Source organism: Xenopus tropicalis, chromosome 1, assembly GCF_000004195.4.
Source record: "Xenopus tropicalis strain Nigerian chromosome 1, UCB_Xtro_10.0, whole genome shotgun sequence".
Lineage (NCBI taxonomy): Eukaryota > Metazoa > Chordata > Amphibia > Anura > Pipidae > Xenopus > Xenopus tropicalis.
Window position 1 is genome coordinate 29163719 of NC_030677.2, and position 144179 is coordinate 29307897.

At 39.7% G+C, this 144179-nt stretch overlaps 2 protein-coding genes across 3 annotated transcripts; one reads left to right on the top strand and one right to left on the bottom strand.

Annotated features, from left to right (window-relative positions):
• Positions 1 to 6321: 6321 nt before the first annotated feature.
• ncapg (non-SMC condensin I complex subunit G) lies at positions 6322 to 28562 on the top strand. The gene is made up of 21 exons (NM_203859.1): positions 6322 to 6511; positions 9196 to 9402; positions 10607 to 10835; positions 11671 to 11816; positions 12540 to 12624; positions 13907 to 14099; positions 14810 to 14959; positions 16623 to 16763; positions 18092 to 18215; positions 18760 to 18849; positions 19532 to 19711; positions 19937 to 20047; positions 20353 to 20472; positions 20562 to 20831; positions 21014 to 21195; positions 23052 to 23226; positions 23915 to 24076; positions 24296 to 24470; positions 26328 to 26408; positions 26963 to 27032; positions 28049 to 28562. The coding sequence occupies exons 1-21, from the start codon at positions 6401 to 6403 to the stop codon at positions 28170 to 28172; spliced, it is 3126 nt and encodes a 1041-aa protein (NP_989190.1). The 5' UTR covers positions 6322 to 6400; the 3' UTR covers positions 28173 to 28562.
• Positions 28563 to 29453: 891 nt separating this feature from the next.
• lcorl (ligand dependent nuclear receptor corepressor like) lies at positions 29454 to 89305 on the bottom strand. Of its 2 annotated transcripts, XM_002940932.5 has the most exons (9): positions 88951 to 89300; positions 66662 to 66727; positions 65663 to 65742; positions 64345 to 64474; positions 61592 to 61819; positions 60626 to 60701; positions 35779 to 39728; positions 31262 to 31365; positions 29454 to 30197 (listed from the first exon to the last, which is right to left on the bottom strand). In XM_002940932.5, exons 1-9 carry the CDS (start codon positions 89045 to 89047, stop codon positions 30195 to 30197), a joined length of 4734 nt encoding a protein of 1577 aa, XP_002940978.2. In that variant the 5' UTR covers positions 89048 to 89300; the 3' UTR covers positions 29454 to 30194. The 2 variants fall into 2 exon arrangements, with proteins under 2 accessions (XP_002940978.2, XP_012811168.1); XM_012955714.3 differs by lacking the exons at positions 29454 to 30197; positions 31262 to 31365; positions 35779 to 39728 and adding an exon at positions 55402 to 59874 and having other exon boundaries at positions 88951 to 89305.
• Between the last annotated feature and the right edge of the window lie 54874 nt (positions 89306 to 144179).

Sequence of the window (144179 nt, forward strand, 5' to 3'; positions counted from 1 at the left end):
GTCGTGTAATTAGCAAAACTGGGTTTCTCCTTCTTGGATGCTATACTCTTGTCTACCACTAGGTAGATGTGCATGTGAGCACGTTTAGGAATGCAAATAATTTCTGAAATTGTTCTGAACTCTACAATATTCAGGAAATCTTTTTGGAAGGGTAAGGGGTCTGGGGTGTCATCAATTATTGTATTTAATGTCAATGGCGGACCTACTGGAGGGTACGGAGGGTGCGATCCCGCACCCCCTCGGGGCCCACTGGACTAGGTTTGCCACCTCTGCTGGCTGTCTTTGCCGGGCCGGGGGCAGGGTGATGTCACGGGGGTCAAAATCGGACAAGGGGCAACCTTACATTGGATGCTCGCACCAGTGCAAATTCGATACTAAAAAATGTTTCCGGGGGGGGAGCCCGGCTGCAAGCCCGGGGATGTTTAGTTCCGTCAGGGCTGCCATCAAAAATCACAATGTCCCTCACATTTTCTGGGCCCCCTCGGTAACTCCCCCAATGGCCCCTCCCACAAGTACAAAGGACACACAGACATGCGACATTGGTCGCCAGCATTGCCCCCCTAGAAAATTGGTAGCCAACAGTGCCCCCTAATACATTGGTAGCCAGCAGTGCCCCCCAATGCATTGGCAGCCAGCAGGGGCCACCTAATACATTGGTAGCCAGCAGTGCCCCCCCCAGTAAACTGGTAGCCAGGAGTGCCCCCCTAGTACATGGGTAGCCAGCAGTACCCCGTAATACATTGGTTCATTGGTAGCCAGCAATGCCCCCCCCAAGTGTACTGGTAGCCAGCAGTGCCCCCCTAGTACATTGGTAGCCAGCAGTGCCCCCCTAGTACATTTGTAGCCAGCAGTGCCCCCTAATACATTGGTAGCCAGCAGTGCCCCCCAGTGCATTGGTAGCCAGCAGTGCCCCTAGTACACTGGTAGCCAACAGTGCCCCCCCAGTGCACTGGTAGCAAGCAGTGCCCCCTAATACATTGGTAGCCAGCAGTGCCCCCTAATACATTTGAGCCAGCAGTGCCCCCTAATACATTGGTAGCCAGCAGTGCCCCCCAGTGCATTGGTAGCCAGCAGTGCCCCTAGTACACTGGTAGCCAACAGTGCCCCCCCAGTGCACTGGTAGCAAGCAGTGCCCCCTAATACATTGGTAGCCAGCAGTGCCCCCTAATACATTTGTAGCCAGAAGTGCCCCCTAATACATTGGTAGCCAGCAGTGCCCCCTAATACATTGGTAGCCAGCAGTGCCCCCCAGTGCATTGGTAGCCAGCAGTGCCCCTAGTACACTGGTAGCCAACAGTGCCCCCCCTAGTGCACTGGTAGCAAGCTGTGCCCCCTAATACATTAGTAGCCAGCAGTGCCCATAATACATTGGTAGCCAGCAGTGCCCCCCAGTGCATTTGTAGCCAGCTGTGCCCCCCCAGTGCATTGGTAGCCAGCAGTGCCCCCCCCTAGTGCATTGGTAGCCAGCAGTGCCCCCTAAGTACATTGGTAGCCAGCAGTGCCCCCTCTAGTGCATTGGTAGCCAGCAGTGCCCCCTAATACATTGGTAGCAAGCAGTGCCCCCTAATACATTGGTAGCCAGCAGTGCCCCCTAATCCATTGATTGCCAGCAGTGCCCCCCAGTGCATTTGTAGCCAGCTGTGCCCCCCCCCAGTGCATTGGTAGCCAGCAGTGCCCCCCCTAGTGCATTGGTAGTCAGCAGTGCCCCTTAAGTACATTGGTAGCCAGCAGTGCCACCTCTAGTGCATTGGTAGCCAGCAGTGCCCCCCCTAGTGCATTGGTAGCCAGCAGTGCCCCCCAAATACATTGGTAGCCAGCAGTGCCCCCTCTAGTGCATTGCTAGCCAGCAGCGCCCCCCTAGTACATTGATAGCCAGCAGGAGCCCCCTAATACATTGGTAGCCAGCAGTGCCACCTAATAGATTGGTAGCCAACCCAACCCAACAGTGACCCCCCCCCCCGGTGTCTTCTATGCCTTCTTTGTTTCCTCTGGCGTTTTCAGCGGAAGCTCATCTGACGTCTCCTTTGGCACTTCCGACTGCTGAAATAAACCAGGCCATTTTGTAAGGCCTGTGCGTACTGACGTCAAACGTAAGCACGGGGCGCGACCAATAGGATTACCTGCTGACCACCAATGACAGGGCACGGAATTGATTAAAGGGAGCCCGATCTAAGAAAACTGTAGTACGACTGGGCCCCTTTTGGCTACTACACTGCCCAAAAAAATAAAGGGAACACTTAAACAAAACAATGTAACTCCAAGTCAATCACACTTCTGTGAAATCAAACTGTCAACTTAGGTAGCAACACTGATTGACAATCAATATCACATGCTGTTGTGCAAATGGAATAGACAACAGGTGGAAATTATAGCCAATTAGCAAGACATGCCCAATAAAGGAGTGGTTCTGCAGATGGTGACCACAGACCACTTCTCAGTTCCTATGCTTTCTGGCTGATGTTTTGGTCACTTTTGAATGCTTGAGTGCTTTCACTCTAGTGGTAGCATGAGACGGAGTCTGCAACCCACACAAATGGCTCAGGTAGTGCAGCTCATCCAGGATGGCACATCAATGTGAGCTGTGGTAAGAAGGTTTGCTGTGTCTGTCAACGTAGTGTCCAGAGCATGGAGGCGCTACCAGGAGACAGGCCAGTACATCAGGAGACATGGAGGAGTCCGTAGGAGGGCAACAACCCAGCAGCAGGACCACTGCCAGAGCCCTGCAAAATGACCTCCAGCGGGCCACAAATGTGCATGTGTCTGCTCAAACGGTCAGAAACAGACTCCATGAGGGTGGTGTGAGGGCCCGACGTCCACAGGTGGGGGTTGTGCTTAGAGCCCAACACCGTGCAGGACATTTGGCATTTGCCAGAGAACACCAAGATTGGCAAATTCCACTCCACTGGCACCCTGTGCTCTTCTCAGATGAAAGCAGGCTCACACTGAGCACATGTAACAGCCGTGACAGAGTCTGGAGACACCATGGAGAACGCTCTGCTGCCTGAAACATCCTCCAGCATGACCGGTTTGGCAGTGGGTCAGTAATGGTGTGGGGTGGCATTTCTTTGGGGGGCCACACAGCCCTCCATGTGCTCGCCAGAGGTAGCCTGACTGCCATTAGGTACCGAGATGAGATCCTCAGACCCCTTGTGAGACCATATGCTGGTGCGGTTGGCCCTGGGTTCCTCCTAATGCAAGACAATGCTAGACCTCATGTGGCTGCAGTGTGTCAGCAGTTCCTGCAAGACAAAGGCATTGATGCTATGGACTGGCCCACCCGTTCCCCAGACCTGAATCCAATTGAGCACCTCTGGGACATCATGTCTTGTTCCATCCACCAACACCACATTGCACCACAGACTGTCCAGGAGTTGGTGAATGCTTTAGTCCAGGTCTGGGAGGAGATCCCTCAGGAGACCATCCGCCACCTCATCAGGAGCATGCCCAGGCATTGTAGGGAGGTCATACAGGCACGTGGAGGCCACACACACTACTGAGCCTCATTTTGACTTGCTTTAACCTTTTTACTGCCAACGACGTATGGGATACATCGTGGCAGAAAAAGGGCTTAACTGCCAACGACGTGTCCCATACGTCGTCGGCAGATGAATGATTCTCTCTGCAGCGGTGGCATGTGCGAGAGAGAGTTTCTAGCGATGACAGCCCCCTGGGCAATGAGCCAGGGGGGCTGTCATGTGGGTCCTGTGACGCGATTGTCACAGGACCATCCTAGAAGCAGCAGACGCTGCTTCCTGCTTCCCCTCTACGACGCTGCCCACTGAGATCCTGCAGCCTGGAGGACAGAGCCAAGCGATCGGTGCGATCGGTGCACTTACACACTTACATACATTTATACACACTTACATACATTTACACACACTTACAGCAAACAATTTAGCAGTTTTTTTCCTTTGGTTTTTGGTTTTTTTTTTTTTTTCATTTTTCACACTTATATACACTTATATACACTAATATACACACTTACACACTGTCACACAACTTTTACACATGTACACACATGTATACACAAACACTTTGTATTTTTTTTATTTTACCACTTTGTTTTTAGTTTCTTTTACCTAAAAACTGTTTATTTTGACAGCGTTACTATTGAATCAGATATTCTGACCACTAATTACACTGTCGTGTGACTTATTTTGTTGTTTCACTGATTTGCACAATTTTTGTGGTTTTATCACATTTTTATATAAATGTTCCTAATCTGTTTTTAGCATAGCTTTGCCATGTAAAATAACTTTACCTATTTTGAATTCATCAGAATGTGTACTTTCCAAAAATATATGGTTTTCTGGGGGTCTCTGTATAGTTAGGGGGTGCACATAATACGCTGACAGGGGGCTCTGTATGCAAAAGCTGAGTTGGCAGGCGAGAAATCCATATGCGCTATTTTCATTTTGGGGTCAGTACATACCGCAGACTATGGTATATCTATGCATATTGGGCATCAAACTGTTCAGTAGACCTTAGGTGTTTCTATTTGGGGTGATTTGCCTTTGTATGCAAGAAATTGTGTGAGATAAATGCGGCAAATTGCAACATTTTTAGGCGATTTTCTGAAATGTCATAAAAACCAATAACTTTAGGAAAGCTTTGCAGATTGGTACTTTGGCGTAGAAAGGACTCTTTACCCTTGTTGGATTTGTCAGAATGTGTACTTTCCAAAAATATATGGTTTTGTGGGGGTCTCTGTATAGTTAGGGGAAGTTTCGGCACATAATACACTGACAGGGGGCTCTGTGTGCAAAAGCTGAGCTGGCAGGCGAGAAATCCATATGCGCTACTTTCATTTTGGGGTCAGTACATACCGCAGACTTGGGTATATCTATGCATATTGGGCATCAAACTGTTCAGTAGACCTTAGGTGTTCCTATTTAGGGTGATTTGCCTTTATCTGATCTTTATCAAAAGAGAGATAAATGCGGCAAACTGCAGTAGTTTGGAGTAGACAGACAGTTGTACTGTTCTTCTGGATTCCCCAGAATCTGTTCTTTCCAGAAATGTGTAATTTTCTGGGATAAATCTTCTGTAACTGGAATTTTTGGCCTTGAAATCTAAAGTATGCAGCTTTCTGGAGCAGTGCTTTGGACATTTGGTAGGGTACTGCTGGGAGGTTTTGACCTATACAAGTGAGAAATCTCCATAAAACTATATATATTTGGTATTGGCACGTTCAGGAGACACGAGACTTTCCAAATCAGTTGTATATTTGTGCATAAAATAATTTTGGTTTCTAGTATGTGTTTATATTATGGAAAAAATTTTGAGAGCTTAGGTTGTTCTGAAAAAAACAATACATTGTTTTCCTGGGTAAACTAAAAGTCCCCCCAAGGAAAGGCCCCTAAAGTGAAACAGTGCAAAATGTTCAAAAACTGTCTGGCAGTAGAAGTTCCACTTTGGTCCAAAACAGCTGGCAGTGAAAGGGTTAAGGACATTACATGAAAGTTGGATCAGCCTGTAGTGTTTTTTTCCACTTTAATTTTGAGTGTGACTCCAAATCCAGACCTCCATGGGTTGATAAATTTGATTTCCATTGATAATTTTTGTGTGATTTTGTTGTCAGCACATTCAACTATGTAAAGAATGAAGTATTTAATAAGAATATTTCATTCATTCAGATCTAGGATGTCTTATGTTTGTGTTCCCTTTATTTTTTTGAGCTGTGTATATATTTTTAAAAAGGGCAAACTTGAGCTGGGCTTGGATTTTTTACAATTGAGCGCTATTCTGATATCTACCACTTTTAGGAATGAAGGTGACATGAAGTACCATGAGTTACAGGTCACTTTTAGGGGTATATTTATCATACTGTGTAAAATTTGGAGTAAAACATTACTGGGGATGTTGCTCATAGCAGCCAATCAGATTTTTGCTTTGGTTTTCTAACTGTTGAAATCTAACTGCTGATTGGTTGTCCTTTTATTTGAAGCCTAAAATCTAACAATTTCGTCCCATAATTCCTAGTGCATTTCAGATGACAATAAAAGCTGTGAACTGACGTCTCCATGTTAAATATGGACTATATAGGATCCAACGCAGACACAGACAATCAGGAATTCTCTTTAATTTTCCCGCTTGTTATAGACTAAGACTAGCTGCATACAAATTCCCTTCCGGTTACGTCACGTTTCCCTACTCCCGCCCCCTCACGCCGCTGGTTGCGGAAGTGTTGCTAAGGCTGAGGCGCCGCAGTCTGTTCCGATCACGTGTTGCCGGAGTGCCAGTGCGCATGTCGGGGTTTGAAAGCAGGAGGCGGGCGCTGATTGGCGGGACTTTCAGTTAGTTTACGCATAGGGAATAGAAGGCGAGTTGTTCCGCTAATATACACTGGGAGCCGGGTGATAATCCCCGCTTGTGCGATACTGGTAACAGCGGCCCAAACATGGTCACAGACGGGAAAGCCATGCAGATAAAAGAGGCGTTTGATTTGTCTCAGAAGGCGCACCAGAACCATGCCAAGCTGGTCTCCTCACTGCGAGCAGCCTATAATAAGGTGAGAAGCACATTCACTGAACTACAACTCCCACAATGCCCAGCCGCACGCTGTCATAGTTGCACCCATACGCACTTGGGTCTAATGTTATTGTTTAGCACTTTCAGTATTGATGTGACGGATTGGAGTGTCAGTGCCCCGTATCCCGGCCCATAGGTACCTCTGCCCAGACTGGCTGTGTAATGAACCCTTTATCCGGTATTACATGTTCTAATGGGCCAGCAAGTCCTACAGCTGATCTGTAAGTGTCAGTGGCACCCTGGGGCTTGTGTCTAGCTCTGCCTGTCCTGCTGCAGCCCCCAGCACCCCCCCCAGCACCCCCTTTTCCCCCCAGCACCCCCTATTACCCCCCCAGCACCCCCTATTCCCCCCCAGCACCCCCTATTCCCCCCCAGCACCCCCTATACCCCCCCAGCACCCCCTATTCCCCCCCAGCACCCCTATTCCCCCCCAGCACCCCCTATTCCCCCCCCAGCACCCCCTATTCCCCCCCAGCACCCCCTATTCCCCCCCAGCACCCCCTATTCCCCCCCCAGCACCCCCTATTCCCCCCAGCACCCCCTATTCCCCCCAGCACCCCCTATTACCCCCCACCCCTGATGGTTTTAAAGTTATATGTAAGTATCTGACCCTTTGTGCACTGCTGGTTCTCTGTCTTGAAACGATGTAGCTGATGTCAGCTTTCTGTGCTTCTTCGCCAGTCTGTTAATCATCTGGCTTCCGCTACATTGTTTCACATTTCATTGTTACATATTGTGCCAATACAGCTTGGGCACAGCTGGCATGGGGGGCTTCTACCCCTCTGCACAGGGAGCCACAATATAAACTGGTATGGGCATTTGTTACCTGGCTGAGAGTTATAATTCAGCAGCAGTTCCAGTGCTTGGAGAAGGCAGCCATTGCCCATTAGGGTTCCATACTGTTAAATATGGATGTTAATGTACCGTAGCTTCCTCCCACGGACACCTCTGGGCAACCATCTTATTTATTTTATAATGTATTTGGGCCACAGTTGAGTATGGAGAGGGCACTGTTGGGCTGGTTGAAGCCAGTGATGCTTCATGGACTTTCCCTTGCATATTGCATGGTGTGTGTGGATCTCTGCAACCTCCCATAGGAATGTTTTGGCGGCTGAAAGGCTGCTGGTTGTTGGGACTGATTGTAATGAGCATCTTTATCACATTAAAAAAAGGTCTTTAAAACTAAATACATTTATGGATGATGGTATTTGTACTGCAGAATAGCAGGAGGTAAGACATGGCTGCATTTATACTCGTGCCTGCATTTATACCCTTTTCTCAGGCTGGATTTGTAATCTGTGCCAGGCCCAAGTACTTGGGGAACAAGCAATAAAGGTTTGTTTCTGTGCTCTTTAGAGGCCTTGCAATGGCAATACCAATTAGTGTAGCTAATACCAGACAGAATATAAAAAAGCCTCAATAATAATGTGCTGCACTCCTGAAATACACTAGATGGCCCTGCACATTAATAAATTCTAAACTAGTTTATTGTCATGGTTGCATATCTACTAATTAATGCAGCTTCTGTGCTAAGTATAAGGGATAAAGGTGGCACTTTGCAGTACTAAGGTTTGGGTTGAGTTTTTCAATGCTAAAACTTTCACCTTAGTGCAAAAGAGTGGGAACATGACATTGCTTGGAATCAGATGTAGCTTTATAGATTGGCAGGCTCTCCAATGGGCTTAGTCACCTGAGAAAGCTGCGGATAGAGGGGTGGTTTGGCCTTCAACCTGCCCCTCTAGTGGCCCAAGACCACCAAACCACTGGACATTAGTACTTATCTTGGCACCCTCACCCATCAGAGTCCTTGCTCCCCAGTGCATACTTTATTTGGGGAGAAAGAATTGCACAATTATTTTCTGTGCTTGAACAAATCATTTTAGTGTGGGTAAATACTTTTTTTTTTTTTCATCTTCTGATCCAAACAGGTTATGGTTGAGTGCCAGTGACACTGCACATGCTCTGGGCTGCTGTTGAAGTGGATCTTAACCAGAAAAAAATAAATGAGTGTAAACTTACTAAGAGGGGTTTTTGGAGCAAATTTACATTAATTTACAATATGGAGTGGTCAGTTTTAGGCTGCTGATAGCAAACTTAGCTCAACAGCTGTTTCTGAAGGCCAAGACTGTCAGTGACCCCAACTGTCCATGCAGTTTCTGTGTACGTCCTCCATTCTGTTAACCCTTGGAATGCTGACTCTCAGATTAGAAAATGTCTGAGAAACCTCTTTAAATAGAAAATTAATGTCAATTGTAAAAATGTCCAGAGAAGCCCTACTGAAAAGTGGCTTACGAAAGGCACATAAATAAATTACCAAAAGAGTCTAAAGACAAACTTCTTATTTAAAGGCCATACATGTGCGTTTGTTGCTGCACTGCAGCTTTCTTCGTCCTTCTCCACCCAGTTAAAAGAAGCCTATGCTTGTGTGTCCCTTTTGCAGAGATGTTGGCCAACCCCATGTCATAAGGGAGATAATGAGCTGCTCCAGGTCTTTTTGAGATTTTATTTCATGATGTCATTTAGGCTTAATAACAATAGTTATCAACAACTGGATCATTGTTTTCCTCTTGACATTGGGTTGGGTGAAGTCGCTTTTGTGATCACTTGAGGTGCAGCAGTTACGAGCTTTGCTGATCTGTGATTGTTTCCTTTTACTTTTGTCAGATGGAAGACAAATCCATTTTCTTGGAAGAGTTTGTTCACTTCCTCAAGTACCCTCTCATAGTGTACCGGAGAGAGCCCGCTGTGGAGAGAGTCATGGACTTTGTGGCCAAGTTTGTCACCTCTTTCCACAATTCTGATGGTGAAGATGAGGATGAAGTGGATGAAGAAAACTCGCCTGTTAATTATTTGTTTAATTTTCTACTGCAGGTAAATTAATATTTCAATTGTACTTAAATCTGTCATTCATCATTTACCAAATATTAGAATGCAGCAACGAATCAGCACTTAGCTTTAATAGATGTGGCACAGTTAGAATAATGTAAGCCAACATGGTTCCTGCTTAATAATTTGTTTTGGAAAACCATGGAATTGTAAAGGTGTAAAGTCAACCACAAATTGGTTACCCACCATGGTGTCTACCAGCCAACCAGAAACGAGTATACATGGCACCCAAGTATCATGTCATTTTTTTTTAAGCGCTTTTCTGTTCAGTGAAATCACTGATTTTTTTATGTGATACAATTTGACACATTAGTTGATACTTCTCTCAGCTCCTACTGAAGTATACTAGTATCCAAGCTACAAAGAAAGCTCAAAAAATAAATAATATGGTGTAGAATGGTGACAATGCATTCAAACGTGACCAGCGCAATCCAACGAAACCTACACCAACACGTGTTCAAATGGGTGTATGTGTTTTTACTAAAATACTACACTATATTATTTATTGCGCTTCCTTGTAGCTTGGCTACTAATATACTTCATTGTTGGATCCCAGACAGAGGGGGCAGAGAAAGGGAGTTGCAGCCATCACCAATCAAATTCACATACAACTGAAGACCGCCATAAGCACTGAATATATTTCATGCTGAGCATGTTTCCTGAACTTTATACTAAAGTAACAGCTGTTACAAATTATACATTAGTTGCTTTGATAAGTGCTGAAATATTTTCAAAACTACTCGGCAAGTCCAGTTGCTCACGATTTATCACTGCTAGATACTAAAGCAAAAAGATTTTTTTTTCCAATGACATTTTTTACATTAGCGTAGCTCAGGTACAGTTTCCTTTTTATTTATCCTATTTGCATAAATAAGTTTTCAGATATTTTTTACTCCAAAAAGAATGTAGGTGCTGATGTAGATATAGGCTGAAAACACTTAATAAAGTATGATGATTAGTTGAAGTTAGTAAGTACGTTCAATTTAATTATTATTTCCTGCTGAGGCTACAGGATTGCCATAACATCACATATACAAAAAGTACAAATTGCTAAATGACATTGGAACACTAGAGGGCACTACTAACTCAAGGATCTCTTAAGCTGAAATTGTCAATCCATAGCAAATCTCACTGTTGCCTGTCTAACGAGTTGTTGGATGCTAATTCCGCTTTCTCTTTTCTTTTCTAGTCCCATGGTGCCAACAGTATGGCTGTGAGGTTTAGAGTTTGCCAGCTAATTAATAAACTACTGGTGAACCTTCCAGAAAATGCCCAAATTGACGATGACTTATTTGATAAGATCCATGATGCCATGCTAATACGTCTGAAAGACAGAGTGCCAAACGTGCGCATACAGGCAGTTCTGGCATTAGCCCGGCTTCAGGACCCCAGTGACCCAGACTGCCCAGTTTGTAATGGTAAGAATATATATGATCTAATTCAATAGCTGAATGAATTCGAGGGTGCAGAAAGTGTATTCGCTGGCATTTATATCCAGCCACTCCATCGTAATATAGAATATGCAGTCTTCTAAAGTTTAACTGAAATCTAATTTCACATGGTTTAACATAGGCAGCACAGTCCCTTTGGTGTTTAAATAGAAAAGCTATTGTAGCGCAGGTATATAAGAGAAACCCCCATCAAAATATTTTAAGGGTGAAGACAAACAGGCTACTAGTAGCAGCTACTTGTCATGGGTGCTAAAATTCAGAGCTGCAAAGTGGTGACATTTTTCATTATTCCCTTTGTGAAAAATACCGTCTCCAGTTAAATCTTAGTATTCAATCTCATGTTAAAAATCCTGCCTCGGTTATCAGCAGAGCAGAAAATATTCCAGCGGAGCAGAATCGTTCTGACTGCTGACATCTTATGAGTGATTAACGACCTTACCAAATCCTTTTATGTGAAATAATGAGCCAAGATGATAAGCATAGATTGTAGTGAGGCGTTACATCAAGCAACACTTTGGCTGCTGTGTGTCTGGGTAATTAAGGCCCAAAGTTTAGCGTTAACGTGTTCTCTCTTACCTTGACACCCAATGCAAGGCTGCTTATTATATTATGAAAATTGAAATGAGGGGAGATATAGGGTGAATTAAAATGAGGGGTTATTATTTAAAATGACAGCTATTTCTAGTTTCCCCAATTTTTTCAGTTAAAGTTCCTTTTGTTCTCTTTCATATCGGCAAGATTTGTTTGTTCCTTAATTGAAATGAATAGATGATTCCTGTTTCCTTCCTTACCCTATTATTAGCGTATATGCACTTGCTGGAGAATGATTCCAACCCAGAGGTACGGAGAGCGGTGCTAACCTGCATTGCCCCTTCAGCAAGATCCCTGCCAAAAATTGTCGGTCGCACAATGGATGTGAAGGAGCCTGTTAGGAAGCTGGCGTTTCAGGTGAATGGTCTTTTCTGATTTAATTAATTGCAGGGTGGAAGAACAATTTGCATATTTGTATTAAACAATTCAATTACAAATGGGATCCGTTATCTGGAAACCTGTTATCCAGAAAACTGCCAATGATGGGAAGGCCATCTCCCGTAGCATTCATTTTAAGCAAATAATTCAATTTTTCTATAAATGATTTATGTTTTTCTCTATAATAATTAAACTGCATCTTGTCCTTGATGGTAACTAAGCTGCAGGAATCCATAAGTTACAACGGCGTATATAGGAGGTGTCGGACCTAGGACCACATCAACGAGCCAATGCAGTTCTCGATCCAGTGGGAAAATCCAAGCCTGCTCAATCGACATATGGCTCATTTTCAACCAGATATGGTCGGGAGGCCGATCGAGGGCCCCATACACAGGCAGATAAGCTGCCACACTGGTCTGAAGGATCGGAATTAGCAGCTTAAATCTGACACCTTTATCTGGAAGACCACAGGTCCCTAGTCTTCTGTATAACAGGTCCCCTATTTGTGGAAGTTACTTAATTCTATCCATTCAGCAGTCTTATTTACATGCTAATGGTTGTATTGGCTGAATGTGTTTCCCGGCGTGTCTCATTACAATCCTTACCAAGAGCTGGGTACACATAGCTCATACTGTGTGTATTCAGCTTAGAATAAGTAGTTTAATATTGAAACTGCATGTTTTTTTTTTTTTTTTATAAAAGGTTTTATCGGAAAAGGTTCACATCAGGGCCTTAACCATTGCCCAGAGAGTCAAACTTCTGCAGCAAGGGCTGAATGACAGATCAGGTAAAAAAATATAAAAGTGTGACCTATTAAACAGATTGACCTATGGACATAGGGCAGTCCTACAGTATGATACACCCTTGCATATTGCCCAGCTATAGGTTTCATGTCTGGCTGCCTGGGCTCTATATTATCTTTCCTAACCCTGAGCTGCCTCTTCTTCCATTGAAACATCCCTTCTTGGAATATTTTCCCACCAGTTACATTTTATGTGAATACACTTCTCAGCTGCATTCACATATAAACAAAGGGGCATGTGTTTAGGGAGTGGTGTAAAAAGCCGTATAAAAAAAAAAAAAAAAAAAAAGAATTTTTAAATATTTAAAATGCCGCAATAAAAAGCTTGCCTTATATATTTAAATGTTTTGAGGGGGACCTCAGCATTATTTTACACACTGTATATAACTTTACCACTGGGAATAACCTTGGCACTTGTTGGTTTTGAATTTCTTTAGGAGGGGTATAACATATTGGCAACCCCCTTCAGTAAATTGGTCCTTCCTTTGCTAAAGGAAAACTATACCCCAAATAATGTAGGTTTGTATAAAAATATATTGCATAAACAAGCTCATATGTAAAACCCTGCTTCATCTAAATAAACCATTTTCATAAAAATATACTTTTTAGTAGTATGTGCCATTGCCATTTTAAGTATTAAGCTGCCCCCCACCCCCCCAGGATCATATGATTCACGGTGGACAGAGCTCTGTCTTTTACTCCCACACTACTTCCTGTTACCGTTAGAGCTGCATTATTTCCTGTCAGCTGATCTCTGAGGGAGCAAACAGCCCATCACAAAATGGCGGCTCAAGGGAAAGGATGTATAAGGGCAATATTTACAGATATTTATATATTCCAGTTTGGTAAGATTCTTTGATAGGCCACTTAATATTATATAAACAAATATCTGTTGGATACGTTATTCATTCTGGGGGTATAGTTTTCCTTTAAGAAGGGTCTAAAAACTGAAACACCCAGTGCCTACAATCAACCATGGGATGGGGTGCTTAATAAGGTGGTAGTTGGGTGGTTGTATAACATTTGAGCCTTCCCTAACAATTCTTTGTGTGTCTTATCTCCCACATTAACATTCAGTTAAACGATATGGAGCTGAGAAAGAGAATTGTCCTGAAGTCATACATTTCCTGGCCAGTTGAACATATTGCAGTTTAATTGTAGCATTACCACACGCACATAAAAGTGCAGGTTACCATTTGAAATGTGACCCTGGAACCTGTATAAAGCAGTATAAACTAATATGTTCATGCTCTCCTGGTATTGATAGCTGCAGTGAAAGACGTTATGCAGAAGAAGCTTATTCAGGCTTGGCTCCGATATTCAGAGGGTGATGTGTTGGATTTGCTCCATCGTTTGGATGTGGAGAATTCCCCAGATGTTGCATTATCTGCTCTTAATGCCTTGTTCTCCGTGTCGCCAGTCAGTGAGCTGGTTCAGAACTGCAAAAACCTGGATGAGAGGTAAAACCAGGCCCGGACTGGCAATCTGGGGTCTGGCAAATGCCAGAGGGGCTGCTGTAATATTCCATAGGGCTGTTTTGGGCCTCTGTGTACTTAAAAAAATGCCAGGGCCTATTTTGAATCCTAGTCCAGACCTGCTTGTAGCTGAAAACATTTGCTTTGAAATATGCATATTTAATTCACTCCATAGAGTGTGTCATAAAGGGAAATAGAAGCCCCATCTGTTGCACTTTGTTTAGGAGTATAGCATAGGCTTTTTCAGCTGCTTTACCTCTTAAGCAACAATCCCCATTTTCTTTGCAAGACTTTATTGGGGGTAACCCTCCACCTTTTTGTCCGAGATTAATGTGCATGCATGGAGCAGCTTATCAAAGAGGAGACGGCAGGCTGTGCTGGAGGAATCTAGAAGTTATGTGGGTGGCTGTAGCATAGTGTGTTTAGGCTTTACCTGTCCATTTCATAAGGCACTGTATATCTCCCTACATACAAAAGAGAATCCCAGTTTGGCAATGTACTGGGGGGCGTATCGATAATTCTGTCTCCTGCTAATTTCTTTAATAGAAGGGGAAGGAAAAGTGGACTTTTTGGAAACCTCTCTGACAGTTTCCAAGTGTTGGGAGGATGCTAGGAGAGTTGTTCAGCAACATTGTGAGTTCTGTATTCTGGCCCTACCTAGTTTGAGGAATTGTCTGCACTTTTTTATTTTTAAGAAAATTGATCCCAGTTGAGACCCTTACTCCAGAGAATGTGCTCTACTGGCGAGCACTGTGTGAGCACCTAAAGTCCAAGGGTGATGAAGGAGAAGCAGCACTAGAAAATATCTTGCCAGAGCCTGCTGTGTACGCCAGTTATTTGTCAAGGTAAGGCTACCTTACTCATTTCTTTATAAGTTGTCAAGGGAAAAAAAGGTTTGATATTCTTGCTTATGCTTAACACTATACAAGCTACACTTTTCCTAACCCACACATCTAATATAAGCCATACAGTTAGCCCAGGTGCAACAACCCAATGCAACCAATAAGATGCCTGCTAGTAAACAGCCAGTCAGTTAATGCTAAAGGTGACTAGTCCTTGCTCCTTTTATTACATAACCCCATAAGTATGGTGGTCCTTATATAGAATGATATACCCCTTAGCAAAATTTAAAAGTATTCAGGTTGTCTGGCCCTTCTATTAGCCTTATAAGTTACAGAACAGTGTACATTATCTTCTATTTACATGCAACTGTACGGGTAGGTGTGTTTCTTTAAAGGGAACTAGTGCAAGAATTTAATATAAGCTTCATCTCATGGGGATAAGGCAATTTCTAAATATATCAATGCACCAAAAAAATCCATACTGTTACCGAAATAATCAAGTTGTTCTTCCCTGTTTTCCCTCAGCAATCGGTGTCTCTACATGCTGAAGTTGAATATTTTAAGATATATAGTAACATAGTAAGTTAGGTTGAAAAAGACCCATGTCCAAGTTCAACCTTAATGCCTATCTATAACCTGCCTAATTGCTAGCCAACCTTTCTTGAAGCTAGCTAATGTACCTTCACAGCTCTCACTGTAAGAAACCCTTACTGAATATTTAGACAAAACCTCCTCTCTTCTAATCGGAGTGGGTGCCCTCGTGTCCACTTGAACGACCTACTGGTAACTAAAGCATTACAGAGATTATAATATAATCCCTTTATATATTTATACCTAGTTAGATGCCCCTTTAAGTGCCTCTTATGCAGTGTAAACAACCCTATCTTGACCAGTCTTTCTTCATAACTGAGACTTTCCATACCCTTTACCAGCTTAGTTGCCCTTCTCTGGACCCTCTCTAACTCAGTCATGTCCCGTTTGAGCCCTGGAGACCAGACCTCAACAGCATATTCTAGATGGGGCCTTACCAGCGCTCTGTAAAGGGGAAGAATAACCCCCTCCTCCCGTGAATCTATACCCCTTTTAATACAGCTCAAAACCTTGTTTGCCGTTGTAGCTGCTGCCTGGCATTGCTTGCTACAGCCAAGCTTATTATCTACAAGGACTCCCAGGCCCTTCTCCATTATGGATTTGCCTAGTGCAGATATATATAAGTGGCTGTGTACTATTACATCCCAGGTACATGACATTACATTTATCCACATTAAATCTCATCTTCCACTTAGCCGTCCAGATTGCCAGTTGGTCAAGATTCTGCTGCAAGGTGCCACATCCTGGACTTGGCGCTAATACATTGTCTAGACACAGGGAACATACACCAGTGTATTTGACCCAGCTGTCAATCAAGATCTGGCTGACTCCTGCATGGAGAGAGTGGAAAATATAGTATAGTGTTATCTTGATGAATTAGTTATACTTTATTAAGGTTTTTGTTTCCGATATTACATTTTGTTTCCCTTAGGGAACTCTGGTAAATCAAGAAAATGCCTCAGTTATTTAAAATTTTGTCAGGAATATCTGGGTTTATTTGATAAAATATATTGCAAAAGTAAATTGTAATGAATTCATACTGATACATTGCTTCTTTTTAATATGGTTTCTTTAGTTATCTTCAGACCTTGCCGGTTCTGACAGAAGAACAAAGAGCGGATATGACTAAAATTGAAGACTTGATGACTAGAGAGTTTATTGGGCAGCAGTTGATTCTCACAATAGGCTGCCTGGATACCAGCGAGGAAGGAGGCAGGTAGGTCAAATGCTTTATTGGGCTTCACTTCACCTTTTCCATAGAAACCTTCACACACACTGATTAATGCCTTTTACCTTTTCACAATATTGGAAGCAGCTTCTTCCTTCATTAGATGGAGAAAAAATCCTGCAAATCTCAGAACAAGGTTTTTTTTTTTTTCTTTCAGATATCTAAAGTTTTCTAAATGTATAAAAAGAATCCCTTTTGGCTAAAATCATTAAATAGCTGTACTATGACTGAATATTGTTTTCTTATGGAGAATGTTCTTGCCACTTGGTAAGGATCTGGCAGTAGATGTTACTGACATTCTGCTCTTAGCTTCTTGGTATGAAATTGCCATTATATCAAAACATTTGCTATTCGTTTCTCTTTTAATGTATTTTTAGCCACACTTAGAACTATACCTATTGATGTAGTGGTTTTTTTTTTTTTTTTTTTTAACCTTACTGGGATTATATTCTCTTTGACCTGTTTAAGTGTGGCACCCTCTTGAGCTCACAGCACTCTGTCTGCATTTTGTACAAATGCGGAGAGAAGCCAATCTGCTCCTATCAACTCTTGTGTGTAGCTCCACTGACAAGCATGGCGTCAGCCTGAGTGCAGCTACATGGAGTGGGGGTTGCCCAATCCATGCTTGTGTGTTGTTTGCCCTGATCTCTTTGGGGAGAGAAACAGTCCGTACTCCCTGTGTGCCCTCAGCCTTAAGGGTATTTAAAGGGCACCTATCATCCCCAATTTGTTTCCCCACCAGAGGTGCATGCAGAGCACTTTGGTTGGAGGAAACTTGTTTTTTTTTGTTTTTTTTATTTAAATAGCCAGCGCCAGGCAGACCGCACTGGAAGGGAGTGAATCTCCCCGTTCGGACACTATGCGCATGCACCTGACGTTGGAGCTGTGGATGCACCTTGCCCTCCTATGTCACATGTATGCGCATTAATGAGTGAGTTGTGACAGTTGCTCATAATACACACATGTCACAACATGGCTGCCTACACCAAGAGCTCTCTCCCATTAGGGTGGCCTAATGCTGGCAGGGGCTATTTTAAAAAACAAAAATACAAAAAAAAAAAAAAACTATTGATTCTCCCAGGTGGAATGCAGGCTCTATTAGCTCTTATACCTCTGGTAGGAGAAACAATTTGTGGGTGATAGGTGCCCTTTAAGGGGAGGGATTTGTGTTTTCACAGATCAAAGCTTTAACCTAATACAGTTGCACTTTTCTCAGCCATTGAGGCCAAAGAGTGCTCATTTCTTCTACAGATTGATTCAGCCAGTAAAAAAAACTAAAAAAATCATCTAAGTTTATGGTCATCATCTGATTACAGGAAACGCCTCCTTGCTGTTCTGCAAGAGATCCTTGTTATACAGAACACCGCAACGTCTTTGATTTCCTCCTTGGCAGAATTGTTGCTCCGTATTCTTAAAGATGATGACAAGCGAACTCAAACCGTACGTACGTTTCTGTTACGCCAAACTAACACCTATAGGTCACACCCAATAGTAAATGTGTTTAGACCTGATTCAAACTAACCTGAGATGTCTTCTTAAAAGAATATTTTCCAAGAAATCCTTCATTTCTTTTTGTGGCTGTATTTATCTACCAGAATATTTCCTGTGGGATTATGGAATTAGAGATGCAGCCAAATCTCACTGTTGTATGGGCCTGCTTCTATCAGAATGTTGTGTGACTGCACTTTACAATGCAGGGGTGAAGGGAGTGTCTGTATCACTGAGCAACAGCTCAGGTTCTAGTGGTAACAGGAAAAAGTGAGGGGATGAAAGACATTGCTCTGTCCATTCATTGGCTGATATAACTGTATAAATGTTTAAGGGGTTATCCAGTGGCACATTCTTTTACAGAAATGTTTCATTCAAAGGCTTCATTTATATAATTGTTTTACATATGGGATGTTTTATGTGATATATTTATATAGAGACCAGCAGTGCCAGTGGTATTTTTTTTTCATAACCCCACTTTATTCCTTGTAAGTAGGTTGCAGAAATCATCTCTGAGCTGCGAGAGCCAATTGTCACCGTGGACAACCCAAGAGATGTTGCTGAATCCAGGAAGTTACAATTGAAGGCAAGTTGCAACCTTTGTGAAGCCTGACTAAAGGTGGCCATACACGGGCAGATTTCAACTGCTGATTTGGGTCCTTCAGACTGATATCAATTGGGAAGGTTTGTTTTTCCTGTCACATTAGGGACCGCATCGGCTGGTTGATGTTGTCTTTGGTCCGATGACCCATATACACGACCCTGCCTGATATAGCCAACCTTAGGTGGGCATATTGGGCGAAGATCCGCTCGTTTCGCGACCTCTCCATGTTAACGTGTATGGCCACCTTGATGTTGAGGTGCTACACCTTGCATTTTTTTTATTTAATTTGTATGTGTGACCCATATGTTGCTGGTATTCATTTTTTGCCAAGACCCTCCTTTAATAGTGTCTGTTACTTTCTGTCAGAGTAGTCCCCATGCAAGTACAAACAGTGACATTGTAAATCATTCTCATTTACACTGTGATTGTTTCATTGACCTTACAGTGTCATTACTCATATGCTGGTCATGGTTTAGGCCAATGAGGATTTATAGGGAAAATCCCAACAATTCAAGCCCCAGGAATTTAGGACAGTGTCTTCCCTTTTGTAGTCCGGCACAGTCATTTTGGGTTCTAAGTTCCACATGGGCCATGACCAAAAGGTATACAACATATTTAGCTGCTGGCTGCTCTGTAAGACTAAATGCTGATGTTTTGGTTGCAGCTTGCCGATGTGAAAGTGCAGCTCATTGAAGCCAAGCAGGCTCTGGAGGACAGCTTAACTATGGAAGATTACAGTCGGGCCTCTGAATTAAAGGAGAAAGTGAAGGAGCTGGAAAGCCTGAAAGCTCAGCTGACTAAAGAAGCCGAGGAGCCAGAAATTAAGGAGATCCGTGTGGAGAAGGTTCATTTTATTACATTATTACATGTTTTGGTGTGGAACATATTCTCCCCTTCATGCTAAGGGATAGACTCCTGGCAGCTATTCCTGTGCTATACTTGGCTGTAGGTAGGATTCTAGGAGTTGTAATTAAACAGCATCTCAAGGGGCACAGGCTGGACATCACTGCTAGAAGACTTGATATCACTGTATTAGATAGCTAACTGAATATTCCCTTTTGTGTTCTAGAATGACCCAGAAACACTCCTGAAATGCCTGATTATGTGTAATGAACTTCTCAAGCACCTGTCCCTTTCCAAAGGACTAGGGGGAACTATAAACGAAATTATTGAATCTCTGGTAAGTTTATTCCTGACCTATGACTGGACATAACACAGTTGCAGTTTAGAACTGGGGCAGTAGAATAATGACATGAACATAAAGATACATTACATGGAGTCATGTGGGGCCGGAGAATTCTTCTCCTTCCAGAAATCTGCCGTCCTGGGTTAAAGGAGAACTAAACCTTAAAGAATTAAGCTTTTCATGTTGCACGTCAGTTTTGTTCTTTTTTATTTATTTATTTTTGCCCATTACTGTTTAAATAGTAAAGGTTCAGTTTATTTCATCACTGCTTTTCCTCAATTTTTTTTTTTTTGGATTAGATTCTTCCTGGCATAACCAACGTTCACCCCTCTGTTCGGAATATGGCAGTGCTGAGCATTGGCTGCTGTGCTCTGCAGAATAAAGGCTTTGCAAGGCAACACCTCCCACTGTTATTACAAGTAAGAAGGAAAATCTCTATATGGAGCCATTATCCGACAGTACTGCATGACTGTTTATTTCTTATTTTTCTTTTTCACCTAAAAATCAGATTTCCCAGCTGGATGAGGTGAAAGTCAAGATCAGTGCCCTGAGCGCAGTGTTTGATATGCTTCTGCTCTTTGGCCTGGACATTCTCAAATCCAAGCCCTCCAATCCTGATGATTCCCAGTGCAAAGCTCAGGAGAATGCAGATGAGGAGATTTCTGAGGAGGAAAAGCCGGACACGGTAGATGAGACGCTGACTAATGAAGAAGTCAAAGAAGAAACTGCTACTGTTAATGGCATCCTGCAACTGTTCTCTCGCTTCTTGGACAGTGAGGTAACCTAGCCAGGGCTGTGCCTTCTCATCAATGGTCTCCTCAGGGGCTGCTCTCTCTCTGTTGGTTCCCTGCCCACAAGCAGTGCCCACCAGATGTTTAGGAAATCCAGTGTGATAATTAAAGGAGAATTAAAGAGAGTTTTCATGCTGCCTGTAACTAGCCTCATTTGGTTTCTTGTTAGATTCCAGAAATAAGGACAGAGACAGCGGAAGGCTTGGCCAAGCTGATGTTCTCTGGAAGGTTAATAAGTGCCAAACTGCTCTCACGTTTGATTTTGCTGTGGTACAATCCCGTCACGGAGGAGGATACAAAGCTTCGACATTGCCTGGGTGTTTTCTTTCCCATTTTTGCATATTCTTGCAGGTATGTGCTGTGATTTACCATTCAGTTATCCCTGTATTGGCTGCTACAGTAAGGGATTTTCAAAGTGATATTCGGGGACAGGGAAGAGTTTGCAGCGTGCAAAGAAAAAATTTAGGCCACATCCACTTTGGGAGACACGCTCCCCATTTTACAAATACATGCTTAGTAAATATATAAGTGAGGGCATTTTCATGTATAATACCGCTAAAACTCATAGCAGGGTGACACAGTGCCAATTCCATGTATAATACCCCCAGAACTCATAGCAGGGTGACACAGTGACAATTCCATGTATAATACCCCCAGAACTCATAGCAGGGTGACACAGTGACAATTCCATGTATAATACCCCCAGAACTCATAGCAGGGTGACACAGTGACAATTCCATGTATAATACCCCCAGAACTCATAGCAGGGTGACACAGTGACAATTCCATTTTTAAAACCCCAGAACTCATAGCAGAGTGACACAGTGCCAATTCCATGTATTATCCCCCCAGAACTCATAGCAGGGTGACACAGTGCCAATTCCATGTATAATACCCCCAGAACTCATAGCAGGGTGACACAGTGCCAATTCCATGTATTATCCCCCCAGAACTCATAGCAGGGTGACACAGTGCCAATTCCATGTATAATACACCCAGAACTCATAGCAGGATGACACTGTGCCAATTCCATGTATAATACCCCCAGAACTCATAGCAGGATGACACAGTGCCAATTCCATGTATAATACCCCCAGAACTCATAGCAGGGTGACACAGTGCCAATTCCATGTATAATACCCCCAGAACTCATAGCAGGATGACACAGTACCAATTCCATGTATAATACCCCCCAGAACTCATAGCAGGGTGACACAGTGACAATTCCATGTATAATACCCCCCAGAACTCATAGCAGGGTGACACAGTGCCAATTCCATGTATAATTCCCCCAGAACTCATAGCAGGGTGACACTGTGCCAATTCCATGTATAATACCCCCAGAACTCATAGCAGGGTGACACAGTGCCAATTCCATGTATAATACCCCCAGAACTCATAGCAGGGTGACACAGTGCCAATTCCATGTATAATTCCCCCAGAACTCATAGCAGGGTGACACAGTGCCAATTCCATGTATAATTCCCCCAGAACTCATAGCAGGGTGACACAGTGACAATTCTATGTATAATACCCCCAGAACTCATAGCAGGATGACACAGTGCCAATTCTATGTATAATACCCCCAGATTACTATTCTGATAAACATTTGACTCAGTAGTAAGTCAGTTATGATGTGTGACTGGCACATTCTATAATGGGCATAGTGTTACTTTTAAAAATACCTGTTCATTTCTGCTGAGCTTGCATATAAATGTCCAAATTGTTTATACATCTAGTCTGGTGTGACTCCCCTCTGGGCTGCTTGTTTGGTCACACACGAAAAGACAAAATAAGGATAAAACCCCAAAATAACTTTTTTGTGAAAGTCCTTTCACCCCCTTACACAGGAAAATGTCTCGTATATAAAAAAGCATTATCGGAGATGGGTCAGAAAACAAAATTAAAGGACAAATGTATCAACGCTTTAAGCTTGGCTATCCTGAAGTATTCTCAGTAGTTTTTCTATTCAACAAATCTTTCCTGACTGGCAGAAAGGCTTTTAATGAGTTGATTTATCACAGAAGGTACCTGCAGCAGTCTGACAGCAGTCACGCGCCCTTCCATTCAATGTCACCCAATCAGATCCTTATTTCCCAGTGTTTGTTTACTGAGAAGTAATCATTGGTACTACTTGGTACAAATATGGAAGCCCTGGTGAAGAGCCCAATAACAAAATTTTTTTTTCTGTGATTATCCTTCTGCAGGTCAAACCAAGAATGTTTTGAAGAAACTTTCTTCCCCACTTTACAGACTCTCTTTAATGCCCCGTCGAGTTCTCCTTTAGCCGATGTCGACGTTGCTAATGTCGCAGAATTGCTTGTGGATCTTACCAGACCCAGTGGGTTGAACCCACAGAACAAACAGCCACAGGACTATAAGGTACTTGCTGGTTTCCTGTGTGTATGTGTGTATGTGTGTGTGTATGTATGTATGCATGTATGTATAATGATGTCATTTGTGTCACATGACTCACTGGAACTTGTGTATTATAATAAATAATGTACCTCCTTGTTGTAATAAATGAGGATACTAGAAGTCATCCTAAGTTCCATGACTTGTATAAAAGCCCTTGGCATATGGCCTTAAGCCTTAATCTGGTCATTGAACTCCTCTGTGACTTATGATAGAATATCCTTATATTTTACAACAGGGGGTACATTATAAAAAAAAATTATATATATATATACCAGCACTGCAAAGATCCACACTTAAGAACTTTGTAAAGTCTGTCTATTTGGGACCCTACCAAGCTAGGGAATTGGGAATAGGAGAAGCCATGGAGGTCCATATGGTCCTTTGGGTTTGTCCAACAATCTTGTTGCTTTCTTCTAACATATTACTCCGCCCATGACACCCAGACACTGGGGCCTTGCCAAGCCATTGGTGTAGGTGGGATTCTAACATTTCTTAGATCTTGTACACAGGAGATAAGGATTTAGCAGAATCCTTTCTACCAGTAACCGTATCAGTAACAACAAAATAATGCACACAGCTTGGTTTCTTTTCTTATTACCCTGTATCTTGTGGAAATGGTGTTTACAAAAATTTGCTTTTTTGACTGTTTCAGGCTGCTACAGTGCACGATAGCTTGGCTATAAAAATTTGCCATGAAATATTGAAAGATCCCAAAGCTCCAGATGTTCGTATCTACGCCAAAGCTTTGTGTTCTCTAGAGCTTTCCAGAGAAAATGCGCAAGAGCTGCTGCCACTATTGGATTGTGCTGCGGAGGTACTTGCCCCTTCCATTACATAAACTCTTATATAGAGGGACATTAAACTCGCCCCGCTGTATGTAACACTATGTAGGCATTTGTAATTCAAAGCTGTTTTACAGCTTAAATCTACTATCTAGGCACAACAGCCTCTGAATTCTCACTGGGACTCTGGCCACTCAGCACCGCTGGAGATAGGCACATAATATATATATCATTTTCTTCTTGTTTTACAGGATGTTACTGACAAGGTCTGTGAAAGAGCAATAGAAAAAGTCAGGGCTCAGTTAAGAAGCGGTAGAGAAGAACACCAGGTATCTAAGGAAACAGAACCTCAGGTATCTAAGGAAACAGAACCCCAGGTGTCTAAGGAAACAGCAGACGGCACCAATTTGCAAGAAAATGAAGAAGGTAATTTAAATATATATATATATATATCAATGAAACTTATAAAAGATTATAGGAACTCTTGCTGTATGGAAGGGCTCCATTCCTAGAATATAGCCCCCTCCCAGGACTTGAGATCCTTTTCATCTTCTGCCGCATCTCTCTGTCCATTTATCTTTGTGATTTATGGCTAAATTGGAACCCAGTGAAAGTGGGAAATATTTATTATTCTCCACAAGAAACTGAATTAGGTCAAATTACAGATCACGGATATAGCTCTGTTTAAATCAGTGCTTCAGTGTTCCCTACATAGGAACAGCATCTGGTATGGAACTAGAACCGCGCAGAATAAATGTACAAAGATGGGATTGATCCGTGCACATCCCCATGTTTTATTTAACGTATTGTATGTAAGTGCTAGGCTGAGCAGGCCCTTTCCAGCCCCTGTGGATTTACTATAGGGTGAGCAGGCCCTCTCCAGCCCCCCCACTGGATTTACTATAGGGTGAGCAGGCCCTCTCCAGCCCCCCCTGGATTTACTATAGGGTGAGCAGGCCCTCTCCAGCCCCCCCTGGATTTACTATAGGGTGAGCAGGCCCTCTCCAGCCCCCCCTGGATTTACTATAGGGTGATCAGGCCCTCTCCAGCCCCCCTGGATTTACTATAGGGTGAACAGGCCTTCTCCAGCCCCCCCTGGATTTACTATAGGGTGAGCAGGCCCTCTCCAGCCCCCCCTGGATTTGCAGATGGTTGATGCATTGGAAGGGGGAGCCCTGGCTACACTCCTGGCAGCATTGTACTTTTATGACTACATTATCATCATCCTTTATTCTACAGAGATTGCACATCATCCCCTGCCCCCGTGGAGCTCACAGTCTAAGGTCCCCATCACTGGGTTATTTTTAGAAGCCTTACAGTAACAGTAATAACATTACCAGGAAATAAATGAACAGAGAGGGGAGAAATAGGCAGTAAGCCAGGAAGCACGGACAGTGTGGGATATTATTCAGCTTTAGGGAAACAGCAATGTGCTTGGGTTGGGTTTGGGTGTGAGATAAATATGGGGGAAGGATAAAAATGAAGTTTTCAAGTTCAGTGTTGCTACTTACTTAATATTGCTGGAGGGGAGGGGGGATTTCCATAGAGCACTTGCTATTCAGCAGCACTCACCATACTTGCTGTTAGTGCTGTGACTGGGTCAATTGTTATCTGGTGCCAGCAGTATGTGTAACGTGACCATCCTGTGTATTTTTTTGAAGTTGGGAGGAAATTGGAAGACTCAGGAGGTAACAAAGAATAATGCTTTCCGGCAGGTTTACAGTTGCAGAGTGCTACATTGTGCACCGGGGTGGGGGAGGGGTATGAAGATGTTTCTCTATTATAGATGGCATCACATTTTGCTTTGTACTTAATTCTCCCTTTTAAAGGTGAAGGAAAGTCATTTTGGCATTTTACTGCCAATAGATTTGCCACATTAGTGCCATCTAGAACACTATATTTATTCTGCAGAAACCATTGCCATACCTGAGTAAACAGCTCTAGAAGCTTTCTCTGTTTGCTTAAGACAGCAGCTGCCATTTTAAGTAGCTTGCAGCTAGCATTGGTAACTCAGACCACACATTCCTAAGGGAGGGGGGGGAGCAGCAGCAGAAGAAGAAGAGAGAGAGGAGTGAGCTGCACAGGCTCTGGCCCCAGGAATGAATTTTTCTTAGGGAGGAATACCCTAAGAACATGTTTACAAAAAAGAAGACAAGAAATCCTGTGTTTCTTTTGATAGAGGATTCAGTGCAGTGTTTCTGTGAGTGCTTATGGCTGTATTTACATAGACCTTTCTGATAAAGCATACTTACTAATTTTTACCTATATTATCTGTTTCCTTAGGAAAACAAAAAGACGAGGCTCAGTGTGACGAGAACACAGACTTGGCAAAAGAGAAGGCAGCAAAAGGAAAACCTACTAAAGGTACGGCCCATGTATGTTGTATTGGAGGGATAGGTGACCCCATGTAGCATTCCTCACATTACCTGTCCGTCTTAAATACATTGGGGGAAAAGGTTAAATGGGAGCCATTTGTGAAACGACCTGTTACACTTGTCTATCTTTTGCCTGATTTTACACACAGGGGCTTGTGAAACTGAATGAAGTTAATCACACCCCCAGGCCACAAAATCGACAGCATGTGTTCCTCAGTGTGGCGTCTCTGTGCCACCGCAGTAATATCACCTGCACAGATTCTCCTTTCCCCTTTGGTGTTGCCGGCTAGCCAATCAAATGCGTGTAACCACTCTTTACTCTTTACATTGCTTCTAATGTAGAGAATAGTGAAGCCAGTCCTGCTTCCAAATGAGTGTTGGTGGGAAACATAACATTCCTAATTCAGCAAACTCTGTTCTCTCTCTCTCTCTCTCTGTGTGTGTGTACACATTATATTGATCTGAGGCAGAAGGGCCTGTGCTCATAGTGGGAACCATAAGTTCCTGTCTGATTTTTTTTTCTGTTTTTATTTGTTACTGAAGGGCGGAGAAAGGCTCCTACTGCAGCAAATCGTAGGAAAGCCAGTAAAGCGGAAGAGGCAGACGGTGAAAGGTAAAAAAACATGGCAATGTTCTGTGTTGCTTGCTTTAACTGTTAGTTGTTAGGTGCAATTCCTGTAGAGAGAGAGAGATCACTTCACTATTATGGTTCCAGATGCAGCATGTCTGGCATCACTGCTTTCTGTGCTGGCGCTCTAGATGTGCATAATCTGGCTAGAATTGCTTTATTTTATATACTGAATTACCTGTACCAGTGCAGCAGTCCAATAATAGTAATGACCCACAACCTCAAATTTGTCTGCAGCATCTCCCCATCTTCTCTTTCTGTCAGTGGCACTGCACATGCTCAGTGTGGCCTGGGCTACTCTTGCAAACCAACTAACAGGATGGCGTAATTCTGATGCAGACAGCATCTCTTTAAGCTTTAGTATATAGAGTGTCAACTGAGTTACACTCTAATCTCTGGTTGGTTGGGTGAGTGAGTCTTAAGGTGGCCATACACGTTAAGATCGAGGTTGCCAAGCGAGTGGATCTTCTCCTGATATCCCCACCTATGGGTGGGCGATATCGGGTAAATTTAGGCTACTTCGGACGTTTGGCCCTGGGTCCAAACAATCCAATTAGAACAATGGTAATGGGCGCAGTCGGTCCAGGGGCCGCATCAACAAGCCAATGCGGTCCCCGATCTGGCTAAATTTTTTAACCTGCCTGATCGATATCTGCCCAATTTCAGGCCAGATGTTGGTTGGGCAGGCCTGTCGTTTGTGCCCCTACACGGACTGATAACCTGCTGAATTGGCCGTGTATGGCCGCCTTTAGTTGAAGTCTTGGCAGTCCCACCTTAAGCCACTATGGAGCCAGTCTGACTCACTGCAGAGGCCAGGAGTTCCTCCAGTCCAACAAAGCTGAACTGAGCCACTAAACTTTCCACATCATTTTCTAAGCACTTTTCTAGGTAGAAATTGCCTGTCAGGCCAAAGTTCAAATGTGTTTTGTGATAAAATGTTAGAGAAATCTCAATGCATTGCTGAAGGCTATTACTGAATCTCAATATCCTGTTCTTCCCAGAGAGCGGCAGGAAGAGGCACAGGCTGTTGCCGTCAATACGCGGCCATCGAGGAGAGCAAAAACCGCAGCCATGGAAAAAACAAAGATGAATCTCTCAAAGTTGCTGAATGAGGAAGCAAATTAAAATGTCATTAGTTGTGATCTGTAGGCAGAATTGCGCTGTAGCGTCACTTGTGCGTGATGATTGGTCTCCATCTATCCTGCGCCCTGGTACATGGGCCCTTCAGCCTTGTCTGCTTGCTGATTTGGACACTGGATGCCCGGCACAGTGCTGGGTCATTTTGTTTATTCTGAACTCATTACAGATTTTCTCTGCTGTTTGTTACAGATGTCGGCTCCCGGCTTTTACTGCTCTGATTGGATATTGAGGTTTAGCTGAGGGGTTGGGGGAGGGGCAATTGGTATTTGAGAAGCTTAACAGCTTCCTTGTCCATACAAAACCTAATAAACATTCTGGAAGTTTTTCTTACCCAAACCCGATAAGGAAATAAATTTTGCAAAAAAGAAAAAAAAACAAACAAACACGTTTTGTAGTTATTTCCTGTAATAAAATCCTGTGGTCGAACTGGTGCCCAGAAGCTTCACCATTTGCATTGCTCCAGGGCTTGTAGGGAGTTGGCAGTTTTGAGCTTACTGCATACTTTAGATTTCAAGGCCGAATCTTGGCCAAATCCTGGATTTGGTGCATCCCTAGTGCAGAGAGGAAGTACTACATTCTTGTCAGGTAAAGGGTTAATCATTTGGATCTCAATACCAACTCAATGTACTATATTTAACAACTTCCTCACCACCCAGTTAATCTTCCAATATGAAATCTTGACACGGCAGAAGGGAAAATTGTTGCCGCAGACCAGGATTATCAGCTTATAGCAAGGCAAATAGCAAAGCACTTTGTCCCCAATGTTAATAAATATGCCAATATTTAGAAGTTAGAACCCAAAAGCAAAGATCTGATGTTGCTATGGGCTACATTACTGGTGATGTTTGTCTCCACTGTTAGTAAAGACACCCCTTGGTGTTCACTGCAGGCCTCCCGGATTATCTCACCTGCCTTTAATCTGGACCCTCCAGTTTCAGCTTCGTTGTCCTCCTATATAGAGTTCCCACCTTATAACACCAGCTCAGACAGGGTTTCCTTCAATTTGTATCTGTGTCTAAAATTTGTTGAAATGATGTAGAAGTCAACAGCAGATGTAGTAAAGTAGCAGTTTTCACAACTTTACCACACTTAGGTTATTCAAAGTTTAAAAGAAATAAGTGAGTATTAAATCTGCCTCCAGGTTACAATTCGCCTCTGTGTTGGTGTCGGACGTTTTCTTTAGTTTGTACTATGCGTAGAATAAACACACGAGGGGAGGAGCAGAAAGGCTGACCTACGGCAGGCGAGTACACACCATAACAGATACACAGTGAAAGAAAAGACAAGCTTTATTTTTCCGTTTTCCCCAGAGATGACACAAAACAAAAATTCAGGTTTTGGTTTCAAGCTGAGAAGGTCACGTGCCCGTTCTGCATTGGGCGTTGGCTGGGCAGGAAACCTAATGCGGAGATGCCCATGGATAGAACATATTCTATACACAGAACAACATCAAAATCATTTGTTTCACATCCTTCCCTGCCAATGAGTTGATTGCGGAGGTAGATCCCTCCCATGGATGGAAATGGTCACGCCCTGTGTATAAAGTGGGAGTGGCATCAGCATTTCTATGGATGAGGGTCCCTTGGCTGGGTTGGAATAGAAACACTTGCGCTGTTCCTCGCTGAACACATTAAGCCAAATAGTAAGGGCAATAAATGAATTTCACATCTCTCAGTGATTATTGTGGCTCAATAAAATGAGCATTTCTGCATATTATCAGGGAACGTAGAGAGTGTGGGTTTAGTGTGAGAGAGGACTTAAGGAGCGCCAGTATTACGGAACAGAAGCGCGCCTATGGAGAAGATTGCTTTTGGGGAAAGTATATATCCTCTCATCTAGGACCCTAGGAAAGAAAAGACCAAAAAAAACCCCAGAAATATAAAATGTAAAAATAGTGCAATGTTGATATTGTGGCTCTTTCCTATGTGTAAATAGAATGGTTGCTCCATGTGCGGAGTAAAGGCACTGCCGGTGTCCACTCTGATTGGCTCACAACACAATGTTGCATCACTGGAAAGAGAAAACGGGAAGTAATAAAATAGTGAGGATTAAAGGCAAAGTGCAGCTCTCCCCCAGTTACTCCCAGAATCCCACCTGCACCCAAAGGCTGAGAGAACAGTTAGTAAGAAACAGAATCACTGGTTCATCCTTTCCCTTGGGTGGCAACAAACACTGCAGGCTGCAGCATGTACCTGATTATCCATCACAGTCATCTCAGGCCCAGGGGACCCCCCTACTGAAAAGTGGGCTTTACCCAAAAAACTGTTTTTGTGTTTTTGCACAGTGAAAGAAAATTTAATTTAAAGCAACTTTTCAATATATTTGTATATTCATTACAAATTTGAAATAGGTTATTTGTAACTGCTGCAACCAGCAGATTAACCAACCTGGAGGAGACGTGACTCCTGCTACACTGTTTTACGAGTCCGACGCAGAGACAGAAAAATAAAGCAAAACTGCTTTCAGCTACAATCACATTTCCAACCTAAAGGCAATAAGCCCACGTAGCGACTGTTGCCGTGGGATATTGCTTTATATTTGGGGATCATTGCATGGGACGTCCAATGAACCAGCAACAAACTGCTGTCCGTGCCGTCGATACACATATATTGCATATCAGAAAGTTACTAACAATGACACTTTATTAATTATGCAAAAAAATTTGAAAAAAAAAACAAAACAGCTTTTGGAAGGAGATCCCCTTTAAAGTACAGGGCTCCCCTTCCATCTTGTGGCTAATATGAAGGTTCCGCTCCCTGTTTAGGTACAGTTAGCTGGAATGTCTATACACTGCCATGAACCGGTGATGTAATTCCTGTCATATGACTCATTGAAACTTGTGACTTATAATAAAGTCCCTCCTGTTGTAACAATGAGTCTATTACAAGTCACCTCGGAGTTCCAAGCACTAGGCCTTCAACCTTGTACCTTTATATGGGCATGGACTTATAATATCCTTATATTTTACAATAGGGGGAACATTATTCACTAAACACACACCTATTCCATACACAGTCCGTCAGTACAAACACACACACCAACTTTTTTAATCTAAAAAAAAAAAAAAAAGATACCTTTTTACTTCCTTGAAATGGGATTCGAATTGGGGTGAGCGAGAAGGAGCCATCTTTACTTGACAGGCCTCGAAATGACTTTAATCCAACTGGTTTAAGGGGCACTGGGGAGGGGGAAACAGAACAACATTTTTTTCATATGAACATAATTATTTGCCTTCGACTGACTGCTGTAATGGAACAGAGGAACGACCAGGGCATGGCAACAGTTACAAATTTACATCATTTTTTAAAAACATTTTTTTACATTTGGATATTAAAATATATATATAATAAAGATACACACAGAGCCTGCTCTTTTTAGCATATAATAAAGGCCACACTATCCCTTTATGTGCTATTCAATATTGGGACACTGTGTAAATGCAAATCGAGCGGAGTGATTGAAACCCTATAATTGCCAGTAGCACAGAGACAGCACATCCGATGGGGAAAACGAGAAAGTTTATTGTTTTCTGAAAAATATATGACTTCAAAATCAGACTCCCAAGTCGTGCATGAAGACAGACAGATGCTGAAATGGGGAGTAACTTCATAATTTTAGAAACGAATCAGAATTTTCAATTGATTATATTTAGAAAATGTCTTATTTTACTATGATGTAAACTTGTATTAAGTTTAAAAAAAAACCAACTTCTCGGTTTCAGCATTTGATGTTGCAATGAAATATAGAATTTAAATGATTTGCAAATCATCCCAATTTTGTAAATTTCCATTTAACACAGTGTCCCATTTCATTTGGAAAGGGGTTATACCTTATGCATTAGTGGCTCCAAGGAGGAGCAAGAATGTAACTGGATTGCCTGTGGGGACTCCCATTAATTTGGGGTGACAAACTGGTTTGGGAATACAGTGCAGCTAGGACAAGTCTAAGAAGACTGAAGGGGTAATTTACAATTGCAAGTACAGATGTGGTTAAACTATGTTCCCCATAGTCAGGAACCCTTGAGCTACTGCCACCTCTAAACTAGGTAGCTCCAGGGCTCCCACAGTGGCCCACATCAATCTTGGCAGAGCGGTTTCACCAGAAAATAGGGTATACATGTCCCTCTTATGGCAAACGCTGGAAACATCACCAACTAAAATTGTTCAGGGCATTCCCATACAATGCAGCAAAGTGCAAGAGCAACTGCACAAATTCCGATATATCAGCTGCAATTGCATCAGGCACATCTTCCCCAGGCGACAGCAGTAATGTGGGAACAATGGGCCAAATGCTGCACGGTGGCTAAATTACATTGCCCATGACACTGCAAGTTGCCAAATGCCACTTGTAATGCTTTTGTAAAGCTTTTTGTTGCTTTACACTGATCACCGAAGAAGTCCAGTTTATTTTCCCATCACCCTAGGTCACAACAATTTTTTTACCCAGTTTATTCTGAATCCAATAATTTTTAATATCCTTCAAATACCCTGTATGTTTTCTCAAATTTAGTTAATCTTCAGCCTCATTTTGGATCCATCCAAAAATAAGAAAACCCTGACCAACAACATTCTCTTCTAGCCAGCAATACATGTGTGCACCTACTGTACCGTATTGTTGTATTAAATTGCATGAGCCGTCATTCTTCTCTGTGTCACGGAGCAATCAGAAATAGATTTGTACAAAATCCAATCATTCTGCTGCCTCTTACCAGCCTCCATTACCAACATAAATACAGTTCTAGGAAATGTTTATCCCATTTAATATTGCAAACCTGTTACAGAATATTGCCAGAAATATCCAATAATCACCCCCACACACCCAACTTACCTCTTTCGTACATTTATGTTACAGTAATCTAAGGTTTCAAACATCAGGGATAGATTTTGTGTATTCAACCTAAATTCACCCATTTCAGAGCAAAATGCCTCATCCTATCTAACTGATCAGAATTCCCATCAGTTCTGAAATACAGGTCCTTTTCAAAAAATTAGCATATTGTGATAAAGTTCATTATTTTCTGTAATGTACTGATAAACATTAGACTTTCATGTATTTTAGATTCATTACACACAACTGAAGTAGTTCAAGCCTTTTCTTGTTTTAATATTGATGATTGTGGCATACAGCTCATGAAAACCCAAAATTCCTATCTCAAAAAATTAGCATATTTCATCCGACCAATAAAAGAAAAGTGTTTTTAATACAAAAAAAGTCAACCTTCAAATAATTATGTTCAGTTATGCACTCAATACTTGGTCGGGAATCCTTTTGCAGAAATGACTGCTTCAATGTGGCGTGGCATGGAGGCAATCAGCCTGTGGCACTGCTCAGGTGTTATGGAGGCCCAGGATGCTTCAATAGCGGCCTTAAGCTCATCCAGAGTGTTGGGTCTTGTGTCTCTCAACTTTCTCTTCACAATATCCCACAGATTCTCTATGGGGTTCAGGTCAGGAGAGTTGGCAGGCCAATTGAGCACAGTAATACCATGGTCAGTAAACCATTTACCAGTGGTTTTGGCACTGTGAGCAGGTGCCAGGTCGTGCTGAAAAATGAAATCTTCATCTCCATAAAGCTTTTCAGCAGATGGAAGCATGAAGTGCTCCAAAATCTCCTGATAGCTAGCTGCATTGACCCTGCCCTTGATAAAACACAGTGGACCAACACCAGCAGCTGACATGGCACCCCAGACCATCACTGACTGTGGGTACTTGACACTGGACTTCAGGCATTTTGGCATTTCCCTCTCCCCAGTCTTCCTCCAGACTCTGGCACCTTGATTTCCGAATGACATACTTTGGACCACTGAGCAACAGTCCAGTGCTGCTTCTCTGTAGCCCAGGTCAGGCGCTTCTGCCGCTGTTTCTGGTTCAAAAGTGGCTTGACCTGGGGAATGCGGCACCTGTAGCCCATTTCCTGCACGCGCCTGTACACGGTGGCTCTGGATGTTTCTACTCCAGACTCAGTCCACTGCTTCCGCAGGTCCCCCAAGGTCAGGAATCGGTCCTTCTCCACAATCTTCCTCAGGGCCCAGTCACCTCTTCTCGTTGTGCAGCGTTTTCTGCCACACTTTTTCCTTCCCACAGACTTCCCACTGAGGTGCCTTGATACAGCACTCTGGGAACAGCCTATTTGTTCAGAAATTTCTTTTTGTGTCTTACCCTCTTGCTTGAGGGTGTCAATGATGGCCTTCTGGACAGCAGTCAGGTCGGCAGTCTTACCCATGATTGCGGTTTTGAGTAATGAACCAGGCTGGGAGTTTTTAAAAGCCTCAGGAATCTTTTGCAGGTTTTTAGAGTTAATTTGTTGATTCAGATGATTAGGTTAATAGCTCGTTTAGAGAACCTTTTCATGATATGCTAATTTTTTGAGATAGGAATTTTGGGTTTTCATGAGCTGTATGCCACAATCATCAATATTAAAACAAGAAAAGGCTTGAACTACTTCAGTTGTGTGTAATGAATCTAAAATATATGAAAGTCTAATGTTTATCAGTACATTACAGAAAATAATGAACTTTATCACAATATGCTAATTTTTTGAAAAGGACCTGTATATGTACTACGTGCACTCTCACTATAAATCTGCCAACTCTTTCACAAATCAAAAACTGAACATGGCAAAAATATCACAGAGCTCATTTTTTTGTGTGCATTCTGGTCCTGATCCAATTCAAGGTGGGGTACCTCCTGGTCACTCTACAGATTTCCCTACGGTTATTAGTATTATTAGTATTATTTAGTATTTATATTGTATTTCTAAATTATTTTTTTATCCTCATGTCAAATGATAACCAGTAATGTTCAGGGTTTCCCAATTTTTTTTTACTTGTGAGCCACACACAGATGTAAAAAGTGTTAGTGAGCAAGCATGAAAAAAAGTTTTTTGGGGGATGCCAAGTAAGGGCTGTGATTGGCTATTTGGTAGCCCTATGGGGACTGCTAGCCTGCAGGGGGCTCTGCTTGGAGTAAAACTGTGTCTCTGGGCTTCCAAAACTTGTCTCCAAGCCAGAAATGTAAAAATGGGCAGCTACTTTGAGGCCACTGGGGGCAACATTCAAAGGAGGTGGTGAGCATATTTTCTGGAGAAATATCAGATTAATTTCCAATACAGAATATTTCAAAAACATATTTAGAAAGCTTATCTCCATGAATCAAAACGTAGGTGTTTTCATGATAGTTCCCATTTAATAGGTGTTAGCTGCACTTTTCCCAACTCAGGTCGCGGATGTATAATGGGTGACCATATTTTTAATGATGAAGTGCATTTTTCTCATTTGCTATTGTTACTAATTTCCTCTTGATTTTAATTTACAGTTACCGTTTATCCAATGACATGACATGGTTCTGGAATTATACATGGTCAAAAGTCATTTCTATCTCCAGAAATAATTTGGCACATTTAGCAATTTAAAATGTTAGGAGTCGCAAATAATCACTTACTGCCCCAATATAATGGGATATATTTCTGAAAACTAATGATCAAAATGTATAACCAGCACAAAGATTTCTTCTACAGCAATCTAAGCATCACCTAATAGCCAAATCTCAGCAGACTTAACAAAAAGACTTAACAAAAAAAGTGAAAGACTTACCTAAATGGATTTTTGAATAATAGTTTTGCTCATAAACAAAATTTTGTTTTCTACACTTCTTGCTGCCAGTTTCAGTATACACAGAGGCTTGATCGGATCTCTTTCGTTTCGACAGTCGAGCAAAGCCATGACCAGACTGAGGTTCTTCTGTCCTTGAATTGCCCAAGCACATACTATTGCACACTTGTTTTTCAGCAAATTGTTTTGCTTTGTGTCTTGCATTTAAGGGTTTTGCTTGAATATAATTCATATCAAAGCTTTGGGTTTTTGACTTTAGACAGAAATTTGACCTTAATGGTCGTTTGTTCGCTTCATTGGCGTTAGTGAATTGAACCTGTTTGTGTGTTACTTCACTTGAAATACCATTAAGTCTTTTCAGATAGATTCTGATGTCCTTTATTTTCTTATTTGTGATTGGGCGAGTTTTCATTTGCTTGTTTTTCGATAAGTTATCAAGTTTTTTTTCTTTTGAATTGGCATCCACCAAGGTCTTTGACAGAGACACATTACCATGATGCACAGGATCCATAACGTTTACTTTCCCTGATGAAGCATCATGTTTGGCTACACGTATATCAAGACATTTGTTGGCCCCACGTAATTTCTTTATTCCTTGACTGGAGTCTTTTTGTTTTAACACCCCAGTTTTCACATATGTTGCATTTCTTGTGCATAAATGTTCGATTTGAGATAAGTTGGCAAATCTTTGCCTTGCCTTACTGGTATCTAAAGCTGCCGGGTGTGCACCCTTCCTGGTTTTCTTGTTTTGACAAACTTTCGACAATTTTGTGCCCTTTCGTTTTTTCTTTGGAGGACTGCAAGCAATTGCTTTTTTTGTTATTGAAAGGGACTGTGTTTCTGTTGTTTGCATAAACCAGGCTGATAAGTGCTTAAAGTCTGGCTTTTTCTGGAACAGCATCTGAACAGGAGAGGGTTTCAGAAATGTGCCTCCTGTTAAACCTGAGCTTTCTTTTCTCCTTTCTTTTGTGTTCTCACGTACCCAAGTGATGGCCATTTTTTCATACCTATTATCTAATTCATTTACTAAGGGCTCATCGGAAACAGATGCAGACCACCAATTAGGGACACTGTATGACTGAATATCTGGAGAACCTTCTGAAATGAACCCAGCAGAGTTGTCTGCAGTACTTTCACTATGTAAATGTTTTCGGTTTACAGCGCCTGAGTTATACTGTAAATTGTAAGATTTGTTTTTTAACTTTCTTCTGTGAACTTGGGTTCTGCTAGAGGATATCCTTTTTGGCTGATGATATAGGGCACTTCTAAATGAAAATGCAGTCAAAGAAGCAAGTGAGTGCAGCGTGGGCCCTTTCCGTTTTGCATGTTGCTGGCACAGCTGGTATGTTCTAAACAGAGATGATCTTAAATTTCTTTTCTTTTTTGGCTCAGGTGGTTTTTGGCTAGATTGTCTGCATTGCCACTTCTTGTCTTTCTTTGCAATGATTAACTTATGACCAAATGGTGACACTGATTTATGTCCTTTTTTTAGCCCAGATGGATCATTACAAGTTTGTTCTGCAGTTTTTACTTTAGATTGACGTCTGCAATTTTGTTTGGATTCTGGAATTTTAATGCAGCCATCTGAGAGAGGCTTGTCGGGCTCACCTCTATGGGGTGCTGAGACTTTATGGGCCTTAAGAAGAATTCTTTGTGCAATCCTAATGCTACGCCTTGCAATTCTTGATTTCTGTGTGTTAAACCCAAGCAGTCTATTGCCATTTTTGTATTCACTCAGTTTACCAAAGTGCTTGGATAAACTGATAACATTTGTTGGCCTTTCTGAGGTTCTTCTGACCAACTTTAAAGAAGGAGAACCAATTTCATTAAGCCTTCCTGGGTTTATCTTAACAAACCACTCCTCTTTAGAATGTATTTTTTCTGAAGTTCTGTGTTGCACATGTCTGTTTCTCAATCTTGTTTTATTATTGTATTGGGACTGGCAAAAGTTACTGGCAGAAGAATTTTTCTTTCTTTTTCCATCTTCTTTGGAACACACAGGGCTTTTCAAAACATTTCTATTAGATGGATTGTATTCAGGGCTTAATGTATAGTGTATTCCATCATCTCTATCAACCTTTGAAACAAACATAACTTTAATGGGACTGGGAAATCTACCCAAAGGATTTAATTTATGTATTGTACTTGCTGCATTTGTACCTTGTTTATTTTGGGCTAAATTTGAAGATAAGTCTGAATTATCCATATTTTTAACAGATGTTATAGTTGTGAAATTGCTTCTTCTCAGTCTTATTTGTGGCATTAGTGATAAACCTTTCTGTAAAGCAAGTATGTCTGGTTTGTCACACAACAATCCACATCCATGTTGTACATTAGAATTAGATGTACTTGATCTTGTTTGGCACTGGGGGGAATTATGTTTTCTTGACAGTGTCGTATCTAATTGGTCAGAATCTTTCAAACGTTCAACTACAACAAGCAAATGTGATTTATTTGGTAAACTGGCAGTTTCATTGCGAATATAGTCAGAATGGCTATTTGTTAACATACCTGAGATCTGGTTTAAGGTGCATTTACAAAATAAATTACCGCTATTTTGCAGAGTATAAAAGTCAGCTGCAGCATTTCTTGTTTCAGATTTTTCAGTGGCAGTTGTGCAACAAGCCTTCAATGCGTGTTTTTCTGTTTCTAAGGCAATACGGCTTTCATAGTCTTTAGGCTTATCTGCAAGTTTTTGTGGTGCAGACGATGGCAAGTGGTCAGGTACATTAGGACAACTGTTTGCAGTTTTGTCATTCTTTAAAACAGTTCTACGATTAGTATGAGGTAGATGCGTTACATGTTCCCGGATTGTAGTCACAGCCTGAGTGTTTATAGAGTTATCAGATTCTGAAACATAGTTTTTGATTTCATCTGTATGTCTTGCTGGTTTCTTCAGATTCTTTTCACGAGATGTCATTTTCTTTCTAAAAATTTCTATTAGACTCTTGAGCTCTCTTTTGATTTCTAAAGACCGGTGTCTAGATAAAGCAAAGCCAGAGGATTTTAGGGCAAACAACAAGGTTTTCTGACGTTTCCGGAGCCTAGTTTGCATTATTTTAGCCTGCATGCTTTTTTTATGTTGGTTGAAGAATTCCACAAAACTGTTGTCATTTAATTTAACATTGTTGATAAAATGTTTGATCAGATTTTCGAATTTTACTCCATTTATCCTTTTTCTTTCAATGTGGTAAAGTTCTCGGGAATTTGTAGTTTTTGGGCAAATTCTGGTTTCCTCATTAAATTGATCCATTACGTTTTGTAAAACAGAAGCAGGTTTGGTTTGGTTATTCAGTGCCACTTTGTTCTTTTGTTTACTTTTCCTGTATTTGCTGGTCATATGTATTAGAGATGGTGGCTGCTCACAGTTGTGATGCTGTGAAAGTGTGTCCTCTACTTGCGTTTCATCTTCAAATTGAGGCGAGTGTGTTTCAAAAATTGTTCTGTCACAGGTAAAAGAGCAACAACCAAAATATTGTGAAGGTCTAGAGGTCAGTTCTTTTTGACATACATTTCTATCATCTAACCTTAGATTTTGGTTTTTTAAGGAATTCAGTTTGACTGTTCCTAGGGCCAAACCTGGACATGTTAAACGCAGATCTTTTAGACAAACAGATAAATAGGGAAGACGGCTATACGGTTCTTGCCTTTTTAACCGCCCACGTCTTGTAACTCTTTGTTTTGCAAAGCTATAAAACACGGCCGGTGAATTCTCTTTCCTGCTCGACATCTTTGATCCAGAATATACATTTGTTTTGCTGAAGCAAACTTCTGAACATATTTTTTGTTCCTCCTTTAGGAATCCCAGTAGAAATGTCAACTGTTGTTTGTGATATAGGCACAGTGAGTTTAACACGTCACATAATACAGTGTCCCCAATGTGAGGCTTAGTGGCTTTACCAGATTTTAGTTGCTTACGCAGATTGATGACACTGGAAAGAAAAAGAAAAAAAAAAAGCATTGCTTCTAGAGTTTAACTGTATAAAAAAAAAAACTTGAAAAAAAAAATAGGCAACTTATAAATAACATATAATTAGAAACAGCATAGTATTACCAAATTGTGAACTTTTAAATAGTTGTATGTAGTTTTTCTGAAATACACCCTTTCCTGAGAATCATTTAAATGATGGGTTGGGGTTTCTTACTTTCTTGCTATGCCTTGTTTACTAATCCAATATCATTTTATCTCTGTCTTGACTGACGCAGGAAGTTACTCAAGTTAACTACATATTGAGCAGTTCAATTAGTAACCCAATAACCAGTATGCCTTTTTAATTTCAACTCCTTATATATTGAAAATTGATTTGCAATCAATGAAAGGCAAAAGCAGCAGATTACCCAAGTGTGGCTGGTCCGAAGCATAGGAATAAAAAAAAAAACGTTGTTCAATGAAATGAGGGCGGAACCCAAGATGGATGAAGCCTCATAAACGCTTGGGTTAGCAACCTTTCTTACCCAATTCCACACTTGCACATATCTATATAACTTACCAAATGGATGAGCTAACAGGAAAAATGCAATTTAAATTTTCAAGCAGAGTAACTGTGCCCTAAAAATCCAAGAAAACCATTTCCTGGAAAACTAGGTAAATGATTCAGGAGCAGGCAATGATTTCATAAAAGGAATAATTGGATGAAGTGCCTAAAAAGATTGGGGTTCACATTACAGATTTGGAATACAATTGAAGAAATTCAAAAGTTCTACACTAAACCACTGGAAAGTCTTAGTGCCGATAGAACTGAGAGCAGATAAAACAGACTGCAGTTGAATCGCACCTTGTTAATGGCCCCTTACAAAAAACATTTTCATAAGAAGTAGTCCCTGGTCAATTATACTTCTTAAATCAGATTTGTCCAGATTCCCAATTTTATGTTTCCCCGGGGGACCACGTCAAAACAGCGTAAATACCAGGAAAAAGTTAAATCCAGAAAAGAAAAAAAAGCATCTTGCCTGGATGGGACTGCAACAAAATGGCGTTTCCAGGAAAACTTTAATTCTTGTTAGATTAGATTATTGTTGACTCCTGTTCATTCTAAATGTATGTAAAGTGCTACATAACTCGCTGGTGATATATTAATACATAAATAATTATGATGATGAAGAATTATACGTTTTGTTTACACACCTATAATTTAGTCCTGCACAGATTATTTATTTCATGTTTCCATATTTAAGGAACCAGCGGTATAACTATAGAGGAAGGAGACCCTGCAGGGAGGCCCAGGAGTGTAGGGGGTCCCAGCAAGGCCCTAATTAAAGAAGAAGTAAACCTTTTTTTTATCTATCTTTAAAATTACTCTAATCAACCCCCATAATAACATATATTAGTCCATGCATTCAGTCTGATCAGGTTTCTGACTTATAAATTAAAATCTCCAGCTCCTTTCCTCTACTTCCTGATACAGCATGAAGCCCCGACCAATATTTCTGTTCAGCTTTCCTCATCTCTTCAACTACAGGCTAGTGGAAGAGGAGAGCCTTCTGTGCATCCCTGACAGAGAAGAAGCTTCTGGGAATGAACAGTCAGTCAGGCAGTTATGTACAGTATGGGCACAGAAAAAATCTGCTGCTGCTGCTGCACAATGGCAGAGGACATTGATACCTCTAAATGGAAATTCACTATTTCCCCAAGAGGAGAAGATTGCCTTTCAGGCCCGGATTTTAACAGCAGATGCCCCTAGGCCGGCTCCACTCCTTGCACCACTAGGGCGGCACCACTCCTGGCCTCCCACCCTCCCCTTCGTGTGCAAACCTTTGGGCAACTTTTTTCTCTCCAGGTATGGAGCATTGGGGATTGGCGCATGGAAGGTTTAAAGCAGTGATCCCCAACCAGTGGCTCTGGGGCAACATGTTGCTCCCCAACCCCTTGGATGTTGCTCTCAGTGTCCCCAAACCAGGGAGTTATTTTTGAATTCCTGACTTGGGGGCAAGTTTTGGTTGAATAAAAACAAGATTTAGTACCAAATAAAGCCCCTGTAAGCTGATAGGGTGCATAGAGGCCCCTAATAGCCAATCTTAGTCCTTATTTGGCTTCTCCATGAACTTTTATGGTGCTTGTGTTACTCTCCAAGTCTTTTTACATTTGACTGTGGCTCACAGGTAAAAAATGTTGGGGACATCTGGTTTAAAGATCTATCAAAACTCCCACACGTCCCCGGACTTCCCACAAATCCGGGCCTGTTTACCTTTAAGACCATACAATTACGTAAATTCATAGCAGATGCACGACTTTGCATAGTTTTCAAGTATGGCATACTATTAGACCAGATTTTTTCTTGGCTTTGAAGCAGAGATACTTGTATGGCTATTGCTGAAAAACTAAGCATTTCATTTAAATGACCAGATTTACCTTCAGGCTTTACAATTAAGAATGAAAATAAAATAAATAAATGCTGAACTAGGGCATCGTCATTACAGGCTTACAATTCTAGATTCCTAATTCAACCCACATCTTTTCTCTTATTTCAGGCAGGCAAAATAAGCTTGTGAACAGTATCCAGGCTATTGATTTTTCAAGAATAAAAATGCCCATTCAGTGGACTCTTTTATATATAATATATATACTCTGATCAATAAGACCTCATCTACGTTGATACTGCAGGAAATACAACTAATTCTGCTCTCTCACTCCACTCTTTTTCTTCCAACTTTTAGCTTTCACTATAATATGTTAGCAATAAGGCAGGTTTCATTTAGACATATGATCTTGATCAGGGATGGGGACCTTTTATACCCGTGAGTCACATTCAAATGGAAAAAGTGTTGGGGAGCAACACAAGCATTAAAAAGTTTCTCGGTGTGCAAATAAGAGCTATAATCTATAATCTATGTGGACTGGCAGCCTATAGATGGCTCTGTTTGGCTTTACACTAGTTTTTATGGAACCAAAACCTGCCTCCAAGCCAGAAATTTAAAAATGAAGACCTGCTTTGAGGCCACTGAGAGCAACACCCAAGGGGTTGGTAAGCAACATGTTGACATGAGCCACTGGTTGGGGATCACTGATCTTGATGGACATGTATATTTTTTCAACTTAACTTACTATGTTATTATGTACTGGTTAGCGAAATACTTATAATTTCACTATACGTTTACTTTTAGAAACAGATTTGATATAATTCAAGACGTTCTTTATCTCACAGCTCTATTAAACAAATCTGGTAAAATGTAACATATTTACAACATTTTTAGCAATTTATTAATAATTATGTTACACTCCAGGCAAAGTTCGATACAATCTCTTCACTGTGCCTCTACCTAGTTCCTGGCACATGTTCACCATTCCTCTACCTGAATAAACACTCAGTTCATCCTTAAAGAATGTAGATCTGTAGAGGTTTTTGAACTTCTTGTATTAATGAAATGCTAAAAAAATAAAAATTAAATACTACTAATAAAATAAAAAAATACTACTGATACTAGAGTTCTTAGTGTGACCTGTCTCCAGAGAGGAGCAACTTAACCTGCACTGACATGTAGAGCTGTAGGGAGAAAGTCCTTTTTAAAGGAGAAGGAAAGGCATTTTGGCACTATATTTTTCCTGCAGAAAGCATTACAATAAAGAGTACTAGAAGCTCCCTCCATTTGTTTAAGATAGCAGCTGTCATTTTAGCTTGGTCTCAGTAGCTTCGGTGCTGTCGCTCTAGCTGCTGGTAGCTCAGATCACACATTCTGTTGGGAGGGGGAGTGAGTTTTATGAATTCTTATGGGAGGGGGGAGCAGGAGAAGGGAGAGAAGAGAGAGCTGAGCAGACTCCGGCCCCGGGAATGAAGAATTTTTCTAAGAGAGTAAGTCAGATACCCTAAGAACTTGTTTACAAAAAAGGAACAGAAATCCTTTGTTTCTTTTGATAGAGGACTCTGTGAGTGCTTATGGCTGTATTTACATAGACCTTTCTGATAAAGCGGACTTAGTTTTTAATCTTTCCTTCTCCTTTAACATCATTTGCTTTCTAAGGTAAATTTCTGCTCATGGTATCAGTCCCATTTGAAATAGTGCATCTAATTAATATTATGTTTAAGCTGCAATCAAGTTGATTGATAGCTGCCGGGAATACAGTAGGAACGTCACAAACGGGTGGCTTCTATGCAAAGTGTTTCTATCAATAATACATAATAGAAGTATTTTTGTAATTAGTAAACTACTTAAGATTATTAGATACAGCAACAGGAACAACGGGTTCAGTTCCTTTAAAGGAAGCTCACAACAGGAGAAGCCATTATTGCAAAGAACTGCAAAACCATGTTGTTTCCTTTTTATTAAGGCTCTATATAGGAAATAGGTTTCTCTTTCTGCCTCCAGTTTTAGAAATCATATTATAGACATCATATTCAGCTTTACCTTGATGGATGCTCTCTTGACATGCCAAATTTTCAGAAAAAAAAAAAAGTACGTTAGTGGGAAGTTATGCACCACAAGTGATAAGCTTTTTACTGGTTGCTTAACTGAAAGTTTAAGGGCTGTGGCACACGGGGAAATTAGTCGTCACACGACAAATCTCCGTTGTCACGGGCAACTAATCTCCCGAAATGCCATCCCACCGGTTAGAATGTAAATCGCTGTTGGGATGGCATAAGTGGCGTGGCGATCCTGGCACCAAATATGCCATCCCACCGGCGATTTACATTCTAGCCGGGTGGATGGCATTTCGGGGAGATTTGTCGCGCGCCGACTAATCTCCCCGTGTGCCACAGCCATAAAACAATTTACAGGATGCTTTTATTACTGTCCTTGGCCAACAGCAATGCGGGTCTAATATCAACACAGAAACAGAACAATGAACAACTGGTCTGGGCAAACATGCAGCCCACTGGCAATAAATTATTTTTACCATGTCCATTTATTTAAAAGCACAGAGCACCAATCGAGCCAAACATATTAACTATAGTAGATGGTCATGATTGTTTTTTTTTAATGCACAAGCAAATCATGAATGTCACATAGTAAGTTAAATATAACTATAATTACTGTGGATACCGTAACCTAAGGTTTATAAATTTAGATTTTTTTTTAATCAAGAATACTTTTTATTTCTTAATAATAGCAAATAATTCACTCTATCATTTAAAATGTTATTCTTGAACCAACAAATGTATTTTAGCTGTAATATTGGTGTGTAGGCGCCATCTCAGTGCATTGTGCCTGAGTCTGAGCTTTCATAAGGAGCCAGCGCTACACATTAGAACTGCTTTCAGCTAACCTATTGTTTCTTTTACTCCCATGTAACTGGAGGAGTCCCAAGCTGGACTTGGATTTCTTACTATTGAGTGCTATTCTGATACCTACTGGGAGCTGCTATCTTGCTCCCTTCCCATTGTTCTGCTGATCGGCTGCTGGGAGGGGGGATATCACTCTAACTTGCAGCTCAGCAGTAAAATGTGACTGAAGTTAATCAGAGCACAGGTCACATGACTGTGGCACCCTTAAGGCTTAAGTAAATTGAAGGAAATAACTCCTTTTTTTCTAACTCCATGTTTTTTTGGCTATAGGCACTCACAAACCATGAACTAGAAAAACAATTTTAAAAACCAGAAACCTGAAATTCTGCTTATGTTTATCAATAATTCACATGTCTAGTTATGTAACTGGAAATCTCCTGCCATTCATTTGAACTAAAGAAGCTGCTCAGCTGAGTGGCGAAATGTTTCCAAATGACTAATATAATTTCTACTACTAGATATATTATCTGGAGGAATGAAAATCCTACAGTTTTCCCATAGCAGAGCAGAAGAGACAAGCAGACACAAGCGGACAATTAAAGTTTGTTTCAGTCATTGATAACTAAAATCTTAATTTGTAGCCATGTCCTTTCCATCTCAGTTTGTATGGTAAATCTGGGGTTTTTCTCCTAGATGTTATTATACAATCATAGCAGATGTAGATGGGGCTTTAAAAAAAAAAAATCTGCCCATCAAGTTCAACCTTCAAATGAAACCTGTCTAATTGCTAGTAGATCTAGAGGAAGTTTATCCTGACTTTAGGAGGCTTATTTATCAAAATAAGAATGAGTTTTTTTTCTTATTTGAATAAACTGACAATTTAAAAAAAAAGGTTTGCCTGATTTTGATTGAATCAAAATACATTGAATTTGTGCTGAATTTTTGCTGAAACTAAATTTTGAAATACTCAAACTGAATAAATAGTTTACATTTCACCTATGGCAACTTCCATTGACTTCTGCATAACCTTGAGTTTTTTAGCTTAATAATTAAGACGGGCTGATTTATCAACCTTCGAGTTTTATTTTTTTTTCATGATTCGAGTTCTTTAGTGCCAAAACACGCACAATTCGAGTTACGGTTCAAACTAAAATGTCTGGTATTTAATAACTGCAAAAAAACCTGAAAACGTGAATGAAAAACGTGAATGAAAAATAAGCATTTAATATACAAGTTTATTCAATTTAGAACAAACTTGAATTTACAAACTCGAAAATTTATCAATTTTAAGTTGTAATCTGAGTTTGTGAGTTTTAGCGCAAAATGATTAAAGCTGCTGAACTTTTTCTTATGTTAGAAAGTCTGCCGAAAAGCAATCGATCGAGCAATCATAAATCTGCCCCCTAAAAGTTTCGGTATGCTTGCATTTTTTCATTCTCTAAAAAGGCATCCAAACCTTTTTGAATCTAATCAATGTACAACCCCAATTCCCAAAAAAATAGTTGGGACACTGTGTAAAATAAAATGGCTGATTTGGAAATAATATAGACCTTATATTTACAAAGACAATATTTCAAATGGTTTAACTGAAAATTAGTTTTTTTGAAGAATTAAAACAATATGTATAATTGGCTAGTTTTGTATCATCAACAAACAAACAATCAGAGAATTACTGCTTACAATGCTCTCCAAGTTATTGTTATTGTTAACTGAATAAAGGGGACCAAGTACAGAACCCTGTAGCACTACACTATGAACCCTTCTCCAACTAGAGAATAAACAACCGCCCTCTGCATGTGATCCTTCAGCCAGTTTTTTTTTTTATACATTGTGACATGCCGTCTGCCTGTACAAGCAATTTTGGGGGGAAATTAGCAATGGTAGGCAGGGTAGCAGGGGATCTGGAGCATAGAGACAGGGACATCTCATCTTCTGGTAAAGCCACAGGTTTATTTGGGCAAACTGGACCATGACAGATGTCATACTTACAGGCTTATAATTGCCAGTATGAGATCAGCTTTTCTCAAATCTTTTGGTACAATACCATATGAAAGGAAATCAATATAATAAGAGGCCTGGCAAAAACTAAGCTTAGTATTCAAGGCTCTACGCCTTAAAGGATTAGGCAAGTTCCAGTCACTGGGCAAAATGTTAGGCACCCCCCAGTGATTGCAATCGCTTACCTGAAACCCCGGTTGGTGCTCCGGTTATGAGAAAACTGCACCGGCCCAGGGTGTATGCGAGCGTGCGTACCTCTTCCTCCTTCAGTCTGCATCACATGAGCAGCAGAGTAAAAGCTCAACTTTGCTGTGAAAGGAAAAGGAAGGTAGTGGATTGTTCGCCTGCATTTACCCCAGGCCGGTGCAGTTTTCTCCTAACAGGACCAGTTATCCAGAATGCTCGGGACCAAGGGTATTCCGGATAAGGGGTCTTTCCGTAATTTGGATCTCCATACCTTAAGTCTACTATAAAATCAATAAAACATTAAAACCAATAGGATTGTTTTGCATCACATAAGGATTAATTATAACTTTGTTGGGATCAATTACAAGGTACTATTTTATTACTACAGAGAAAAAGAAAATCAGTTTTAAAATTCTGAATTATTTGATTAAAATGGAGTCTATTGCAGACGGGCTTTCCGTAATTCGGAGCTTTCTGGATAACAGGTTTCCAGATAAGGGATCCCATTCCCATACCCCACCATTCGCCAGCACCATCACATTGTTCTAAAACAAAACAGCAGATTTCACATGGCAGCCATTTTTTTCTCTGACACATAAACATGTTTTTCTATGAGTTTCTGTGAAAAGCAGAGATGCCATCTCATCACTGGCTGCTAAACTGGAAGGCGTGTTTAGTAACATGAGTTCAGAAGGACTGAGCACGCTCAGTAGCCGACGGTCAAAGTAAATTCCTAAGGGAGGGGGCTGAGTGGATTAGAGGAGGAGAAGGGATCCTTAGTAATTAAGGGGATGGTGCAGCCTTACTATTAACCTTTTTTTACACCCAGAGTGGCAGGTATTTAAATATTTTTAAGAGGCTAATCAATGATTAAATCTTTTGTGGGGGAGGGGGGGACAATATCAAACATATGGTTTACTTGTATAAAAATATTACAATAAAAAACTTTTTGGGAAAATGTAAGATTCTGGGATGCCAACTCGGTTGCAGCCCACAACTGATTCTGCTGTTCTATACCACTTTATTATATAATACTAATTATGATTGTTATTATTAACATGTAATGTGCCAACATAATCTACAGCGCTGTATAATAAATGGGTTTATACATTGGATATAAGCAATTAAAACAGGGTTAAAACACAGCTAACAGGAACTCTGTATTCTTCAGTAGTTGCAGCAGAATAAGGAGGGGGTGTGTTGTACTCTCTGCTCATGTTTCACTTCCTTATCTGTGCCTGACTTGCTCTTATCAGCAACTGACCAATTACAATCCAGTACACAAAAAATTCCACTAAATCCAGTAACAAAATCCTGTGGGGTTTTTTTCAAATCTGGTATAGGACAGTCCCCGCTTTTGATTTAACTTTCAAGTCTGTTACAGAGCAGGCCCTGCTTTTTTCACATCAGGATGGCCCTGTAGGTATCCAGGAGCTGTGATCAGAGCTCATTTCAGGGGAATATCATAAGATGTAAAATACAAAGGCTTCCAATTAAAACATGGTAGAGTATTTTTAATGTGTTAATACTGTAGATTTCTTTAATTTGGTCTAAATAACATACACAGGGATTATGTTTGTTTGACTATATTTAAGCCACCCTTTACGATAAAAGTGCAGAACCGCAGTGGAACCTGAACTATGAGGTATCAGACAGATAGGGAGCAAGTGGGTTGTAAGCACAGTGGGGTGCAAGGACCCCCCTCCCCACCCATCTCCATGACTGCAGTTTAATATTGCCAACTCACACATCTACTGATTTTTATTTTGAACTTATTTTGGCTATTTAACACTTGTGTTCAGTTTACACTATACTGCCGTTGATACACATACTTCAGTTTTTATTTTTTTTTATTATTAAAAGGTAAGTTTGTTATGGAACCCTGATAACTAAGTGAGGTTGTGCTATACAACTGAATTCATTTAGGAATCATATCCCTTATCAATATTTCTGGTGCTAGATTCAGGAGCACACCACTTATAATTTAGTACAGTGCTCAAGTCTTTTCTATATATTCTATATATAACTTAAGGTAGCACTGGGACATCCAAGCAGACAGAGCAGATAGTCAAAAAGAGACCACAGTTAAAAGCTTTGAGTTGAGATTAGGAGAAGAAAGATAGATTTGAGTTCTTAGGGTAAGAACCCACAGAGCGGTTGAGTCGCCCACAACTGATCTCTGCTATCACAGCAACAAACCACTCTGAAAAGGCTTTCCACTAGAAGACAATAGTAGTTGCCGGTGGAAAGCCCTTCACATTGCTTTGGTAATCCAAAGTCATGCAACATTTCCTCCTGCAGGCAACTTTGCACGACAATTGTTCCATGGGTTCTTACCCTTAGAGAAGGTAATGAGAACCATGAGTTGATTAGTTTGCCAAGGGAGGCAGTATAGAGGGAAAATAATAAGGAGCTCAGGACAGAGCTTTGGAGTATTAGTAGTGAGAAGTGGGTTTGGGCTTTAGCCAATAAGAGGTCATTAGTTAGCAAGGTTAGAGTAGTTTCTGTGGAACGTTGTTGTCTAAAACCAGATTGCAGGTGATCCAGCAGGTTAAGCGTAGTCTTCTCCTCCAATTAATTCTAGTTGATTTTAATACCTACAATAAACACTGGTGAATAATCTGCAAGTGTAATTAATATATTTGATGAGATTACATCCTCGCTCTCTACCAATTATCAATCATTTATTACAACATGGCATCTCTGTGTCTCATACTTAAATACTAATAATAAATGTGATAGTTATGTTGTTATGTCAGACTACGTTGAACTTTTATTTCCTTTAACTATTTTCTTACTTTTAATCCCAACAACAAATAATCTAGTTTCCTTACTACGTACTATAACTCCACTTCTTTATAACGTACTTTACATGGTCAAGATTGGAATTTGACTAATTAAGTATTTAGACTACAATTCTTTGTGATTATTACCACACTGTTTGTTTGTTAGGGATGCACCGAATCCACTATTTAGGATTCAGTTCAGATTCAGTTCAGAAAGGACTATGGAGTCAGCTGAATCTGAATCCTGCTTGAAAAGGCCGAATCTTGTCTGGTGCTGAACCAAGTCCTGGATTCGGTGCATTCCTAATGTTTGTATAATATAACTTCTATGTGCACTAAAAGAAACACATTTGATTCAGAGTCCCCTGTAATCAAAATATCTGAATTATTTTTAAGAACTCTTGAAATGTATTCATTTAATATTGTTATACTTGTTAAATAGCTTTGCAAGTAAAGCAAACTTTTTGACTGCTGCTTTCCAACATTACTTCACGCATTTAAAGGTCCTAAAAAAAAAGTCCCCTTTAGACTACTTTCCTCTTCATAAGTATTTTGTAATGAAGTTAAGTCCTAACAGGGTGTTCCTTAATGTTTTGGGGAATCTTTTGTGAGAACACCTTTGTGTAAAATATAGCTCTGAAGTATACATAGACCAGTATTCGTGCTTGCTATTAGGCTTTGATGCTACTCATAGCATCTCCAAGAAAAGAAAAACTTGTACTAAGATGTTGGTGTGCTAGCCATAGCTATATCTTTTCCAAAACCGTCTTAAAAAATAAATCTATGTGGCCGGTAAAATACCCTAAACAGCTTTGAGTGCTGTACCTTAAAAAAGTCAATTAGTAGATCTGTGGTGGGTTTGTAGTGAAATGACTGCCTGCTGAAACTACTGTAATATTCTACTTTTTAACTGAATTACTTTTAAAGTACTTGTTAAATGTCGCCCTTGTATTGGGAGCAAATCATTTCAGAGGCCGCCTCACAGTTCCATGACCTATATAAAAGCACTAGGCTTCAGATGTGTCTTTATATGGTCATGGAACTCCTCGGTGACTTATGATATCCCTGTATTTTACAATATGAGGTACATTATTCACTATATATTTTAAAAGTGAGCACACTGAAATATTATTCCCATCCCCACATCAATAAAATCCACATCAATAGGTACCAAGTTTGGCATAGGGATGACACACACTACCCACAAAAGTACCGGCCATAAGTCTGGCTGCTGCTCCTCTGGTTGAGGAGATGTTGCCAGATTGGTGCTTACACAATAACTCTTAAACACCCCCCCCCCCCCCCCCCAATTGTACTAAAAGTCATTAAGTTTACCCAGATGTAGTACTTATAGCATCTAATAAGATGTTTGGTTTTAAACAGGTTACTGCTTATTGGTTGCTCTAGGTGATCAGACCAGTGGTTAACTTTGACCCCTTTTATTACATCTCCCCTTAATCCTAAATGTATGGCCATTTACAGTCAATAGAAATTTACTGAATCTGCTATCTGTACCATTCATATATTACATTATTATATACTTACATTTTGCATCTGCTTCCCCCCCCCCCGACTCACTTATGCAAAAAATAATGAGAGAGATGATAGAGAGACTGTTGCTGAAAATACAACCTATTCAAAGCAAGGCAATATTGTAAGCAGGTTTCCACAGTTACCAAGGCTGTGCCTTTTCAATCTATTAAATTAAAAAATGAATTAATATAAAAGATACTCAGTGATTCTCTGAGCACTTTTGTGATTGACATGAATTTTCTATTTGAGAGGTTATGAGATATCCCTTTAACAGTCAATGGTCTACAAAGTAATATGTTTAAAGCTGCCACACAATATTTTAGTGGTTTTAGTGTTTTTTTTGAAACCACAAATAAACTTATTTCCACTAAAACCTCTAATGTCCATTCATTTATTACAAGATCTAAATTAAAAATTATTGAATAAATTCAAATGTGAAACAAAAAACACAAAAACCTTTATGAAATAAATTGTGCTCTTACAAAAAATCCCATAAAACCACAAATTAAATATTGTTACAATATGCCTTGAACAGCTTCCCATTATATGCTACATGACCCAGCAGATTTTAGATCTAAAAACCATAATTTGTGTAAACTAAAAGAAAATAAAATTAGTAAATTGGCCCCATAATGTAAACATGAATATTTGTATTGGCGTTTTACTAAACATTTCAGCTTCCCTGCTGCTCTTCACTAAATACAGTCACAAACAGGTTACTTTGTAGGCCTTTTCATTCTTCCTTTTTCAGAAAGTGAGGCAAGAATTACTATAAATTAGCTTTCCATTAAAAGTTAATTCAAATGAGTATAAAAAAAATAAGAAACATCTGCCAAAACAGGACCATGTGTCTGTTTTGGTGACAGAAGATGATATATATATATATATATATATATATATATATACAGGTCCTTCTCAAAAAATTAGCATATTGCGTTAAAGTTCATTATTTTCTGTAATGTACTGATAAACATTAGACTTTCATATATTTTAGATTCATCACACACAACTGAAGTAGTTCAAGCCTTTTAGTGTTTTAATATTGATGACTTTGGCATACAGCTCATGAAAACCCAAAACTCCTATCTCAAAAAATTAGCATATCATGAAAAGGTTCTCAAAATGAGCTATTAACCTAATCATCTGAATAAACTAATTAACTCTAAACACCTGCAAAAGATTCCTGAGGCTTTTAAAAACTCCCAGCCTGGTTCATTGCTCAAAACCGCAATCATGGGTAAGACTGCCGACCTGACTGCTATCCAGAAGGCCATCATTGACATTGAACATTGAAAATTCTGAACGAATAGGCTGTTCCCAGAGTGCTGTATCAAGGCACCTCAGTGGGAAGTCTGTGGAAAGGAAAAAGTGTGGCAGAAAACGCTGCACAACGAGAAGTGGGGACCTGCAGAACCAGTGGACTGAGTCTGGAGTAGAAACATCCAGAGCCACCGTGTACAGGCGTGTGCAGGAAATGGGCTACAGGTGCCGCATTCCCCAGGTCAAGCCACTTTTGAACCAGAAACAACGGCAGAAGCACCTGACCTGGGCTACAGAGAAGCAGCACCGGACGGTTGCTCAGTGGTCCAAAGTACTTTTTTTGGATGAAAGCAAATTTTGCATGTCATTCGGAAATCAAGGTGCCAGAGTCTGGAGGAAGACTGGGGAGAGGGAAATGCCAAAATGCCTGAAGTCCAGTGTCAAGTACCCACAGTCAGTGATGGTCTGGGGTGCCATGTCAGCTGCTGGTGTTGGTCCACTGTGTTTTATCAAGGGCAGGGTCAATGCAGCTAGCTATCAGGAGATTTTGGAGCACTTCATGCTTCCATCTGCTGAAAAGCTTTATGGAGATGAAGATTTCATTTTTCAGCACGACCTGGCACCTGCTCACAGTGCCAAAACCACTGGTAAATGGTTTACTGACCATGGTATTACTGTGCTCAATTGGCCTGCCAACTATCCTGACCTGAACCCCATAGAGAATCTGTGGGATATTGTGAAGAGGAAGTTGAGAGACACAAGACCAAACACTCTGGATGAGCTTAAGGCCGCTATTGAAGCATCCTGGGCCTCCATAACACCTCAGCAGTGCCACAGGCTGATTGCCTCAATACCACGCCGCATTGAAGCAGTCATTTCTGCAAAAGGATTCCCGACCAAGTATTGAGTGCATAACTGAACATAATTATTTGAAGGTTGACTTTTTTTGTTTTAAAAACACTTTTCTTTTATTGGTCGGATGAAATATGCTAATCTTTTGAGATAGGAGTTTTGGGTTTTCATGAGCTGTATGCCACAATCATCAATATTAAAACAATAAAAGGCTTGAACTACTTCAGTTGTGTGTAATGAATCTAAAATATATGAAAGTCTAATGTTTATCAGTATATTACAGAAAATAATGAACTTTAACACAATATGCTAATTTTTTGAGAAGGACCTGTATATAGAAGAATGCCGCACTCACAGGGCTTAGTGTAGAAAAATAGAGTGGTTTATTCAAACAAAAACCTAACGTTTGAGAAAGGCTGGAACCTCAGCCGAAACGTTAGGTTTTTGTTTGAATAAACCACTCTATTTTTCTACACTAAGCCCTGTGAGTGCGGCATTCTTCCATTTTTGCTCTCTAAACTACAGCTCTAATACTGCACCCAGGCGATCTGTGATTCCATCAGATGTGAGTGCCTGTTGCTTGGATTTCTGATATACATATATATATATAAATAAACCTGCACTTAAAATGGCTATTTATTTAAAACCTGCATTATAGTTACATAGTTAAGGTTGGTTGAAAAAAAAAAAAAAAAAAAGACCAAAGTCCATCAAGGTCAACTACAGTAACTGTAGATATTAGTATCACAATAGCCTTGGATATTATGCTTGTCCAAGAAATCATCCAAGCCCCTCAAATAGGCATTAATAGTATCTGCCATCACAACACACCTAATTTTGGGAGTAGAAGTTGGAATTCTTGATTAAATTTAAAGCTCCAAATCTAAAGGGAATGTCTGTAGATGGATGAGACTAACCCGCTAAAGGGAAAAAAGATCCCCGTTTACGTTTTCTAATGTACATGTAAGCACCTTTTGTTCATTGTTCTATTCCTTTTACCAGTTTAGCTGCACTTTTCTGAATTTTCATTTGTGTCTAAAAAAGACCTACAGTATAGGATGAAAACTTTTTATCATAAAAACAAGACCATTGTCGATATATATTTTATCTGCAGTTGCTGGGGTTTTCCGGATAAGGGATCTTTCTTTAATTTGAAACTCCATCCCTTATGTCTGCTAAAAATCATTTAAACATGAAATAAACCCAATAGGATTGTTTTACCTCCAATAAGGGGTAATTATATCTTAGTTGGGATATAGTACAAGGTACTGTTTTATTATTAGAGAAAAAGGAAATCATTTTTAAAAATTAGATTTTTTGCTTATAAAACGGAGTCTATGGGAGATGGCCTTCCTGTAATTTGGAATGTTCTGGATAACGGGCTTCCAGATAACGGATCCCATACCTGTACCTACACAGAAAGGCAATTTAAGATGGGCTAGGCTAGGAATTTTGCCTCAGGGTTTTGCCCTGTGATTCCAAAATGACCATGTGTGCCATTGTATTGCACTATACCTGCACAAACCACATCACTGCTTTTCTATTGTTTTTCCTCACCTTGCTGGCTATAAATCAAGTTAATGGAGACTGCTCCCAGTATAGGTGATATGTAAAACTATACATTTATTCATTAATGATTCTGAAGATTTAATTACCCAACATACAAGTTTATATGTACTATATTTTAAAATTGCTTCTATAAAGAGTGTGTTATTGTGTATATTTTCACACCTCCGATGTAATGCGTAGAAAAGACCTTACAAATGTCAAGTTAAACGTTCCGTTAGTCAAGCAGACTAATTTTTTGTTTAAATATAAGAAGGCTTAAATGATTACCAGCAAGACAAAAGTTTATTCTGTGTAAAATGGATCAAAGTTTTCTAATAACAATTTCACTTAAGACTATGTCATTGAAATATTAAAACGGTTGAGTTAATTAGGAAAGAAAAAATGTGACCATATTGTCTGTCAAAGTATTCCAGCACACAAAAAGAATAATTTATGTTAGAAACACATTTAGAGGTAGTAGTATTACTTAAAGAACAAAAGACTTACCATAGAAAAAAAAAAAAACTGTGAATGATTTACTGATTAACATTTAAGTTATGGAATAAATAGAGCATGAATCAAATAACGTATGGAGATCAATAGTTCCTTCTTAAACTCTCTCAGAAATGGCTATGAAATGTTTTTCCACAAATTGAGATTTAAAATGACATTAACAAAACAAATTGCTAAATACAATCCAGTTTAGCTTTATAAACACAAAGAATACACATGAGTACAACAGGTAATCAGATGTCATTCCTTAGAAAATATTGTAATAAATAAGTCATGAATTATAGTGCAATTGATTGATGCATAAATAGAACTCACTGCCTAGAAAAATGGTTATTAAAACAAATTAAAAAAAAAATCAAAGCAGTCGCATTTTACCCAGTTACTGTGAAATGGCATATGAGTTAATGCTGCAATTAAACAAAAAAAACTGGTATTATATTGTAAACAAATGACATTAATATACAAGGAAATATAAAATGGTCAACTACAAGAAATGGTTGAAATTGTTTTACTGATCAGTAGTTTTAAAAACAGAGGCACAAGTTTTTTTTGTTTCATTTTCTTTTTCCATATAAAATAGTTCAAAAACATTCAAATAAGCATAAAACTTAATGGGGGTTTATTCCCCTTAAACATATATTTCTTCTGTATGTGTGAAACTGCCATAGGATGAGTAGTAAATAAACATTTTTTTTTTAATCGTTTCAGTAAAGGCATTGGAATGGTTTTATCTACATATGCAGGACTTAGGGTTGCCACCTGTCTGGTTTTGACCCGGATAGCCCGGTTTTTGGAAGGGCGGCCTGGGTCAAAACCTCCTGCTCGGTTTCCCAAATCAGGAAAACCGGGCAGGACTCGGTAACATTGACGTGGCAATCATCGATCGATGCGTCATAGCTCCATCCCCGTGATTTCATAGCCCCGCCTCCTCCCCACCCCACAATGTCACGGTCCCACCTCCTCCCCACGACCTGTGACATCACCCCCACCCGTTATAAAAGCCCATGGAGGTGGCAACCCTAGCAGGACTGTAAATAGACAACACATTAAAAGTTGCATGTTGCTCACTCACTGGATTGCTGAACAGATAAATATCCCTACAAATGATAAACCGTAGTACAAAGCTGCAGGTATATAAAAGTAGTGAAGGCTGTAACTAGACTGTCCCTGATATTTGAAACTGATAGGTATTTTATATGAACTTTATATGAACTATTTTGAAATGTTGCTTGTTTGCCTTAAATATATACAGTCCACGGAAAAAGTTGCTTGATATCGCCTGAACATATGTTCGGCTGAATGTGTAATAGAAAAAATTAGGAGTCAAATAACTAACACATCAAAAAAAAGGTATTCTTAAAGGGGGCCCATCACCCACACATAAACAGCTGTATAATAATAGTCCTTTGAAAAATAAACATGAAATCCAAATTCTTTTTTTTTTAATTAAATCATCCATATCTGTTGTAAATGTATTTAAAAATCTGAGCTGTCAATCATATATTGCCTGCCCCGCCTCTATGCCTCCGGCATATATATGCTTGACAACATATAACAACATATAATTGACATTAACCTTCCATTCAGCACTTCCTAGATATCACCTAGATGGCAAATACCTAAGATTTTTGGGTGATACAAAGCTTTCCTTAATAACAGTGTACACAAAATGGCGGCTGCCTGCTGGCTGTGACTGTAAATTCCAAGACTGAAGGAAAAAGAAATTCAAAAATTTATACTGTGTCAGTAAAGTTCATTTTGCTCTACTAGCATGATACAAAAGGATTTGGAATTATTTCTTCGGGTGACGGGTCCCCTTTAATTTTTTGCCAATGAACAGTAGAGCTTCCAACAAGTTTCAACAAGGTAAAAATATATAGACATAAGATCATAAAGAGTTATAACCTTATACATGCAACAAAGGAATGGTTAACCTGAACTACAGGCATTTCAAATTAAACAATACAACAACCCCCGACAAGTGAAGATTTATGAAAATAGTCTTTTGAAATTCAGAGGTAAGGAAAACAGTGTAATGCCTTTGAAAAGACCAGAGAGGAGTGCTCTGTAAAGGTAGATATTAAAGGACTTAATAAGATGCCTTGTTAAGGGGGAATCTTGGTTTTGGCCTGGAAAGGTTTCAGATACAAATATTTAAAAGTTGAAAATATATTCATAAGACCCTAAACAAAAAATTTGGTAATTAGCAAAGAAAAAAAAATAAATTACTCATACAAAAAAAAAATGAAATTATGACCAACTGAACAGGTTTCTAAATTATACAGCAGCAAATACATAACAGTTACACTGAGGTTCTTCAATAGGAGGAGTGTGACAACCCTTGAAAATATATTTATATATAGATATATAAAAATGCAATAATTAAAACATTTAACAAAAGGTCAAACAAGTTTAAGCTTATCTTGTGCACATTATGAACATGCTTTACCTGCATTCCAAGATTCTCTTCATAGTTTAAAATTGAAATTTAAAAAAAAAAAAAAAATCTTTAATAAATTATTTTATAAACTTACAATTAGTATTTTATAGTCTTACTTTGAAGACACATCTGTAGTGACTTTCTATACCTACTGTTATGGGACTTGTTGTTATTAGTGTGTCTCTTAGTAGCTGCAGTAAATAAAATAACATTTTCATTGATAAGTAATATCAAATATTTGTAACGCTGCACTTTTTTAAACATTCGTTTATATCCAGTGCTTTAACTGGCGGATGCTTAAATGCACCGTTGGGCTGCAGTTCAGTAATACTGTGTTCGTCAACAGCCAACATTCTCCTCATCATTTCCCCAGTAAGCTGGTCCAAACTTGGTTTTTTGTTTTCAAATAAAAAAAAAAAACATTATTTCACTGTAAATATTGAGGAGTGGAGGTTTCTTTTACAGGAAACAAGAAAATTCATCTTGTTAACTATGAACCAAAACCCTGAATAAGCTCATCAGTTCACCAGTTTTGCAATTAGTATGCTCAATACAAAGTCTCAGAATTAAGTGCGCAACAAAATAATTCTGTCCACAGTGAAAACCCTGAATTAACTATTTTAAAGGCATGTATGTGTTTTTTTTTTTTTAACTGTATATTTTTTTTTTTAGAGGAGCATGTTTGGTCACACTCAGTTGTGTGTACAGTAATTCTGTGCAAGACTATGCACACAAAGATTCATGACAAATTTATATTGGCTTGCTGCCATTACTTGAGTTGCCAGTCCCTGAATTTGTGACATTGTATAAATCTGTATCTGCCAGGCGAAGCTTTTTCTTAGGTGGATTTTTCAGTGTTCCAGATCTTTCTTTAACCTTGTATTCTAAGGTGCTGTGAGGTACTCCATATATTCCTTGTGCTTTGGAAACACTCATTTTACCACCCAATACCATAGCAATAGCCTCTTCCATGATTTCGTGATCATACTGTCGGTATCGGCCACGTTTTTTCCTAGGTTGTTTATCTTTCTTATCATCGTCAAGATTATCAGATGATACATCTCCTGCTCCGTTCTTTGAATTAAGACACAAAGGAGAAATATCCCCATGCAGACTGTAGGAGTCAACATTTGAGTGAGTTATATCTTTGTGAGTTATATCTTTGTGAGTTATACTCTTTGAACATTCAACCTTATTTTGCTTAGGGAGTATGTTTTTCAGTTTCTGAAGAGAAGAACCTTCCAAACCTGTGGAGGCTTTACTAACCTGGTACATAACATCCAAAAGACCAGCACAGTCTGTCTGTGGTTTGGGGATAGAATTTACCCGTACCTGAGGAATTTTTAACTGTACAGTTGGGTTTGAGGATTCATAATGCAAACTTTCTTTTTTTTCTTTAAACTGAGCAACCATTCTCTGAAGAGTTAACTGATGGAGGTAACTGGAAGCTGTTGGTAGTTTCAGTTCCGAGGTTTCAAGTAGTTTGAGTTTATTTTTTTCTGTGTGCTCTGCCTGAGCTTTTGCCCACAAGGCTACTTTCTGCAAGACTTCACATGTTTCCATATTGTTTTTAAATAAATACCCATCATTGCAGTTCTGAGCTGGGTTTTTAAAATATGCAGGCTTGCCTGCAGGTAAGGCTTTCAAGTGAAGAATTAAAGTTTTCTGAGGTATGCCATAAAGTATGGCAGCTTTATTAATGTCCAGTGTTCCCAACTGAATATCTTTCAATGCTTTTGAAAGCAAGCCTTCTGCAAATTCAGCGCTTCTTTTCAGATAGTCGGGTCTGTCACTCTGCCATCTCCTGGATGAATGGAATGAAACGATGGTCAACGGATGTATGAGATGTGCACACAGGTATGGTAGGGGATGGTCCACTCCTTTATTATTTCTTGCTTAGGTAACATCACCGCTTCTTACAATCTTTTTATTCAATGGTGGTAGTTAGAAGTTTTAGATATCGTTACATTTCAGCTTGAACACTGTGTCAATCATATCGTGGCTTCAATAGTAACCCAGGCAAAATATTCAAGGCAAATAGATTTTTGCTTATTTACAAAACTTTACTTTAATCCCTTTGATGCTTGCAGAGCAAAGCTGTTATTTTTAGCTTATAAAATTAGTAAGCCCTTAAGATTAAGCTTTTGTTAGTAGAAACGTGACGTTACCGCTAAACAAGTAATAAAAGAGTACACCCCTTTTAAAAATTTTGCATCAGCACACAAACACACACACAGCACATTTCCCTCAACTCTGTTTTATGGGAACGGTAACCTGCTGCTAAACATATTTCACTTTATTTGTTCTGTTTTCCCCTTTTGTAGGAAATTTGGGAATCTGAAACAGCTTTAAAACTGTCTCATATGAGCTCTATATAATAAAAATGACTAAATGGATTATCTCTTTATAGATACGCTGTACGCACATTTTATCTATTCAAATAGTCATTATATATTGAACAGACTATAATGAAATTGGAATGGAACAAATAAGCTTGCATGCACACAAATATTTAAGCATTTGGTTTTCCAAGAATCATTTCAAATTTCACTTACCCAGTCTTAGAATTTCTTTTTTTTAGGTCTTCCAGTGTGTTGTTCCTTTTTATAGAGAGATCCAACACTTCCTCTCCTATAAATGAGAGGAAAATTATGTTTTGTGTCAGCATTCTGTACAAAGAAGTTCTGGTGAAGTATAAATTATGACTGTCCATAATTAAGCTTTTATACAACAGGTAGCATTTATAACAAGAAATAAAAGCAAGAATACCTTAGTAAAGAAATGGGATTAGACATTTATATGAAAGTGGCTTAAAATTTATTTTGCTGTGGGATTTATTTTTTTAGTAACTGTAAACCTTAAATGATTATATGTTGAGAATTGCAAAAGTACACAGATCATTGGTCAGTTCTGTTATTTTACTGAATAAATCACAATGAAATTTTGTTGTGACCTGGTTTAAGCTGCAAAACTAAAACAGATACATGAATAAAATAAGAAAATGTTGTTTACCAAAAAAGAATATAATTCTCCCACTTTATTTTTTCATTTCATTAAAAAAAAAATGTAACCTCCATTTTTTCTTCTATTTCAGTAGAAATATATGAATAGTCCCTGCGGAGGAAAAGCATGCCTATAGAAACATTTACAGAGCAAAACATTTTTTTCTGTAAGACTGAGCCCATTAGCAAGTTTTACTATTAAATGCCAAAATCACAATGACAGTAGAGCACTTCCCCTGCACATAAGCCACACATAATCAAGCAGTTATTGACCATGTCCATAATATACAGACAGGAGTACAACCTGACACATTTTAAGTCTGGCACTTTAGAGGCCTGGCAAACATTGCATCCTTCAATTCTCTTTAAAAAGCATTTGTTTTGGGGTCTTGCTGCACTATGTATCTGTGCTCACTAATCGGGGCAAATATTTTGAGCACAATTGCATCCAGTCAGTTTTGATGCATTCAAGACAAATGCACCAAACGCAGACCCAAAAAATGCTGAACTTCACCTTACCTTTTAGAAAATTATGTCCTTGAAAGCGAGTGACAGTGAGGTCTAGGGGACCCTCCTGCTCTTCCTGACTGGCAAAGTAAGCAGGAGTTCGTTCCATAGCTGTTTCATAGTTTACATGATGCTCCTTGCTGCTTTTTGAAATATATTCAACTGCAAACTGACGTATCATTTTTTTCAATAATTCCTGAGCTACAAGTGGAATGTTAGGATCACAGTTCTGAGGAAGATCTAACGAGGGAGGGAAAAAAATCAAATCAATCATACATTAAGAAAATAAGAATTATGTGCTTTCTGCTTAGTACAGGTATGGGATCCCTTATGCAGAAACTCTTTATCCAGAAAGCTCCAAATAATGGGAAGTCCATCTCCCACAGACTCTATTTTAAGCAAATCATTCTAATTTTTAAAAATGCTTTTATTTTTCTCTGCAATAGTAAAACAATACTTTATAACTAAGCTGCAGGAATCAATATTGGTGGCAAAACAATCCAGTTGGGTTTATTTAAGGCCTAAATAATTTTTAGCAGACATAAGGTATAGTAATCCAAATAACAGAAAGATCCCTTATCTGGAAAACCCAAGGCCCCAAAGCATTCCACATACTAGATCATTTACCTGTATTTTTTTATTTTATTAATGTTTATATTTATGAAATATCAAAATTAAGAAGTCAAAAAGATGCGGTTGCCGTGGGTAAAAGGAGGATAAAATGAGGGAACAAATGAAAAATAGTAGTCCACAAGTTTGACATTTCTGTTTAAATAGGTCAGATTCCTTCTAAATTGTACCACTTTCACCAAATGGCTCCATTCTCTGACACTTTCTGCCTTGTCGTGGTTGAGCACCTCAAATTTTTCTCATCCGCCTTACCCACAAATTATATTTATGTCTATGGATCTATGAATTCTGCTGAATTCACCAAATGGAATTTGACAGAAACTACCTTGTCCAAATGAGATACAGGTATAGAATTGGTTAACCAGCATGCTTGGAACCTGGGGTTTTCTGGATAAGGGGTCTTTCCAAAATCTGAATCACCATACCTTAATTTTACTTAAGTATCATTTAAACATTTATTTAACCCAATAGGATTGTTTTGCCTCCAATGAACATATAATATTTTAGTTGGGATCAAGTATAAGATACTGTTTTATTATTACAGAGAAGGAAATCATTTTTTAAGAATTTGAATTATTTGATTAAAATGGAGTCTATGGGAGATGGCCATCCCATAATTTGAAACTTTTCGAATAATGGGTTTCTGTATAACAGATTCCATACCTGTAATAATATATACAGTACAATGAGTGTCTGAAATTTCATAACCTAGAATAACCTCATTACCTCATACACAAAAGGTCTAGTCAGTGAGCAATGGCAATAGATATTAAGTATCAATACCTGCTCTCTTTTACATCTCTAGCAGCCGCCATTTCTATATAATTTTACAGAAGTCTAACAGCACTTGTAATTAATTTTTTGTATCTGACCACATTTGAAACTTTTAAATATTTTTGTCAGGCTTCCAACCTAGTAGGATATTTAGAATATGCCAAACCCCTCCAAGCTGTTAGTAGCAGTAGCTTCCAGAGAGATTGAGGCACCTAATGTAGTGTTTTCTGGATAAATAACAGTAAAGCAGACAGTGCTCTGCTGTAAATCCACAGAGATTTCTTTGGACAGACGGTAAGTGTAAATGGCAGCCACAGACATCACCGTTCTAAATGGCATATTTATTAAAGTTGCCAGAAGCAACCAATCAGAACTTTGCCTTTGTTTTCTAAAGGTACCCATAAACGTTAAGATCTTTTAGATTTTTTCCGAGATGCCCATCTAAGGTGAGCGATATTGGGCTAATTGGGCTAATGATCAAATTACAAAAGATGGTCATAGGGGCCGTCGGACTGCAGGCTGCATCAATAAGCCAATGTGATTCCCGATCTGACAGGTAAATCAAACCTGCCCGATTAACACCTGACTGATTTTCGGCTATATACATGTGCAGGAAAGCTGCTGAATTGGTCTAAAGGACTCGTTAACTTAAATCTACCCTTGTATGGCCACCTTAAAGGTGACCATTCAAATTTGAATGCTGATTGGTTGCTAGGGGCAATATTACCGGTGATGTTGGCTTACACACTATAATAAATATGCCCCATAGTGTTCTTAACAAGCAATGCAGCTTTTGAAGCTTGTCAACTATAAAACTATATAAAATTTGTTCTACAGGTCCACCAAATGCTTACATTATCAATTAATATTTGCATAAAACAACTAGCATAATGCTGCTAAATGCTATATACCTTTCTCTCTGTTTTTATTTGCATGAATGTACACAAGTAAATTTCACATAAAAAACAGTTGATAACAGTTCCAAATGCCATCCTTAGTGCCACCTGCTTTTCAGAGCCGGAACTAGGGGCAGGAAGAAGAGGCACCTGCCTAGGGCTCAACACTGGGCGGGCCCAAGCAGGTACCGCGCCTACCTACCCCTGGTCAACGCTTTCTTGCCCACGCTGCTTGTCATTGCACAGCATCCCGCTGCCCCATTGTGCTGTTATTGCGTATGCACGCTCTTCTTCTCTCGCTTGTGCACACATGTGGGGTGGCAGTGGTGAGGCGGATGTCCAGGTTGCCTAGGGTACCTGGTTGGCTTCGCCCGCCCCTGCTGCTTTTAATAATGATCTATGATTGCCGAACATCCTTCTGAACCACACATATTGCCCATTTCTTTAAGGAAATGTCATGTCTACCTTTCTTTTGAAAGAGTGCATTTAAGTAATCCTCTGCTTGGCATTCAACTTTCTCTTCACTGAACTGGCCCTGAGATATCAGTTCTTCTGTTGGAGTGGACTGTGCTGACCCAACTGATTGTGTGCAATCCTTATTTAAAGAAAAAAAAAAAGGAAAATTAGAAATTACATACTGTATACATTAATAAAAAACTCAAAAGATACTTGCAGGCAAAAGTGAATGATACAACTTTATGGACCTACATTAAGAGGAAAACTGGTAACTGCAACGCCTTTATTGGTACATTTGGAACAGTTTGGGTGCCATCACATTTTTGCTTAGCATTAAACTGGTATAAAATAATTTGGTTTCACTGACTACATAGGTAATTTCTGGACTGAAACAATTAGGCTACAGATTTTTATATCAAAATGTAAAGGGAGGGTCTAACCACTTCATAAATTAATATACAGGTATGGAACCCATTGTCCAGAATGCTCGGTACCTTAAGTCTACTAAAACATTATTTAAATAGTAACTAAATGCAATAGCATTGTTTTGCTTACAATAAGGATTCATTATATCTTAGGATCAAATACCAGGTATTGCCTTATTATTACAGAGAAAAAGATAATATTTAAAAATGTGAATTATTTGATTTAAAATGGAGTCTATTGGAGATGGCCTTTCCTTAATTTGGGAATTTTCTGGATAACGGGTCCCATATCATACCATATAACTGCATAGAGTGATTTTCAGAGCACTTTTGATATTTCCATTGATTGTTTTGATGATGTATTAGAAGTTTTACAGTAATAATATCATGCTTTTTCCAGTGTCTCTGTTGAGCTGGATGCCAGAGGGTCGCTGTTACAGACACTGCCCCGCACAGTTCAGCTCCTCCCCATTAGCTAAAATAGTTTATGTAGCTGAAAGGAAGAGATCTGTGCAGGGCAACATATTTCTATGAGATGAAGCTTACATAAAATATTTCTTTTCATAATAATTAATAATCAGGACAGGAGGTTAGGAGAAAATACATGTTTCTCCAGTGCAGTGCACAGCTAGAGCAGAGTTTCTATGGAAACCAGCAATGCCAACTCTTCATTGGCTACTAGACTGGAGGGCATGTTTGGTACCCTGAGTTGACAAGGACTGAGCATGCTCCATAGCCAACAGTCAATTTGTGAGTGATGGGTCCGAGTGGATAAGAGGAGGACAATGAATCCTAAGTGATTAAGGGGATGCTGCAGCCTAACTATTAATGTGCATGTATATATGTATGTATGTATGTATGTGTATATTTATGCAACCCAACTTCTAGTAATAGACACTTACGACAACTGAATCTTTTCGAAGGCTACATAATGAACATCTATCGTCCGCACACCAATCAACCAGTTCTTCTGGTTCACAGTCTAAAAGAAATTTAAAAGAAATTTAAAAAAAAAAATCATTATTATTAAATAAAAACTCAACAATTATTTATATTTTGTAAGAGCTAGAATTTTCTTAACTACTTTTTTTTAATGTTTTCCCACAGTAAATGAGAAAAATATATAACATCCAAGAGACAGGGAAGGTATGGTAGTAATGGGATTGATAGGGGAAAAATATAAACAACGCTTTTTGGCATAAGCCCAGTCAGTTTGACTTATGCTAGAGGCCATAAACTGGATTTTTATTTACCGATATAAAGACATGTAGGCATCTTCTTTTAGATGAAACAGAGTATGTGGATTATAAAAGTGCCCCTCACTCGCTTGAACCATCTTGCCAGGCCCTTCAGGCTGCTAAAGCTTGTTTGACATAAAATGAATGATTATGGATAATATTTTTGATGCATCTGGTTTAGACTGGTGCAGTCTCTGCAACAGTTTATTTGGCTAGTTCAGAATTTTCTACCATGATTTGGAATTGGAGATCAGATAGTATGACCAACATATAAGGGATGCAAGGGAGTTTTTTGTTTCCAGTGCCCCATGTTCTGACTCAAGAGAGGGACCTTTTACCTCTATGATGCCATGGAAGAAAATATAAAAAAAAAATATTTTCAACATATATCTTCACAGTTTTGGTCAGAATACTGTGCAACAAAGGTAATTTATTTGCCTTGCTTTTGTTTTAAAATCATTCAAGGTAATTGGCCTCCAGATGTATTAGGTTTATGCTTAGGATGAGAGACAATTAGTTTGTTCTAGTGACTTCATTCAGCTGTTTGACAGACACCAACAGCAGATATCACAGAGCCAAACACCTATACACACATACAATCCTAACTTTGCTACTTCATATTAATCTTATTATAGTCATCGTAGAATACGAATATATTTTTACCATCAAACAAACTGAGGTCTCTACGTAATCCTGGTCCATACAGCCCTTCTAAAATGCTCTCGAACCCTATAAAACACAGGGAAAAAAGGAGCTTAATAAACATGTTTATACATTTAAAAACATTGGCACTATGATACAACCTCACTTGGTATCTTTACAGTTGTAACAAAATGTACTACCAAAAATACACCTAATTATTGATCATAAACTGAAGAATCATTGCAACACCAAACATCTGTAACACTGACACCACAGTACACATGTATATGTGTATACAAGCCTGAAATAAAAAGATGTGTTAGCTTCAGCAATGCTGTATAAATGCAGCAATAAGTGCTGCTGCTCCACTTTTGTTTGCCTAACTTTTTCCTCTTAAAGTTGTCTTGTATTTTAATATGTTCACAGTTTTTCAACAGTTTTAAAATGTATGCCAATTGGGTGTAAGACCAAGTAGATGTGATACAATCAGCTGCAGGAAACATACCTTAATAGACAGGCTATAGTAGGCTTTTGCATTCTCTATACAAACAGAACATTTGCTGGATCTATAAAGGTCTATTAGGGACAATTCATATGTTGGCACCTCACGTCCTTGAAGATCACAAGGCAGGTCATTGGCCATCCTAGTTTTCTGCTGTGGCCAATAAATTCTGCTCCCATAGTTTACTTGCTTGCTAAAACCATTTTACTACCAGCTCACACACAGATTTTTCATACACCTATGTATAACAACCAGATGCCCTGAAGTTGTGGTAGACATTAAAGATGGAAAAACGTATTCTTCTACTTAATAACAATTTACGCAAATTCTAAAAAGTATGGAATGCATGGTTATACAGACAAGGTTCGTTACATACTCTCTGATTCACTCATGACCGAAAAAGGTATGCTCAGCCGCACCCAATCTCTCCCTCCCACCCTGTTTAATCATATAAAGTTTAAACATAAACATTTAAAATCTCACAAATGTAAAAACCAGACAAATGCTGTTTAAGATTGCAAATCTTTTTTCTATTTCATACAGATATGTAACATGCAATTTCTTGATAAATATAAGGGTGATCACAATAAGAAAAGAGTTAAAAAAAAAAAAAATACAAACATTCTACAGAGGGCTAATTTAATACAAAACACTGAAGGCCACAAATCTTAAAAATAAAATAAAAAACATATTTCACTTACCAGCACAAATTGCAAAGTAGATCTATAGCATTGGATAGTAAGATGCTCTGTAACCCACTCTTTCCCTAGCTTAATCTGAATGCGGATATGAAACAGCCAGATCAGCAACTACAGCTCAGAAAATGACTTTTGACCAATCATACAATTCTGTGACACGGTGCTTCTGATATTCAGGGCGCTATGGCTTCAAGGACTCATGTAAAGATTTAGGCTGCATCACAATGTAATGAAGCACTTGAAATCTTAAATGTTGTAATGCCTAATGACAAATGATGTTGGATTTATCGCGCCCTGACCCTGGGAATGATATGAATACAGCTTATGCCTTTTGTTAGCACATGTAAGTTTCACTCTCAGCTGAAAATTGTGACACCGGACAGACACAAAGAGAACACTTTTTTAATTTACTTTTTATTACATGATGCTTTTCAGCTGGATTTCATCATTATACACACACATATATTATATATACACATACACCTTACCATTACTCTCGCACAAGTGGAACATTTTCCCTTTAAATGAGCAGTGTAGCTTTTAACTGCTCCCCCTTGGCTCTGGCATTCTGTACTGCTGGTTGTTAGGCTGTAGGGGGCGCACACAAGCCGCAGCCTAACTCAGATCAATGCAGCAATGGGTATTATGAGGCAGCAGTTCTAAACACTGCCTGAGGTGACTCATTAAATCAAGGACAGTTTTATATATACGCATGATTTTACATGGTGTAGTATGGTGTTGAAGTTGTAATGTGTGTGATTTAACTCCACTATTGTTACACATCTAAATAAATAGGCCCCCTCTTGTGACAAACCAGATGCAGACTAGTAGACCGCTTAATAATCAGCCTAACACATTATGCGTATGGATATAAAGAATAATTTCTAAAAGGTCTGCCACAAAACAATAAATCTGACACTCCTATCCCTTTATCTTTGAATCAATGTACCATTCCCCCCCCCCCCCCCCCCATTGCTTCCACACCCTTGAAAATGTACAGCTACATGAATGTATTTGCTTTGCGAGTACTAAACAACGCAACATGTGTTACATTCGGAGGTAGTCCATTTTTTCTTAGAAATCCAAAAAATAGGAAAAAAGCTTCAGCAGGTTTACTGCAAAACATTTATTGTGGGTAGTGGTAACCACAATAAATGGTTTGCAGTAAACCTGCTGAAGCTTTTTTCCTATTTTTTGGATTTCTACAATTGTATTTGGTTGCAGCACAGAGCAACAACTAGGAACTAAAGCTTTTTTTCGCAAGTATTTTATACAAAGTTCACCAATTATTTTTTATTTTTGTCCATTTTTTCTTATTGATTGAGGAGCTTTGCCTATTTTTCCTAAAATGAATTATCTTAGATATCTCATCTGTGCGCACAATTTATTTACCACAAACAGATAATATATTATCATTTTGCTAGAATAATGCCATTTCAATAAATGTAAGACTTAAAGAGCAAGCGGGGTGCTTATATTCCTCTCTTATTGCTCGGAACCTGAGGATGCCAAGAACTCTCCTTTTGTTCACACAGAAATTGGCCATGCGTTTGGGCATTTTTTCTCCTAACACTTTAGTGAACCGCAATTTCTTTAGACTCCCAACTTAAATACATAAGTACTAAAATTAAGCTCTAGCGAACAGCAGGTAAAGCTACAATTCAATCTACGGCCCTCATAACAAAAGCCTGTTTTTCTCTTATATGAATTTGATTATATGTAAGGCTCTGCTAAACCTGAAAGCAACTGACCACTTATCACTTTTGTTTCCATAGGAACCAATGAATAATGTATATGACACAAATATTGTTTCCATGGTACCGAGAAATTTCTTAATACCTACATGTTTAAAGTAAATGAAAACATTGGCTTTTGTGTCAACTTATGTAAAAGAGAGCAGACAGAAAAAAATATAATGGAAAGAGACTCTCATGTATGTGCTTATATCTATGCAGGATGTTTCCATTGTAAGATTCGGTTTGATTGAAAACTTCTTACTGAAACCATTTAAAAGGTATATGTATTTAATACAAATTGTTCAATAATGTATACATTTATATTTGAAGACAACAAATTAAAAAAATGTAATTTCCTTACAAATCAGAGAGTGTTTGCCCCAGGCCACAAAGCCAGGTTACTGTCCCAGACCAGTCATGGTAAGTAATAAATTTCGCAACAGGTTGTAGCGCAGGGGACAGTTACAGGTTATATGTATCATGTACATCTATCGACATTTTAGCTACATGTGTACCAGGACCTAACCAGGGTGCCACAGCCATGTGACCTGTGTTCTTATAACTTCAGTCACACTTTACTGCTGTGCTGCAAGTTGGAGTGATACCACCCCCCAACCCCGCCCCCCCCCCCCCCAGCAGCCGATCAGCCAACAATGGGAAGGGAGCAAGATAGCAGCTCCCAGTAGGTATCAGAATAGCACTCAATAGTAAGAAATCCAAGTCCGGCTTGGGACTCCTCCAGTTACATAGGAGTAGGAGAAACAATAGGTTACCTGAAAGCAGTTCTAATGTGTAGCGCTGGCTCCTTCTGAAAGCTCAGACTCAGGCACAATGCACTGAGATGGTGCCTACACACCAATATTACAGCTACCAAAATACATTTGTTGGTTCAAGAATACATAAATAATTCATTCTATCATTTAAAATGTTAAAACAGTGTAATTTGGAAATAAAAAGTAAACCATAAAATCATGACAGAATCCCTTTAAGTTGCAACATTTTTGCAATGCAATGTTTGTCTTAGATTTGAAGTTAAAAAAAAAAAAGGGGGGGGGGGGTGTAATTTTTGGATCACTACTGTACTTCTGTGTAAAGTGCCTGTAACCTTGAAAACCATCTGAGAGTGAATAGCTGAAGCCTTATAAAAACAAATATTTGCCTAACTATCCCTATCTTTTAAAAGAGATACCTAAAGTTAAACTGCTTTTTGGATATTATAAAATTGCCTTTACAGGGGTGTTATAATTTTGCCATAAAAGTTCTTCATGATTCTTTAAAATAATCTATCTGATCCCTCATGTTCCTCTGTCAGGGGGCTGCCATATTTGTGCAGCGGAAAAATAATAAACATAGGTTACTTTTAAAATACAGTAATATTTTGAAAAGTATTTTTTTTGTGTCAGTATCACTTTTAAGTGTTTTTAGATATCTGCCTTTGCAGCTTTTCTTTACTAGTTCTGAAATATCTCAGTAAATATTGCCCTTTTACATCTCTTCCCTTGAGCCGCCATTTAATGATGGGCTGTGTGCTCCCTCAGAGATCAGCTGACAGGAAATAATGCAGCTCCAATTGTAAAGGTGGCCATACACGGGCAGATTTCACCAGCAGATTTGTGTCCTTCAGTCCAATTCGGCAGCTTATCTGCCCGTGTATGGGCACCCATGACAGGTATGGGTCCTAGGTCCGATGGCCTATATACCTGCCATTTTAGTTAGATCATTTGGCCCTAAGGCGATTTATTATGCAACAAAACCGAGACAAATGTAAAAGTAAGCCCTCTAAAGCCAGTCAAGATCATGTAGAAGTTATTAGCAGAGGTTTCTTTGCTTCATGGTTTTAGAGGTTTTTTGAAAAATGTGTGTTTTGCCTTTTTTTCCCCATTCATGTTTTTTTTAATTCGGATCTTTTAATAAATGTCTGGCAATTGTGGGAATGAGTATAGTTGTGGTTTCAAAAAAAGTCTAAAACCATGAAAATCTGAATAATAATTATTGGGAAAAAATGTTTGCATAAATGAAACAAAATGCAGTTCTAAGCAACTTTCTAATTAAATTAAATCTTTAAGCACCAGTCAATTTTGCAATTTTTTTTCATTTTCACATAGTTCCCACCATTTTAACCCTTTGTGTGCTCTCTTTAGGCTATTTCTTCTGGGGGAAACAAATAGTTTACCTAGGAAACCAGTAGAATACTTTTTTCAGGACACCATATATATATATTTTTTTAAATCAGTCACTACATCCCTAACAACAATATATATTACCATAAATATCGAAAAATTAAAAATCACATTTTTATATTTTTTTTTTTAAATACAGGAATCCATGTAGAAAGCCAGTTTTATTATATATGCTAAAATACAACCCCATGCTAGTCCTAACTTGTATAGATCAAAGCACCCCAGCAGTACACTACCAGATTTGCAAAGCACTGCGGCACAAATCAGCATACTTCAGATTCCAAGAACAAAAATGCCAATAGCATAAGTAACATGAAAAATATACTTTGTACTAAAATCAAACTGATAAATATGCCCTTCCATGCCAACTGAATTTTTTTTAAGAAATCTCTAAAAATCACCTTAAAGCTTGCACTTTACTGCATTTTATCTCCGATATCATTAGGTACAAAGATCATAAATATGAATGTCAGAGTTATTCAGAATGGTTGGTGCAAAATATGGAAATTATTGATCAAAGTATGTGGCATATAAAGACCCTAAAATAAAACAGCACATACAAATTTTCATGGCTGACACTTAGGGGCAGATTTATCAAAACATGAGTTCGAATCCCGAAAGGGAAAAATTCGGATTGGAAACGAAAATTTCTGAAGATTGCAAATATCACGAAAATGCTTACAAAAAAATCGTATTAGTCATGATAATATTGTATTGGCGATCCGAAAGTCACAAAATTTTCATACCGAAGGATTGTAAACAGCGGCAAAACCGATCCGATTTTTTCGCACTAACAATATGAAAAAGTCACGCAAGCGTTGCAAAAAGTCGCAAAAGCGCCTGAAAAAGTCATGCAAGTGTCGAAAAAGTTGTGCAAGGTACAAAAAAGTCGCGGAAAATATAATTGGACCGATCGAACAAATGCTCAGAGCGTTCGTGGATAAGTAAATGTGCCCCATAATCTGTTGCAAACTTAATACACACTTGCCTATGCTCTGCATGTCATGCGAGACACTAAAAGTACGATTAACCCATAAAAATACATAGTTTTAGAAAGTACCCATTCTGACTAAATAAAAACAGGCAAATATGTCTAACTAAAGTTTTACTAAATGAATGCTCAGAGGAGCATGCATTATATGCACCGCTAAGATAAACACCCAAAATACATACAACCAGGGATCTTCTGAACAGTTTGATTTGAACTTTCACAGACAAAAAACAAATAGCTCCCAATATTTAAAAAAAATGGAAAGAGGGACAAAAAGAAATACCGAGTGGAGAGAGGTGGAAATTTTTGATCATGGCAATTTTTGCAACCATGCCCCTTAAATACCACTCCCATTTAACAAAATTTGTCTGGTCATTTAAAGTTTGAACACATTTCTGCAGGTTTTGGAGACTTGTTTTATGCATTATTATACTTTTGCTGAAAAAAGTGACATTACCCTTTATGTCTTAATTCCCCCCAGAGACCTGTTTATCTTATTAGTTACAATTGTATCTCAAGTGCAGGTGTTGAGTATTCTGGACTCTGCCAAAAGCTACTTGTCTAATTAAGTTTGAGAAACTTTGTGCCTTATTTGGAATCTGTGCAGGAGATGAAATAAAAATGAGGGACTTTGCATTATGCATCCAGGACTGAGCTGTTAAAATCATGACTATCCTGCGAAAATCGGGACAGTTGGGAGGTATGAAAACAGACAGCAATAAAATCACTTATATACAATAAAACTATTTCAATGCTATTTATATTATTACAGTGAGACTGGTGATCAAAATCACACTTTCACTAATCCTATTGTCCCATTTTACGATTCATAACTGAAAAAGCAATACATTTGCAGGTATGGGATCTTTTATCCGGAAATTACAGAAAGTCCATCTCCTATAGACTCCATTATAAGCAAATACTTCACATTTTTAAAAATGATTCTCTTTCTCTCTGTAATAATAAAACTGTACCTTGTACTTGATCCCAACTAAGATATAATTACCCCTTATTGGAAGCAAAACAATCCTATTGGGTTTATTCAATATTTAAATGATTTCTGGCAGACTTAGGGGCACATTTACTAATCCACGAACGTCCGAAAAGCGCCCGAATGCATTTTTTTAGTAATGATCGGTATTTTGCGTTTTTTTTCGTAAATTGTCGTGACTTTTTCGTAGCAGTTACGACTTTTTCGTAAATTGTTGCGACTTTTTCGTAGCGTTATGACTTGCGCAAATTGTCGCAACTTTTTTGTAGCCGTCATGCCGAGTACGAAAGTTTCGAATTCATTCAAGCTTCAGTATCGTGACTTTCCTTGGGCCAGGTTGGAGCTGCAGAGTGCCATTGAGCCCTATGGGAGACTTTCCTTGGGCCAGGTTGGAGCTGCAGAGTGCCATTGAGCCCTATGGGAGATTCTCCTTGGGCCAGGTTGGAGCTGCAGAGTGCCATTGAGCCCTATGGGAGACTTTCCTTGGGCCAGGTTGGAGCTGCAGAGTGCCATTGAGCCCTATGGGAGACTTTCCTTGGGCCAGGTTGGAGCTGCAGAGTGCCATTGAGTCCTATGGGAGGCTTTCCTTGGGCCAGGTTGGAGCTGCAGAGTGCCATTGAGCCCTATGGGAGGCTTTCCTTGGGCCAGGTTGGAGCTGCAGAGTGCCATTGAGCCCTATGGGAGACTTTCCTTGGGCCAGGTTGGAGCTGCAGAGTGCCATTGAGCCCTATGGGAGACTGTCCTTGGGCCAGGTTGGAGCTGCAGAGTGCCATTGGGCCCTATGGGAGACTTTCCTTGGGCAGGGTTGGAGCTGCAGAGTGCCATTGAGCCCTATGGGAGACTGTCCTTGGGCCAGGTTGGAGCTGCAGAGTGCCATTGAGTCCTATGGGAGGCTTCCAAAATCATGCAAAGTCTGAAAGGTTTGTCCGCCGTTTCCGAGCGATCAATACGAAAAAGTCGCGACAATATACGAGCAAATTGTAACGGCTACGAAAAAGTTGTGACAATTCGCGCAAGTCGTAACGGCTACGAAAAAGTCGTGACAATTCGCGCAAGTCGTAACGGCTACGAAAAAGTCGTAATGGCGACGAAAAAAATCGCAAAAAATACGAAAAAGTCGCAAAACGTTCGTTTCCAATCCGAATTTTTCCCATTCCGATTCGTGGATTAGTAAATGTGCCCCTTAAGGTATGGAGATCCAAATTATTGGAAGATTCCTTATCCAGAAAACCCCAGGTCCCATACCTGTACAAGGAATGCAATAAATAACAATTTAGTAAAATTATGGAGTTATGTAATATAAGGCACTAAAGAGCAGTAACCCATAGCAACCAGTCAGCAGGTAGAATTTACCAGTTACCAGTTTAAAAGCAAGCATCTTATTGGTTGTTATGGTTACTGCTCCTGGGCAAACTTAGTGCCTTACATTAACCCCATCATTTCACTAAATTGTATTTTATTAAATATAGGGGTTAGTCTTTAAAAAATGAAAAGTGCAGTGTGCGTAGCACACTAAAACTAGTTTGCACACAGGGCAAAAAGAAAACACATGAAACACGTGTGTGTATACATACATACTTAGGGGCGCCCGAATGCAGTTTTATCGTAATGATCGGTATTTTGCGATTTTTTCGTAAATTGTCGCGACTTTTTCTTAGCCGTTACGACTTTTTCGTAAATTGTCGCGACTTTTTTGTAGCGTTACGACTTGCGCGAATTGTCGCGACTTTTTCATAGCCTTTGCGCCGAATACAAAAGTTTCGGATTCATTCAAGCTTCAGTATCGTGACTTTTCTTGGGCCAGGTTGGAGCTGCAGAGTGCCATTGAGCCCTATGGGAGACTTTCCTTGGGCCAGGTTGGAGCTGCAGAGTGCCATTGAGCCCTATGGGAGGCTTTCCTTGGGCCAGGTTGGAGCTGCAGAGTGCCATTGAGCCCTATGGGAGACTTTCCTTGGGCCAGGTTGGAGCTGCAGAGTGCCATTGAGCCCTATGGGAGGCTTTCCTTGGGCCAGGTTGGAGCTGCAGAGTGCCATTGAGCCCTATGGGAGACTTTCCTTGGGCCGGGTTGGAGCTGCAGAGTACCATTGAGCCCTATGGGAGACTTTTCTTGGGCCAGGTTGGAGCTGCAGAGTGCCATTGAGTCCTATGGGAGGCTTCCAAAATCATGCAGTCTGAAAGTTTTGCCCGCCGCTCAATACAAAAAAGTCACAACAATATACGAGCAAATCGTAACGGCTACGAAAAAGTCGCGACAATTTACGAAAACGTCGTAACGGCGACAGAAAAATCGCAAATAATACGAAAAAGTCGCAAAATGTTTGTTTCCAATCCAAATTTTTCCCATTCGGATTCGGATTCGTGGATTAGTAAATCAGCCCCTTAGCGTTTCATAAGGTTTCATTTGCAGACTCCAATGACTGCAAAAACAAATGTGAATGATAGCCGTGAAAAAAGCCCACTGACTTCAATGCATTTTGCGAATTTTCACAGTTTCGCTCATTACTAATACTGTATATACAATAAAAGTCTGGGTCCATCACCAACTGTATATTCTTTAAATAAAAACAAACATATACATTTTATTCAGATGACAGTAATTCAAATAATGCATTTGTTTAATAAACAGCACAAATCGACATTTTACAAGTGTTATGCTAACTTTTCTACATACTGCCGCTATTGGCAAATTAAGCATTTTGGCAACACGGAAAAAGTCAAATTATTACCAGATCCCCAGGTTAAATGCTGTTCAATTGGGAAGGGATATTACCACCCCCCCCCCATATCACTACAATGATGAAGATTTTAGCAACATTTAGAATCTCATTTTTACTTTATCAAAATTAGAGGTTTTTTTTTTATTTATTTATTTTTTTACAGATTAATCAAAATTTAAAGAAATGTTAAAAAAATCTTTAACATCAAAAGACTCTCTGGGATGCTTAAAATCTGCAATATTTCAGAATGCTTTATGATTCTGGATGATTTGCAACTGCAATGGTGTAGCAAGATCAGTGATACAATGTACTTGAATGTAGCTGCCAAACAGAAACAGCAACATTGTAAGCAGGATTTGAAAGGTCTACTACTAATAACACTACTACTACAATAAAGGTAAAACCAACACTACTACAACACTATTTAAAAGCCAACTAAACCCCAGTTTTGGTCTGAGTTTATATTAATGCTTTCAATTTTCCTGTACAGAAGCTTTGGGACATAAACTGTCTTACGGATGTCCCTGTTTATTTTGCATGTTCTCTACTTGCAGTTCACATTAATCCTTAACCCCTGTGGCAGCAGCCTTTACGTAGGGTAGAGCAGATTTCAGTGGTTATAGTTGTCCAGTAAACAAGAATAAATGAATGAACCTGTAGCATATGCCACTACATGGCAGGGGTGTCTAGGGTTGTCTATTTGAGATGTTATGCTAATAGGGCATTTTACCCGCCACTGTGTACATTAAGGGAACTGATATAGTTAGAAACACCCTGCTCAAAAGGAAGAGAAATGCTTGGACTAAGGCAGACGTGCTTTGGTGTTCCCAAATGGTGCTTGCTGGTCATAACTGTTGATGGAAGAGCTTTTCCATTTGTTTTCAATGGGAAGAGGTAGCAAGTTGTCCCTGTGAGCACCACAAAAGGTATAAAAAGGAATAAAACACGAGGTGTACTGAACAAAAACATGTACAGCAGTCTTATTCAATTCGATGCATCGGGTAACAATGTTAATAAGAAAACGCATTGTGAGTCAAATCAGGTATTATGAAAGAATACCTTAATTAGATGCATGACTTTTTCCCCCAAGCAAGATATGATATAGAGAGAATTCTATTTATGAGAGATTCTATGTATACATTTAACTCTTTTTGGCCCAAATCACATTTCTGGCTGCAGCCAGGCAAGAGACAGTTACATCTGTGACTCTCACTCTCTCAGCTGGGCTCTTGTCACGGTGATTGGAGGAAGGGATGGGGTTGTTGCACTACAATTTGAATGCTGTGCCTGAAGAAATAAGGTACCATGTAGAGATGGGACTTAATAAAGTACATGTTCACCAGTAGAAAAATACCTGCTATTGGTCTACATTTTCTCTCAGGAAGTAAAGCTAGCATGCAAGTCCCTTTCTGGCTGAGCGTACCTTCTCTTTAGGCAAGGTATTACCTAGGAAAGCTATGTTTATGGTACCAGTCCTCGCTGGATCCATGTACCTCTGTTGCTAAGCTGTCCTTACAGCCATCAGGTATATAATGAATACCTCTAAATAAAACCTTTAGCTCCCTGCACCCCAACTACACTAGAGGGCAGGTTCCCTTAGGGCACAATCTCTTTAATGGCATCTTCTGCTCTCAGGCTCCCCAACGCATCCATCTTGGGTATCAGGTGGAATGCAAATTGCAAGAGTCATATCTTCCCTCCCACTATATTAACTATGCACAGGAACTTGTCATACCTTCGGACGAGTACAAGACACTTCCTTCCTTAAAGGAGACATTTCATATAAAAATTAAGAATGTACCAGTGAATTATACTCCTCTAAATATAAAAGGATTGTGCCTTAAAAAAGTTGCGTTTCAGACTGATTTATTGAGAAATTCCCCCAAAACCCCACTAGCCCCGCCCATCTCTTCCAGTTCCTGTTGGCTGAATTCTCTGGATGTGCAGGGGGGCCAGCGGCTCTCAGTACAGGCACTGTAGGATAGGAACCAATCAGCAGCTAGGCTGACCTGATAGGGAACTTAAACCTGCCTTTGCTTTTGTGAGTGCAGGGCCATGATTGGCTCTCCCCCTCCTGCTGTGCTTCTGGCAGGGACCGTTAGGACACGCACACCCTTAATTTATAACAGAGACCTAAGAGGATCTAAAGGGAGCTCCAATAAAGGGGCCACTTTTGCAGACAGCATTCAATTTTAGCCCAAATTAAAATCAGCACCATATATTAAGGTTAAGGTTATAGGTAGCAAAAGTGCCAGGACCTCCCTGAATTTAACCCTATAGGCCCTTACACAAAATGTATAGCAGTTGAAAATAATCACTTTGACAGATGTGTCACATTAATGTTGTTATGCTGGGGGAAATGTTTTCCATGAGCTGCAACAGAACAGTACTGGCACTGACAAGTGATATTTAAAATGGGAGAACGTGTGGGTGGAACATTCCTTATAAATGGCCACCCATAATATTAATCAGCCTACAGTGTTCAGAAACAGACTTTATTAGCCTTTTCAAGAATAATTTTTAATGGAAAAAAAAAAACATCCCCAGCCTGCATAGTGGTGCTCACATACATTTTAGATTAAAGTGGGAATAATAATGAACCTTAGCCCTCACCTACATCATTTCTAGATCCAAAAGGTCAAACACTTCTCACAATAAAGCTCCAGTTGAAGGGTAACCTTAAATAGTTTGTAGTAATCAGTCATTTAATAAATGTAACGTCCACTTGACCATCATATCAAGCCACCTTTCTTATCTAATAAAGTAAATGCTTCCAAGATCCCAAATAATTAACCCTTCCATAAGTAAGGGCCATAGGCAGTAAAATCTCCATGAAGCTTGCCTATCTAGCAGCTTGATGAGAGATGAGTTACAAAGTGGCAGGGGGTCAACTGACTCACCAAAATACACTTGTACCTACAGCAATTATTATATCAATTCTAGCCTTTTTCAGAATGAGGTGGTAGACTGGGGGAGCACTGTACTAGCCATTTGTAGTAGAGGTTTATGTGGCAAAAAGCCCTATAAATTGTTATAAAGTAACAAAGTTGGTAAATCTGCCCCTTAGCAATTTAGGTCTGAAATGAAAGCTGTTGATCTAAAGCCTGTCTAGCAGTATAAAACTGTTTAAGTCTGCTTAGATCTCAGAAACCACTAAAAACAAAACATAAATATGTTTTGCAAAAGAGAAGCCCCCTGAAAAAAATTACATCAATTAATTTTTTTCAGTTTAGATCTCCTTTAATGATGAAAATCCCATAATGCACAAGCTTTTCCACTAGAAATAATACTATTAACATCGCTTGACCAGGTCTGCATTTCTGTCAGGTGCTGCCCTAGGCCCCGATGCTCAGCCCACCCCCTACTCTCACTGATACAGCATACGCAGGACAGCCAGTCGCACAAAAGAGGGGTACCGATCCTTTCTTGAAATTGTCCTAGCTGCTACAACAGCTTCTGAAGCTTTCACCACAACCCCCCTTTATTCTGTATAGCCCTGGTTAAAAAAATAATTAAAATACAAAAGTTTGCCAAAAGGATTTACCTTTTATGTTCAACTGAAATCAATTAGAAACTGAAATGGGAGTCTGAGTGAACAACATATGAAATACAGTTTGTATGTAATTAGAAGCAGAGCGAAGGCCTCAAGGCTCAGTCGCCAAAGAAAGCATTTTTATCAGTAATAGAGAAGGAAAACTAGTATTTGAATACAAGTTATTCATTTCCCTTTTTTATTTGTATTTAACGTATCTGTATAAACCCTTCCTGCTTGGTATTTGGCTATACAACTGTACAATGTATATATTAAAAAAAAAGAAGTGATTCTTCTACACTCACTTAGATCAATATATTCAATGACATTAGGAAAATGCATATTTTTTGTCCAAATGTTTTCCGATATTGTGCATTCCCCTTTGAACAAAACAGGGACTATTTATCCATATACTATAAGTCTGGACAGTCCGACATACAGTTTTATCTGATTATGTATTCTAGCATTGTTTATGTACATTGTTAACAAATTCAGGCAATTTATGGGGAAAGCACAGGCTTTTGTAATCCATTCTCTAGTGTAAAAACCTGCACCCTGGGTACAAACTTGTGCATGGTAAATAAGTGCAAAAATAAGTGCAAAAAAAAAAACTCAGCACTTGTAAATAACCCCTCAAATGTTTTAGCACAATCCAGCACATCCTTCCTGTCTTCAGTGTTGTTGGCAGATTCTGCTACATCTGGACATAAACACACTCTTGAAGATTTACACCCATGAGAAGTGAAGCGCATTTTTCATTGGCAGACAAGAACCGTAATGTCACTGTGCGTCCTATCATTTAATTGAATGCAATTCACCCGAGAGTGGCAACAGCTAAATTTCATCCAGAAAACATGCATTTATTCAGATGTTTCTTAACTTGGTAAAAAATCTGGTGGAAAATACCCCTTGGGGTATGGCACACCAGATTCATCACTGTGGTGCTCATACAGAAAATCACGGCAGTGATAGTCATAGTCAGTCTCTTATCAATCACTTACCATTCTACAGGATAAATGCACTCTGCCTGTGGCAGACCCCCCAATGACAGCAAGTAAGGAGTTTTTGAGTGTTGCAATTAAAAAGTGTTTACTTGTGCTTCAAAACAATTTATAATGTAGTGTAGTGTGGTTTTGGGAACAAAACGGAACGGAGCACCGGTTTAACCTGCACGCGCTACAGGCACTAAATTTTAAGTCAGAGAATGAGACAAATTATTATTATTACACATTCAAATACTCACATCTAGGCCTATACCAGTTACCATGACAACACATTTATATTTTGGCTCCAGTTCTGAGTGGTGGTGTTTATATAGTCGGATGTCCACATGACATGTAACCTTGACAAAGGTACACTTTGGCACACTTTTTCCCCAAAATGGAGGTTCTGTGAGCACACCCATATCTGCTGGAATTTACCCTATTTATAATTTATGACTTTTTATTACTTATCCATTACATCCAGGAGGTGCTGTACTATAGGGTGGAGGATGTTCAAAAGCAAACTGCAAAGTAGATTGTCCAAGTTAGGCTACACTTACATCAATGAGTTTTGTTTTAGTAAGGCTGAAAATCAACCAAGAGCCAAGTTAGCTCTTCCACACTCTGAGACCAGACGAGAAAAGTCCAACTCTTATCAGAGAGGGAATAAACTGTTCAGCTTCTCATACCTTGCTTTTCCTTGTTAACGTGACTAGTAAGAGTAACTACTGCTGTACATGATATTCTTGACGACAGGCTAAAGATCTTAAAGGGCACCTATCATTCCCCGTTCGCTCATTATGTGCACGCACATAGGAGCAGTGGATGCGATTCACCCGCCTATGCTAGTTGTGGCACTTGCTTGTTATGCGCATTCATGTGTTATGTTAGGGAAGCAATTTCAGGGTGATACGTGCCCTTTAAGGTGACCATACAAGGGCATATTTAAAGGGGTGGTTCACCTTCACGCTAACTTTTAGTATGTTATAGAATTCCAAGCAACTTTTCAATTGGTCTTCATTATTTATTTGTTATAGTTTCTGAATTATTTGCCTTCTTCTTCCAAGTCTTTGCAGTTTTTAAATGGGGGTCACTGACCCCGGCAGCCAAAAAACTTGCTCGGTGAGTCTGCAGTTTATTGTTATTGTTGCTTTGTGTAACTTTCTTTTCTATTCAGGCCCTCTCCTATTCATATACCAGCCTCTCATCCAAACCACTCCCTGGTTGCTAAGGTAACTTGGACCCTAGCAACCAAATAGCTGCCGAACTGAAAATGAAATAATTAAATAACTACAAATAATAATAAATAAAGACCAATTGCAGATTGTCTCAGAATATTACTCTCAACATCATATGTCTATGAAGATTTTCATTCATCCAGGTCATGGTATATCTAGTATAAATAAATTTAAAGCAACTGGACTTGTTACCAAACAAGTCCAGTTGCTTTAAATTTATTTATACTAGATATCTCAACATCATACTAACAACCCCTTTGAGCTGGCGATTCAAGAACTTCAGACCAATTTGGCAGCTTATCTGCCCATGTATAAGGACCCGACGGGCCTCCTGGATGGATATCTGGCCGACAACTTTCCAGGTGTAGATTGGGCAGGTTTGATTTGTCCTTCAGATGGGGGACCGCATTTATGCGCCCCTCGCTCCAACAGCTTCTTTAACTGTTGTTGTAATTTGATTGTTTTGCGACCTCACCAAGACAACTGGATCTTAATGTGTATGGCCACCTTTATTCTCCAATTATTCACAAAGCTATGAGAACCTGTAATGCCATTTCCCATGCTGTACTGCAGAAACAAGCAGTTCATTATTTGACTAAGCTGCATGCACTTTAAACACATCCCAGAGGCAGATTTACCTAGGTTCAATGTACCAGCCCAGCCTGCTTGGGTAAACTGCAACCAACTAAAAAGTGTATGGATGTAAAAAAAAGTCCTAAGATGTACATCTGCCTTGAGGATATGATACCTTCAGGGTTTCTAAATTGTGTTATAGCTATACATTATGGAACAGACTTGCATGTAAGGAACCGCATACAAGGGCTGAAATTTGTGCCAGAGGTACCAACACATGCTAATTTGCACCAGCATTTGTGGTTTATGGCATTTAGCTGCTGTGACTTTTGCATATTAAAAGTCCCCACGACAAAACATTGCATAGCAGAGTGCCCCATGGGCTTAAGCCATACGCTGCTCTCAATCTAATTACACATTTTTAAGCAAAATGAAATGCAGGAAACAAAAAAAAAAAAAAAAAATCAACATTCTAATGAGACACTGGAGAAAAAGTCACCGGTTTAATGTTTTTTCTCATTCAAAAACAAACTGAGCTCCTCCTTTAATGAATGGATTTCAGGTCAGTTTAGACTAGACAATTGTAACTTCATTGCTGCATTTTCTTTTCTACATGACTATACAACTGATTTTGGATGCTCTACAGAGAACGAACAGTTAACTCTGCTGTCGCTCTCAACCAAAGAAGAGTTCTCTGAGAACAAATACTTGAAATTATAGCTTACAAGTGAAAAGTGACTTAAATGGTAGAACAAAGTTTTTACATCTCTACCAGTTATAGGAGAACTAAACCCCTACATGTTATTTTAACTGTTCATGCCCCTAAACAGTACCCACCTCCCTCCCCAATGCACCAGAAGCACTCCCGAAGACAACCCAACCCCCCCCCCCCCCCCAATCAGATCTCTAAAGGCTGAGCTGGGCAGGGAAACTGGAGAACAGGTTGCTCGTTCGGTTCACTGGCCAGGAGCTTGAGTAGTAGTGGCCAGTTGTATCCCAGCATCCAGTGATCCTGGTTGATAATCAGATTCAGAAACAGAAGTAACACCAACAAATGCCAACCCCATGGCACAGCTCTGCTCTGGAAATCCAGTACTGGGGAGAAGGATAGTCTTGTGTGATTCAGGAGGGAGCAGGGGTGACTTTACAAGGACCCCATTAGTTGAAGTTGCACAGGGTGGGGGGGGGGGCTAGTAATCTTTTAAGAAATAGTAAATTAAGACTAATGTCAAACTAGCAGCTATGCAAAAGTATTCAGATGCATTTTTGACAAGATGCAGCCAAAACAGCTCCTCTAAAATTACATGTGCTAAGTTGGAACACTTACAGCTGAGTTCCAAACAGTCTCTGGAATTCATGTCAGCAAATGAACTATTCCTCGGTAGCATGCAGGCTGGGACTGGCAATCTGTGAGTTCTGGCAAATGCCAGAGGGGCTGCTGTAAGATGCCATAGTCATCTACAAATAGTCACTATTTATTGTGCTGGTGGGGGCTGAATGGGCCTCTGTGTATTTGAAATGGGCCTATTTTGTATCCCAGTCTGGCTCTGGGAGCATGGGTTCTTTATGGGAAAGTCACCGCACAAGACCAACATCACTGTTAGCAATACCAAGTGTTCCCAGAATGGTATAAAGGTTGCAGCAGGGTTTGGTTGCCAGGAGAATATAATTTTCCTAAACACATAATTCCAGCAGCAAAATTTAGGAGAGGAGCTTGTGGTTCCATTAAAAGCAAACCTTAACACAACAGTCTACAATGACATTTTTGACAACTTAGTGCTTCTTACTTTGACACAACAGTTTGGGGAAAGGATTTACTGATTTAGCACTAAAGGTTGACTGGCACCGCACAGAAGACTGACCTTAACCCAAGACATCCCATCTGATGAAATGGAATCACAACTAAAGGCAAGGCCTGATAGCCTAGCATCAGTGCCAAATGTCATTGATGTTTTTGGGCCTTGAAAAATGAAATCCCACCAACATAGTTTTAACATCTACTAGAAATTCTCACCAGAAAATAAAAGGTTGTTATAGGCAGGGCTGTGGAGTCGGTAGATAAATTCTCCAACTCCTCAGTTTCTGATACTTCCGACTCCTCTGTTTTTAATATGCTAATGTATTTTATACATTCATTGAAGGAAAGGAAGGAGACATACATGTAATTTAACCACAGAACTACTGGCTAGGAAGCCAACACTCTACTGTATTGCCCAATTAAAGCAAAAGAAACACAATGAAAACAACAAGGCTTTGTTTATATTTATTTTTTTTAAACAAGTAGCTCGATAGTAATAGCTGGCATAAAAATCAGGAACAGCAACTTTACCAGTTCAAAACAAACCACATTCTTTTTAAATTTTAAATTAAAACTACCAAAGAATGTGGTTTGTTTTGAACTGGTAAAGTTGCTGTTCCTGATTTTTATGCCAGCTATTACTATCCAGCCACTTGTTTGAAAAAAAAATTAATTAGTTATCAGTGAGAGTTAGGCTAGGTTCACAGTGGGCATTATGTTCCCTGTAACAGAGGAACATGACGCAGTGGAGCTGCCGCACCTTAACTGTGCGTTACGTCCCATTTAGTGAAGCATACAGTCAATGAAAAGCATGCTTCATGGTCACTCAACGTGTTCGTTTATGCACTGCGTGCATTGGGCTTTATTCTTATAGCAGAGAAGTAATTAATTATGACTGTTTGTGAATTGAGACATTTAAACTTGCTTTATTTATTTTTTTTATTCCCATTTAAATTTAGTAGGAGTCGGTTCATTTTTTGCCGACTCCGACTCCAGGTACCCAAAATTGCCTCCGACTCCGACTCCACAGCCCTGGTTATAGGAGCAAATTTCATGTTCATTCCCTGGGCTTAGTAATTAGATGCTGGAAGGGCAAGAGTCCTGACACTTTTGACCATATGGTGCTGATTAAAAAGAACAAGGCTGTAATCTATAAGGTGAATTTAGAATAATTATAGCTGTATTTTAGAATGATACCCAGTTAAATTGTAATCACAAAAACATATTTCCACTTTCAGCAACTACATGGCATATTACCTAGCAGACATTGCTGGTATAAATAAATATTTTACCAGCATTAAAGAAAAAATAGCTTAAAGTTTTTGTTTAAAAAAATGAATATGTGTTACTTATAGCATAACAACAAGCATGTATTTACAACTAAACAGTTAAGACTCTGCAAATAACACAAGCAACAATCTTGATGTGTACAGTGTTAAAAGAAGGTACAATCTCTTGTTATTGTTTGTAAAATCCAATGGAAGTCTAAGCCAAAAATACTATTTTGGTCTGCTAAAAGATGATTAGTGTATTTACAAGGTCAGCAAAGGGCTCAGTATTTAAGGAATACTTAAATCAACCATTTACAGTTAACCAGTAAGTCAGTGGTAATACTTCCCACTACATGCTTGACTGATTTAGGACTGTTCTACTGTATCTGCAAAAAAAAAAATTAATTTAAGAAATATTACCGTGATGCATATAATTCTCGCCAGTGTGGGGTTTTAAGCTTGTATTCAACATGCAATTATAATAAAAATTTTAGGTGACAAGGTAATTGTTGTCATAAGAATGGGTTCCGATATTTATGTAAAACCAAAACCAAGGCTGTAGTTTTTTAAAGCAATAATGCAATTTAAATAGCTAACCAAAAGTCAGTAAGACAACAGTTTGCAATGGTTCTCCAGCCCTTTTATGTTTTGGACAGAGGCAACACAGATTGGGACTGCTGCTCTCTGCGCAGCAACCATGTTATCCATAGGTGATGGAAGCCTGTGGGGATATAACAGCAGGACCTAACACAAAAGTACACTTTGGTAGTTTGGCAGTGAAAGCGTTAAGGAAATTAGACTGCCAGATATATTATCTCCACTGCTAGAGGTGCAATTAGGAGATGGAGCCCTTGTGCGCAAATCTTCTTATGGCTGCCAATAACACACTCGGCCTGCTGCACATTTAGGTCTGACAGGAGGGGTGTGTCCTCGGAACCCTTCATGCAGATTTCACCATTTACTCCATCAGCATCAGAGTAGGATGTGGTGGGCTTAAAGGCGATTAAAAACCCTTACGCTTTTATCCCATTCTGTGTGGAAATGCTGCTTCTTAACTGGATATTAACATGCAAACCCCTTCTTTCATTGAACACATTTTATTGTATCAATTACAGGGGTAAAAAGAAAAAATGTATGGACATTTCTAAATATCCTTTTCTTCTTAGAGACCTTCTCCCTTTCCCACAGAGTGATCTGTTGTTATAAGTAAAGCACTCCTGAGAGCCCTGTTTATTTCCTTAACTTAGTTACAGTACATTTGCTAAGCAAGGTCCCCGTTGCTGGCATTGCCAGAAGGAGCAGCTAAGATCTGCAACAAAGAACAATGGCAATAAAGAAAGAAAAAAAAAAAGCAATGTTGCCATATCACAGGTAAAGCCAATTTAAATAGTACCCGAATATGGTTTATAAAGGGTAAGCAAGCTGAAGTAAAAGCGTGAGCATATTGTACCCCTGCTATTACGTTCAAACACACAATGGTAAAAGCATTAAAATGAAAACCATAATAACCCTGCTATTACCCTAATGAACAAATCCAGGTATGAGAGATACATACTGCTGAAAGGTTTAAGCTATGCAGTTGCTTGGGGACAATATCACATAGATACAAGCATACATCTTACACTCATATCTGAGCATATACCTGCATAAAGTCCATGCATCCGTTATTAAAAACAACAATGTATGAGATTCCCACCCTGTGCCCAGCTGTTGAGCTACAACTCCCACCATCCCCTGCCAGCCTCTGGCTGTAACAGAACACTGGGAATTGTAGCTTGTCAACAGCTGATTGGCCACAACCTGTCCTATACAGTAAACACATTTATCATTATCATACAAAGTTTTCCCTATGCTTAGTAATCCTGTAATACAGATAGCCCTTTGCAATCATAGGGGCTCATTTACCAACATGAAGCACAAGCAAAATTGTTTTGCCTGACACCATAACAGGTGCCCGTTATTCTAAACTGCCGAGCTCATACTTTGTCCTAAACAGTTCTGAGCCTGCACCTTGTTCCCAAGGCAAAGGGTGAAATCTAGGAGTGCAGGCCGGTCATCCAATGAAATGCAACGCTCTCACTTAGACACCCTGTGCCTCATTCACGGGACTTGCAATTACAGCTACAACAATAAATATCCACCATAATGATCCGAGCAGCTTCACGTCAGTTTCTAACTAGTTGTCACGGCAAAGTGACAAAAGGAAGAGCCCAACAGCTGGACACGTCTCAAAGTCTTTCTATATTATGCATTTTCCTTCCAGTACAAATACAACATGTAACTTTGTAGCAGAAGCAGGAACCTGTATAATCTAGGCAACAAGTGTGTGAATCCGACAGCTCAGTTTCTGTACTTACTGTATCCTTATTATCAGTTACTGCCCAGCTCCTGATGAACCACAGAAGCAATAAGCAAACCTGCAGCCACCAGATGCTGATGCCATAGAGCTGCCAGGATGCTGGGAGTTGCAGTCCATCAGCATGTGAAGGGCTGTAGGATTTCCTACCTCAGAACTGACTCCTTTGCCCCAGTGACAAGAGGAAGGTAGGTGGCTACTGTAGGTGGCTACTGTTGGTGGCTACTGTTGGTGGCTACTGTTGGGACACCAGCTGGAGGAGTTAGGCAGAGATTCTCTATACAGCCCTCCATTGCAGCTGCCTCTGCTTACAAACACTATGTCGGTGTGTGCACTAAACACACGTTAAAGTAGACGCTTCCCTGGCACTTGGGTGTTAGTTGCCCTTTAATAGCAGAAGCCGGCCGGCACCTCTCAGCCTGCCCCGCTGCCCCTACCCACGTGACCCTGCCCAGCTGCTCCAACTACCCCCCCCCCCCCTCTCTCTCTCCCAATAGTGAGAAGCTTTCGCTTCATGCTGGGAGTTGCGGCTGTTTAATAGCAGCTGGGGAGCTGCGGGACGGTACGGAGAGGCTTCCTCCTTGTGGTTCCACCGGCTCTTATTGTTTGTTTTCTTCCCTCCTCTAATTACCATCCCGTCCTCCTCCTCTCCTCCTGTCACAGAGACCCCCCTCCCTCAGGGCACTGACACCCATCAAACACTCCCGAAGCTCTTCGCTACCGAACACCGACATGTACACTAACCTACACAGTGGATGAGCCGGTGCCGCCAAGAGTCGAGCTCCCTCCGGAATCCCTTCCTCTCCGCCGTGCACCGCGGGCTCCGGCACTGGGCAGCCATTCCGTCGGTTCCCCTTTTTCCATCTGCCTCTGACGTCACCGCCCGTCAAACCTACAACTCACTCACACGGAGGCGGGAAGTGCTAGTACGATGATTGCCAGGCTGACTGGCCAATCAACAGCGGGATGAAGGGAGGCGCTTCCCGCCGTGACGGGCGATCTCTTTGAAGGAACAGTTGAGAAGGACGGGCTATCTTATTGTGACTGACAAGCTTTTCAGCTTGCATTTGAGGAATGGGCGGGGTCTAAGAAGGGGGACGGTACTAGCTGTCAAGCGCTGAATGGGCGGATCCAGTTTGTCAGTTTCTTAATTCCTGTCATTATACCGAACTTCTTGTTTTTATTTTGGTGGCAATAAAATGTAGTTGGACTGTGCAAGTGGTACGAAATTGGGAAACTCGCTTAAATAACAACAAAGAAATCTTATTCTGATCGCGAAGGAAAGTGTTTGAGTGGCAGAGCAGAGCCTCCGTGTCCGCAGTGTGGGAGCGATCCAGTCCTGGTTTTGCCAGGCAATTTGCTGCACTTTACTAATTATTATAAAGTAGAATATGGTTTTTTATAATCCCAGGAGTGGATCAGTAGCTCAGTGACCGTGGAAAGGTGCTGCTTACTTTTTGGTCGACACTTTTTTTTACTACTAGAGATTGGGACAAACGTTATCATAATCATAATGTCATTATCACCCTTTATTATGCCTTTGGGCAAGGGCTGTCAACTTGCCAACCAAAACCTTAAAAACCAGACACCCAACAATTAATCATGACTAGCTAATTAATCATTTGTTTAAAGGGAAAGTATTACTGTCCCCAAAAACTTTTAAGTAAACTCTTCTGAGCACTTTTGTATTTTTTTTTTTTTTTTTAAATATTAGCAGTTTTATAGTGTTAATATCTGTTTTTTTGCTTAACTGCTGATTCAGTAGCTTTTTGGGTTGCTATAGTTTATATGTAGGCACCCCAGGATCCATACCTGTGACAACAGCGTTAGGGAAGTGTCCCTAGGGTGCCTATAAAGAAAAACATGCTTATTCCCTCCCACCCTGCCGCCAGAATGTTGTGGCTAAAGCTGCTCATGGATTCACTCTTCTGCAATTGGAACAAACAGCACATGAGAGCAGGGCTGCCATCAGAAACCACGGGCCCCTCACAACCAAATTTCCTGGGCCTCCCCTCCCATCAGTACAAAGGACACACAGACATTGGTAGCCAGGGACACCCTAAAACATTGGTAGCCAGGGACCCTCTAAAACATTGGTAGCCAGGGACCCTCTAAAACAGTGATCCCCAACCAGTGGCTCAGGGGCTACATGTCGCTCCCCAACCCCTTGGGTGTTGCTCTCAGTGCCCCCAAACCAGGTAGTTATTTCTGAATTCCTGACTAGGGAAGTTTTGGTTGAATAAAAACAAGATTTCCTACCAAATAAAGCCCCTGTAAGCTGATAGGGTGCATAGAGGCTGCCTAATAGCCAATCACAGCCCATATTTGGCACCTCCATGAACTTTTATGTTGCTTGTGTTGCTCTCCAAGTCTTTTTACATTTGACTGTGGCTCACGAGTAAAAAAGGTTGGGAACCCCTGCTCTAAAACATTGGTAGCCAGGGACCCCCCTAAAACATTGGTAGCCAGGGGCCCTCTAAAACATTGGTAGCCAGGGACTCCCCTAAAACATTGGTAGCCAGGGGCCCTCTAAATCATTGGTGGCCAGGGGTTAAGGTTTGCATTGGTGCCAGGGCAGGGACCCCCTAAAACATTGGTGGTCCTCCCCAAGTGTCCTCGTACTATGGCCTGCTCCCCACTGCTTCCTCACAGTCCCCCCTGCATCCTCCGGCTCCCCTGTGGGCCCAAGCTAAAAAACTGTATCACGGCTGGGCCCCCCTTTAAGAGAGAATGGACTGGCCCGGGACAACTGTCCCCCCTGTGTCCCCCTGATGGCAGCCCTGGGAGAGAGGGAAGGAGCTGGCAGAGTTCCATTGCCATGGACATTACTAGGCTCAAATCCAGTACTGCCTGGGTGACAGCTCCAGTAAGTTGGCCTTTAGGTGCCTACATATAAAAACTGCATTTTGTGTAAAAATGTCCCAGGCCAGTCACTTGTGGCTATGGATGTTGCCTGACTAGTAAAATATATGTTGATGGCTTATTAAAAGGTGCACTGGCAACCCTAAGTGCGGCTAAATCCAACAGAAGAACTGAGAGGAGTACCCCTCTCTTGCCCATTTAGGGCATTTGCACAGATTTTGCATATCTCAACTGGATAAGAGAGTGGATAGGCAAAGGTGCCCAATATAAATCCAGTTTCTTCTGTCCTGCTGGCACAAGTCTCTTAAAACCTTCATATCAGGTCTTGTCAGAGATTCCCAGCTAAATAATTGTGCACAGGTCATATTGCCAACATGACCCAATATTAATCTTGTGGGTCCTTAAAAATCATGTGCTGCGCCGCTTCCCTCCATTCTTCTGCACAAAGCTAAAGTTGGACAATGGAACAGAGAAAGAGGTGTCTAATGACACCTGCATTTTCAGCTACCACAATGGCTCTAAGAAAGAACTGCTGAAGCAATAGCCTGATTTTTAACGGGGGATTTACATCCCCTTTATATGCATGCATTGTATCATAGAAGCCCAAACAATCTAGCACATGCATTTAGAATAAAGAAATTTATTGTGGCATGTCAGTTTCAGTGGTGCAACCAACACTCTTTACATCTAATTTAAAGCCAACCATTCCAGATGGGGTTGGAAAGTTAGATTTTCAGTTCAAACTTCCACTTCCTCTTTGACTTCTCCTGTCTCCCACTTGTAGTGCAAAAGTCCATGTTGTAAATGTTCTCTTGCAACCCCTGTTGCTATTGGATATGAAGCAGATATATCACAGTTATATCTTTTCTGTGTGGCCCCATAGCAATAGGGTACACAGAAACAAAAAAGAGTAAGGCTCCTCCCTTAAGTAAAGGACTTCCTCAGTCTTATATAAATATATATGGAAAAGGGGTGCAGTAAAGAAACTAAGGGATGAACAAGAAGGGAAGAGTAAGAGTAAAAGGGTGAAAAAATGACAGAGTATTAGGAATAAAGTATACTGCAGACAAACAGAGTTAGTGGAACAGATAAGCGAGTGGAAAGAAAAGTGGAAGAAAGTAAAGAGGAGGACACAACAAGAATTAGTAGAGAAACGTGTAGTAGAGACATAGAGAGACATGGGGAAGTGTGGAGAGAGACCAGAGGAAAGAGGGGACAGGACTAAAGGAGGAAGCATAAGGGAGGTGGGAAGCCAAAGGAAAGTAAAACCAGAAGGGATATGAGGAGAGAATGGGAATGCAGACAGCAAAACAAAACGATAGAAACCATCCCGAACTGAGTGCGAGATTCCCCCTGCCTTTTGCACAATATTGAAATTAGTGTTGTTAAATCTGCTGGGAGAGATTGAAAAGCGGATTACTGCTGTCTGACCGCTGTACCTGTTTGCTCCAAATTTACATGTATAGCTGGGAGTGTGGTCAAAACCTTCCAAAATCATTTCTGCCAATATGTCTCTTTATATAAAGGTCTGTCATTTTTTGCCCCTGGGCTTTTACTAAGTTGGAAGTGCAACAATCACCAAAAAGCTTTTTGTGCATGGGTAACATCGCAAACTGTGCGAACTGCAATCTAAAAATTATGCTGCAGCGCAAGCAAGCTTGTTTTTTGACCACCATAAATACACCTTTTTTACCTTTGCTGCAGCGTAGTTTTATATAAGTGCCCCCAGGGGCTCCTATATACTACGATGGTCTGGTAGTAAAAATGCAGTTGGCTGAACTTATAAAACACCCTGCTGCGTGTATGAAAACCTATACTCTATCCTTGCAGAACAATGGCAATGTTCCCCGTAAATACCTTGTGCGCTCTAGTTATGACACTAGGACATGCAGAAGTTGTGAAGCCCCCAGAAAATTGTGTGCAACCACATTATTTAGAACCTGCATGGACAGCTTTATAGCTATATATATATATATAATACAATACTGTCTTTTCTCTGCCTCCTGATGAAAGTCCCTGTGGGGGACTGAAACGTTGAGGTCTGTAATGTTCCTTTTTCATATTTTGTAATAAAATTTATCTTTTTTCAAATATTTTAAATCCTGTGAGTGCTGACACTTTTTTGTCCTATATATAATACAAGATACACAAGATCCATGAACATCTTGTAAACTAAATCCTTAGAAATGGTACATAATGATGTCATCAGTTATACTCGGTGCTTAGTGATGTCATTTTTGTCACATGACTCACTGAAACTTGTGTATTATAATAATGTATACCCAGTTGTAAATTATGTAGAGCAACTTGATCTTTGGCCTTGTCAAATGGTCAGGGTGACTTATAATATACCTATGTTATACAATAGAGATACTTTATTCACTTTATATAAACTGAATTATCCCTCTATTCCATATTTATATAGGGGAAAATATGTATATATTTATGCATACATGTATTTATATGGGGTTACTGATTTATGATGAATCCAGAAAAAAAATCTTAGGCACCTTTTTAATAGACATGCATTTAGTTATTGGTGATGGTTGTGGATGTGATTTACTGATGCTGTTTCAAATACGCTAATAAATTAACTCCAAAAGTGGTAAAATCAATAACACTACCTTTTTTTTACAACACCAGTGTCCAAAAGATTTAACAGACAGTAAACTGCAAAGCAAAGTAGATTGTTTAGAAGCTTAAGCCTTGACAGCAGTATTATGAGGCCATAATGCATTTTAAAAGGATATGCCAGTTTTTAGGCAAAGAGTGTGCTCACCCCAAACAGATTAATTCACTGGAGTCAGATTTTGTCTAGACCTATATAACCTGATTTACATTATCTCGGTATTTGGAAGTAATGTTTGTTGACTTAACATTTTTATAGAACAGTACATAACAGTATTTCTGCAAGAGTTTGTTTTTTATGTTTTATTAATAAACCATCTGTTTTTCAGATCAGGAGAACAGAACAGCAGCTTTTCTACTGCGCACTTTAAGCTGTAAAGGTTCTCTAGGTATGTGATGATTTAAAAATAAAGCTGGTTTTCTTGTTGGACAGGGGAAATTTTGCAGGGGGAACTACCACTGGTGCAGCAAGTGCACCGGAGTCCATCCACATTTGGGATTCCATTTAGATGAAAATATCATATTATGTGATTTTTATAACTTTCTGTGGATTACTGACTTGTTCCAGGTCTGCAGAATTTGGTCATTAAGCAAAGGCCTAACACATAATAGCTGAATCTTACATTCATTTATATCACTGTACTATGGGTAATGTAATGGGTCCAGCAACTTTGGCTACATCGCAACACTTGAAACTTTCTGTGCCTTTATTGGCACTGTATTTCCTGATGGGACAAATAAAATAATTACCAACCTAGACTCATTGTCTGAAGCTAGTGGCGTATTTACCATACAGTATATCCCGTGACCAGAGGTGCCCAGGGGTCTGCTGCATGGTAGTCCACTTCCTAGTTACACACAGGCAACCGGCAGGTAGAAGGGAGAAAGTGTGGTTTATTTTGCTGGGGGTCCTGTCCCATAGTTGTTATACCAGTGATTGCAGCTGTTGACTTGTATGTGAATTGTGGGCCGCAAGAAGTCACAAGAAGGCCCAAGAGCCCCAAGAAGGCTCAGGGATGAATAGTGCTGAGTCTCATCAGACGTTGTATGCATGATAGATGTATGTATGAATATGGAGTCATGTCAGCGGGTACAATTGTTGTTTGTGTGTCTATGGATATGCAGTTTGTGTGTTTTTAGTAAGTAGATGAAGTAATTTAATAAAATTCACAAAGTCTACGTTCTAGTAACCCATGTATTATTGCTATGGCTACTAGGCCTAGTAAAAATTTCCACTTTTATAACATCATTTTGCTTACATGCTTTAATGTTTTTTTCATTTTTGCGTAATACATAAAAACTCACCTATGTTCCATTCATTCCTATGGGATTTTTAGAAACATATTAATCAAATGGTAAACTCTAACTTTCACCCATTGATAAATATGCTTCTAAAAATCTTGTAGGAATTAATAGTACGTGGGTGAGTTTTATGTATAAAGCTCTAAACTCACTTTTTGATAAATCTGCCCACAAGTGTTTCTCGCCACTTATGCACCATTATGCTTCCACCTATCCTAAATCCCACCCAGTGGAAGTCAGACAGAAAAACAAAGGGTTGAGTTATTTTCAAGTGTTGGGGGCAGACTGGAAAGATAATCAGTGCTGGCTTATTGTTGATGGTGTAAAGCTGTTTGTCATTTTTACCTGTTGTGTACCTACCACTGGAAAATAACGTCATCCTTCTTTAAACCTGCTGCCCTTTGGAGGGCAGAGGTCTCGTTGACAAATGTACCCATGTAAATTTAACCCAATATTGCTTGTAGGAAACAAATTCCACTAAAGGTGGCAAAAACTAAACATATCAGGAACCATAAGGTGTATAGTAACTTTTTAGTTGGCATCAAATATTAAGTATCATTAATCCATGGTAGAAGATCTGGGAATGGCCCAGGGGAAGGTCTAGATTAGAAACCTGGGAATACGCTTCAAAAACAAAAAGAAGAAATAAGTAAAGCTTTATTTAATGCTAAGTGCAGGATATGCATGAGGATGGACAAGATTAAGGGTGAAGACACACAGAGCTACTAGTAGCAGCTACTTGTTACAGTTACAGTTACTAAAATAGACAATGCTGCTCATGTACTGATAATTGTCTCTATGTGTGTTTTAGCTGAGGCAATTCTCAGTATTGTCTATGGCAGGGTATTTTCTTGGGTTTAGCAGCCATGACAAAGTAGCTGCTACTAGTAGCTCAGTGTGTCTTCACCCTAAAGCAGGGGTGGGCAAACTTTTGGGCTCACGGGCCACATTTACTTACCCCCGGGCCGGACCGGACCAGGGCGGGCAGGGCCAGGCCAGCGTTAAGCCCTCCTTCGTCTCTTTAATTCTGGCCCGCCAATGACACCAAGTCTCGCGTGATGAGACTTGGCGTCGTCGGCGGGCCGGATTAAAAAGGCAAAGGGGACGGATGTGGCCCGCGGGCCGTAGTTTGCCCACCCCTGCCCTAAAGGCAACTCTGTAACCTTTTGCTGTTAGTGGAAAACAAAATCCTGCCAACCAGAACAGGTAAGAAAGGAACACTGCGTTGGACAAACAAAAACTGTTTTGAAACTGCAATCGTTTATAACTAAAGTATCTGCCAGGGTATGCATTTTTCGTAAATGTGATAATATAACATTTTTTGAAAAAAGCAAGCAATGTTAGAGATGCAAAGCAATCTTTATCAAGACATTTGGCTCAGATAGCTAACCATATTCCACTAGACAGCTTACCATATTCCACCATGTTACTCCAATTTAAAAGAGAATGAAACCCTAGAAATAAATATGGCTAAAAATACAATATTGTATATACTGAACTTACTGCACTAGCCTAATGTTTTAGAATCTTAACAGCAACAATGATCCAGGCCATTAAACTTGCCACAGGAGCTCCCCATCTTGGAAAGTTTCTGCAACACCCACATGCTCAGTGCTCTGAGCAGCTGGTAAGAAGCTAAACTTAGGGGTTGTAGCAAATTATTAACCATAAAATGAAGTTGTCCTGTCATATAAGCTGATTCTACAGGGATGAACATTAAATTCTGATACTAATTGCACTGGTTTCTGAGCTGCCATGTGGTAATTATCTGTATTAATTAATAATCTGCATTATATTGTGACGTTTATATTCTATATATACAGTATAGTGTGACATTTATATTCTATATATACAGTATAGTGTGACATTTATATTCTATATATACAGTATAGTGTGACATTTATATTCTATATATACAGTATAGTGTGCCATTTATATTCTACATATACAGTATAGTGTGACATTTATATTCTATATATACAGTATAGTGACATTTATATTCTATACATACAGTATATAGTGAGTGGGTCCCTAAGCTCAGGTAAGTGACAGCAGCACAGAGTATGGGCAGGGAATCAGCAGAAAAGAAGATGGGGGGCTACTGGGGCATCTTTGGGGGCACAGATCTTCCCTGCTAAAGGGCTGTGGGTGCCTTGGGCTGGTACAGAAGCCTAAAATATAATTTACAACATTTCTGCCCTACTTCTTTAGTTAGGCTTTATGAGGCATTTATTTTGTATTTTGACTTTTATTGCTGGTAAGATCTCTCTGAAGAACAAATATTTTTTGAAAACTGAGACAAATTAAAAATAGAATGTATTAATTGTATTGAAAACAACAGAAATCTACTAAATGCTGGTAAAAATAAAAATAAAGGTACAGGTATGGGATCCGTTATCCAGAAACCTGTTATCCAGAAAGATCTGTAATAATAAAACAGTACTTTGAACTTGATCCCTTGGTAGACTTAAGGGATGGAAATCCAACTTCCACCTCCCTTAACTGAAAAAGCCAAGGTCATGAGCATTCTGGAAAACAAGTCCCATAATTGTACTCAGAGTCTGGGAAGAGAATCTTTACAGAGTTGGAAGCTCCTCCTTGGTCCCTGTAGATTGAATATCATGGTAATATAACATAACATTGAAAAAAAAAATGTGTGTACATATATTGTTTAAGGCACTGAATCTGTGTTTATAAATGTATCTAAAGTAAGCATTTCTTCATTCTGTCTTTATGGCTTATTTTTGTTTTTTCTTTTTAATTATTTACATTTCATTTACCTTTTTTCAAATTTGAGTTAAGTGGCTATATATTCTTATTCCTGTTCTAATTTTATTTTTCCTATAGAATCTCCTACCTGCTTCACACCTGCTTTATTGCCCAAATCATTGGAGCCCAAACAACCAGATTATTCAAAACTGCAGAGGAAAATTAGTTGAATTGAATTACATTTTATACATAGCAAATAATTCACTCCTCTACCATTTAAAAATTTTAAATTTTTTGTTTAGGCGCCATCTCAGTGCATTGTGCCTGAGCTTTCAGAAGGAGCCAGCGCTACACATTTGAACTGCTTTCAGCTAACCTATTGTTTCTCCTACTTCCATGTAACTGGAGGAGTCCCAAGCTGGACTTGGATTTCTTACTATTGAATGCTATTCTGATACCTACTGGGAGCTGCTATCTTACTACCTTCCCATTGTTCTGCTGATCGGCTGCTGGGAGGGGGGGATATCACTCCAACTTGCAGCGCAGCAGTAACGTGTCACTGAAGTTTATCAGAGCACAGGTCACATGGCTGTGGCACTCTGGGAAATGAATAATATGGTAGCCCTATGTGAAATTTTGAAATTAAATATAAATAATATGTTTGCGATTTGAAAAAACGGATTTCAATGCATGATTCTGCCAGAGAAGCTCTATTAACTGATGTGTTTTGAAAAAAAACATTTTTTCCCATGACAGTATTCCTTTAAGGTGAGCTATTTACAATAGGCAGGTGTGAAGTATTAGCCAGTTGTAAACACAGATACAGTTCAAATGATGAATTGGAATCTGAACTTGAAATGACTGCATTCAGCTAGCTTTTGCTAAGGGGAATAATCTGACCTGCTTCAACTGCAGCTTCTAAATCAATCCACACCTTGTTTCTTTATTGATAATTTGATTACTTTCAGGGTGTGGAATGTCTATTAAAATCTTGTTCCTACCATGACAGAGGTTTATAATATCCCCCGTGCAAAGCTGAGGGTTTGGGCAATGATTCTAGTTGTAAAGGTGGCACATGAGTATGGTAAGTGAAACAGTTGCATCATGCTGTTTGGGGAATCACAATAACTACTGTTTATCTGAGCACCCATGAAACCTTATCATTTATCCATTAGTTATCAACTGAAATACACATTCCCCCAGAATATTGTTTCTGCAACTTGTGCGGTTTAGTTGCAAGTCGGGTTCAACATATTTGGCCACTCATGAGGACTCTTACAAGAAAGTCAAGAATTAGAATTCTGTTCTACAAGAAACATGACTTCATATAATCCCTGCTGTTTTCTTTGTCTGGTAGAAGCTATTTTGGTCCAACACAGTACAAGATCCAACAGTTCCTCCAGGGAGTCAGTACAGCTTTAGGTAATTGTTGTATGTAAAGGATAAATATCATGCTTCCTCTTCCTCACCACAAGGTTAGCAGATGGCTTCAGGTCACCAGGGACACACAGATCCATCTTTTTTTTTTTTTTATACCTTCATTTTACTTAATTTCTGGTTTGTAGCTCCGGTTTCCTGCAGAAAATTACATTTTCAAAAAAAATTAAATAAAAAAATAAATAAAAGACATTTTCCATGATGGTATTTTGCTAAGAGAGAGCAAGATTTAAATATTATCAATTAAATGAACATTTTGTATAAACCCAAATTATTGTAGATATAAGAGCAATGAATTTTAAAATTGCATTTGCCCACTGATGGTTTCTAATGCTATTTAAAAAAAATAGCTCTTGCAGAAGAACAAATCAACTTCTTACACAGAAAAACTAAACAAACAAGAGAAAAAAAAATCGTATAATTTAACCTGAATGTCATTTTTATTCAACATCTCTGAAAGCACATTGATTATACCACGAGCATCTTAACTCACATGATGTACCCTGAATGTAAGGACGGGTGCACTCAAATGCTAAAGTAGGTAAAAAGGTAGTAATAAAAAGTATTGAACGAGATATGATGCCTGAGTGTATGGGAAAGAGAACAATACATATCTATAAGTGCTTTAAAGCTATTCTTGTATGAGAACATATTATGCTATTAACAGGCCGAAACTATAGCAACCCCGAATAAGCATTGTCTTTTGGTCAACACAGTACAGGTCAAGGCAGGCCAGATATTTTATGAGACAGGCTAAATAATAACTGAAAGTCAGTTAACGATGTTGTTTTTTAGTTTCCTTAGACAGCTCGGGAACCAGTAGTGCATACTGTACTTGGAGTAAATGGCTGTGTTTGGCATCCATCCCTGGCTCAGAAAAGCAAATTATTATTATTATTAGTGATGAGCGAATCTGTCCCGTTTCGCAGAATAATTTGTGAAACAACAGGAAAATTCGAGAAATAACGAAAAATCTGCAAAGCACATTTGTCACGCAGCTTTTTCTGCTGCAGAAGTCTTGCAAAACAATTTGCCAATGGTGAAATGTGGAAATTCTCTCCAAATCCATGCCTGGCGAAAAAAATTCACTCATCACTAATTATTATGCTTTATTTCTAAAGCAGAAGCATTTTCCACTGAGCTATTTGGTATGTTGGAAGAAAAAAAGGAAATTTATCAAGCAGGATACATTAGTTCTATTTGGAGGAGAACCTGCTTAGGTGCTATATTGGGCAAGTGAGACTGAAGTGTATATGATTTTACTATTGCTTAATTATATTTAGTTCAGGTTTTTTGTCACTGAAAACCTAATTTTGTTGTGGAAAACGACGTGTTTTTCTGGTGATTTATTATGCGACAAAACCGTGACAAATCCAAATGCAAGAAATGCAACAGCTAAAACCATTCGAGATTATAAAAAAGGTAATGGCAGATGGCCTTTTTACAACTGGAAAATCTTTCTTTGCTTCATGGTTTTAGAGGTTTTTGTTTATTTGATACTGGCTTTTGTGCGACTATATGAAAAAGTCGCCAATTTCGTGCGACAAATCAAAAAAAGCTTAGTTTTCACGATTGTACGTGACTTTTTTGTTTGTGCTTTTTTATTTCAGATTTTTTGATAATTCCACATTTGTGGAAATGAGTTTAGTAGTGGTTTCTTAAAAATATAAAACTGCGCAAATCTGAATGTTATTTACCCTCCTAAGGCTTCTCTCATTCAGTTTGGTTACATAAACAGAGCCCCATTCTTGCAATGAACATGTATGGCCTCAGTTTGGTGTGACTTATGGTGTTCAGGCCAGATGTGCTGAGAACCCGGCGTCCCGACAACCCCCCCCATCTGTAACTCACATACGGAGAAGTGGGGAGAGGACACGTTAAAGTTTCTGCATGCCCCGTCCCCATTGCTCTGTATGTGAGCAAGATTCCAGTGCGGCTTAGGCACCATGCCGCCCCTAAATTTGTGCTGCCCTAGGCCTCCCCACAAATCCGGGCCTGGGAAAAACACTCAAAACCATCTTTGATGACTTTAATAGAAACGCATAAGAAATTTTTCAGGCCTGAAGAAGCAGTGTCAGTTTCCTTTAAACTGAATTGGAGACAGTACAGATGGACATTTCCAGTGGTTGAGAAACCACATTAGCATTAACCTTTCTTTTGTTTCTAGGTGATTTGTTTTGTTGTTGATAGGCCTGGCCTATCCCAGTGATTGCTGCCTCCTATGTCCCACTGCTATGTACATGGCTATGGAAAAATTCTTTCTGCCTTAATCTGCCTTGTCTGTCCACCAGGACCTGGAAATTTATAACCAACATGAATCCTCTGATCCAGCAAATTAAATCCTGGTGGGCTCCAGTAAACCTGAGCAGAAAGCTAAATAAAATGAAAGTACTTAGTGCGATAATGAATGTGGAGGCTGAGTTGAAAGCAGTTATAAGGTTTGGTGGATAGATTTCTCCACGGTTGAAAAGTATTTTGAGGAATTCATATTTTTAAAATGCAGTATGCATAGAAGAAAAAAACATTACTGCAGGTCTTTAGAGTCTTGCAGTCAGAGATTTGAAGAGTGAGCATGTGAGTTTAGGCTTGTTCTACCAAATATTAGTGCAGGGAAATCATATCATAGCTACAGAACGTGAAATCAGCAGCGTGAATAAGCTTTTTGGGAAAGATTGACAACATGGATCTGTCTGCTCTGAATACCAGGATTACGGCACAGGATTTTGTGCTGAGGATTTATTCTTATAGATATGATATGAAGACTAATTTCAATAGATGGATAGTGGGAAGCCATGCTTTCCATTTATCTCTTTACTGGCTTGTCTATAGCATTTGTCAGCAATGCAGACTTTACATTTGCCCAGAATACAGGTGTGCCTTAGCTACCATAGGGCAAAATTGGCAAAAGAGTTGAGGTGCAGTGGCTAAAGCCGATGCCTGTAACCCTTGGGTCCTGGGTTCGATTCTGATCAGGTTGCTATCTGCTATGAGTTTGTGGGTGTTCCGCTTGAGTCTATGCTGATTTCCTCCCCATCTCCAAAAATAAGCAAACAGATTAAGGGGCTCATTATAAAAAATACATTAGTGGATATGCCCATGGTAGTGAATTAGACTGTAAGCTCCTCTGAGAGTAAAGGTGGCCACACACGTGGCGATCTGACAATGTTTCGTGCGACCATCGGTCGCACGAAACATCATCAGATCCGCCACACACCGTTCAGGGCTGAAACAGTAGATAAGGAGGTAGAAACAATAGGATTTCTACCTCCTTCTGCCGATTCAGCCCTGACGGCAGATTTTGGTCAGGCGCCTTCGACCAATTTCAGCAGCTTCCTGCGATATCGGTCAACTCGCCGACATGCCATACACGCACCGAATATCGTACGAAACGAGGTTTCGTACAATATTATCGGTGCGTGTATGGCCAGCTTAAGTGTACTAGGAGCAATCTCTATAAACCTCTACTTTCCCCCTCTGCCACTACTGGAATTTATATGCCAATAGTGTAAAAAGATGATATAGTGCCAGCTAAACAAATCAAACAAAATATCTTTGCAATTCCACAAACTTGAAGGCTAGCACAATTAAAGTAATATATATTTATTTCTTTATGTTAATGTAAATCACAAGCTCGACATTTTCTTTTATTTTCAGGATGTGGGTGGAAGCTTTTTAAGTCAGTTTTACCTGAAAAGCAATATAATTTTGGCAGGGCAAGATTTATGTTAATGTTTTTATTGTTGTAACTGAAGTCAGACTACGTTACAGATCCATTATCTTGTACTGTTGCTTAATGTGTAAAACACAGTATAAAGTAATCAGCTTACCTTTCTGTTTGGATCTTTCAAGCATTACAGCCGATGGAAAAGATTATAAATATCTTCCATCTATATTAACTCCCAAACATTTATGGTATACAAAGCCCACAGGGAATACATACCAAATGTAATTATTTGGTGGAAGACGAGATACAGAGGAACATTGATGGGAAGCCATCCCATTGTATCCCTCATTTGTGCCTTATCTGCGCTGTTGCAAATAAGGAAGAGGGGGATGGGAATCTCCATAGAAACCCAAATCCTCCCCCAAATAGCCTTTCCTACATCTACAGGACATACTGTAATGCGAAAACAAATTTAACTTGACCTTGCCTTTGCAAATGCATTAGCTCCCTTCTCCAAAGTGCAGAGGGAAAAAAAACCTGAGCCATTTATTTACAGGGGAAATATACATGATAACATTTAGAGCGCTGAGAATTATATATTTATTTATGTATTCAAGGAAAAAATGGAGTAAAAATAGTATTGCTTATAAAGGAATTATAGCATATGTGTTATATAATTAAAAGTATTCCAGTAGGAATAAGCTGTATTAAAAGGCATTATAATGATGCGGACATGTTCATCTGAGAAGATACAGTAGATAAACATGAAGATAAAGGATCTGCCTCATTAAAATGGAAGGTTCAAATTTACCTTTAATTATAGCAAATTGTAACAAAAAGAACAAGGAAATTCAAATATGACCAAAACACAAAAACCATCACGGATAGAGGAAGCAAAGAGTCTATTTTTGGTGGACACAAACACACACAGACAACTGCAGAGAGACACACATGTACATTTAGTCACACATACACACTAGGGGGATGTGTTAGTGATGAGTGGGTTGACCCGAAACTCATCGGACCCCTGGGTTTATCCTTAGGTCAGGCAGGTTAGGGTTAAAAGTTTACCTGTCTTGGAACCTAAGGTGCACACAGCAGAGCGGGTAAGGGTTGGGTGCAGGTCCTACAATGGCAACATTTTGAGGGTTATGGTCAGGTGTGGGTTAAGGTTTTGGGGTTAAAGTCGGGTGCAAGTTGAGTTTTTTTAACAACCCTAAACATCGCTAAAATGCTTATATGTGCACTCTTAAGGTGGCCATACACGGGCCGATTCTAACTGCCGATATTAGTCCCTTAGACCAATTTGGCAGCTTATCAGCCGTGTATGGACACTAACGACGGGCCTGCCCGGCCAACATCTGGCCTGAAATCGGTTTGAAAATTTATTCAGATCGGGGTCCCCATCGGCTCGTTGATGTGGTCTCCGAACCAATGGACACCTATACCCGTTGTTTGCCACAGGGCCAAAAAACTAAATTAGCCCAATATCGCCCACCCATAGGTGGGGTTATCGGGAGAAGATCCGCACGCTTGTTGACCTCACCAAGCAAGTGGATTTTAGCGTGTATGGGCACCTTTAGGCAGGTATGCATTCTCACGCTTGGGAAAAAGCATGCATCTTTGTACACTTTTGCACACTTATACACCTGCAGGAACACTTTAACACACTTATACACCTGCAGGAACACTTTAACACACTTATACACCTGCAGGAACACTTTAACACACTCATACAAACTTACACATATGAAGCTACATACTGAACATATCTGAGCACAAAGAAACTAAGTATAAATGAAGATGGTATGCATATCCAGTACTCTTAAAAGTCAGGAAGTACTAATTTTTTTCCGTATTTTTCATACAGAGTATAGAAGTGCCTATTTCTGGTTTTTTTCTGTTTGTAAGCATCAAAGCTGGTTATATGAATAAACTCCACAGAGTTTTCTGCCAAATCTGTGATGCAGAATCACATTTTACAAAATAGCTAAAAGCTTTGGCAGCAATATGGATTGCTGTTAAACAAATATTCAGGGTAAGACAATGCAGTGCACTTTGCTTTCCAACAGCACATTCATTACAGTCACATTTTGCAACATTCCAAGTATTTCCTCTAGTTTCCTTTGCCACCCACACTACATGGATAAACCAACAGAAAGAAATGTACTTCCAGCCTGGCTGAAACTCTAACAGAGACTAATAAATTCATATCAGCGTTCAAGGTTCACTTGTAGCCCATATGTTACAGCTGTCACGGCTAGCCTGGCCGCACTCCTATTCATAAGGATGAATGCAGTGCATTTGTGTGCAATAGACTCACTAGAAAGATTATGCAAATTAAATCTGATAAATATTCTGAGAAATAGATTTAATCCCTGCTGTCGAGTCCCCAACAGATGTAAGTCAATCTTACCCATTAATGGGAAGTAAACTTCTTTTTTTTTATTTTACCTTTTGGTTGGCTTTTATAAATATATTATTAGAGTGTTTCCTTACCTACTTCTCGCTTTTTTGTATTTGCATACTGTCATTATCTACTATTTGGGCAACTGGCAGGGACTAATTATAGCTTGTTTCCCTTTTATTATTTATGGGCTAAAGGGAGGATCAAGGGTAAAAGATGAAACCTCAAACAAGTAATAATACATTTCCCAGCTAGATTTTAGGTAGAGTATTGGTTACATTAGACTCAAACACAGACTCTAAGGGGCTGATTTACTAAGACACGAATTCGAATCCGAATTGGAAAAATTCCGATTGGAAAACGAACATTTTGCGACTTTTTCGTCGCCTTTACGACTTTTCGGAAATTGTCGCGACTTTTTCGTAACCAATATGACTTGCGCGAAAAGTTGCGAATTATTCGTAGCCATTACGATTCACTCGTATCTTGCCGCGACTTTTTCGTATTGAGCGCTCGTAAGCGGCAGGCGAAACTTTCAGACTTTGCATGATTTTGGAAGCCTCCCATAGGACTCAATGGCACTCTGCAGCTCCAACCTGGCCCAAGAAAAGTCACCATATTGAAGCTTGAATGAATCTGAATCTTTCGTACTCGGCGCGAAAGCTGCGAAGAAGTCACGACTTTTCGCACAATTCGTAACGGCTACGAAAAAGTCGCATCATTTTGCGAAACATTCGTAATGGCTACGAAAAAGTCGCAACAATTTTCCGAAAAATCGCAAAATACAGATCATTACGAAAAAACCGCATTCGGACGCCGTCGGAACGATCGTGAGTAAGTAAATGCGCCCCTTAGGCTAAAGACCCGCTGAATGCTGCTGCCGTGGGTGCTTTGAAATACCTCTTCACCGGCAACAAAGGCAATCAGCTGTGGAAAGGCCTATTCAACGCTTCCGAAGTCGTGTGAAGTTGCCTGTAGAAGGAAACTTCGCACAACTTTGGGAAACCAAGGGGACACATAGGCCTTTCCACTGGACCCACCAAAAGATTGAGGAGGGGAGACAAATGAATACATGTTCAGAAACACACCACACGCTATCAGAAGGAAATAAGGGGTTATTAGATAGGTGTGACACTAAGGGGCTGATTTACTTACCCACGAACGGGTCGAATGGAGTCCGATTGCGTTTTTTTCGTAATGATCGGTATTTTGCGATTTTTTCGTATGTTTTGCGATTTTTTCAGATTCTTTACGAATTTTTCGTTACCAATACGATTTTTGCGTAAAAACGCGAGTTTTCCTATCCATTACGAAAGTTGCGTAAAAAGTTGCGCATTTTTCGTAGCGTTAAAACTTACGCGAAAAGTTGCGCATTTTTCGTAGCGTTAAGTTTTAACGCTACGAAAAATGCGCAACTTTTCGCGTAAGTTTTAACGCTACGAAAAATGCGCAACTTTTTACGCAACTTTCGTAATGGATACGAAAAACTCGCGTTTTTACGCAAAAATCGTATTGGTAACGAAAAATTCGTACAGAATCCGAAAAAATCGCAAAACATACGAAAAAGTCGCAAAATGTTAGTTTTCAAGTCGGAACTTTTCCAATTCGGGTCGGATTCGTGGGTTAGTAAATCAGCCCCTAAGATGCGGGGGGGCATTTGTCTTTCTAGTGTGTCACTTTCCAGAATACAGTTGGGGTCACTGAGCCCTGCAACATGCTTTGTGTAGCTACATTTTTATTTTTAATGTTAACATAAGTCAATCTGTGCACTTGAACACAATTAGTTATAGAAGGTTAGAGAAGTGTTGCATTGCACTCACTGCAAGTTGCGTCAATGCACACTCACTTGTATTTGTCAATGAGCCTTAGGGCCTTTTTCAGTAGTCACTAATTTAATAGGTTCACTACTTCACCCATATGGGCCGATTCACTAAATAAATAAATAATAAAACGAGCGCTATTTATAGCATGCGTTAAAAAATGTATTGCTTCTTATTTTTTGTGACTTAATGCTCGATTCACTAAAAGGACACTTGTCATAATTAAGAAGTGATGTTCTTTGCGTTATTTAACTCGCAATGAGTGTTTTTCTTGCGTTATTTTATATGGCGTGTGTTATTTCCTACTGCGCACAATATGTTTTGCCACGTGCTATATTAGTGCACGATTTTACGCACGTAACCATTACTTTCGGAAAACTACTGTTCTGAAAATGCCCATTTCCCTGCAAACTGGAGGCTGCATCACTCTAGGGCCAACACAGACTTGAATAAATCCCACTGCAAAGTCCATTTTGTGTTGCCAAAAGCTCACGAACCGCAATTTTCTTTAAGTACTGCCTGCCCCAAGTAGGTGTTAATATTCGCACAGACTAATGCGATATTTAGCGTGTTTAACGCTTCATATGTGTTTGTGAATCATGCGTATTATTTCTATTCACTAATTAACGTAATGCGAGGTAAATAACATGCATTTTTTTGCGCATGCGATATGCGTCTTAACACATGCAAAATGGCTTTGATGAATCACAAAAAAGCATGCCATAAGCGTTATCGACCTTTAGTGAATCGGCCCCATAGGGCGGTGACACCACTAATTCCTTAATGGAATCCACCCTGCTTATAATTAGTTCTCTCACACTAAGGGAAACTTCACATAATCTGACCTATCACTAATTAGCTTTAGATGTATACATGGTTTTGGATCCCACCTGGGAACTTTCTCTGGAGCCCACCTATTCTGCTTTGCTCAACCATGTGCAAGTGTGCCAACTGACGCTAGGGAGCTGTGTTGCTACTGGCACGTGGTTGTAGTTCCAGGGCTTTCACAGCGGGCTATGTAAATAGGTGCACCAGATTTGTGCCAAAAAAATTCACGTGGCTAATGGCTCATTCCTGAGCTTATGAACATTGGTTCCTAACTATTGGAACAATGTTGACTGCACCTGTGCCAAAAGACATGGGTGGGTTTGAACCTCAGTAGGTTACTGACTTCCCAGTGAGTGTGGGAGCTGCTAAGTGAGTGTTGCATGTGAATTAAGTGTTTAGCAGGTGTTAAAAAGCAAAAGGCATTATATGAGGCATTGCACTCAGGAGACTGTAAGTACCCAGTGTAAGAATGAGTTCCAGTGGGATTGCCGGTTTCTCTCAGTCTTGTCGGACTTACAGTATGTAATCTTGGAGCAGCAGTTTCATTCAGCTTTTACTTGTGAGAGATGCAGGTGGGTTTTCCTCTTGGAATCTGAATTTCAAACTCTAAGGGGGAACCAGCAGCACTGAGGGCAGCTGCAAATGTGGGGGAGGACAGGAAGCTCATTGAGCAGGGGCTAGTGTAGTGAGGGGGGGGGGTAGAGAAAGGGCAGTGAAGGCTAATGAGGGAGATGGGTTTGTGACAGTCAAGAGGGGAAGTAGTTTTAAAAAAACTCAAAAACGTAGTAAAAAAAACATAGTCAATTGTGCAATTTATAAAAAAAGGTAAATTTAAAAAACTTGATTGCAAGAAGTCGTATTCTACTTATTGTTTGCAATGAGTCTGCCAACTTGCAAAAAAAAAAAAGGAAAACCTCAAATGGAAAAAACTCCCATTGGTTTCTACATGAACAAATTTGAGTTTTTTGTGGTTAATACATTTCAAAAATAAAAACTTTAATTCAACTGTTAATAAATCGGTTCCTAACATGCTCAGTTTGCTCTGGGCAGCTCTCCAGAAGCTTAGGGTTTGTCACAAATCATCAAGCAGAAAATAATGTTCATCTGCCATAGATGCTAAAGGGCTTATTATTCAATATTTATGCAAATTGCAAAGGTTTTGGAGCTGCCATGTAACGAGCCTTATAACCATACTTTTTTATATTTAATATACACAGGGCCACTCCTGCTATGGGGTAAGGTGAGATCCTTGCCTCAGGTGGCAGGGAGCGGCCAGTTACCAGGGATGGCATAAAGCCACCTGTAGTAACTTTAAGAGCACAATAGCAATCTTTGCACCCCCCTCTGGACCCCCTCTGACGCTAAAGTTGTAAGCATGGAGTGTGAGAGAGCGGGAAGCATCAGGGCTGTATATACAGTATATAGTAACATTTATATTCTATATATACAGTATAGTGTGCCATTTATATTCTATATATACAGTATATAGTGTGCCATTTATATTCTATATATACAGTATAGTGTGCCATTTATATTCTATATATACAGTATAGTGTGACATTTATATTCTATATATACAGCATAGTGTGCCATTTATATTCTATATATACAGTATAGTGTGCCATTTATATTCTATATATACAGTATAGTGTGCCATTTATATTCTATATATACAGTATAGTGTGCCATTTATATTCTATATATACAGTATAGTGTGCCATTTATATTCTATATATACAGTATAGTGTGACATTTATACTCTATATATACAGTATAGTGTGACATTTATATTCTATATATACAGTATAGTGTGATATTTATATTCTATATATACAGTATATAGTGACATTTATATTCTATATATACAGTATAGTGAGACATTTATATTCTATATATACAGTATAGTGTGCCATTTATATTCTATATATACAGTATAGTGAGACATTTATATTCTATATATACAGTATATAGTGACATTTATATTCTATATATACAGTATAGTGAGACATTTATATTCTATATATACAGTATATAGTGCCATTTATATTCTATATATACAGTATAGTGTGACATTTATACTCTATATATACAGTATAGTGTGACATTTATATTCTATATATACAGTATAGTGAGACATTTATATTCTATATATACAGTATATAGTGAGTGGGCCCCTAAGCTCAGGTAAGTGACAGCAGCACAGAGTATGGGCAGGGAATCAGCAGAAAAAAGATGGGGGGCTACTGGGGCATCTTTGGGGGCACAGACCTTCTCTGCTAAAGGGCTGTGGGTGCCTTGGGCTGGTACAGAAGCCTAAAATATAATTTACAACATTTCTGCCCTACTTCTTTAGTTAGGCTTTATGAACCCAAAGCATTTCTGCCTACTTCTATGTTAAGCCCTAGTTGTCCTTTAATTTGAAGATGATTTAAATACAGCTACCTTTAAACCCCAGTAAAATTAACAGTTTGTCATACACAGCATTTTACATTTAAGGTGACAGGTATATATTCCAGCTTCAGTATATATTCATTGTAATGAGCCCCTATTTGTTCCAAAAAAAAAAAAAACCCTGTCAGTCACAGGATGTGGAAGAGAGTGACCACCAATGACAGTTACTGTAAGATAATATATATGATCACTTATGAGCATTTATGCATCATGTTATACATTATGGAGGCTTTGATTACATGTTTAGACTTAACACTTGCTGTTTGTCATTTGTTTGATGTATTAAGCACCGGTTGCATTTGTTTTAGATTCAATCTCTGCCTGTTATTTACATTTGATGTGTCATATTAACATCTGTAGTTTCTAAGCTTCTTCTGCTGCTATTCTCTGTTGGTTTTTTCTGAAATGTTCTACATTAATCATAAATGCTTTTTACACAGTTTTTTATTAAATTGTTATACCTTTACCAGAGGTATACCTTTTTTTGTCAAAACATTTTTTTCCCCTTTTTTACGTTTTGGTAATATTTATGGACAGATTTAGATGTGGTACCCCCAAATACAGAATGGTGAGTTTTATCTTGAATGGTGGTGTTGGGCGTATAGAGTTGTTATGGAAATTCAGATACCGGAGGCCATTTGGGTCACCTATAACAGAGTTATAACCTATGATTATTCCTCTGCTGTTATAGATGAGACTATAAGGTGGGAACATGGGGCACATGATCCTCTTGATACTGAAGTTATGATTGCACAGGGCAGGAGTATGTTGCAGGCTAACATAAGGCAAATTCATTTATTTTCCTTTTAACCTTACTGATATAAACAGCATACTTTCTAATGCAGTTTGTTTGGAATAGCCCAAAGTTTGGAGTTTTTGCGGTAGAGTGAAAAGCTGTATTTAGCTCCAAATGAATTAATATTAATCTTAAACGTTATCAGCAGAAAAACAGAAACTATTTTTTTCATCAGCTACATTTTTTTGCTATTCACAGCCCTGCCACCTCCAGGAGTCAATTTAGTAGACCCCAGACATAGGTGCACTTAGTGGCACAAAAAGGGGCGCCGCCTGTTCAGTTTTGACCCGAGAAAGGCCTTGTCGGGTCTCAACTGTCTGTTCAGCTTTCCACCTTGTAAAACCCAAACAATAATCTGGCCAATACATGAAAAACAAATATTAAGATACTCACTTCAACATGGCTTATTATCATCAAGTGCAATTAATTTCTTATCATTACAGAAACAAAAAAAAAAAGAAAATCAATCAGATATACCTTTAATTAAAAGATTGGACTATCAGGCAGAATATAGATAGAGATAGCGCTGCCACCCAATTTGTTAAGGCCATCCAGTTTGAAACTTTTTCTCACTAAGAAAAACTGGACAGAAATCAAGCCAATTGCATCAAATGATGCGATAACCCCACTTTGGCATCACAATCCCCGATATCATCATACCCACATCCAACACCCACATCCAACATCCCCAGTGCCATCTGCCCCACCCCCTTTGTTCGGGTTTAGCCTCCGGCAAAGGTAGCAACCCTAGGCACAAAGCACTTGTGTAGGTCTGTAGCTCTGGCTGCACTATGTACCTATCACTGAACTGGAAATCTAGTGCTAGGTGAAAAGTGCAAGGTGAGCAAGCAAGCCCTGTCCATTCCGTCTGCTATAGGCTGAGGGGTAAGTAGTGGGTTCTGTTATGGCCTGAACAACTGCAATTGTGAGCAGGGAGCAGGGAACTATGTGCAAAAAATATATCGTTTTGCGTCTGTTTTTGTATTTTGCACCCTGCCCTGCATGTAGTAAATGACCCTTACTTTCTCTGGCAGCAGCCTAACTGAAACCAAAGGGAGAGTGTCTATGCACAAATAAGACAAAGAAAAAACCAAACCAGCAGTGCAGATTACAAGCAACTTCCACAGAAATCAAATAAACAATTTATATTTATCGTTTATATTTAGCCATTAGCAACAAGCCTATTGCAAGGGAGGAGGTTGAAATACATATTAACAATTAGTGCACGTTATAGACAATGCCTGAAATAGTAGCTCTCCTCTCATAAACTAGATCAGTGGTTCCCAGACTGTGGGGTTGGCCTCCCTAGAAAGCCCTGAATGGTGGCTGATGTGGCCAACTTAAAGACCAATCAGGGTTAGATTTGGAGAAAATGCTTACTTGCTATCCTAGATATTTCATCTTAAGGGTCAATTAGTGTAAGTGAACACTTTGCTTTCCTACACATTATTACTATGGCTGATACACTTGGGCCACACATAGAGCTTTGAACAGAAAGTCCAAAAATCACTACAGGATTACCCTACACATTAGGAAATTGTGAAGAGGGCTCAATGGTGTCCCATGGCCAACACGTGGGTTGCAGCGCCGTCACAGTGACATCATCGCATCATGCCTGGCACGAAAATCAAAATAAATAGCTGCAAAAGACCCAGGTTCAAAGTGTGAATATATGTCTTACTCTTTGAGTTCCTGGGTGTATCTAAATAGCTATTTTGAGTTGTTCTTTTTATTCCTAACTATGATCCTTTGCTGCCTCAACCTTTTGCCTGAATATGACTAAAAGTCTTCTTAACCCCTTGGACACTGTGAATTGGCCTTCCTGTATATAAGCTTTCTCCTTGGCACCAAATTCAACCCGGTAAGGGGCATCCGGCCCCTGGTATCTGGTAATAGGCTTCCTGACAGGCTGGCAGTCATCTTGAAGCAGAATAGTCCTGGTTAGTGATTGCTACAAGAGAGCCTGACACCAGATGTGCCACACCAAGTGATGGCAGCTGCCGGCCCCTCTCCATAACTGAGACAGATTGTAGGCCAATTACATTTGCAGGTTTTAAGAATTAAAAAGGAATTTCTAGCATGTAGTATTTTTAGGTAAGCTTTTTTAAGCTTTGCACATGGGGTGGGAGTGATATTTAGATCTGTTCTCTTAGGCAGATTTACTCCAGGATGGTCAGGTTGGATGGATGATGCTGGTGTATTTCAGTTTTCAAGTAGTTCCATAGATTCTCAGTTGGACTGAGATCAGTCCTTTAACTGGGTCATTGTAGGACGTTCACCTTTTGTGTTCTTGAGCCCTTACAGATAAACTGGTGTTTGGGATTACTGTCCTGCTGAAAGATTAACTTTTCCCCAAGCTTCAGTTTTCTTTTCAGACTGAAAGAGATTCCCATGCAGAATGTTTCAGTATTTTGTTCCATTCATTCTTCCTTTTGTTTTAACGATGCCCAGTCCCTATTGATAATAAGAAACCCCACTCTAGATGGCCCAAAAAAGCCTTATAGGGTGCTTGGTTAATAATATTTCATAAAGCACAGGAACCAAACCCAAACATCATGGGAGGCTTATTTATCAACATGACCCAGGCGTAACCCACTGCATTCTCACGCTAACCTCTCCATCCAATAAAATGTGTGACCCTATCATCTTGCAATGATAATGGCCACAGCTTTATTAGTTTCAGCAATAAATTCCATAGCGTAACAATAATATACAAATCCAAATTCTCATTACAACTTTTTAACAGTAATATAAAAACATGGTAAACCTTGCAAATATTGTAAACATGTATAACATCCAAATCACATGAGCCCCTGTCAGTCTGCTTTTCCTTACCTAAAGCAATATCCTCTAGCCATACAGCATCCTGGCCTAGAGATTACGCCGCCAAACCATAATTATCAAACACCGTCCACCTTACCTGGAGCGCCCCGCCAGAATAATGGCCACCCACCTTAGGGGTTAAACCATCCCACCAAGATAAGCCTCTCTTACCGGGCCAAATATTTTCCTGGCAGACTGACAAGGGCCCACCATCTGCTGTGACAAATAGCCTTAATGAAAAGAGGTGACCTTTTTGCTTTGCCTGTCCCTCCCATTGATTAACTATAAACTGTGTACCCCAACCCTCCTTGGCCACACGTGTAACAGCTAAGAAAATAACAAACCAAACCATAAAGAACACCCCCTTCTAAGGAGGACGGGAGGGGAACTTTGCTTACTTCTGGCTACCATAAAATGGTGGCTAGGCAACCTTTCCTCACTCTAAAATGGCCATCTACTCCACCCCCTATATATTGCCCTTCCTCTTTACTTAGACCCACCTATTGGGCTTCTGCAAGGGCTAGGCCTGGGTCATGCTGCCCCTCCTCCAATCTTCGCTGCTATCCGTGGCTTCCTTTCTAATATTTGTGGTTTTATAGGTTTTTGAAAAAATAATATTCTCTAAAACCCTGAATGCCGAGGGATTTATTAAAAAAAAGTGTGGACAAAAAAGTGCATCGGAGCATCCGAAAAAACTCTTATAGCAGGAATTAAATAAAGATTGTTACAATTTGCCTAGGAAAACTCCCATTGGCTTCTACATGACCTCAACAGCTTTTAGATAGCAAAGTTTTGTATTAGTGTTTTTTGTGGTTTTTATGCCTAATAAATCATGGAAAAAAAATTTTTCACACAAAAATTGAGTTTTATTGCAAAAAAATTAATTGTGGAAAAAAAAAGTATGAACATTAGTAAATGCCCCCTTAGAGCTGATTTATAGCCCATTGTCATAGTTGCTGATATACATTTATCGAAATTTAACAAAAATAAACCCAAATCAAGCAAATCAAGAAGTTTACGGATAACAACAATATAATATTTATAAATATATACATATAGATTTATTTAGTACATCAGCTAATGCTCAGTGTTACAAGGTAAGCAGTATCCTTTAAATAACGTCTGTTATTACCAGTGCAGCTCTGGGCACCTTTTGAACTGCGAACACAATTTTCCTGTATACCATTATCACTGAAAAAATACTGAGGAAGTATTATTGACTAATCATAATGACACTGTAGGAGTAATTGGACTGAATGTGACCTTGGAATGGAAAAAATAATTAACCTTTTCATTACTAGAGCAAGGCATTGTTCTTGCAGTGCCTTCGATAGTTCTGCGCGGCATGCGTCTAAATAAAAGGCGATATGGAAATATTAGATTTATGTGTTCCACCTCATTGTCTCATATGCGCTCTGTTCATGCATTTCTGAACTGAATAGAGAAGAAAATCGGAATTGTCACAATTATGCACGATACAAAAAGGAAAGGATTAATATAACCCTCTTTAAGTAATACAATGGCAATCAATAATATTGCTCTGCATAATAAGAATAAAAACACAGACTGTCAGGCGTTTAATATAAAACAACATGGATATTTATGTTTGATGCCAGTGCTATATAAATAAATTATGGTTTTTTTTTCATTCTCTGCACAATGTTTCAGCATCATAAACTTGAATTCCATTGTCAGATTTGCTTATTTCTGCATTCAGACAATACTGAGCAGAGAGGTGACGGTGCTACACTTACTGTTCTACAGGGGTATCTTGCTATTATAAATGGGGCCATGGGGCCAAAAAAAAAGTCCTAGAAATAAATCTCTGATAATTTGTGTTAAACTTTAATGCACTTTATCACATATGTCTTTAAATGGCACTTTAACTGATAGCCTGTTCTCCCATTTGGATGTTTATTAGACTGGAACCCATTGTTAACTGTATAGTTTGCATCAGGAAGTTAGCAGAGGGCCCTACTAGGTTCGGACTGGCGATCTGTGGATTCTGGCAAAGGGCAGAGGGACTGCTTTATGCTAATGTCCCACAGAGAGATTAGTCGCTGTGATTTTTGAAAAGCGAGTTCCAGCGACAAGGTGCTCGTCTTTTCCTAACAAGCGATTACTAGAGATTTCAACAACGGAGTGACTCTATTTAGTGTCATATTTAGGTGTCATATTCCCCACTCACAATTAGAAATGACATTCAGTGCAATGGGGAAATTGCAGCGAATTCCCGCTCCGTGGGTTTAACTTTCAGTGATTCCAATAGTTTTGAATGGCAATGGCACCTTTTTAAAATCACTCGAAAAAGGGTCTCATAGCGATTTGGAGCGATAAGCGATTTGAAATAGTATTGTCGGTTTAGGTACTGGCGCTTTATATTCTTCTCTATGAAGAGACAAAACGAGGGACTTGTCGCTGGAACTCACTTTTTAAAAATTGCAGCGACTGATCTCTCTGTGAGACATTAGCCTTAATGTGTCATAGACAGTCTCTATTTATTGGGCCCCTGGGGGATGGCTGTATGGACCTCTGTGTGCTTGAAATGCCAGGGTCTCTTTTGAATTCCTGCCTTTTGTTATCCCCACAGGATTTGGAACAGAATTGTCCCTGGGTATCTGGACTCCCAGGTTCTCTAAGAGTTCCCTAACAACAAGGCATATATAGGCCTATGCCATCTATTCCTAATGCAACCCAGGTTTGGCGTTCGCTAGTACCTACTGGTATTAATAATATAATTCATATACCTTTTGCTCTACCTAGAGAGAGGACTCATAAATCAGAAGGTAAATCAATACAAATAGTACTACCTATTTAAACAATTGTATTGTTCCCACAGATCTGCCCCCAGTCAAGATACAACTAGACAAAGGACAGATTTCTTTCCCAAAATTCTCTTTCCTGAAGCTCCTGAACTTCCTCTGGCAGCAGCCTGACAAAAAAGGGACAAGAAGGACCGTGTAACTAACCCTACTTTATAGACGCTGCCTACAAAATGAAATAGCACAACATTTTTCTAAAAGCTACTTATTAGTGCTAAATATTAAGGCTGATACCACATAGGGCCTGCCACACAGGCCAAGAATCAATCCCTACATTGGCATCAGCCTTCTTCTTTGCCTGCACTCGGAACCATAGCATTGGTCCCAGTTTAGGCAGGGCCGGATTTCTGTTCTGGGCGCCCCGAGGCCGCCCCCCCCCTCCACCCGTGCGCATGCGCAAACGCGCCCCCCCCCCAGTGCGCATGCGCAAACGCGCCCCCCCCCCCCAGTGCACATGCGCAAATGCGCCCCCCCAGTGCGCATGCGCAAATGCGCGATAACCCCCCGCAAGTGCGCATGCGCTACTTTAAACTCCCATACGGAGCAGTGGGAAGAGGTCCCGACTGCTCCGTATGGGAGCTAAATTTAAAAATTTTCTTGCGTCGGGGCGGCATGCCGCCCCTAAACTTGTGCCGCCCTAGGCCCGGGCCTTTGTGGCCTCTCCACAAATCCGGGCCTGAGTTCAGGCATATGATGGTAGATATTGGTGAAGAAACCTCAAAGTTTGCATTTCAGAGCCGATATCTGCCACACGTCCCTTTACGTGTGGCATTATTATATTTGGCAACATTTCCATTTTTAATGGTACACCTACTTAATTTCTCACCATTAGGGTTGCCATCTCTGCCAACGTTTGTTGCCGGGCAGGGGGCGGGCAGTGACGTTACGGGGGACAGGGAAGAGGTGAGGCCGAGACATCACGGGGCAGGGGAAGGGGCCGTGATGTCAATGGGGGGGGCAATCTCAGTGTCCTCCTAATCTCCTAATCTGGAAAACCAGGCAGGAGGGTTTAACCTGAACAGCCCTCCCAAAAACCTGGTTATTCATCACTACCATATTTAATATTAAATAGGGGATAACAACATTAAAAAAGTAATAATTTTAAAAAGATGGCTCCATATTTTATTCTTCTTCCCTCCCATCAATAAAGTGAAATTAAAAATTTTAAAAATACTATAAATCCAAATAAATAGTTTTTTACACAAACCATTATTAGCTGTTATTATCTTTTTAAAATGTTAACTACAAACCAGAATTGATATGATATAAACCAGTCTTGATACTATTTGCTTCATCTAAATAAATGAATCAGCTGATTGGAGATGTAGGGAAACTTGCAGCGAGCAATTATATTCCAAATCAGACCAACGTGATATTTTGCTTCTAAAAATATTATGAATTCTCCATAACATTAAAAAAACAAAACACTCGAAAGGTTGATAAGGCAGCAAATCATCAACTACTAACTGCTTGTATGGATTTGTAATATTATTTTCTCTGCTTCCAATATGTTTTCCCCTACTGAATGTAAAATCTCTCCAGACTTCCTTCTGCTAGACTGAATGATGTGAAATCACCATTAAACTTGCTTACATTTCATAATTAATAAATGATATAAACATGAGATTCCAACTAACCCCATGTCATTAGGTTCATCATTTTTCAGTTCTGGATTTTTTTCAAAAGCAAGTAAAGGGTACTGCTGAATTATTACAGAGAAAAAGGACATCAACCCCAAAAATAAGTTTTTGCCTAATAAAAGAAAACATAATTCTAAGCAACTTTCCAATATTCATTTATTAAAAATGTTCAGTGCTTTAAAAGTTATTTGTAAATGAAATTGGTATTGAAAGCAGCATTTGCTGAACTCCTGGTTGTTACTTTTTAAACAATGTTGCAAAGGTCGGTCTCCTCCAGGGAGTCAGGTCTGTCAGGCAGCTGCCTTGTGTTACATTGTTTCTAGTTCCAGAGCCCCCAGGGCAGAGAATAGAAAAGGAAAGACAAACACTGCTTTGAATAGTAATTATATATACAAATAATTAAAAACCATTACAAATTTGTAATGAATGTATATTGCAAAGTTGCTTGGATATTTATTTTCTTGGGCAAAAAAATGATATTCTGGGTTGACTTTTCCTTTAAAAAGATAAGAATTGTCTTGTATTAAGATGGACTCTATGGGAGATGTCTTTGCAAAATGTAACAGCTTTTTGGATAATGGGTTTCTAGATAATACATCTAAAATCCAAATTACAATCCTGGCAGGAGTACGGTGCTGCTGGATACTGATTATGTGTTTTTTGTACCCACAGTTCAAGTTTCTTTACATTTAATGAAAACTTTTCATATGTTTCCACCAAAGTCAAATAAAATGTTCTGGGTCAGTTATCACATCTTTATTATGTGCCCACTAGGTTTTTTGATAAAAAAAAAAGTGTTTACCGGGTAAAAAAAACATTCTACAGTATAATATGGACCAAATATTTTATGAGCTGTTGGAAAAGTTAAAGCAAGGCAAGAAACTTGAATCATGGAAAAAACTTGAATTTGAATGTTAATAAATTGGCCCTTTGGTCATACTTGGGCAGAAGCTGCCGATTTGCCTCTTCTCAATAGAGATGTAGCGAACTGTTCGCCGGCGAACTAATTCGCGCGAACATCGGGTGTTCGCAAGTCTGCAAATTCGCGAACTTTCGGCGATGTTCGCCATTTTGGGTTCGCCGCGGTTTTTTTTGGCATTTTTTTTTTTGGCATTATTTTTTGGCGTTTTTTTTTCATTATTTTTTGGCGGTTTTTTTTTTGGCGTTATTTTTTGGCGTTTTTTTTTTGGCGTTTTTTTTACAAAGTATTTTTCAGAGAAATTTTTGCTTGATCCCCCTCCTGCATGCCACTGTCCAGGTCGTGGCACCCTTTAAACAACTTTAAAATCAGTTTTCTGGCCAGAAATGGCTTTTCTAGGTTTTAAAGTTCGCCTTCCCATTGAAGTCTATGGGGTTCGCAAAGTTCGCGAATATTCGCGAGTTTTGCCGAAAGTCCGCGAACGGGTCCGCGAACATTTTTGGCGATGTTCGCTACATCCCTACTTCTCAAACCTGCTCCTTTATGGGCCCTCCATGTCTTCCCATCAGGTATCTGGATGAAAATTGGCTTGATGTCTGTCTGGCGGTTTTGAAATCCTGTTGGGTAAGGACCACATTGGCATGTTTCTACCATCCTCTTGTTGGCTGGGGGGGTTTCAAAATGATCAGATCAGCTCAATTGAGCCCAGCATGTATGTGGCCAATCTGGTAAAGATCTGCTTATTTGGCAACCTTACCAGATGAGTGAATGTCAAAGTAAATGGCCAGATTAATTAAAAAATGCACCTCAATAAATATGCTCCTATACATTTTATTTATAAGAAAGATCTTTATAGCTCTCAATGGTTTGTCTGGTCTGTTGAGCACCTTTACAAATATTCTGTAGGATTTATAAGTTGTGAAAAGCAAAAGTTTTCCAAATAGTGCTTTTGTGTTTTCTGTTATTTGTTTGTTCTTTAGACAGCACTTTAAAACATAAAATGGTTAGCACTGATACCTTGCAGCATTCGGGGCTGAATGTTCTTGTCACTTGAGTGGGTTTTTGCTCCAGGAACTATGGTTTCCTCCTACACTTAAAAATATACAGGCAGGTAAATTGACTGTAGTGTGCGTGTGTGGGAAAGTGACCTTAGACTGAAAGCTCCACTTGTTCAGGCGCTGATGGGAATGATGTAAAATCTGCGTAAGTAAATATTAATGCATAAATAAAACACAGAAAATATGCAGAAACAGAAATGATGATAAATAGGGCTGTGTGCATGGAAGTGACAAGCTGAGAGCTTGAATCCATGGTAATGCAGTTACATACAGATTTTTTAGTATCGTTAGAAAGTCCCAAAGTATTTTAATAATTCCAATAAGGATAAGCCAGTTGCCTCCTCTAGCCCTTCTACATTCTGTCTCACCATCTGATCTCCGGGTATCTGACTTAAGTTGGGTTACAACCTTGGTGACCATCTCCAGAGTGACCCTGGCCTGTACCTTGACTTGACTTGGTAACTATGTTCAGTTTCCACCACTTCACTTTCCTGTGCACTTGACCATGTCTTAGGTCTTTCATTTCACTCAAGTGTATTACTGGTACCTGTGCCTTTGTACATGATTTTTGAACTTCAGTTCTGAAAATCTTGTGCATAAAACTTGGCGGTCTTTGTGAGGAGTGCCTGATGAATGGTGCTCCTCTCTCCTCTGGTGCCGCATCTAAAATGGCGGTGGCCATGGGCGCCACCTGGGATGCAGTTCCGACGCAATGACATTGGAACACGGATGCATGATGTCATCACGTTGCACCTTGTGCAAAAATCAAAATAAATGCTCAAGACCCAGTTTCAGTGCTCGAATATAGGTCTTTCTTTGTGAAGTTCCTCAGTGCATCTGAATTGCTGTTGTGACTTGATGTTCCGCTTACCTGACTTCCTGCTTTTATCCTGACTACTATTGATTGTTGCCTGCCCCAACTTTTGAACCCCTTTGGATACTGTGTAAGAATCTTTGAACTCAGCTTCCTCCTTTGTCTACACTTCTAACCTGGTAAGGGCCATTGGGTCGTAATAGTCTCAAAACTTGTAGGGTTTGAATTAGCATCTATCCTGAGGGAAGAAGTTAGTTTCCCAAAACTTCTCATTAATTTAAGTAGCCTCAAGTGACATAAACAGCACACAATTTCCAATATCTTCTCTTCTATTCCATATGGGGCTCTATTAACAATTATATACAGCCATATACTGAATTTTATATATAGCTTCCTCCTTGGTCCATATTTCTAACCCAATAAAGGCCATTGGGCTTTGAAAGTCTCAAAACTTGTAGATTTGAATTAGCGTCTATCCTGAGGGATAGCCTCAGGTGACATATACAGCATACAATTCTGATTAAAGCACCATTTTCTCTCTTATTCCATATGGGGCTCTATTGAATGGACTATAGGCAGCCATATACTGAACTTTATATATAGACATGCATATAGAAAGCAAAAAAGTTCATATAATACACATGCAAGTGCTTATAAAGCCACTCCTGGTAGGGAAGGTGATTAGACTATACTGTATTTTGCCTTATCTGCTAAACATATTAGAGCTGCACGTACTTGACTGAGGAAAGTAATGGAATGCTAAGATCTTTCACAGCACCATGGCAGCTCTCATACTATAGAAACAGAGAAAGGGAGAGATAGTATACTGTATGTGATAGTAGATTTATATGTTCTTACCGCTTTTTTATTTTGAATGCATTCTACTACATCCTTTGTTCAATCATCACATGGTTTTAGGCACAGAAGATTAACACTCAACAGAACAAAATCTTGACTTCCAGCATGTCCTTCTCCAATGCATGACAATGTCCATTAGCAATCAGATAGAAATAATATAAAAAGCATACATATACAAGTACTTAGGGATCTTAGTTCAATAAAAGAGATGGTTCTTTTTTCACTTCAAGGCCACTTTATTGTCTAGTGTGATATCTACAAGACCATTGTACAAAAGATATGTGGGGAAAAAAGAGTCAATTTAATGTTGAAAACTGAAGGGAAAAAAATCCTGTATCTATGTTGGGGAATACTGCAGGCTGTGAATCTTTGACTGAAAGTGTTCTGTTACTTAACCATTTGAGGTCCAGGGTTATTGTCCTGGTGAAGGTACCCTAGAGCAAAGCTGTTCAGCTTTTTCCATTGAGTATTGACTCAATTATTTGATACATATAGGGGCCCATTCATGAAACCAGAATTTTTTTTCAGGAAAAATCTTATTTTTTCTCATTTTTAGAGCTGTAAGAAAGTAATAACCATGATAATATCGTTAAAATAGTACGACTTTTTTGTGGTTTTTGTTAACTTCCACGAAAAAGTCTTTTTCGCAAAGACTACGACCATTTCGGAATTTATTCAAGCTTTGGTATTGTGACTAACTTTTGGCCAGCTTGGAGCTGCAGAGTGCCATTGAGCCCTATGGGAGACTTTCCTTGGGCCGGGTTGGAGCTGCAGAGTGCCATTGAGCCCTATGGGAGACTTCCCTTGGGCCGGGTTGGAGCTGCAGAGTGCAATTGAGCCCTATGAGAGACTTTCCTTGGGCCGGGTTGGAGCTGCAGAGTGCCATTGAGCCCTATGGGAGACTTTCTTTGGGCCAGGTTGGAGCTGCAGAGTGCCATTGAGCCCTATGGGAGACTTCCCTTGGGCCAGGTTGGAGCTGCAGAGTGCCATTGAGCCCTATGGGAGACTTTCCTTGGGCCAGGTTGGAGCTGCAGAGTGCCATTGATTCCTATGTGAGACTTTCCTTGGGCCGGGTTGGAGCTGCAGAGTGCCATTGAGCCCTATGGGAGACTTTCCTTGGGCCGGGTTGGAGCTGCAGAGTGCCATTGAGCCCTATGGGAGACTTTCCTTGGGCCGGGTTGGAGCTGCAGAGTGCCATTGAGCCCTATGGGAGACTTTCTTTGGCCAGGTTGGAGCTGCAGAGTGCCATTGAGCCCTATGGGAGAGTCTCCTTGGGCCAGGTTGGAGCTGCAGAGTGCCATTGAGCCCTATGGGAGGCTTTCCTTGGGCCAGGTTGGAGCTGCAGAGTGCCATTGAGCCCTATGGGAGGCTTTCCTTGGGCCGGGTTGGAGCTGCAGAGTGCCATTGAGCCCTATGGGAGACTTTCCTTGGGCCGGGTTGGAGCTGCAGAGTGCCATTGAGCCCTATGGGAGACTTTCCTTGGGCCAGGTTGGAGCTGCAGAGTGCCATTGAGCCCTATGGGAGACTTTCCTTGGGCCAGGTTGGAGCTGCAGAGTGCCATTGAGCCCTATGGGAGGCTTTCCTTGGGCCAGGTTGGAGCTGCAGAGTGCCATTGAGCCCTATGGGAGAGTCTCCTTGGGCCGGGTTGGAGCTGCAGAGTGCCATTGAGCCCTATGGGAGACTTCCCTTGGGCCGGGTTGGAGCTGCAGAGTGCCATTGAGCCCTATGGGAGACTTTCCTTGGGCCAGGTTGGAGCTGCAGAGTGCCATTGAGCCCTATGGGAGACTTCCCTTGGGCCAGGTTGGAGCTGCAGAGTGCCATTGAGCCCTATGGGAGACTTCCCTTGGGCCAGGTTGGAGCTGCAGAGTGCCCTTGAGCCCTATGGGAGGCTTTCCTTGGGTCAGGTTGGAGCTGCAGAGTGCCATTGAGCCCTATGGGAGAGTCTCCTTGGGCCAGGTTGGAGCTGCAGAGTGCCATTGAGCCCTATGGGAGGCTTCCAAAATCATGCACTGAAGTTTCAAAGCCAGAAAGGTTTCTGCGCTGTTTATGATCATAATTTTCGTGCAATTTTCGCACATCAGAAATTATCATGGTTACTCCAAATTTTTGCCAATCGTGCTTTTAACCAGCGAAAATTTGTGCTTTCATGAATGGGCCCCATAGAGTTAAGTGGAATCTTGAACAAAGTGAGTGAGACCTATAATGCATCGTTATATCCATAGGTGGATTTTCAATAATATTAGGGGAGGCTTAGCCTCCACAAACCTGCTTGGCACCTTAAAAAAAAACAAACAAAAAAAACCTTGTTACGTTTCTGCACTTTCTGCTCCGGTTCTGCTGTAATCAGCTGTGCTGATTGGATCTTTCTTCTTGTGGATTCTCCAATCAGAGCACAGCTTTCTTGACTGACAGTAAAATTGACCAATCAAGGCACAGATGCAGACAGAAGCTATAGAGAGGTATTACAAATTGAGTTGGCTGTAAGCTTTACCTAAGAACCTCACCAACTCTGAACTTTTGCTGCAGATTTCATCCCACTCCTACAGATACTATACACAGGTATTATACATAGGTACTATATACAGGCACTATACACAGGTACTATACACAGGTATTATACACAGGTATTATACACAGGTACTATACACAGGTACTATACACAGTTATTATACACAGGTACTATACACAGGTACTATACACAGGTACTATACACAGGTACTATACACAGGTACTATACACAGGTACTATACACAGTTATTATACACAGGTACTATACACAGTTATTATACACAGGTACTATACACAGGTACTATACACAGGTATTATACACAGGTACTATACACAGGTATTATACACAGGTACTATACACAGGTACTATACACAGTTATTATACACAGGTACTATACACAGGTACTATACACAGGTATTATACACAGGTACTATACACAGGTACTATACACAGGTATTATACACAGGTACTATACACAGGTATTATACACAGGTACTATACACAGGTACTATACACAGGTACTATACACAGTTATTATACACAGGTACTATACACAGGTACTATACACAGGTACTATACACAGTTATTATACACAGGTACTATACACAGGTACTATACACAGGCACTATACACAGTTATTATACACAGGTACTATACACAGGTACTATACACAGTTATTATACACAGGTACTATACACAGGTACTATACACAGGTACTATACACAGTTATTATACACAGGTACTATACACAGGTACTATACACAGGTACTATACACAGTTATTATACACAGGTACTATACACAGGTACTATACACAGGTACTATACACAGTTATTATACACAGGTACTATACACAGGTACTATACACAGGTACTATACACAGTTATTATACACAGGTACTATACACAGGTACTATACACAGGCACTATACACAGTTATTATACACAGGTACTATACACAGGTACTATACACAGTTATTATACACAGGTACTATACACAGGTACTATACACAGGTACTATACACAGTTATTATACACAGGTACTATACACAGGTACTATACACAGGTACTATACACAGTTATTATACACAGGTACTATACACAGGTACTATACACAGGTACTATACACAGTTATTATACACAGGTACTATACACAGGTACTATACACAGGTATTATACACAGGTACTATACAGTTCTAGAATCACTAGTTGAAATTAAATTGTTTTTTGTCACCTGACATCTATAATATCCCTATCACCTATCCTAACAGATGGATGGTAAGTTAACATTTTCCCTCTGAAAAAGCTAATTGTGCTTTTATATACTTGTTGTTGTTTTTTGCACTTACTATTTTTTTTTTTTTTACTTTTGTCATAGTTTTGTTCATTTCTAGTTAGTTACAGTTGAGCCAATGTTGTGTATCAGTGCCAGTGTTATAGTGTGAGAGCCTGAATATCTGCCATCAGTACCCACTGCTTCCCACTGCTTTTCCATGCAGGCCCCTTAACTATTCATATTCACATCTATTGTTTAAACCACTACCTGGTTGCTAGGGTAAATAAGACCCTAGCAACCAGATAGGTGCTGAAATACCAAATGGAAAGCTGCTGAACAAAAAGCTAAATAACTGAAAAACATTAAAAATAAAAGAGGACCAATTGCAAAGTGTCTCATAAAGTCTACATCATATTAAAAGTTAATTAAAAGGTGAACTACCCCTTTAAGCTAACTGATCACAAACACAAATGATTGAGAATCCCTAACAGAAGTGCATGTATGAATACTTTTACATCCTAAGCATTTTAGGGTAAAAAAAAAGCACCCCCACCCGCACTTTTGCACAGTATCCCTGGAAGTCAGTGGGAACCGTGGGAGGTAGTTGGGAGGTTAATTTTTTACACCAGCAACGAATCCACTAAGGGGCACATTTACTAATCCTCGAATCCGAATCCCAAATGGGAAAAAAACGGATTGGAAAAGAATATTTTGCGATTTCTTTCGTCGCTGTCGCAATTGTTCCTATTTTGCGAACAAGTCGTGACGGCGACGAAAAAGTCTCGACAATTTGTGAAAAAGTCACGACGCCGACGGAAAAAATCGCAAAAATACTGATCATTACGAGAAAAACGCATTCGGATGCTTTCGGGCGTTCGTGGATTAGTAAATGTGCCCCTTAGTGGATTCGTTGCTGGTGTAAAAAATTAACCTCCCAACTACCTCCCACAGTGCCCCTACATTTACTAATCCACGAACGTCCGAAAGCGTCTGAATACGTTTTTTTTCACAATGATCGGTATTTTTGCAATTTTTTAGTCCCCGTTGCGTCTTGTTCGTGAATTGTCGCGACTTTTTCATCGCCATCACAACTTGTTCGTGAATTGTCACAACTTTTTCGTCGTTGTCACGAAAAAATTCAGATTGGTTTTTCCGCCGTTTATTATAACGAAATACGAAAAAATCATGCAAAATACGATAAAGTCGCGACGGCGACAAAAAAAGTCGCGACAAAAACGAAACAATCGCGACGGCGACGAAAAAAAAACGCAAAATTTTTGTTTCCAATCCGTTTTTTTCCCATTCGGGATTCGGATTCGAGGATTAGTAAATGTGCCCCTTAGTCTCACATTAGCTTTAGGTCAGTCTGTGTATGGCCCATCTTTAGCCTCCCCAAACAAAAAATTCACCCTCCGCCTATGGCAGTGATCCCCAACCAGTGGCTCGTGAGCAACATGTTGCACCCCAACCCATTGGATGTTGCTCCCAGAGGCCTCAATGCAGGTGCTTTTTTTTCAATTGCTGGTTAGGGGACAAGCTTTGATTATACAAAAACCCAGTGTAATTGCCAAACAGAGCTTCCTGTAGGCTTCCAGTCAACATAGGGGCTATCAATTAGCCAACTATAGCTCTCACTGGCACCTCCGGGAACTTTCTTAATGCTTGTGTTGCTCTCTAAACCTTTTTCCATTCGAATGTGACTCACAGGTATAAAAGCTTGGGGATCCCTGGCCTATGGTTATATCCTACTATTATCAACACAAAGTATTAACAGTCATCCCGCTAATGAAGTATCTAAAATCTATGCACATAAAAGTTAATCCCAAATATCACGAAAATTAGCATTTAGGCTGGACTTCCAACAAAGACGCTTTCCCCTCGGATCACAATATAACAGGCTGTCAGGCTGTGACTCCCCCCAAACTACACTCTAATACCAAAACACTAGAAAGATAATAACCTTAGAATTATAGCAAATTATCTAAGAAAGGAATAAAGAAAACTTTGACTTCCAGTGGCTTACAGATAAATGTGAAAGCAACGTGAGCCCTTTGTGGGCTGAGAATCATTAAAAAATATAGCAACACAAGCCCTTTGTGGACTGGGAATCATTAAAAAAATATTAATTTTATTTTTGCAAATATCAGGCATCGAGTAAACAATGGAAATGTATTCTGCAGGAAGCCTCTATGAAATTGACGGGCACTGTAATTGAACATGCAGAGAAGCTATAGGCAAAGGTTTCACAGGATGTATCAACAAAGAGGGAACCATTGATTTCTCAAACCTTGATTACATATGTTAATAAATGCATGAAAAACACTGCCGCTAAATCAATCCCCATGAAAAATTTAATGAAATCAAGGGGAACTCAAAATCCTGTAAAGTATAAATGAGCCTGGGATGAAAAACACACATGTAACTACCACAGATAAGCCTTTCTTTAAGCATCTTTAATTAAATAATTTGTCTAATTTTCCAAATGGCACAGAGGCTTCATAAGTTCCTACTTAGAACTTTCTAATGCTTTTATTCTCAGCATGATCCAAAGCTCCATCAACAGCAGCTTTTCAGAATAAACTATGTTTTATTATATTTGCAATCCATGCTGATTTGGGAAGAGATCAGTCCCTTGCTTTCAGGGCTAAGAACAGGTTCCTCACAATAGACTGGAGGGCAATACTCACACATGGTAATGCTGCAATTTCAGGCACAATTCGCCGTGTTTTTTACCCTTAGTGCAGTCAAAAAATATTCTGATGCACTCAGGATTTTTGGTATAAAAATTGTAAAAACATTTTCTTTATTATGTCAACGTTTCGACACCACAGAGGGGTGTCTTCCTCAGGACAAAAACACCCCACAATTTTATTGTTATTGCAGCTGCGAGAGGGAGTGTTTGATGCAAAAGCAAGAACATTTAATTAATGGTTTCAGCTCACAATGGAGTGTCCATTTTTGCGCTACCGCAACTATGCTTGCTGCTGTAGATGCCTGGTGCCATAATTATTATACTGTGTAAGCCAACATCACCAGTGATATAGCCCATAGCAACCAATTAGATCTTTGCTTTTGTTTTCTAACTTGAAGGTGACCATGCAAATCTAATTGCTGATTGGCAACATGGGTGATGTTGGCTTACACACTAGAATACATATGCCCCCTGGTGTGCTACAGGATACACACTTACCCTACTAGAGATCACCTTGATCCTAAATGCTTAGTTTTAGGTATACTTAAGTATATTAAGTTCAGAGTAAGGGGCAGGAATGGTGACATTATGGGAGGAACCAGTGACACTGAGGGCATGGCTATGATACCAAAAAAAAAAGAATGGGGCACAAGGGGATAGTTCTGGTACCTTCCCACCAGTATACCATGAAACAAGAAAACGAATGCGTATATCCAGTTGCAAATCAAAAAAGCTTGTAGGACGGAAGAGATTGGGTTACACACTTTTCTAAAATGTTGTGTATGGTGTGAATTGGTGTCATAATGAACTACATGAAATAAATACATGCTGTTCTGATTTGCAAATGGATACACACATGGCTATGATGTCAGACACTGCGAGGCCCACTAATATTTGCCTGGTTTTTAAAACTTTAAATACTGGTCAGGAGATCCCGGACAGCCTTTTAAAAAGCTGAGCTGGGCTTTTTAAAAAAAACTGGACTTATGGCAACCCTAACCGTAACTTTTTATTTGCCCTTTGTATTTGTTAAATACATAATTTTTTCACTTTTTCCTTGCAGTGTGAGTATAGGTGTTAGGTTTGCCTAAACTGCCATTGTCTTTCTTTGTGGTCATGGGTGGTAGAACCAGTTCATAAGGTGCTGAGTCAAGCCAATGTCTCAGAAGGCTAATCAGAATACAAGCAGGGATTCCAAAATGACCAACAGTACCAATACAAGGAATCTTTAGTCAACAAATGCTCTAGAGCAGGGATACCTAACCTTTTATACCTGTGAGCCACACTTAAATGGAAAAAGTGTTTGGGAGCAACACAAGCATGAAAAAGGTTCCTGTAGCAATAAGAGCTATAATTGGTTACTATGACTGGCAGCCTACAGGAGGCACTGTTTGGCATTATACTTGGTTTAAAAATGACAACCTACTATGAGGCCACTGGGGAGCAACATCCAAGGGGTTGGGGAGCAACATGTTGCTCCTGAACCACTGGCTGGGGATCCCTGATCTAGAGAGTTCCCCCGTGTTCCATAAAGAATATGGGTATTAAAAGCAAAAGGAATATTGATGGTACATTGATAGTTAGACAAATATTATTGATGATTTGACAAATACAATGTGAAGATAAAAATGACAGCATTTTGGTGGGAATTTAGGTGCTTATTTGTACCTAAAGCAGCAGATGGAATGCATATATCAAAACAGGCTGTTTAAATCATTTTCCTGGAGATTTGATTGCTTCCTGTCTCTCAAGAGCTCTGTCTCCAAGCACCGTTCTGCAAATGTCAATTACAGATGGCAGAGACCCTCTTTTTTTGCTGTTGTGGGATACTCATTTTCTGATCTCTGAAATGTGGTAGGAAAATGTATTCGATTATTTTGCAAGAATGCTGTTGAGTAATAAGATTTCAATTATATTGCACAAAAATGAGTAACTGTACTTGTCAGAGCTTATGGTTTATGTGACAATTTCCATCGCTGTTCTAAAAGCCCTGCAGCAGATTAAGTAGCATGTAAACCCTTAATAATAAATAATATCTTATTGTAATTAATATATACGTGCTTTAATTAACTTAACTCTTGCAGCCATGCTTCTAGCTGTAACTAGGCAACCCAATTTGCACCCAAAATTGCTATTATGTTTACAGTAAAATGAATAATGTATGTTGAATGTACATTTCAGGAAAGAGCATGAGATTCCATTGCAATTAGAGTGTCATTTCCACTTCCAAAACAACATGCATGTTATTACCGGTAAGTTATATGGAATGCTTGGGACCTGGGGTTTTCTGGATAAGGGATCTTTCCATAATTTGAATCACCATACCTTAAGGCTACTAAAAAACATTTAAACATTGAATAACCCCAATAGGACTGTTTTGCCTCCAATAAGGATTAATTATATCTTAGTTGGGATCAAGTACAGGTACTGTTTTATTATTACAGAGAAAAGGGAATCATTTAACCATTAAATAAACCCAATAGGACTGTTCTGCCCCCAATAAGGGGTAATTATATCTTAGTTGGGATCAAGTACAGGTACTGTTTTATTATTACAGAGAAAAGGGAATCATTTAACCATGAAATAAACCCAATAGGGCTGTTCTGCCCCCAATAAGGGGTAATTATATCTTAGTTGGGATCAAGTACAGGTACTGTTTTATTATTACAGAGAAAAGGGAATCATTTAACCATTAAATAAACCCAATAGGATTGTTCTGCCCCCAATAAGGGGTAATTATATCTTAGTTGGGATCAAGTACAAGGTACTGTTTTATTATTGCAGAGAAAAAGGAAACCATCAGAACATTCTGGAAAACAGGTGCCCAGATAAGGGATCCTAAACCTGTATAAGTGATTAGCAAATGTTTTAGCCTGGTAAAGTTTCTCAGCAAAATTTGTATCCAATGAAAGTTTTTGTGAATTTGTGCTAGAATTTAGCCATGCACCATATAAAAAAGCTGTATTGTGCATGGGAAAAAGATGCTTAAAAATGTCAGAGTTATAATTTTCTCCATGTATTTTGTTGGAAGAAATGTGTTTTTTTTATAGGAAAGAAGACTGAAAAACGCTGACACCTTCACCTTTCTATTGACTTCAATGCATTTGGCAAAATGTTGCTGTTTTTTAGGTACTTTTGCAGTTTCATAATGTTTTCAAAACTGCCTATTTTTGCTCATCCCTTATTATCAGTCCACTGTAGGCAATCATAATAGATGTATGCTACAAGATGCACACTTAGGGGCACATTTACTAATCCACGAACGTCCGAAGAGCGTCCGAATGCGTTTTTTTTGTAATGATCGGTATTTTGCGACTTTTTCGAGCGCTCAATACGAAAAAGTCGCAACAATTCGCGAAAGTCGTAATGGCTATGAAAAAGTCGCAACAATTCACAAAAGTCATAATGGCTATGAAAAAGTCGCAACAATTCACGAAATTTGTAATGGCTATGAAAAAGTCGCGACAGTTCACGAAAGTCATAATGGCTATGAAAAAGTCGCGACAATTCATGAAATTTTTAACGGCTACAAAAAAGTCGCAAAATGTTCATTTTCCAATCCGAATTTTTCCCATTCGGATTCGGATTCGTGGATTAGTAAATCAGCCCCTAACTGTTGCTGCAGCATTGTATATTGGGCAGCAACTCCTATGTAGAACTGGACACCTACATAGCTGCTGCAGTGCCTTTACCATACGGTATTGGTTTCCATGCAGCTGTGAGCTGCTCTATTTAGTATATTAAGGAGCAGATTTATTATAGGGTGTAAAAAGTAACAAATTGACATCCTTTGCCACGTAAAAAACAGCATAATTTATTAAGGCATTTTTTTCTTAGAGTGGCTTTCGCCAGAAATAACAGCCTCAGATCTGGCACTCAGTCGACAGAATAATAAAACACACCTTGATAAATTCACTGTTTGTTTTTTTTGCACAGGCCAATAAATAGGCTCCTTACTGTAACTAATCAATCTCTGGGGCTCATTTACATTTACAATCATTTTTCATCTGTTATGTTGGATTAAAAATCTATTGGAAGTCAAGAATCATGGTCAATGAACTTTCATATTTTGCCTCTGAATTTGTCAGAGCTAATGTTCCTGTATCAGATACACACTGGGTCACTGTGGGCAAAAACACAGCTCAGTCCTGTGATTATTATGATGGGCCACATTTAATTTGATGAGAAAAGCTTACACCTAGTTCAATTCCAGATTTTCCTTGGCAACTCCAAGCTGGGGGGAAAAGGCAATTAAAAATAAAGCATCAAAAACTGACCATTTGTCCCATACTCTAAAATCAGGCAAAATAAAACAGTATGAAGCATTGTAAAGGGTGAAAGCAATGACTGAGATGTGTTGTTCCAGTCCAGCTAATGCCTGATATATATTTAATATTAAAGAGGATAAAATGCAAAAACAATTAATTAATGTAAGCTTACATTGCTCTTAAATATTTATGCACCTTCATTTTCTATTTCTAGTGTTTTTCTGAGATATTAGCAGTTTTAGACAGCTAATGTCAGGGATTCAGCTCAGCAGCTCTCTTTAAAAGTGTCAGCAAAGGCATGGATAACTGACTATGCAGAGGGTGCCGACACTAGCCCTCATACTGTATGTTATAAAAGCATCCATAGCATCCAATGAGATGTTTGCTTTTAAACAGGAGGCTAATAAATGACTACCTGCTGATTGGTAGCTATGGGTGATAAGTGCTCTAGCAAACTTTGCCTTTTGTATTATTTAACTCCCTACTTTTAAAGAGAACTCTTTAAAATATTTACCATCAGTCTAAAACAGCCAATATCACACAAACCCCTATAATTTGAAGGTACAGTGCAAAAATGTTTAGTGGAGCAAGTTTGAGATTATTTTTTGGGTTTATATCCAGATTAAGCAAGTGATTACAGAGTCAAATATCTTTATGTTTGTCTACCTGAAATGACTGTAAGTAGAATCAACAGGACTTTAGCTCTTATTATCTAATATATATGTAAGTGTTGCCACATTGTCAGAGTTCCGTGAGTATCCAAAGCAACACGTTACCATTCAACCCCAATCAATTCTTAATAACCCTTTATGGTATGCCCCCCTGCTCTGTGGGGCCCCCCATACTGCCTGCCCCCAGGTTTCTTATGACAGACTCACTGTTCTCCTTGAGGAATCATTCGACAACCAAATACTGCCGTTGTTCTGCATTAGGTTTCTTTCAGATGTAAATTCTATAATTTTATATTTGAGTTTTTTTGTCAGTCACTCATCATTTTCTTAAATAACAAGGAACGCACTCAGTCGCCTGGCATTTTCTTGTGTTTTAATTGCCTGCTGTGATATAATTATTGTGACATTTTGGAATCTTTTTAACATCCTGAATTAAATATTCTGACATCCCACTGAGCAGTTCATGAAAACAGTGAAACTCAGTGCACGTAATTAGCTGTCTACAGCTGTCCTTAGGTGTTAAAATTACTTTTGCAACAAAAATAAGAGGAGAGGAGAAAATCAAATTATTTAACAATAAGTGCTAGGTCGGCCGTCAGCTTAACCCTTGGAGAGCTCCAGGGTAATGTAGAAGAAGCAAAACAATTGGCTCCGCTAAAGGCTGATGCATGAGACAAGGAGCTTGACTTTCTCTTGTTTTCTTAGTATGAAATGAATTAAACCTGCTGCGGATGATCCAAGTCTCCTAGATACAGAGAGTAAAGCTATTATAGGAGGATAGAACTCACAATCAGGCATTGTGCATCATTTAAGACTGGTAAGTGGGGCTTTATAAAGGGGGGGATAGGGGGGTGGGCTGTGTCTACGATTGCCCCCCAGCCCACCCCTCCAGGGGTGCTCAGAAAAGCAGTGTAGAGACCTGCTGCTATTCTTCACAGACCCTGTGCAAAGTGCAAAAAGATGGCCGATTGCACCCCCCTTTTCGCACAATAGGGTTGATTCACTAAAGTGCGATAACGCTTATCGCATGCTTTTTTGTGTTAAAATTGATGCGCAAAAAAATATGTGATTCGCTAAAGTATTATCGCATGCATTAAGTCGCATATCGCCTGCGTTAAATAGTGCGCAACTGAATGCGTTAATTTTACCGCACTGCGTTAATTTGCGTGCAGAAATAATACTAACGCATGATTCACAAACACTTAGATGCGCTAAATATCGCATTAGTCTGTGCGAAAATTAACCCCTACTTGGGGCAGGCGGTAATTAGAGAAAAGTACAGTTCGTGAGCTTTTGGCAACACAATATGGACTTTGCAGTGGGATTTATTCAAGTCTGTGTTGGCCCCAGAGTGATGCAGCCTCCAGTTTGGAGGGAAATGGGCATTTTCAGAACAGTAGTTTTCCGAAAGTAATGGCGTATATGGCTAACATGGTGTGCGGTTTTTCGCACATGGTGACAATTTGCGTTAATTAGTGTGCGTTGCGTCAAATACCGCAAGAAAATTGTCTTCACAACTTAAATAATGCAAACAGCATTGCGTCTAAATTAACGCAAGTATGCTTTTAGTGAATCGTGCGTTAAGACACAAAAAATTAGACGCAATAAAATTTTTAACGCATGCTAGCGCCTTAGTGAATCAGCCCTATGGACTCTTATGTATTCTGTGCAGAAAAAAAAAATTGCAGCAGGCTACACTTTGACAGCGTTTTGTGTGTGGGCTGACCAGTCAGATCAGTTTAATTTAGCCACCAGTTATGTGACCATACTGTACAATATCTGAGGTGTAATTTAGAGGGTGCTAATGGGCACGAAAGCTCATTGTAAAAGTATTTTCTAGGGTTTGGATTAAAAATGTTGATTTTTTTTTCTGCTTCAGGGGTCAGTTGTGGCCTGTATCCACCACCGTTCTATAATTTGCACATCTGAATAAGGCACAACTTAAAAGATAGAAGGGGGTGCCTACATACCTACTCCCTGTAAGTTTGTGTATTTGCCTAGGGCAGGGGTGGCGGCCATGACCGATGACCAGGGAATGAGGAAGTGCGCGACGCAGCATACGCACGCATTCACGCAGCACTTCCACATCCCCAGCTTCATCGCAGTCCAACAGAAATCCACGCGGGATTAACTGGTGGACCGAGATCGACATATTGACCACCCCTGGCCTAGGGAGTGCAAGCAGGAGATTCTCACAGGTCACACTGCTCCTCGCGCCTGCCCCTTATGAATACAGCCCTGCTGAGTAGTGATCCAGGCATGGATTTGCAGCGAATTTCCGCATTTTGCCATTGGTGAATTGTTTGCAAAACTTTTGTGAAAATTCGCCACTGAAAAATTTGCTGCACATAAAAAAATTTAGTTGTGCGTCAAATTGTACACGGTCGCATCAAAAAAGGCACGGTTGCGTCAAAAGAGTACACTGACGTGGCAAAATAGCCCGGAGCAACAAAAAAAACCCTTTTCTTGCTGTTTCGTGAATTTTATGGCGAAGCAAAAGGGGACAGATTTGCTCATCACTACTGCTGAGAAAATCTGCAAGTAAAGTTACTAAATCTTTAGAGAAAAGCTTTCTTACACATAAAGTATTATGTATGTGTTATGACAAAGATCAGCAAAATGACATGCAAAAGTGGCTGCTCTGGCTATGATTAAGTACCCCTAGGTACGAAACGCGTAAGACTTCTGTCTGTTTTTATGGATTAAATAAATTTTGATTTTTTTACGAATACAACTAGCTGCCTCTCATGACTTTTTGATACTTTGTGGATACCAGAAGTGCCTGCCTACTGTTTTCTCTTTGTATAGGCAAAGTCAATCCATATTCTAAATCTCAATGTTTTTAGAGCTCATAAACTCAAAAACTAGTTTTTTATTTGAAGGCGTTTTCCCTATTAATAAATAAGCAACCATTCGATATCCGAGTTTATTCAATTTAGAAAAAAAACCTCAAAATCACAAACTCGAAAATTGCTAAATAAGCCCATATATGTACCTCTCTCAGCTGGGCCCTCATATAGTGCGTGGAGGAAGGGAGCGGTGCTGCTGAACTACACCTCTCTTGCAGCAAGCAGTCAAAATAATGGACACAAGAGGTTCCTAAGCAATAACCACAGGTTTATTTACCACACAAAGGTAGTACTCACTCTGTACAATATTGGCAATATTGGTTGCAGTGATACAGAGCAGAACAAACTAAAACCACTACGGAGACAGACATGGCAGATTTCCACCTCTGAGATACCTTTTAGTTCTTCAAATACCCTTCAGATGAAAACCCCAGGGAGAACCTTCTTCCCTGAATTTCCTTTCAAACTGTTTCTTTTACTAACAGGCAGTATCAGTTGGAGAGCTTTGTCAGATCTATAAATCCTATGTTGGAGCTCAATACTGCTTTTTGTAGCTGGCCCTTCTAGAAAGTACTATAACATTTGCTAGTCCATTTACCTCCTTCATGGGGTCCATGTTCCGTGACTTACACTAAAGGCAATGGTTTCTTTAGGGAACTTTTCTTTACTTGAGCCTTGTTGTCTCCAGTTTCTCAGCAGACATACGCCTTGGTAAACAAGCAGAGGCTAAAAAGAAAGAGCTATGAACTCCCAGTCAATATATTAAACATGAAGAATAAACAGTCATAATCTTCCTTGGCCAATAAGGGAAAGCTATCCCACCCAAGTATCTAGGTTACAGGCACTGGGAATTTAATTTATCCCTATGAGTCCCTACATTTTCCATGAGTAAAGAGAAGGTGTCTCTGGTTGGGTTTTTAGGTCAAGCAGTTTATGGTTTACATGTGTTTTTTTGTGTGGTTTTGTATGTTTTTACATAGCTATGCTCTAAAATGTCTAATTTAGGTCATTGTATAGTTACATATTGTAACTTGAGCTTCCAGTTTCCATGCTAACAGCCAGGGCAGTCAGTTTCAATAGCTGTACCGACAATCCTATCAGATTGCAGATGGGCCCTTCTTGGCACATGGATTGTGCAGGGGCAGCTTCTGGATATGGTGGGGATATGCTTACCCCATATGCTTTGTCTAATGGTTGATTGGTTGGATAATAGCTAAGCTAGCCCAGGTATAGATTATGCATAGCTAAACACCTTATAGACTATAACTTGGTTGCTATTAATAATTCAGTAACTCTGCACACACAGTTGTTCATTGTAAAGCAATCTATAGAGGGATGCCATAAAACGTTACTTTGCCTAAAAACAACAGGTTAATAGAGAAGAGCAACACATACGTGGAAATCACTTTTTTTGCCATGCTACATCCTCTCATGTGCTATAACTGTGAGTGTCTTATTGACAACAAAAGGCAAGAGGTCTAACACCTTCTTAGAGCAACTGAAGGAGTCAAGGTAAGAGAGCAGCCATGTTTGCCATAAAATAAAATCTAATGAAGCACGATCATTGTATTTTTATTTTAAATATACAATTTGAAGGCTTACAGGGTTATGTAATGAAAGGCATGAAGTTTGCCCAGGAGCAGTAACCCATAGCAACCAATCAGCAAGTAGAATTTACTGCTCACCTGTTTAAAAGCAAACAGCTAATTGGTTGCTATGGGTTACTGCTCCTGAGCAAACTTTTATTACATATGGGGGTATGTCTGTTTGCCAAATAGTTTGTTAAATGCGCAAAACAATTCTTCCTCTGTGTATTGGAACTAAAAATATCAATGGGATTTACTTGGCTGGAAATTCTTGCGGTCAGCCATTGGTAGTGAGCAGTGAAGTCATATGATTAGTTCTGTACTTCTGTATACTTTATGCAGCCACTGCTTAATTATATAAATACAAATATGCTGTAGTGTAGGAGTTATTTCTGAACTGATATCATTATTATAAGGATATCTATAATAAATCAGATTTGCTTATAGGAATTCCAGGTTTCTGAGCTCTGAGATACCTCCAGCAAACGCAGTGTTTCCAGTGACCTATGAGTGACACATATTGCTAGACAAACATTCTATAGTAAACATGGGTTAGGGTTATGATCTGCGTATACTGCTCAGTAAACACTCTGACTAAGCTTGAGCTAACAGCAACATAAATGTAGGACTTGTGGCTTAGTATATACATTTACTGATTTGATTTACAATTGGATACAGAGAGAGCAAAGGCTTGTTGCCCCCATGACTGCAGAGCCACAACCTGAACTTGCCCTCTGGGCACCTCCATAGCCAAAAAGTGTTTGTTCAATGCATTTTAATACAGTTTTGGCAAATGTGGACTGCTATGTTTCCAAGCAACAATTGTCTTGTGTTTGCGATTTTAGTTGGTTATTGTAGTTGTTTGGTTATTGTCACTGGGAGCAATTTTGTGCATTTTGGTTTAAACATCTGAGCTACTAAGGGCAGCAGCACACTAGGGGGGCCATTTACTAATGTTTGGATTTTTTTCCCCCGATTCAGACTTTTTTAGCATTAAAAGTCACAGAAAAAAAAGTTGCAATTTTTTGGAGACATACTATGCGACAAAATGGCAACAAATCCAAAAACTTGCCAAGATCATGTAGAAGTCAAAAGTAAAAAAATTCAGACTTTCAAAACTTTTCTGCAAATTTATCCCGTACAGACTATTCAGTTCAGACTTTTTAGTAAATGTCAGACATTCGTGGAAATGAGGTTATTAGAATTTTTTAAAACAAACTTTTTAAGAAAAAATGAGAAACATTAGAGTTTTCATAAATCTGCCCCTAGGTATTTTCTTTACCTGCATAGAAAGGAGAAAAGCACCAATCTGCTGACTTAGGGGGTCAGTTACTAACGTTCAGATTTTTTTTTCACTATTCATATTTCTTTGCACCAAAATATGATATTGTTGTGGGGAAAAAAGCAATATTTTTCCCAGTTTATTATGTGACAAAACTGTAACAAATACGGAAAAAAAAATATTCCATCTAAAAGCTGTCGAGATCATGTAGAAGTCAATGGCAGGTGGCCTTTTTGACAAATGGAAGATCTTTCTTTGTGGCTTTACATTACATTACATTAACATTTATTTATAAAGCGCCAACATATTCCGCAGCGCTGTGCAATATGTGGGTTACATACATTGGACATACAGAGTAACATATAAAGCTTTAGTGGTTTTGTGTTTTTTTTTTTTTATGCTTGCATCTGTGTAACAATATAAAAAAGTTTAAGTTTTTGTTTTATTTTGCATCTTTATTCGTTCATGCTTTTTCAAATTGGGCTTTTTAATAAATGACTAGATATTTGTGGTTTTAGAGAAAGTGAGTTTAGTTGTGGTTTGAAAAGCTATAAAATCACGAAAATGAGAATGTTTATAAATGGGCCTCTTAGGGGCCCATTTACTAACCATTAGATTTTTTTTTCTCAATTCAGATTCTAAGTCATAGAAGTCACAGAAAAAAAAGTTGCGTTTTTTTCACAATTTACTTATGTTGTTAAGAATCCGAATCCAACATTTCTCCAGCTAAAACTTGCAAAGATCATGTAGAAGTCAATGGCAGAGGTTCCTTCCCTTTCCTTGAAAATCCTTCTTTTGTCTCGAAAGTCTAGAGGTTTCATATTTTTTAAGCTGTTTTTTTTTATAAAGTAGAGGTTTTGGTGCGACAATTCAAAAAAGTTGCAGTTGCACGGACTTCTCAGATCGGATTTTTTTTTTTTTTTAGTAAATGTCAATGCAAGGCATGTCGGCCCACTAGTAAGGTTCAGGTCGACTTTTTGATCCTAACGCCTGCTATCAACCCTTGCCCAACTGGACCTGCTAATCTACCTTTATTAATAAATCCTATCTCTGAAGTCATGAAGGGGGCAGGCTCACATCTATAAATAGAGGCTGCCCAAGGAGGACGTGAGTGGGTGGGGAGAGAGGAAGAAAAAGCTCAGGCCAAACCACCCCTCTGTGATCCCCAAATCATTCCGGAGGGTTGGGCTGACCTGCACATCGCTACAACACACAGGGAGTAGATTACAGAATGAAAATTAGAATGTATGCATTTTTGTGCTGAAATCTGCTCCATGTGTGCACTGACAGATCTGCTTTTTCTCCATCTGCGCTTCACCTAGTGTGCCATGGCAGGCTCCGAAATGCTTGCAAACTCCATATGTCATTGTCATAAAAATGTTCAAGGTGAAAGGTGCAACTTTTAAATAAGATATAATGTACCATGTAAATATATTCATTGGGACCATTTTAATATTGCCCCATATGAAAATGCAAGAACACACGGGGGCTCATTTATCAAAGTACGATAGCTTCCGAATACAAAAAAGTCTTATTTTTCGTACTGTGAGTCTTTTTTGTGACTTTTTCGATAATTTGCACTTTTTCGTACTGTGGGACAAAAATCGCAACAAGTTGTGCGACAAAATCACATTTGTCGCGCCTAGTACGAAAGTTTCAGATTCATTCAAGCTTCGGTATCGTGACTTTTCTTTGGTCAGAATGGAGCTGCAGAGTGCCATTGAGTCCTATGGGAGGCTTTCCTTGGGCCAGGTTGGAGCTGCAGAGTGCCATTGAGCCCTATGGGAGACTTTCCTTGGGCCAGGTTGGAGCTGCAAAGTGTCATTGAGCCCTATGGGAGACTTTCCTTGGGCCGGGTTGGAGCTGCAGAGTGCCATTGAGCCCTATGGGAGACTTTTCCTGGGCCAGGTTGGAGCTGTAGAGTGCCATTGAGCCCTATGGGAGACTTTCCTTGGGCCAGGTTGGAGCTGCAGACTGCCATTGAGCCCTATGGGTGACTTTCCTTGGGCCGGGTTGGAGCTGCAGAGTGCCATTGAGCCCTATGGGAGAGTCTCCTTGGGCCGGGTTGGAGCTGCAGAGTGCCATTGAGCCCTATGGGAGACTTTCCTTGGGCCGGGTTGGAGCTGCAGAGTGCCATTGAGCCCTATGGGAGACTTTCCTTGGGCCGGGTTGGAGCTGCAGAGTGCCATTGAGCCCTATGGGAGACTTTCCTTGGGCCGGGTTGGAGCTGCAGAGTGCCATTGAGCCCTATGGGAGACTTTCCTTGGGCCGGGTTGGAGCTGCAGAGTGCCATTGAGCCCTATGGGAGACTTTTCTTGGGCCAGGTTGGAGCTGCAGAGTGCCATTGAGTCCTATGGGAGACTTTCCTTGGGCCAGGTTGGAGCTGCAGAGTGCCATTGAGCCCTATGGGAGAGTCTCCTTGGGCCGGGTTGGAGCTGCAGAGTGCCATTGAGCCCTATGGGAGACTTTCCTTGGGCCGGGTTGGAGCTGCAGAGTGCCATTGAGCCCTATGGGAGACTTTCCTTGGGCCGGGTTGGAGCTGCAGAGTGCCATTGAGCCCTATGGGAGAGTCTCCTTGGGTCAGGTTGGAGCTGCAGAGTGCCATTGAGCCCTATGGGAGGCTTTCCTTGGGCCGGGTTGGAGCTGCAGAGTGCCATTGAGCCCTATGGGAGACTTTCCTTGGGCCGGGTTGGAGCTGCAGAGTGCCATTGAGCCCTATGGGAGGCTTTCCTTGGGCCGGGTTGGAGCTGCAGAGTGCCATTGAGCCCTATGGGAGAGTCTCCTTGGGCCGGGTTGGAGCTGCAGAGTGCCATTGAGCCCTATGGGAGACTTTCCTTGGGCCAGGTTGGAGCTGCAGAGTGCCATTGAGCCCTATGGGAGGCTTCCAAAATCATGCACTTCAGTGCATTCTGCAGCTCCAACCTGGCCAAAGGAAAGTCACAATCAAAGTCAAAAAAGGTTTTCCAGCCGTTTACGATTGTTCGTATATGAACATTTTGTGACTTTTGGATCTTATCATGACTAATCCGATTTTTTCCTAAGCATTTTCGTGATATTTGCGATCATCAGAAATTATCGAATCTAATCTGAATTTTACCCATTTCTGAATTTGAACTCGTACTTTGATGAATGTGCCCCTTAATGTTCACAAATATGTGCCTTTTAGTGCCCATGCATACAGCATATGCATCAAGGGCAATAACTCCACTTTGCACTTTTTGGCAAATTAAATATCATTTTTTGCCTTGGGGGCTCCGATCTAAAGGCCAATTGGTGTGCTTTGAGTGTGCTCTTGAACTTTGCACCTTGCCCCATAATAATGCTCTATATTAAAACTCATTGCCATGTATAATATTTCTTCCAAGGTTGGAAACCTGATTTTCAAGTTTAATTTGATCCCTTGGATATTTTTTTTTCCCATAACTTGTTATAACACGTATGTCAATCTGTTATACAATGAAGACTGTTCTTTCTACATAGTGTACAAACAATACCAGGGTCGGAATGCAAGAATGCGCAACGCAAAAGTTAACAATCCCCTTTTGAGATTTTTTTGTTTTGTTGGCGACGGTTTAAATTTCAGGTATGCAGTTTTATAACTGACACAGATATTCAGTAACAATCACTTTACTGGATGGAAGATTATGAGATTTAATGAGGTTGCCATGTTAATTTATTATACAATGTGAAACTGCAACTGGCTCTTTGCTGAATAGCACACGGAAAAGAAAAGAGGGCTCATTTATGTAAGTGAGCAAACTGCAACTAGGGGCAGAAACGGTATGTGTTTTCCCACAATCCACTTTTCTTCCAGATTCATTGTGGTCACATTGGTCTGTAAGCTCAAGCCTTAAAATCAGGGATCAGCCATCAATTTAAAAATCAAGGTACAGGTATGGGATCTGCTATCCAGAATGCTTGGGACCCGGATAGAGGATCTTTCCGTAATTTGGATCTCCTTTTCTTAAAGCTACTTAAAAACAATAAAACATGAATTAAACCCATTAGGATTGTTTTGCCTCCAATAAGGATTAATTATATCTTAGTTGGGATCAAGTACAAGGTACTGTTTTATTATTACAGAGAAAAGGGAATCATTTAACCATTAAATAAACCCAATAGGGCTGTTCTGCCCCAATAAGGGGTAATTATATCTTAGTTGGGATCAAGTACAGGTACTGTTTTATTATTACAGAGAAAAGGGAATCATTTAACCATTAAATAAACCCAATAGGGCTGTTCTGCCCCCAATAAGGGGTAATTATATCTTAGTTGGGATCAAGTACAGGTACTGTTTTATTATTACAGAGAAAAGGGAATCATTTAACCATTAAATAAACCCAATAGGGCTGTTCTGCCCCCAATAAGGGGTAATTATATCTTAGTTGGGATCAAGTACAGGTACTGTTTTATTATTACAGAGAAAAGGGAATCATTTAACCATTAAATAAACCCAATAAGATTGTTCTGCCCCCAATAAGGGGTAATTATATCTTAGTTTGGATCAAATACAAGGTACTGTTTTATTATTGCAGAGAAAAAGGAATCATTTTTAAAAATTATAATTATTTGCTCTTAATGGAGTCTATGGGAGATGGCCTTTCCATATTCTGGATAACGGGTTTCCGGATAAGGGATCCCATACCTGTACAAAGTACAGTGGTCCATATCATAGGTTACAGTACATAAAGGTTGATATTACAAATGTGTACATCGGCAACCCTGTTTGCCCTAGTGAGCACTTTGGGAATGGCTGGCATCCAGCCTGTGTTCCCTGTGTGAATGCACAGAATACCATGTGAAAGGGAAACACAAATATTACAATCATAGACGTATTTTTATGTCTATACTGAAACCTATGGTATGGACCACTGTACTTTGTACCTTGATGTTCAAGTTGATGGCTGATCCCTGCACTATTTTGCAATAATAAGACTAAGGGCAATTGCAGACGGGGAGATAAGTCACCAGCGATTAAATCTCGCCTACTGCAGGTAGGTAATC

Coding starts and splice junctions, on each gene's coding strand:
- lcorl (XM_002940932.5), bottom strand. CDS start 89,047: ATGGCTGCCCAGTGCCGGAGCCCGCGGTGCACGGCGGAGAGGAAGGGA. Junction 65,743..66,661: donor AGACCTCAGTTTGTTTGATG/GTAAAAATATAT, acceptor AATTTCTTTTAG/ACTGTGAACCAGAAGAACTG. Junction 61,820..64,344: donor TGCACTCTTTCAAAAGAAAG/GTAGACATGACA, acceptor CTCCCTCGTTAG/ATCTTCCTCAGAACTGTGAT.
- ncapg (NM_203859.1), top strand. CDS start 6,401: ATGGTCACAGACGGGAAAGCCATGCAGATAAAAGAGGCGTTTGATTTG. Junction 9,403..10,606: donor TGTTTAATTTTCTACTGCAG/GTAAATTAATAT, acceptor TTTCTTTTCTAG/TCCCATGGTGCCAACAGTAT. Junction 27,033..28,048: donor GAAGAGGCAGACGGTGAAAG/GTAAAAAAACAT, acceptor TGTTCTTCCCAG/AGAGCGGCAGGAAGAGGCAC.